Source organism: Cervus canadensis, chromosome 8, assembly GCF_019320065.1.
Source record: "Cervus canadensis isolate Bull #8, Minnesota chromosome 8, ASM1932006v1, whole genome shotgun sequence".
Lineage (NCBI taxonomy): Eukaryota > Metazoa > Chordata > Mammalia > Artiodactyla > Cervidae > Cervus > Cervus canadensis.
Genome location: NC_057393.1, coordinates 24301536 through 24445714, shown reverse-complemented (window position 1 = coordinate 24445714; position 144179 = coordinate 24301536).

Sequence of the window (144179 nt, the reverse complement as noted above, 5' to 3'; positions counted from 1 at the left end):
TTCAATCTTTCCCAACATCAGGGACTTTTCAGATCAGTCAGTTCTTTGCATTAGGTGGCCAAAGTATTGGAGTTTCAGCTTCAACATCAGTCCTTCCAGTGAATGTTCAGGACTGATTTCTTTTAGGATGGACTGGTTGGATCTCCTTGCAGCCCAAGGGACTCTCAAGAGTCTTCTCCAAAACCACAGTTCAAAAGCACCAATTCTTTTTTCTTTTTTCCCATTTATTTTTATTAGTTGGAGGCTAATCACTTTACAATATTGTAGTGGGTTTTGTCATACATTGACATGAATCAGCCATGGAGTTACATGTATTCCCCATCCCGATCCCCCCTCCCACCTCCCTCACCACCCGATTCCTCTGGGTCTTCCCAGTGCACCAGGCCTGAGCACTTGTCTCATGCATCCAACCTGGTCTGGTGATCTGTTTCACTATAGATAATATACATGTTTCGATGCTGTTCTCTTGAAACATCCCACCCTCGCCTTCTCCCACAGACTCCAAAAGTCTGTTCTGTACATCTGTGTCTCTTTTTCTGTTTTGCATATGGGGTTATCGTTACCATCTTTCTAAATTCCATATATATGTGTTAGTATGCTGTAATGTTCTTTATCTTTCTGGCTTACTTCACTCTGTATAATGGGCTCCAGTTTCATCCATCTCATTAGAACTGATTCAAATGAATTCCAAAACACCAATTCTTCTGCACTCAGCTTTCTTTCTTTTTTTTTTTTTTTTTTTCATTTATTTTTATTAGTTGGAGGCTAATTACTTCACAACATTGCAGTGGGTTTTGTCATACATTGACATGAATCATCCATGGAGTTACATGTGTTCCCCATCCCTATCCCCCCTCCTACCTCCCTCTCCACCCGATTCCTCTGGGTCTTTCCAGTGCATCAGGCTGGAGCACTTGTCTCATGCATCCCACCTAGGCTGTGATCTGTTTCCCTATAGATAATAAATGTGCTGTTCTCTCGAAACATCCCACCCTCGCCTTCTCCCAGAGAGTCCAAAAGTCTGTTCTGTATTTCTGTGTCTCTTTTTCTGTTTTGCATATAGGGTTACCGTTACCATCTTTCTAAATTCCATATATATGTGTTAGTATGCTGTAATGTTCTTTATCTTTCTGGCTTACTTCACTCTGTATAATGGGCTCCAGTTTCATCCATCTCATTAGAACTGGTTCAAATGAATTCTTTTTAATGGCTGAGTAATATTCCATGGTGTATATGTACAACAGCTTCCTTATCCATTCATCTGCTGATGGGCATCTAGGTTGCTTCCATGTCCTGGCTATTATAAACAGTGCTGCGATGAACATTGGGGTGCATGTGTCTCTTTCAGATCTGGTTTCCTCGGTGTGTATGCCCAGAAGTGGGATTGCTGGGTCATATGGCAGTTCTATTTCCAGTTTTTTAAAAAATCTCCACACTGTTCTCCATAGTGGCTGTACTAGTTTGCATTCCCACCAACAGTGTAAGAGGGTTCCCTTTTCTCCACACCCTCTCCAGCATTTATTGCTTGTAGACTTTTGGATAGCAGCCATCCTGACTGGCGTGTAATGGTACCTCGTTGTGGTTTTGATTTGCATTTCTCTGATAATGAGTGATGTTGAGCATCTTTTCATGTGTTTGTTAGCCATCTGTATGTCTTCTTTGGAGAAATGTCTGTTTAATTCTTTGGCCCATTTTTTGATTGGGTCATTTATTTTTCTGGAATTGAGCTTCAGAAGTTGCTTGTATATTTTTGACATTAATCCTTTGTCTGTTGCTTCATTTGCTTTATTTTCTCCCAATCTGAGGGCTGTCTTTTCACCTTGCTTATAGTTTCCTTTGTTGTGCAAAAGCTTTTAAGTTTCATTAGGTCCCATTTGTTTAGTTTTGCTTTTATTTCCAGTATTCTGGGATGTGGGTCATAGAGGATCCTGCTGTGATTCATGTCGGAGAGTGCTTTGCCTAAGTTCTCCTCTAGGAGTTTTATAGTTTCTGGTCTTACATTTAGATCTTTAATCCATTTTGAGTTTATTTTTGTGTATGGTGTTAGAAAGTGTTCTAGTTTCATTCTTTTACAAGTGGTTGACCAGTTTTCCCAGCACCACTTGTTAAAGAGGTTGTCTTTTTTCCATTGTATATCCTTGCCTCCTTTGTCAAAGATAAGGTGTCCATAGGTTCGTGGATTTATCTCTGGGCTTTCTATTCTGTTCCATTGGTCTATATTTCTGTCTTTGTGCCAGTACCATACTGTCTTGATGATGGTGGCTTTGTAGTAGAGCCTGAAGTCAGGCAGGTTGATTCCCCCAGTTCCATTCTTCTTTCTCAAGATTACTTTGGCTATTCGAGGTTTTTTGTATTTCCATACAAATTGTGAAATTATTTGTTCTAGTTCTGTGAAAAATACCGTTGGTAGCTTGATAGGGATTGCATTGAATCTAATAGATTGCTTTGGGTAGAATAGCCATTTTGACAATATTGATTCTTCCAATCCATGAACACGGTATGTTTCTCCATCTGTTTGTGTCCTCTTTGATTTCTTTCATCAGTGTTTTATAGTTTTCTATGTATAGGTCTTTTGTTTCTTTAGGTAGATGTACTCCTAAGTATTTTATTCTTTTTGTTGCAATGGTGAATGGTATTGTTTCCTTAATTTCTCTTTCTGTTTTTTTCATTGTTAGTGTATAGGAATGCAAGGGATTTCTGTGTGTTAATTTTATATCCTGCAAATTTACTATATTCATTGATTAGCTCTAGTAATTTTCTGGTAGAGTCTTTAGGGTTTTCTATGTAGAGGATCATGTCATCTGCAAACAGTGAGAGTTTCACTTCTTCTTTTCCTATCTGGATTCCTTTTACTTCTTTTTCTGCTCTGATTGCTGTGGCCAAAACTTCCAACACTATGTTGAATAGTAGTGGTGAGAGTGGGCACCCTTGTCTTGTTCCTGATTTCAGGGGAAATGCTTTCAATTTTTCACCATTGAGGGTGATGCTTGCTGTGGGTTTGTCATATATAGCTTTTATTATGTTGAGGTATGTTCCTTCTATTCCTGCTTTCTGGAGAGTTTTAATCATAAATGAGTGTTGAATTTTGTCAAAGGCTTTCTCTGCATCTATTGAGATAATCATATGGTTTTTATCTTTCAATTTGTTAATGTGGTGTATTACATTGATTGATTTGTGGATATTAAAGAATCCTTGCATTCCTGGGATAAAGCCCACTTGGTCATGGTGTATGATTTTTTTAATATGTTGTTGGATTCTGTTTGCTAGAATTTTGTTAAGGATTTTTGCATCTATGTTCATCAGTGATATTGGCCTGTAGTTTTCTTTTTTTTTGTGGCATCTTTGTCTGGTTTTGGAATTAGGGTGATGGTGGCCTCATAGAATGAGTTTGGAAGTTTACCTTCTTCTGCAATTTTCTGGAAGAGTTTGAGTAAGATAGGTGTTAGCTCTTCTCTAAATTTTTGGTAGAATTCAGCTGTGAAGCCATCTGGTCCTGGGCTTTTGTTTGCTGGAAGATTCTGATTACAGTTTCGATTTCCTTGCTTGTGATGGGTCTGTTAAGATCTTCTATTTCTTCCTGGGTTCAGTTTGGAAGGTTATACTTTTCTAAGAAATTTGTCCATTTCATCCAATTTGTCCATTTTATTGGCATAGAGCTGCTGGTAGTAGTCTCTTATGATCCTTTGTATTTCAGTGTTGTCTGTTGTGATCTCTCCATTTTCATTTCTAATTTTGTTAATTTGGTTCTTCTCTCTTTGTTTCTTAATGAGTCTTGCTAATGGTTTGTCAATTTTGTTTATTTTTTCAAAAAACCAGCTTTTAGCTTTGTTGATTTTTGCTATGGTCTCTTTAGTTTCTTTTGCATTTATTTCTGCCCTAATTTTTAAGATTTCTTTCCTTCTGCTAACCCTGGGGTTCTTCATTTCTTCCTTCTCTAATTGCTTTAGGTGTAGAGTTAGGTTATTTATTTGGCTTTTTTCTTGTTTCTTGATGTAAGCCTGTAATGCTATGAACCTTCCCCTTAGCACTGCTTTTACAGTGTCCCATAGGTTTTGGGTTGTTGTGTTTTCATTTTCATTCATTTCTATGCATATTTTGATTTCGTTTTTTATTTCTTCTATGACTTGTTGGTTATTCAGAAGCGTGTTATTTAGCCTCCATATGTTTGAATTTTTAACAAATTTTTTCCTGTAATTGAGATCTAATCTTACTGCACAGTGGTCAGAAAAGATGACTGGAATGATTTCAATTTTTTTGAATTTTCCAAGACCAGATTTATGACCCAGGATGTGATCTATTCTGGAGAAGGTTCTGTGTGCACTTGAGAAAAAGGTGAAATTGATTGTTTTGGGGTGAAATGTCCTATAGATATCAATTAGGTCTAGCTGGTCCATTGTGTCATTTAAGGTTTGTGTTTCCTTGTTAATTTTCTGTTTAGTTGATCTATCCATAGTTGTGAGTGGGGTATTAAAGTCTCCCACTATTATTGTGTTACTATTAATTTCCTTTTTCATACTCGTTAGCATTTGCCGTACATATTGCGGTGCTCCTATGTTGGGTGCATATATATTTATAATTGTTATATCCTCTTCTTGGATTGATCCTTTGATCATTATGTAGTGTCCTTCTTTGTCTCTTTTCACATCCTTTATTTGAAAGTCTATTTTATCTGATATGAGCATTGCGACTCCTGCTTTCTTTTGTTCTCCGTTTACGTGAAATATTTATTTCCAACCCTTCACTTTTAGTCTGTATGTGTCTCGTGTTTTGAGGTGGGTCTCTTGTAGACAGCATATATAGGGGTCTTGTTTTTGTATCCATTCAGCCAATCTTTGTCTTTTGGTTGGGGCATTCAACCCATTTACATTTAAGGTAATTATTGATAGGTGTGGTCCCGTTGCCATTTACTTTGCTGTTTTGGGTTCACGTTTATACTGTTTCCTGTCTAGAGAAGATCCTTTAGCATTTGTTGAAGAGCTGGTTTGGTGGTGCTGAATTCTCTCAGCTTTTGCTTGTCTGTAAAGCTTTTGAATTCTCCTTCATATCTGAATAAGATCCTTGCTGGATACAGTAATCTAGGTTGTAGGTTATTCTCTTTCATTACCTTACGTATGTCCTGCCATTCCCTTCTGGCCTGGAGGGTTCTATTGATAGATCAGCTGTTATCCTTATGGAATCCTTTGTGTGTTATTTGTTGTTTCTCCCTTGCTGCTTTTAATATTTTTCTTTGTGTTTGATCTTTGTTAATTTGATAATATGTGTCTTGGGTGTTTCGCCTTGGGTTTATCCTGTTTGGGACTCTCTGGGTTTCTTGGACTTGGGTGGCTATTTCCGTCCCCATTTTAGGGAAGTTTTCAGCTATTATCTCCTCGAGTATTTTCTCATGGCCTTTCTTTTTGTCTTCTTCTTCTGGGACTCCTATGATCTGAATGTTGGGGCGTTTCACATTGTCCCAGAGTTCCCTGAGGTTGTCCTCATTTCTTTTGATCCTTTTTTCTTTTTTCCTCTCTGCTTCATTTATTTCCACCATTTTATCTTCTACCTCACTTATCCTATCTTCTGTCTCCGTTATTCTACTGTTGGTTCCCTCCAGAGTGTTTTTGATCTCATTTATTGCATTATTCATTTTTAATTGACTCTTTTTTTTTCTTCTAGGTCTTTATTAAACATTTCTTGCATCTTTTCAATCTTTGTCTCCAGGCTATTTATCTGTAACTCCATTTTGTTTTCAAGATTTTGGATCATTTTTATTATCATTATTCTAAATTCTTTTTCAGGTAGATTCCCTATCTCCTCCTCTTTTGTTTGACTTGGTGGGCATTTTTCATGTTCCTTTACCTGTTGGGTATTTCTCTGCCTTTTCATCTTGTTTAGATTGCTGTGTCTGGAGTGGGCTTTCTGTATTCTGGAGGTCTGTGGTTCCTTTTTATTGTGGAGGTTTTACCCAGTGGGTGGGGTTGGACGATTGGCTTGTCAAGGTTTCCTGGTTAGGGAAGCTTGCATCGGTGTTCTGGTGCGTGGAACTTGATTTCTTCTCTCTGGAGTGCAATGGAGTGCCCAGTAATGAGTTTTGAGATGGGTCTATGTGTTAGGTGTGACCTTGGGCAGCCTGTATGTTGGCGTTCAGGGCTATGTTCCTGCGTTGCTGGAGAATTTGTGTGGTATGTCTTGCTCTAAAACTTATTGGCTCTTGGGTGGTGGTTGGTTTCAGTGTAGGTATGGAGGCTTTTGGATGGTCTCTTATTACTTAAAGTTCCATGTATTCAGGAGTTTTCTGGTGTTCTCAGGTTTTGGGCCTACGTCTCCTGCCTTTGGATTTCAGTTTTATTCTTCCAGTAGTCTCAAGACTTCTCCTACTATACAGCACTGATAATAAAACTTCTAGGTTAATGGCGAAAGATTCTCCCCTGTGAGGGACGCCCAGAGAGGTTCACAGAGTTACATGAAGAAGAGGAGAGGGAGGAGGGAGATAGAGATGAGTAGGAGGAGAAAAAGGGGGGCTCAAGAGGAGAGAGACAGATCTACGCAGTTGTCTGTTCCCAGAGTGTTCTCTGTAGCCCAGATACCCACAAAGATTCACAGAATTGGATTGGGAAGAGAAGGGGAAAGGAGGAAATAGAGGTGTTCTGAGGTAGAAAACGGAGAGTCAAGATTGGGAGAGAGTAAGCAACACACTCCTGAATAAAAATGGGAACTGAATATTGGATTCTTAAATGTCCACAATTTATATCATATACTGAAAAACAAAGATTAAAAATCTAGAGTAGAGGTTAGACTCTTAAAAATACTATATTAAAAACAAAAACCAAAACACAAAAAAAAATTTTAGAAATATATATGAAGTTCGGTTTAAAAATAGGGCTTCTCTTTTTTTTTTTTTTTTTTTTGGTAAGGTTATAGTGTAATGAAAATGAAAATTAAGGAGTAGTAGAGGAGTAATAGAGGACTTTAAAAGGAAATAAGAGAAAAAAAATGGAAAATAGAAGAGAAACAGGAAAAAAAAAAGAAAAAAAAATTTTTCCTAATTAGAAAAATCGTAAAAATCTATGAAAATGAAAGTTAAGGAGTAATGGGGGAGTAATAGGGAATTTTAAAATAAAAGAGAAAAAAGAAAAAAGAAAAAAAATTTTTACAAAAAGTAAAAATATATCTAGGAATTTCTCTGGAGCTGTTGCGGTCACTGTGGGTTCGGTTCAGTTTCAGATAGCTTGTCGTTCCAGCTTACACTTCTCGATATCTATAGGCCCCTTCTGGTGTAGTCGGTATTGCCTACAGGGATTTTAATCTGTTGCACCGGTCCCTTCTGAAGCGGTTCCCTTTGTTTATTTGGCTTCTGTTTGCCTGTCTCTTCAGTGCCTCATTTCCGCCCTGACACAGGCGGGCGGAGGTGGTCTCTTATTCAGGTTGCTAGTTCCGTCGCGCTGCGGGGAGGGGCTGGCGCTGCTTTCCCCATCTACGCTGCTCAGGCTCCCGGTTGTTCTATATGGAGCGTGCCCTGTGATGCGCGCAGTTCCAGCCCTCGGGTGTTCCACAAAAGCGCAGAGCAAAAAGCTGCGCCTGCTTTTTGTGCCTACCCTGTCCGAGCGGCTCAGGCAGCCAGAAGCTTGATGGGCGCACTCTCCCCAGGTGCGGCGCAGCTTCCGCCCTCCGCGTCCCCAGCCCCAGTCCGTGCCCGCGCCAGTCGGGTGCCTGCGCCCTGTGTCTCGCCGTGACCCTCCCGGTGGATGTCGACCATCCAGAATCTCAGGAGGTCTTTGATTAGAAACTGGAGGCCTGTTTGCAGTATGGTAGGGGATGCAGTCCTTGGGGCCGAGCCTGCCCCTTTCCCCTCCCCCCTGCCTCCTGCCTCCGGCGGGGCGGGGCTGGGCCAGTCCGCAGCCTGCGAGCTCTTCTCTGGACTTGCTCGGTCCCTTTGTTCTGCGAACGGCCGGCAGTGTGTTCGGGCCGGTTAATTTTCTCTCTCTCTTTTGCTGTCCCACAGTTTAAGTTGGTAACTCACAAAAGCTCCCTCCGATTGTCCTCAGGGCACTCAGGCCCAGTCCTTACCCTAAGCAATGCCGCCCGCTTCTCTCCGTTCTGCCTCCACTTGCTGGTGGTGGATGCGGGCGTCTGGGGTACTTTTCTGCTGGGAGTTGCTTTTAGGCACATAATCTGTGAGTTTTATTTATTGTTCCCCTCCCAGTCAGGTTGCCCTCCGAGATTCTAAAACTTCCCCCAGACCCGCCAGTGCGAGGGTTTCCTGGTGTTTGGAAACTTCCTCTATTGAGACTCCCTTCCCGGGACGGATCTCTGGCCTTAGCTCTTTTGTCTCTCTTTTTATCTTTTATATTTTGTCCTACCTCCTTTCGAAGACAATGGGTTGCTTTTCTGGGCGCCTGATGACCTCAGCTAGCGATCAGAAGTTGTTTTGTGAAGTTTGCTCTGCGTTCAGTTATTCTTTTGATGAATTTGTAGGAGAGAAAGTGGTCTCCCCGTCCTATTCCTCTGCCATCTTGGCTCCTCCCCCTCAGCTTTCTTTATAGTCCAACTCTCACATCCATACATGACTATTGGAAAAACCATAGCTTTGACTAGATGGACCTTTGTTGGCAAAGTAATGTCCTTGATTTCAAATATGCTGTCTGGGTTGGTCATAACTTTTCTTGCAAAGAGCAAGTGTCTTTTAATTTCATGGCTGCAGTCACCATCTGCATTAATTCTGGAGCCCAAGAAAATGAAGTCTTTTACTGTTTCCATTGTTTCTCCATCCATTTGCCATGAAGTGATGGGACCAGATGCCATGATCTTAGTTTTCTGAATGTTGAGTTTTAAGCCAACTTTGTCACTCTCCTGTTTCACTCTCCTCAAGAGGCTCTTTAATTCTTTGCTTTCTGTCATACGGGTGGTGTCATCTGCATATCAGAGATTATTGATATTGATTCCAGCTTGTGCTGGCAATCTTGATTCCTGCTTGTGCATCCAGCTTCTGATTCCAGCTTGAGCTGGAGTGGGTGAATTTGATTCAGATTACCATTATATCTACTACTGTGGCAAGGATCCATTAGAAGAAATCTAGTAACCCTTGTAGTCAACAAGAGTCCAAAATGCTGCACTTGGGTGCAATCTCAAAAACGAAAGAATGATCTCTGTTCGTTTCCAAGACAAACCATTCAATACCACAGTAATCCAAGTCTATGCCACAACCAATATTGCTGAAGAAGCTGAAGTTGAATGGTGCTAGAATCCAGACTTGGGCACAAAGCTGATGAGAGGAATGTAGGCCTGTATGAGCATTTTCCTTTCACTGGATACTAGTTCTTCACATAACTGCCCAATGTAGCATTTTTCCTCGCCAACCCCCTAGTTCACTGTATCATCCACTTATCTAGTCTTTCCTCCTCCACCCTTTTCTGTTAGTGAATATATTGGTTCACTTAAGCCAGTATTTACTGAGTACTCTTTCTGTCCAGTGTCTAGCACACTGTGTTGCTGTTAGTGTCCCACACAAAGATGATACAAAGATGATCATATTGTGGAGGAAGTTGTGCTCTGCTCCAAGGTAATGATAAACAGATAAGTTTATTGCAGGGATGTAAGTGCTATGAATAGTTTTATCTAAAACAATCCTAGGATTCTGGAGGAGAACAAAATGGGAATTTACTATAACTGAGGGACATTGAAGAAAAAGAATGAGTCAAGGCAAGAGAAGGGTTGGGTATGCATCTGAAGCTGGGGAAATTCTGGGCTGAAATCTGAAAAGTGCAATCTAGAGTCTAATCATTCCTAGAAAAACTGACCATCAAAGACTGCCTGCCAGTCCTTACATTTTCAAAACAAAAAATATGGTCCCAGGGTAATTCAGCTGAGCATTACAATCTGGAACTCCTGGTCTAGTTAGCCAACTCTCGTATAACTACTAGATCAGTGTTTCACAAACTGTATACACGAGTAACTATCTAGAGATCTTGGTTAAGTACAGATCCTGATTCATGAGGTCTAGCATGGAGTCTAAGACTCTACATGTATGACAGCCTCCCTCACAGTACCAGTGTTGCTGATCTGGGGACCACATATTGAATGACAGAGTACTATAGAAATATCATGTGAGAAAGAAAGATTCCCTGTTTCAAATCTGGGCAGCCAAAAGGTAATTTCTAAAACACAAATCAATAGAGTACAGAGTCAGAAGCCTCATCAACACAGTAAGAGAGGAAATTTTCACTAATTGATTCTAATTTGCCACCAAATCATCATCAACACAAATTATTAGAGCGACACCGCATAAAAGGATGCTCACTGGTTTGGTAATGGAGCCTGTGAAGGCTCCTGAGCTCCCCATCCATCAGTGGCTTCTCTTGTCATGCTATCTAATGTACAGTTATAGTGATAGGCCCACATTTCTCCCATTTCACACATGAGTCCGTTTCTATGAGAGAAGTGACAAATAGGAAGTGTAAATATGGATCTGGTACGTGATTCAAAAAGACTGCCTGCCAGTCCTGCTCACTCAGCTCCTATTCTCTCTGTCTAACTTATCCTACATGGGGATTCATGTGCATGTCAGGGAATATTGGAACGGATTGAAACAAAGTCTTCCATCCAATTTCACTGTAGATTTCAAGTAACAGTGTAAGATGGCTTGGGCAAAATGCTTCCAGAAGCCTGTATCAGTTCACATTGGAAAACCTACTCAATTTTAGATATATTGAATGTTTAACAATATGTCACTGTTTGAAACTCAAAAGGACTGCTTCCAGGGTTTCACAGGCTCCTTCTGGTTCTCTGTTCCCTTTGCCACAAACGATAATGTTATTTGTATTATCCTGCTTGTCAGCCAGACTTTTCCCATGCCATGTGGTAGAATTCTACTAAAATGTGGACCTAGGTTCTGAGCATAGTGAGACTGGTTTAATTAGTGCTCTTTACTAGGTAGTGACCCCCCCAAAGCATGGATGGAATATCTTAGAAGCATAAAGGAAAGCTCCTCACCCTGTATATGCTGCATCGAAATCTCTTGTCAATTGAAAAAAAGAGAGAACAGACTTGTGGACACAGTGAGAGAAGGAGAGGGTGTATATATTGCCTCTCTCTTGAGCCTCCCTGCCCTCCCCAAATCCCACCCCTCCAGGTCATCCCAGAGCCCTGGGCTGACCTCTCTGTGTCATATAGCAATTTCTCACCAGCTTCTTTGCACATGGTAGTGTATATATGTTGATGCTACTTTCTCCATTGATCCCACTCTCTCTTTCCCTCTACTGTGTCCCTATCATTTACATCATTTATTAGTATGGTACTTTCATCACAATTAATGAATCAATATTGATACATTACTTTTAGCTAATGTCCATGCATTATTCAGGTTAACTGAGTTTTTCACTAGAGTTCTTTTCTGTTCAAGGATCCCATACAGAACACCGCATGCCATTTAGTCATCAGAACTCCTTAGAATTCTCTCCAGTCTGTCAGTTTCTTAGTCTTCCCTTGTTGATTATGCCCTTGAGGGTTTTGAGCTTACGACTTTGAGAGAGTTTGTAGAATGGCCTTCATCTGTGGTTTGCCTGATATTTTCCTTATGGTTAGAATGAGGTATTATGTTTTCTCAAAGACAACCACAGAGGTAAGGTGCTATTTCATCATATCGAATCAAGGGTTCATACTGTGAGCATGACTCATCATTGTTGATATTAACTTTGATCACCTAGGCAGGTATAGTGTTGGTCACATTTCTCCACTGTAAGTTTATTCCTTCTCTTCTTCCTTTCCATACCATACTTTTTGTAATAAAACTGCAATACTCAGCCCATACTTGAGGACTGGAGAGTTATGCTCTACCTCCTTGAGAGTGAGCATCTGTATAAATTATTTGAAATTCTCTTTCATGAAAGATTTGTCTGTTCTCCCATTTTTATTTAATCATATATACATACAAATGAATTTATTGAATTAATTTTATACTTTGGGTTGCTGTGCTGTGCTTAGTCGCTCATTCATGCCCAACTCTTTGCAACCACATGGACTGTAGCCCACTAGACTCCTCTGTCCATGCAGATCTCCACGCAAGAATACCGGAGTGGGTTGCCATGCCCTCCTCCAGAGTTATGATCCTTTAAAATGTTTAACTATTGGACGCTCCTTCAGTTGGCTTCTGTATCCCTTTGGCAAACCCCCATTATTGTATGAGTGTATATTTGAGCACTTCTTTACTTCCTGGCACTACCCAAAGTTCCAGGCACATATTACATATTTTTCACCCAGTCTTACAGCCGTCCAAAGAATGGTATTAAAAACCTGGATCTGGATACTAGGCGTACTTTTGCCAGCTACTGTGAAATAGTTTTTAGGTGCTCTGAGCTGACAGAGCTAGGGGATATATGCATGAATAGTAACATGTATGCATATGCTCAAGCACACACACATATGATCTATATTTATCTTAAGCTAAGTATAAGGTCATAATAATGTCTTCAACTCTAAGGCATTACTACTATGCTAATTTAGCCTTCTCTTATTTAGCTATAATCCTATAATCTCCAACTTCCACAGTGAGAATCCTGGCTCCTAATATCGACTATTTATTTACTTATATTCTATTCCAGTATCTATGTATAGTGATTTTAGGATTGTAAACCTGTATCTCTGTGGGGAAAGAACTTTATCATCTTATATACAGTTATTATATACATGAACCGTGAACTTCCAGATGTTCAAGCTGGTTTTAGAAAAGGCAGAGGAACCAGAGATCAAATTGCCAACAACCGCTGGATCATCAAAAAAGCAAGAGAGTTCCAGAAAAACATCTATTTCTGCTTTATTGACTATGCCCAAGCCTTTAACTGTGTGGATCACAATAAACTATGGAAAATTCTGACAGAGATGGGAATACCAGACCACCTGACCTGCCTCTTAAGAAACCTGTATACAGGTCAAGAAGAAACAGTTAGAACTGGACGTGGAACAACAGACTGGTTGCAAATAGGAAAAGGAGAACATCAAGGCTGTATATTGTCACCCTGCTTATTTAACTTATATGCAGAGTACATCATGAGAAACGTTGGGCTGGATGAAGCACAAGCTGTAATCAAGATTTCCAGGAGAAATATCAATAACCTCATATATACAAATGACACCACCTTTATGGCAAAAAGTGCAGAAGAAGCCTATTAATGAAAATGAAAGAGGAGAGTGAAAAAGTTGGCTTAAAGCTCAACATTTAGAAAACTAAGATCATGGCATCCGATCCCATCACTTCATGGCAAATAGATGGGGAAACAGTGGCTAACTTTTATTTTTCTGGGCTCCAAAACCACTGCAGATGGTGACTGCAGCCATGAAATTAAAAGACACTTACTCCTTGGAAGGAAAGTTATGACCAACCTATACAGCATATTAAAAAACAGAGACATTACTTTGTCCACAAAGGTCTATCTAGTCAAGGCTATGGTTTTTCCAGCGGTCATGTATGGATGGGAGAGTTGGAGTATAAACAAAGCTGAGCACCAAAGAATTGATGCTTTTGAACTGTGGTGTTGGAGAAGATTCTTGAAAGTCCCTTGGACAGCAAGGAGATCCAACCAGTCCATCCTAAAGGAGATCAGTCCTGGGTGTTCATTGGTAGGACTAATGTTGAAGCTGAAACTCCAATACTTTTGCCACCTGATGTGAAGAGCTGACTCATTTGAAAAGAACCTGGTGCTGGGAAAGATTGAGGGCAGGAGGAGAAGGGGACGACAGAGGATGAGATGGTTGGATGGCATCACCGACTCAATGGACATGTGTTTGGGTGAACTCCGGAAGTGGTGATGGACAGGGAGGCCTGGCGTGATGCAGTTCATGGGGTCCCAAAGAGTCGGGCACAACTGAGTGACTGAATTGATACAGTTATTAAATGCAGTTCCTTTTATGTTTATCCTTTTGGAATTCAGTAATTTCTAAATTACAGTTCCTTATATCATTAGCTGCTTCAATAAAGTGGTTCAGTATATTTGTTGAACAAAAATGATTTTTTTAAAATCAGATTCTCTCTTTCATCCTGGGATGTTAACATTTACTCTCAGTGTTACACATTTAAATGATGCCATGCATGTGGTTTATAGTTTCATACATTTAGTTCCATTACCTTAAACATTCCCTTGGGGCTTCCCTTGTAACTCAGTTGGTAAAGAATCTGCCTACAATGAAGGAGAACTGGATTCGATTCCTGAGTTGGAAAGATCCCCTGGAGAAGGAAATGGCAACCCACTTCAGTGTTCTTGCCTGGAGAATCCCATGGACAGAGGAGCCTGGCAGGCTATAGTCCATAGGGTCCCAAGAGTCAGACATGACTTAGCAACTAAGCCACCACAAACATTCTCTTATGCTTCAACTATTCAACTCCCTCAACCCCTGTTTCTAGTTGTGCCTTTTTCAGAATGTTAAATATTTGAAGTCATACAGTGTGTAGCCTTTGCAGACTAAATTCCATAACTTAGCAATATACATTTAAGATTCCTCCATGTTTCTTCATGACTGACAGCTCATTGAAAAAAAAAATTCTTGAATGATATTCTTTTATAAGTATATGCCACATTTTGTGTATACATTATCCTCTTAAGGATATCTTGGTTCTTGGTTGCTTTCTGTTTGGGGACATTATGAATAAAACTGCAGTAAACATTCAAAGGAAGGTTTTTATTTGCACATACATTTTCAAGTCTGGGTAAACCTAGACATATGATTGTGGGTCATATGATAAGATGATGTTAAAATTTGTTAAGAAATTGACAAACTGCCTCCCTACATGACTATATCATCTTCATTTTTACAGGGAAATAGTAAGAGTTCCTGTTGCTCCACATCTCACCAGCACTTGACAGTTAATATTTTATGTTTTAGACATTCTAATAGATATATAGTAGTATCTTATCATCTTAATTTGCAATTCGCTAATGACAAGTGAGGAGAAGGCAATGGCACCCTACTCTAGTACTCTTGCCTGAGAAATCCCATGGACGGAGGAGCCTGGCAGGCTACAGACCATGGGGTTGCGAAGAGTCGGACACGACTGAGCGACTTCACTTTCACTTTTCACTTTCATGCATTGGAGAAGAAATGGCAACCCACTCTAGTATTCTTGCCTGGAGAATCCCAGGGATGGGAGCCTGGTGGGCTGCCGTCTATGGGGTCATACAGAGTCGGACACGACTGACGTGACCTAGCAGCAGCAGCAATGACAAGTGATGTTGAGCATTTTTTCGTAGGATTATTTGAAATATGTAAATCTTTGGTAATGATCTATTAAGATCTTATACTCATTTTCCAAGTAGCTTGTATAGTTTATTATTGTTCAGTTTTAAATGCATTGGTATATTTTAATATAAATTGTTAGTCAGAAAATTATCTTGCAAATATTTCTACCAGACTTTTCATTCTCTTAACTGAGTCTTTCACAGAGCAGACATTTTTTGATTTAGTAAAGTCTAGCTCATCAGTTTTTTTTTCATGGATTGAACTCTTGATATTTTGTTTAAAATCTTTTCACCTAACTCAAGGTGATGGTGGTTTTCTTCTGATTTGCATTTAAGTTTATGCTACATTTTAAGTTAATTTTTGCACAAGGTCTAGATGTAGACTATATATATATATATATATATATACACACACACACACATATATATAGTTCCAAGAACTTTTTCTTAAAAGGATAATATTGTAAAGTAATTAGCCTCCAACTAATAAAAATAAATGGGAAAAAAAAGACTTTTTCCTCTACTAGACTGACTTTACTTTCTTGTCAGAACTGTTGACTCTATTTTTATCGGTCTGTTTCTGGGCTTCCTACACTGTTACGTTGATTTATGTGTCTATTCTTTGCCAGTGCCACACTGTTTTGAGTTCTATATTACTATAAATATTGAAATCACATAAGTCTTTCAGCTTTTCTTCTTCAATATTGTGTTAGCTATTCTAGACCTTTTGCTTCTCCACATCAACTTTAGAATCAGTTATTCAATATCTACAAAATAGACTGCTGGGATTTTACTTAGGATTGTGTTTAATCTATAGATCAAGTTAGGAAAATTTTAAATCCTAAAATATTGTGTCTTACATTCCATTAGCATAAACTAATTCTTCATTTACTTAGATCTTAATTTTGCTCATTAGAGTTTTGTAGTTTTCTTCATTTGTTTAGTTAGATTACAAATATAGATATAGTACAACCTATATTACATACATTTAATATGCCTAAATATTTAATGGGTTTTGTTGCTAGTACACATGGTATTGCTTTTTAGATTTAAAATTTCAGTTTAATATTACTAGTGTTTTTATAAAGCTATTTATTTTTGTACATCAGCCTTATATTCTGTGATCTTGCTGTATTTACTTATTAGCTGCTGGAGATTTTTGTCAATTCTTTGGAGGGTTTATTTTTTCCCCCACCTGAAAAGAGAAACATTTATATATTTCTTTCCATGATTACCTTTTATTTAATTTTCTTATCTTATTGCGCTAAGACTTTTAGTATGATTTTGAAAAGAAGAGGTAGAAAGAATATCCTTCTCTTGTTTCAATTCTAGAGAGATGGTACCTAGAATCTTAAGTATAATGTATGTTTTATGTAAATGTTCTTATTTAAGTAGGAGTCCCTCTCCCTAGTTTACCAATAATATTTATTATGAATGACTATTTTTTTAGATATTTCCCAATGCTTTTCCTACATCAATTGATATGACCATGTAATTTGTGTTCTTTAAGTCTTTGATCTGGAGAATTGCATTGACTGATTTTCTAATATTCAACTGAACAATCCTTATGTACCTGGAGTATATTTCACTAGATTGTGGTGTATAATTATTTTGCTTTCATTGCTGAATTCAGTTTGCTAATTTTTTGCTAAGGATATTTTTATCTATGTTCATCAAAGATGTTGATTTGTTATTTCCTTTTTTTATAATGCCTTTGCCTGGTTTTGGTCTTAAAGTAAGGTTAACCTTATAGGATTATTTGGAAAATACCTGCTTCTATTTTCAGGTAGAGGTTATGGATCATTCTTAAATTTGTAGAGTTAACTGCTGCTAAGCTGCCAAGTCATTTCAGTCATGTCTGACTCTGTGCGACCAGGCTCCGCTGTTCCTGGGATTCTCCAGGCAAGAACACTGGAGTGGGTTGCCGTTTCCTTCTCCAATGCATGAAAGTGAAAAGTGAAAGTGAAGTCACGCAGTCCTGTCTGACTCTTCATGACCCCATGGACTGCAGCCTACCAGGCTCCTCTGTCCATGGGATTCTCCAGGCAAGAGTACTGGAGTGGGTTGCCATTGCCTTCTCCGGTAGAGTTAACTAGACATTCCTTAAGTATTTGATCTGTGTTTTCTTTCTTGGAAGGGTATTCATTATTGATTTGATTTCCTTAGTAGACAAAGAGTTATTCGTGCTATCTATTTCTCCTTTTGTGAATTTTGGTAGCTTGTTTCTTTCAAAGAATTGGTCCATTTTGTCTAAATTAATCAAAAGAATGTGGTATAGATTTGTTTGCAGTGTTTCATTTTTATCATTTTAATATCCATAGAATTAGTAGCAATGACTTTATTTCCTTTGTGAAGCTGATAATTTCTTTTTCTCTGTTTTTCTTCAGTCTGGCTAGATGTTTGCTAATTTTATTAACATCAGTAAAAGAACTAACTTTTGGTTCATTTGATTTTCTCAACTCTTTTACTCTTTTCAGTACTCTGATTTCTGCTCCAATTTTTATTAGCTTTTTTTTTTTTTTCTTTTATAAGCCTAAACTTCTCTTCTATCTCTAGCTTCATGAAATGGAAACTTTAGTTTTTGATTTTAGGTATTTATTCTTTATAAATTATGAATTTAATGTTGTATATTTCCCTCTAAACACTGTCTTCTCTGTACCCCTCAAATTTTGATGAGTTGTGATTTTATTTTCATTTAATTAAAAATATGTTTAATTTTCTATTGACAATTCTTTAACTCATAGGTTATTTAGAAGTGTGTAGTTGTATTTCTTGGCAAATACTTGAGTGTTTCCAGCTCTCTTTCTGCTATGATTTCTAGTTTATTTCCATCTTGGTCTGAAAATGTACTTATCATTCCTACTCTTTAAATTTGTTGCGATTCATTTTATGGCCCTGAATACAGTTTATCTAGGAAAATGTTTCATGTGAGCTAGGGCTTCTCTAATGATTCCTTCTCAGAGAAAGTCTGTTTTGTAGTTCTTTCAGCTGTAATCCATTATAATATTACTGGAGTCCTGTTGGAATAGTGATAGGGTACAGGAGAAAGGAGAAAGGAAGTAATTTATAGTTTTATGCTTAAAGTTCAGTCTTTGGCCTGTGACCTTTGTGTTTCTTCTTGGATAGCTTCCCTACATTCCTTTAGTTAAGACAGGAAGACATAGAGAGCTGGAATGAGAGGAATTCTCTTTTTCTACAGCACTGGAATTGGTTCTGGTACCCTGTATACCTGCTAGAGATTTGACTTTTATTATAGCAAAGACCATGGGCATATTTCACAAGGATTACTCTTCCCCTCCCTCTGCCAATACTGTAGGCTTTATCAGATCAGTTCAGTTCAGTTGCTCATTCATGTCCAACTCTTTGTGACCCCATGGACTACAGCACACCAAGCCTCCCTGTCTATCACCAACTCCCAGAGTTTACCCAAACTCATGTCCGTTGTGTCGGTGATGCCATCCAAATATCTCATCCTCTGTTATCCCCTTATCAGATCTTCACTAGTCAAAAAAAACCTGGTGAGGTTCTTGGAGATAAATACCATGAAAATATGGGGGCTCCATCCAAAGAGTGAGAGCCCAAGATTTCTGATTCTCAGGCTAGTCCACACTCAGACTCCAGCAGTTTATTAAAATTATCATATAAGCATATCTACCAGTTTATTTTGCTATATACCTGCTCTACATAAACAGATCTCCTCTGTGGTTTTCTGATTTATCTGTCTATACAGGTATCAGTATAGCAGTTAACCCAGTAAACTCAGTTTTCAGATTAGTCTAAGAAAGTCATTGATTTTTAGTTTGTTCAGAGTTTTCTTTTATATAAGGGAAAGAATGTTGGCTTCCATACAGTATGTGTTTGAGCTAACATGGAAGGTAACACCTTTCATTTTGAAAAGTCACACCCATTTAGTTCTGAGAATTTTCATGTACTTGAGAAGTTTTAGCCTTCTATTTCTCTATTCCTGCAATTTCATTGGAAAATCCTGAATGTCAGTCTGTGGGATGGTTTCATTTGGGTTAATCAATTTCTCCAGAGAAGAGTTCTATAATCTTCTACCTAGATATGTATACCTCAAAGCCAGTGTTCTTTGAGTTGAACAAAAGCAGGGGGATGGGCATCTCAGTGGTCAGTATATAGACTGTTAGTCAATTCCTGAATGTCAGTGATGTTCTTGGATGTTCCCAACCCAGGGACTGAACCCAGGTCTCCCTCATTGCAGATGGATTCTTTACCAGCTGAGCCACCAGGGAAGCCCAGTCAATTCCTGAATGTCAGTGAACCACAAAATCCTATCCTCCAATGTTCGACCTTCATCTAACTCCAAAGGCACTCTGCTTATTACTCTCCGGGGAATAAATCTTTCCTCCTCGTATGTGAAGAAGAGATCTGTTTGCTTCAGTAAAGTGAAGGAGGATATCTCTAGTAATTTGATAGCTTCCTGGTAATTTTACAATCTTTCAGAAATTCTTTTATAGCCATACTTCTCACACATGCCTTAAGAATTTCAAAATGCTACCATATCTATGATCTTTTCAAAACAGTGCGTATGGTTAGGCTTCATGTTTGTTGGTATTATTCCTCTGCTCACTCATGTGTCAACTTTTTTCTTTTCTATTAGATCGTTTTCTCCTTTTCCATCTGCTTCCCATCTACTCCAAACAGTTTAAATTGCTCACTTGCTATTGTCTAGTCTCTTGTTCCATTATCTATTTAGGATTTAATAGATAACATTTATTAAAGTTGATTTATTCATTGCTACTATCACATTAACATAGTAGTAGAGGTAAATGTGTGTGTTCAAGCTGCCATATAATACCCAGAGGTGCAATGTAATTGCAGTAGACAGGATAATGCTTACCTCTCCAAAGACGTTCATGACCTGTGAATAGGGAAAGAACAAATCTTATATATGATTGAGTTAAGGGTCTTAATATGATGAAATAAGCCTGGATTATGCAGGTGACGTGAATGAAATTATGAGGGTTCTTATAAGAGGGAGGCAGGAGTGTCAGAATCAAAGGCGATATGATAATGGGAGCAAATATGTGTATGTGTGCGCATGCGTGCATGTATGTAAGAGAGACAGAAAGCAGTGGTTTCAGGCATTGCAATTAGAGGAAGGAACCACAGCCAAGCAATATAGGTAGTCTCTAGAAGCTGGAAAAAGCAAAAAAAAAAAAAAAAAATAGATTCTCCCTTAGGACCCAAAAAAGAAGTTGTAGCTCAGCCAATATTTGATTTTAACCCTATAAGACTCATTTTCAATTTCAGACTTCCATAACTGTAAGATCATAAAGTCAGTTGTTGTAAGCTGACATGCCTATGGTAATTTGTGCACATCCAATTCAAATCAATATTAAATTTATAAAAAGCTGCCATAAAAATGTATATGCAACATCATAATTCTGTATTTGCTTAGAAATCTATATATGCCCAAATATACATAAATATCTACAGATGCATATGCATACATGTATACACAACCACCAACACACAATTGGAAAGAAGATAAGAATTATATTCACCAAAATATTAGTAATGGATAAACCTCTGAGATTATGCAGGATTGCACAGAATTCTAACTTTATTCTTGTTGAAAGTGAAAGTGAAGTCGCTCAGTCGTTTCCGACTCTTTGCGACCCCATGAACTGGGGCCTACCAGGCTTCTCTGTCCACGGGATTTTCCAGGCAAGGATACTGGAGTGGGTACTTCTCCATAATTTTTAAATAGCCAAAAGTGAACAAAGATTAGTTTTCTAGCTGATATCTAATTTTAAGAAGTTAAGGATTTTACTTTAAAACATTATGATATTTCTTGCTTTGGAACTAAGGCCATTTATGTTAACAATGAATGCTTCTTAGTTGTATATTCTGGAGAACAACTATACAGGCATTAGGACAAATATTTTTAACTTAAACTCAAGACTCATACAAAGAAAATAGGGGAGTCTAGTTATACACATTTGGCATAAAGTTCTTATGTCTACATGTAGTCAATACATAACAAAAGCCTTAAGACCCAGTTTCCTAACACAAGGAAAAACTAGCAAATAGTGTGTCTCATTGCCTCCATTTTCCACTTTGCTCCCATGGCATTAATATGATCTATGACATTCATAATAGATCTTGATCCTGTTTTGCCCAGGCTACACATTAGAATATTTTTCAACATATTGCTCTGGGGCAGTCTTTAACAACCATTTGGAATTTGGAAATGAGATGACACTAAACTGTCATGCTAGTTCTAGATGAGTCTGATAAGTTCTTGAAATCAAATCTGGCAAATATTCTCTTCAGTGCCTTGCCTCAGTACTCAGGTCTTATAGAAATTTCCTCTCTGCATCTCCCTATCCCCGAAAGTACTTGAGCTTGGCCTAGTTTCTATGTCTTCTAATTTCTCTGGTTCTCACTACTTCATATCTGTCCAGAACTTTTCAACTTGTGTGAAAATGTTCATGTGTGCTTTCAGTATGCTCTGATCCCCCACCTGAATTCTCTATTTTAGGTGAGGATTGAGATTCATTGAGATTAAGCAACTTGTCTATGGTCATCCAGCTAATGAAATTTGGGCTTAAGATTTGATCCAGACAGTCCAACTTTAAAGCATGTTTTAAAAAAAAGATAAGGAGGCTGGATGTGAACTGTGGGAAAGCTCCTGGAGATTAAGTCCCATATGATAGAGTTTTGAGGCAAAACGAGGATATCTCTTATCAAGACCAGATTTGTGTAGACCTCTGAAGGCACACGTAAGACCACGGACACTCCACCAAAACCTGGAAAAGAGTAAGTTGGAAAATTCTGTGATTCTGTGCCTGGGAGTCTATATTCCCACCCTGGTAAATGAACATTCAACTTTGCCGTAGCATACACTACTTCAAGACAATGTTACAACAATTGGAGAAGAGGATCTAGCTTCTCAGGCTTCCCAGGTGGTGCTAGTGGTAAAGAACCTGCCTGCCCCATGCAGGAGACATAAGAGACATAGGTTCAATTCCTGGGTGGGGAAGATCCCCTGAAAGAGGGCATGGCAACTCACTCCAGTATTCTTGTCTGAAGAATCCCATGGACGGAGGAGCCTGGTGGGCTATAGTCCATGAGATCTCAAAGCATCAGACATGACTGAAGTGACTTAGCATCTAGCTTATAGGGGCTAAAGAAGTCATTGCCTCCCCTTTCATTGAAAATTGGATTTCAACTTAAAATTTCAGTGTCACAAGGATTCTGAAGTTTTGGAATATATATTTTTTTTCCCTGCCTGGCGATTCCTGGAAAAGTTCAACTCTGCAAAAGAGATTTTCTTTGATAACCTGAGAACAAAATGCATATTTCTTGGCTTTGTGTGCATGTGTATTAGATTTTTTGGCTAGAATTGAACAATCACAGTGTCACTGCCAGATTCCCCCCTCATGACAATCACTGCCCTGGTAGTAAAAAAAACTCAAATCTCTGGGGTGCCTTGTGTCATAAAACTTGTTGTTTCTATTTCTAAAGGGTTTATTACAGTGATTCAGTCTTAGACAACTTTTTAAGATTTCAAGCAAACTAGGAGGAAAGAGACAAAATCAAACTTGCCTTAAAAAAAATTACATAAATAACAATGGATAATGCAGGATCAGATTGGATGACAAAAGATGCCTTCTGTGTCCCAATTCTAAACCAAAGGAGTTCTAAGGCAAAAGTGTTCTAAACCAAAGGAAAGAGGATTACAAAGTTCTCAAGCTGGGAAGGATGATATCGTAGACTGAAATTATAGCCAGATTTAAGTCCCCAGGATATTCCTACCTTCACTCAAACTCTTGGTGTGCAATTTGCTTACAGTAACTCATGCCCAAATCCCTTATTCTTCCTTGATATCTCTCTCACATATACCCCATATCTAATTTATTGTTGTATCCTGTCGGCTCTAATTAAGATATATAAAATGTCTGCATTGAGCGTGTCTAGCCAGCTTCATTCACCTCTTGCTTTAGATCAGATCACTGCTCTGCTCAAAATCCTCCAATACCTTTGTCTCTTATTCAGAATAAAAGCTGAAGCGCTACCATGGCCTGCAGGATTCTATGTGATTTATTCCTGGTCTGTCTTTCTGACTTCATCTCTTGCTCTCTCCCTCACTACTTTCCAGTTATTTTGATTCAGATCTTTGTTTTTCTTAAATACTCCAAGTGTGGTCCTGCCTCAAGGCATTTGTACTTGTTTGTTCACTCATTTCATTCAAATCGTTGCTTAAATTGTATGCTATGAGAAAGACCTCCTAAGGCATACTGCCAAAACTACCACAAACACAGCCTTAGCTCCTTACTCTCTGTCCCAATCTGTGGTCTTACACTTCTCTGTTGTGCTCATTGCTACCCAAAAGATGTTTATTTCTTTCTTAGTTTTTTTGCCCCACCTATTGGAGTGCAAGCACCTTAAGACTGCTTCATTTCATCCACTGCTCTCGTCTTAGCCTTTGTGAGTACTCATGAAACATTTGTTGAAGAAAGGAAGGGTGGGGGAAAGGAAATAGACTTGGAAAATTTCTATCCATTTTGACAGAGGAAAGAACATTTATCATTTATTTATTTATTTATTTATCATTACCCTACTGATTTTATCAATGTATTCCTCCAGTCTTGAAAATAGCATTAAAAACCAGAGACATCACTTTCTGACAAAGGCCCATATAGTCGAAGCTATGGTTTTTCAAGTAGTCATATATAGATGTGAGAGTTGGACTATAAAGAAGGCTGAGTGCTGAAGAATTGATGCCTTCAAATTGTGGTGCTGGAGGAGATTCTTGAGAGTCCTTTGGACTGCAAGGAGAGCAAACCAGTTCATCCTCAGGAAATCAACCCTGAATATTCATTAGAAGGACTGATGCTAAAACTGAAGCTCCAATACTTTGGCCACCTGATGCAAACAGCTGACACATTGGAAAAGATCCTGATGCTGGGAAAGACTATAGGCAAAAGGAGAAGAAGATGGCAAAGGATGAGATAGTTAGATAACATCACCGGCTCAATGGACATGAATTTGATCAAACTCCAGGAGACAGTGGAGGACTGAAGAACCCAGCATGCTGCAGTCCACGGGGTCACAAAGAATCAGACATGACTGAGCTACTGAACAGCAACAGGAATATCTGGTTTCAAATCCTGCTGGCTAACTATTAATTAGGATATCATGAGCAAACTAATTTCTTTCACAAAGTCTTCTTTACTATTTTTTAAATTACCATATTTTATAACATACCCTTAGGATTATAGGGAATAGCATATGTGATGGTGCCTGGCAGAATGCCCAGCACATAACAGGTATTGCAAAGATTATAGTACTTTCTGTTTTAAATGTGCCATTTCTCTCCTAGTTTTATTTTATTTTATTTTTTAATTTTGTTTGTTTTTTCTTTCTTGGTTAAGCCAAGCGAGGTCTTAGTTGCCAAACTAGGAATCAAACCTGTGCCCCCTTCAAGGGAAATATGGAATCTTAACCACTGGACCGCCAGGGAATTCCCTCTCTCCTAATTTTAAATGGTAGGGAAGCAGTCACACTTTTTCTCAAACTTCCAAGTTTACTTGGCAAGACTGAAGTCATTGTATTTACCAAGACAGGAGCTAGAGTAAACGAAAGAACCAAAACAAAATGGTAATGGAAAAGTAGTCTGTCTTCCCTTCCCACTTCTCAATTGTGTCTGACTCTTTGTGACCCCATGGATTATAGCCCTGCCGGGCTCCTCTATCCATGGGCTCCTCCACGTAAGAATACTAGAGTGGGTAGCCATTCTCTTCTCCAAGGGATCTTCCTGACCCAGGGATCAAACCCATATCCCCTGCATTAAAGGTAGATTCTTTATCATCTGAGGCACCAGGGAAGCACCTTAAATGAGACTATTCCTCATCAAGTATATTAAACAGGTAAAATTTCTTGGGTCCCTTTCTAATTTCTATTACCACTTGCATCGTCTGTCTCTGGCCAACATAGGATCTTTGTCCTATGAGCTAATTGACAGTCTCTTCTGTCTTCAACAGAATACTCTTGGACTTGGAGATTAATATGTCTCCAAACTCTGAAAGAAAGAGACTGAAATGGGTCAGCATCGTATTGCCTTGTACACTTTGGATCTCCATCAGGAACTGTACGGGAGAAGAGCTGTCTCTTCAGTGCCCTTTGCTTTTTGCCAGAGAGGTCTTACCTGGGGAAAAAGGAATTCCTTCTCTTTAAGGTAAATATTGCATTCTGTGTGGCCTTGAACAGCTAGTCTTTCCCATTATAATAAGCAGTTCACTCTGAAATGAGGAGGAAACAGTCATTTGCAGCAACAGTGTCATATGATCACAAAGTCACATTTGTCTTTTTTTTTTTTTTTTTTTGGTTTGTTTTATCCATTTCCCCTTACCAATAAGGGGGTTTCCATTTGTTCCTGGGGCATTTGAGGCCACTGTGTCTACATACAGGTAGACCTAATCATAAATCTCACTCACACTAAGCTAAGTATTTCAGGAATTCTCTTCTTGTTCTTTGTTTCATGTTTGACAGTTTCTTTCAGAATGCAGTTTGCAACATTCCTGGAGATGTGTTATAAATTATTCAAACTGACAAAGCCCCCTTTCTTTTCCTTGTTGTATGTGTTTTTTCCCCCTCCCCAAAGCTTACATTCTAACATTGCCACTGAATGCCTTCAATCTTAATGATACTTTTCCTGTCTTTGGCTGAGATGGATTTTTTACTCTTATGATTATTATTTTGGAAAGTAGGTATTATTCCTTTAGAAGAAAAGAAAGAAAGCCAAATGAAATCAAACACAAACCTCCAGGCTCTATTATGGCATTAGGCTTTATGTCCCAGAGCAGGTCATAGCATACCTTTGATATATGAAAATTTGTCATTCCTGGGTACATTTCATTTACTGAAATGCTGTTTGAGAGCAACTTTATTAAAGATGCAAGACACTGGTACAATGCCGCTGTATTTTGTGTCACTGCTTTCATATAAAATCCTTTTTCCAAACACTTTGGAGAATTAAATAATACAAGACAGGAGAGAGTGTTCTGTATAAATTATACAATACTGTGGCGTAAGGAATAATTCAAAGAATCAGAAACCAATAGCTAAGGCTCAGAGAAATTGAAAAAAAAAAAAAAAAAGAGGGCAGATTTTCAGATGTTTTTTAATCCCAAAGGAGAGTTTTTGTTTTTGTTTTTGTCTTTGTTTTTTTTTAATAGAGTGCAGTTGAAGTAGTGAGGAAAAATGGAATTCTTTCTGGAAGATGGGGGTCGATGTTTAACTACCCCAACATGCAACCTTTTCATTGCTTCACTTCTACCAAATTCCTTTCTAAGTTGCCCCCAGTGCTTTTATTTTGTGAATAACCTATGAGTAATGCTGACAGATATTAATAACCTATTCTAACCTACTTTGCTTGAAAATCCTCTAAAGTCTTTTATCACACAGAAAGGTGAGACCCACAGAGGTAAAATGATCTATACATGTGATCAAACAGCTGCCAGACAGTGGATTCTTGCATCAAATCAGGTCTAATTGAATCCAAAGCCTGTGCTGGGTACCATCCCTGTGTGTTTAGCAAGAACTGCAATTAAAAAGCCACCTCTCTCACTGAACACATCCCTATAGTTTTCTAACAATGCTGGGCAGTCAAGCACTCTCAATCTTTGTTCTGATATGACTCAAGAGCCTTAATTCATTAAAAAAACAAATCAACAAACAAAGAACAGCTAGAATGAATGAACATCTAGGAAAGGGCCCAGTAAACAGTTTTCATCATACCAAAGAGCATTCTGTTCCCATGCTCTTATGTCGATAATTGGAGTGAGTTGGGCAACAGACCAAACATTTATCAGGTACACTGAGGTGGCATCATCTTCCATCTCGTGACTTGGAATAAATGTGAATAGATGGTATGACAATGATATACTCATTCTTTCTTCCCTTGTAGCAGAAACTCTGGGAGAGATTTTGTTCTGGGAGAGAATATGCTCACTTTCAAGTGATGGATCAGTCTTAGCCAATCGTGAAAATCCTGGTTTGCAATTTCCCAGTGTTGCTTGGCCTGAAGAGGGGGCATAAGCCACAGTCCTGGCCAAAGAGACTAAAGTGAATTCTGCTAGTCTTGTTGCCCTTTCTCCCTTCCTTTTTTGTACTCTAAGTATGGCTGTAGTCATCATTCATTTTGCAGACGCAGTGTATCCAGCATAAGAATGAAGATCATGATAAGGATCAAAGACAAGAAGGTACCTTGGCTTCAAAAACATCCTTGAGTCGCTGTTGCTGCTGCTGCTAAGTCACTTCAGTCGTGTCTGACTCTGTGCAACCCCATAGACGGCAGCCCACCAGGCTCCCCCGTCCCTGGGATTCTCCAGGCAAGAATACTGGAGTGGGTTGCCATTTCCTTCTCCAGCCTTGAGTGGCTACCTACCTCTAAATATTTGATACATTAAAAAAAAAAAAAAAAAGACAGCTATTTGTTTTGGCCATTGTTAGTTTTCTGGTGGTTGTTATTTACAATTGAACAAAATCCTAACAGATACACATAGATCATCTCAGCAGATATGTAGCTTTACATGGAGAGAGAGATTCAGGTTGCATTATAAAGAGGTTAATGCAAGACAGTGCAGCAACAGAATAATTCCATCTGTGGTCATAGTTTTAGACTAGGTTATGCTTCTCCATGACATCTCAATTGTAAATATGTCTACCAAGGTTGACAAGGTCATACATGATTTCTAGTGGTCAACTGACTAAGCAGATATAAGTAGCACTCATCTAATACAGGTAATTATGATCCTATTTCCTTGACTACATGTGGTTGGGCAATCATATCAGTATGTACTTTTGCATGTAGTTTTATGTTATAGGCTAAGAACTAGGCTATATGTAAGTAAATGTGGATTCTGCCTCTGGAAACTCCACTTGCCAGATGAATATATCAATCAGTGTAGGCTTGATTGTGTTTCAATTAAAAAAAAAAACATAAAATTAAAATAAAGAGTCCCTGAGTTTAAGTGACTTAAAAGAGTGAAAGGCTTACTATATGCTCACACCAGCCATCCATCCTGGGTCAGCTAGGAGGCTTTATTCTGTTGTCCTGACTCAGGGACCTAGGGTTAGGAGGAGCTCCATCTCACCGCTTCCATATTTTCCCTGAGAGGAAAACGGAGAAGGTAACTTAAATGATTCTTTTTATATTGAAGTATAGTTGATTTACAATGTTGTGTTAATATCTACTGTGCAGCAAAATAATTCAGCTTTACATATACATTCTTTTTCTTATTCTTTTCCATTATGGTTTATCATAGGATTTCCAATGTAGTTCCAGAGTAGAGCCTTGTGTTTATCCATTTTATATATAATAGCTTATATCTGCTAACCCCAAACTCCCACTCCTTCCCTCCCCACCCAACTCTGGCGACCAGAAGTCTGTTCTCTATGTGTATCTGTTTCTGTTTTATAGATAAGTTCATTTATGTCATATTTTAGATTCCACATGTAAGTAATATCATATAGTATTTGTCTTTTTCTTTTTGTTTTTTTGGTATCACTTACTTATATCTGCTTTATTGTAAATATATTCTATTGGTATATTATCTAATATGAGGTATATAAATCAAGATTTCAGCAAACTGTTTAACTTTGAATGCTGTTCATCAAACAAATGAATATAAATCAATTTCAGGAATTTCATAGGCAAGGTAAAGGTAAATGGAAAAATTGACAGTTATAAAAGTAGAGAAAGAATGAAAAAATCACTTAGAATTTTAGAGCATGTAAAAGGCAGTAGGTTTGTTGCAACCAATAGTTATTTTTCAGATGCTCCCCATAAAAATGTGTTTCAAATTTTTTCCAACCATCATCATGCTACCTGTCTGCCACTTATTTAATCTGTTAAGTAACTTTAGGATGGGAGAAGGATCAGAGATACTTTTGTTCTCATTAAAATTCCTCAATAGTTGGAGACAGAAGACTAAGAACCTGAAACAAAAGGAGAGTTTTAAAAACTGAATGTGTTTTATATGCAAGATGAGCTACTGTGTTGTAGGAATTAAGAGTACAGTGAGTCTAACAGGACTGAAACAGACCAAGACTTCAAAGAAATGACTTCGATCAAGAATGTGAAATTAAGTTGAGACCCAACTTAAAATTGAAGTGTAACAGAAACATTTGGATCACAATTAAGTAGCTATTAAAAATGGTCTTGGTGAGAGTTTCTACGTCATTTGCATGAGAAATAACTTTCAAATTTTGTCTAACTTTGTAACTGACATTTGATTTCACTCCTGAGGTTCCTGAAAATTATAATAAGCATTATAAATGAAGAGAAGATTGGATGATAGGGTTGTGAGTCAGCGATGGCAGGTTTTTTTTCTTGAATTGAAAATAATGGTGAACAAAAACTTTTCAGATAATGTAATGCTTGTACCTGAAGGCTTGCTCTGATATTCCTTTAATTTTTTTCTTTATCTTTTTGTTTAAATTTTTTAATTGAAGGATAATTGCTTTACAGAATTGTGTGGTTTTCTGTCATACATCAACAAGAATCAGCCATGTGTATATATACCCATGTCCCCTCCTTCCCAGACCTCCCTCCCATCTCCCTCCCCACCCCAACCTTCAGCCTGTCGCAGAGCCCCTGTTTGAGTTCCCTGAGTCATACACCAAATTCCCATTGGCTATCTGTTTCACACATGGTATTGTAAATTTCTATGTTACTCTCTCCTTACATCACCCCTTCTCCCTCCTCCCCTCCCACCTTGTCCATAGGTCTGTTCTCTATGTCTGGTTCTCCACTGCTGCCCTGAAGATAAATTCATCAATGCCATCTCTTCAGATCCCATATATATGCGCCAGTATACGATATTTATATTTCTTTTTCTGACTTACTTCACTCTGTATAATGGGCTCTAGTTTCATCTACCTCATTAAAGCAGATTCAATGTGTTTCTTTTTATGGTTGGGTAGTATTCCATTGTATATATATGTACCAGAGCTTCTTTATCCATTCATCTGTCGATGGACATCTAGGTTGCTTCCATGTTCTAGCTATTGTAAATAGAGCTGCAGTGAACATTGGGCTACATGTGTCTTTTTCAGTTTTGATTTCTTCAAGGTATATGCCTAGGAGTGAGATTGCTGGGTCATATGGTGGTTTTATTCCTACCTTTTTAAGGAGTCTCCATACCATCTTGCATAGTGGCTGTATCAGTTTACATTCCCACCAGCAATGCAAGAGTATTTCCTTTTCTCCACACCCCCTCCAGCTTTTATTGTTTGCAAACTTTTTGATGGTGGCCATTCTGACTGGTGTAAGGTGGTATCTCATTGTAGTTTTGATTTGCATTTCTCTGATAATGAGTGAGTTTGAGCATCTTTTCATGTGCTTGTTAGCTATCTGTATGTCTTCTTTGGAGAAATGTCTCTTCAGGTCCCTTTCCCACTTTTTGGTTGGGTTGTTTGCTTTTTTGATATTGAGTTGTATAAGCAGATTGTATATTTTGGAAATTAACTCTTATCAGTTGTTTCCCTTGCTATTATTTTCTCCCATTCTGAGGGCTGTCTTTTCACCTTATTTGTAGTTTCTTTTGCTGTGCAAAAGCTTTTAAATTTAATTAGGTCCTACTTGTTTATTTTTGTTTTTATTTCAATTACTCTAGGAGGTGGGTCATAGAAGATCTTGCTTTGATTTATGCCATCGAGTGTTCTGCCTATGTTCTCCTCTAAGAGTTTAATAGTTTCTGGTCTTACATTTAGGTCTTTAATCCATTTTGAGTTTATCTTTGTGTATGGCATTAGGTAGTGATCTAATTCCATTCTTTTGCATGTGGCTGTCCAGTTTTCCCAGCACCACTTATTGAAGAGGCTGTCTGTGCCCCATTGTACATTCTTGCCTCCTTTGTAAAAAATAAGGTACCCATAGGTGCATGGGTTTATTTCTGGGCTCTCTGTCTTGTTCAATTGGTCTATATTTCTGTTTATGTGCCAATATCATACTGTCTTGATGACTGTAGCTTTGTAGTATAATCTGAAGTCAGGAAGGTTGATTCCTCCAGCTCCATTCTTCTTTCTCAAGACTGCTTTGGCTATTTAGGGTCTTTTGTGTTTCCATATGAATTGTGAAAATTTTTGTTCTAGTTCTGTGTAAAAGCAATTGGTAATTTGAGAGTGATTGCATTGAATCTGTAGATTGCATTTGTTAGTATAGTCATTTTCACAATATTGATTCTTCCCACCCAGGAACATGCAATATCTTTCTATCTGTTTATGTTGTCTTTGATTTCTCTCATCAGTGTTTTATAGTTTTCCATATACAGGTCTTTTGTTTCCTTAGGTAGATTTATTCCCAGATATTTTATTCTTTTTTTTGCAATGGTGAATGGTATTGGTTCCTTAATTTCTCTTTATGATTTTTCATTGTTAGTTTATAGGAGTGCAAGTGATTTATGTGTATTGACCTTATATCCTGTGACTTTGCTGAATTCACTGATTAGCTCTAGTAATTTTCTGATACCATCTTTAGGGTTTTCTATGTGTAGTATCATGTCATCTGCAAACAGTGAGAGTTTTACTTCTTTTTCAATCTGGATTCCTTTTATTTCTTTTTCTTCTCTAATTGCTGTAGCTAGGACTTCCAAAACTATTTTGAATAGTAGTGGTGAGAGTGGACACCCTTGTCTTGTTCCTGATCTTAGAGGGAAAGCTTTTAGTTTTTCACCATTGGGAATAATGTTTACTGTGGGCTTTTCATATATGGCCTATACCATGTTGAGGTGGGTTCTTTCTATGCCCATTTTTTGAAGGATTTTAATCATAAATAGGTGCTGAATTTTGTCAAAGGCTTTTTCTGCATCTATTGAGATGATTATATGGTTTTTAATCTTTCAACTTGTTGATATGGTGTATCACATTGATTGATTTGCATATATTGAAGGATCCTTGCATCCCCGGAATGAACCTGACTTGATCATGGTGTATGAACTTTTTAATGTGTTGTTGGATTCTGTTTGTTAGAATTTTGTTGAGAATTTTTGCATCTATGTTCATTAGTGATATTGGCCTGTAATTATCTTTTTTTTTTTCTTGTCCTTTCTTGGTTTTGATATCAGGGTGATTGTGACCTCATAGAATGAGTTTGGAAGTGTTCCTTCATCTGCAATTTTTTGGAAGAGTTTCAGAAAAATAGGCATTAGCTCTTCTCTGAATGTTTGATAGAATTCCCCTGTGAAGCCATTGGGTCCTGGGCTTTTGTTTTTGGGAGATTTTTGATCACTGTTTCAATTTCAGTGTTTGTAATTGGGTTGTTCATGATTTCTATTCCTTCCTGGTTCAGTCTTGGGAGGCTGATCTTTTTTAAGTATCTGTCCATTTCCTCTAGGTTGTCCATTTTGTTGCTCATAATATTATCTTATGATCCTTTTGTGTTTTTGTATTTTGTATTTTTGTGTTGTTTGTTGTAAACTCTTTCATTTCTAATTTTATTGATTTGATTTTTCTCCCTATTTTTCTTGATAAGTCTGGCTAGTGGTTTGTCAATTTTGTTTATCTTCTCAAAGAACCAACCTTTAGTATTATTATTCTTTGCTATTGTTTCCTTTTTTCTTTTTCATTTATTTCTGCTCTTATTTTTATGATCTCCTTCATTCTGCTAACTTTGGGGGGGGTTTTTTGTTCTTTTTTCAGCTGCTTTAGATGTAGAGTTAAGCTGTCTATTCAATGCTCTTCCTGCTTTTTGAGGTATGATTGTATCACTATAAACCTCCCTCTTAGAACTGCTTTTGCTGAGGCCCATAGGTTTTGGGTCGTTGTGTTTTCATAGTCATTTGTTTCTAGAAATCTTTTGATTTCTTTTTTTTTTTTTAATTTCTTCAGTAACCTCTTTGTTATTTAGAGATTTAATCTCCATGAGTTTGTGTTTTGTTGCTGTTTTTTTTTTTTTTTTCCCTGTAGTTGCTATCTAGTCTTATAGTGTTGTGGTCAGAGAAGTTATTTGATACAATTTCAACTTTCTTAAATTTACTGAGGCTTGATTTGTGGCCCAAGATGTGGTCTACCCTGGAGAATGTTCCATGTGCACTTGAGAAGAAAACGTATTCTTCTGCATTTGGATGGAAAGTCCTGAAGATATCAATTAGGTCCATTTGGTCTAATGTTCCATTTAAGGATTGTGTTTCCTTATTGATTCTCAATTTTGATGATCTGTCCATTGATGACAGTGGGGTGCTTAAGTCCCCTACTATTATTGTGTTGCTGTTGATTTCTCCTCTTATGCCTGTTAATGTTTGCCTTATGTATTGAGGTGCTCCTATGTTGGTTGCAAAGACATTTACAATTGTTGCGTCTTCTTCTTGGATTGATCCCTTGATCATTATGTCATGGCCTTCTTTGTCTCTTATGATATTCTTTATTTTAAAGTCTATTTTGTCTGAAATAAGGATTGCCACTCCAGCTTTCTTTTGGTTTCCATTCATGTGGAATAACATTTTCCATCCTTTTACTTTCAGTCTGTATGTGTCTCTAGGTCTGAAGTGGGTCTCCTGTAGGCCACATATATGTCTTATTTTTGTATCCATTCAGTCAATCTGTATCTTTCGGTTGGTGCATTTAATCCACTTACATTTATGGTAATTATTGATACATATGTTCCTATTGGCATTTTAAAAATTTGTTTTGGATTTGTTTTTGTAGGTCTTTCCTTTTTCTTGTGTTTACTGGCTATGTTAGTCCCTTTAATATTTGTCACAAGGCTGGTTTGGTGGTGCTGAATTCTCTTAATTTCTGCTTGTCCATAAAACTTTTGATTTCTTTGTCAATTTTGAATGAGATCTTTGCCTGGTATAGTAATCGCGGGTATAGGTTTTTCTCTTTCAGTACTTTAAATATATCCTGCCATTCCCTTCTGACCTGTAGTGTTTCTGCTGAAAGATCTGCTGTTAATTGTATGGGGTTTCCCTTTTGTGTTACTTGTTACTTTTCCCTTTCTGCTTTTAATATCCTTTCTTTGTGCTTAATCTCTGTTAGCTTGATGTGTGTGTCCTAATGTGTTTCTCCTTGGATTTAACCTGTAGGGGACTCTATGTGCTACTTGGACTTGACTGGATATTTCCTTTCCCATGTCAGGAAAGTTTTCAACTATAATTTCTTCAAAAATTTTCTCAGTGCCTTTCTATTTTTCTTCTTCCTCTAGGAACCCTATAACCCAAATATTGATGCATTAAATATTGTTACAAAGGTTTCTGAAGCTTTCCTCAGTTCTTTTCCTTCCTTTCCCTTTATCTGCTCTTCAGCAGTTATTTTCACCATTCTATCCTCCAGCTCACTTATCTGTTCCTCTGCTTCAGTTATTCTGCTATTGGTTCCTTCTAGTGTATTTTTAATTTCAGTAATTGTGTTATTCATCTCTGTTTGCTTATTCTTTATTTCTTCTATGTCCTCAGTAATTATATTAACTGTGTTAAATGCTTCTTACATTTTCTCCATTCTATTTTCAAGTCTTTGGAGCATCTTTACTATCATTATTCTGAATTCTCTTTTAGGGAGATTACCTAATTCCTCTTCGTTTATTTGGTCTTGTGAGTTTCTACCTTGATCTTTCATTTGTGTTGTATTTCTCTGTCTTTTCATCATCTGTTTTTTTTTTTTTTTCTTCTTCCTAACTTGCTGCACTCGAGGTCTCCTTTTCCCAGGCTTTGGGGTGGTATTACTTATTCCTTTTGCTTTTTGCCCTTGGAGGGAAATTTTTGTTGGGTGGTTTGTGTTGATTTCTTGTTGGAGGTGACTTGTGCCTGTGTTCTAGTGGGAGATCAAGTAGGCAATTACAGAAATACTGGGACATACACACACACACTTCCACACATACAGTTATAACCAAAGTGTTCTAAAGAAAAGAGTCCAGGAGATTGACTTGGTGAAGAAGGGAAACCAGAGGTGATAACAGCCAGTTGAAAGTAGAGTTAGCTAATGTTCAGTCTGGAAACCTGAGCATGAGCAGAAGGCCAACTGGGAAATATAGCATGGAGAGCTTACCAATCTAACCTACTTGGTGAAAGAAGAAACAGTGAAGGGGAAAAAGGGAGAATAAAGAGAGAGAGAGAATAAAGAGGAGAAGGGAGGGGGAAGAGAAAAGGAAGGAGTGGAGAAGAGGATTAAAACAAAGACAGAGAGAAAAAAATAGAAAAGCAAAGATGAATAGATGTGTGTGGAAAAGATTTATGCATATTCAGGAATAGTTACAGCTGGTAAAGAGCAGTAGGAAAAGCAGTTGAATATATCCAAAACAAAATCTGAAAATCATCAGGAAAAAAGAAAAATAAGTGAGAAAAAAAAAAGAAAAACTAAAATGAATTTTTTCTTGCTTTTTTTTTTTTTTGACAAGAAACACATAGAGGAAAACTCCACAGCACCGCAAAAGGCTAATGTGGAGGTGAATAAACTGTGTGATTTCTAAGAAAAAAGAAAAAAAAATCACAGTGAACTTTTTTTTTTTGTAATGTAACAAGAGAAACAAGAGGAAAATTCCACAGCACTGCTAAATGCTAGTGTGAAGGTGGAGATTTGTTGGGGGAATAAACAGTGTGATGTATAAGAGGAAAAAAAATAAAAAAGGAAAAATATTTTTAAAAGGGTTTACAGGGTTGTAGTTTTTGGCCGTGGAGTCTGTCCCTATGGATGGGGTTGGCTCAGTGTCCTGGGATGTTTTCCTGGTTGGTGGAGCTTGATGCCTGTGTTCTGGTTGGTGGAGCTGGCTCTCGTCTCTCTGAAGGGCAGCGCAGTGTCCAGTAGTAGGTTTTGGAGTGCCTATGGGCTCAGTATGCCTCTGGGCAGTCCTTCTAACTTTTGTGGTGTTGGGCATGTCTATTTCCACCACTGCTTCAGGGCTGTTCTCTCAGCATAACGCTGTGCCACCAGTCCCCTGTTTGTCCCTGGGATCATTGCTGGTGCCCCTGTTCCCCTGTCCTGCTCTGCGCTGCTGGCCAAAACTTGCTAGGTAGGTGCTTGTGTGGGTCCTGCCACATTGCAGTGACTTCTGTGGGCTTCCCTCAGCCCCCTCTGCGTCGCAGGGCTGTGTGCTCTTGACTCTCAGTTCCCCGATCCACCGTCTGCACCGTGGGCTTGTGTGCACCTGTCCCAGCTTCGCAGGCGCCCACGCTGCATCGTCGTGGGGCGTGTGTGCACATGTCTCAGCTTCCCGGGCTGGTCTCTGCGTCGCGGGGTTTATGTGCACTTGTTTCGTCTCACTGCCTGCGCTCTTTGTCACGGGGGTTATTTGTTCCTCTGGCTGTGCCCCAGGAGAGTTGTGTGCGCTGCCCAAGTTTGCATGCCTCCTGTCTGTCAGCACCCCAGTCCTGCCCTTTGAGCTGGCTATGTTCGTCTGCCGGCTTCCTGGGCCTGTCCTCTGTGCTGCAAGGGTCCTGCGCGCTGGCTGGGTTTCTCTGCCCCATCACACTCTGCTGCCTGGGTCCACCCTCTGTGCTGCAAGGGTTGGGTGTGCTGGTTGGGTTTGTAGGCCGCACCACTCTGGGATCCCCGAACCTGCCTTCTGTTTGGGGCCACAGTCCATGAGCTGTTAACAGACTGAGGAGTACAGCTTTTCTCTGTTTACTGCCCTCCACGTCCCTGCTTTGCCTGGCTTTCCAAGACTTTGCAGCTCCGTTTGGGGCCCGCCTGTGAGGGAGTTTCCTGAGCAGGGGAACTCCTGTTTCAGGGCTCCCTCCCTCCTTTGGGGCACAAGCTCCTGCCCAGAAGGTCTCTGTCTTTTCCTTTGTATGTCTCCCTCCTCTCTCCCACCTCATGTCAGGGAGCTTAGCCTGTCCCCCTGGAGGCCTGGGGTCTTCTGCTGTCACCTAGAGGTTGCTTTGTGGGAGTTGTTCCATACCTTGATGAGTTTTTGATGGATTTGGAGGGAAGCTGGTGATCTCCCCATATTATTCCTCTGCCCACCATCTTCCCTGTCACCCTCGTCTTTCTCTTTCTGGACTGACTTAGTGTGATAGTCCCTAGTTCCATCCATCTTGCTGCAAATGGCATTATTTCATTCTTTTTTAAAGGCTGAGTAGTATTCCATTGTGTATATATACCTCTTCTTTATCCATTCATCTGTCGATGAATATTTAGATTGTTTCCATGTCTTGGTTATTGTGAAAAGTGCTGCTATGAACATAGGGTGCATGCTTCTTTTTAAATTACAGTTTTCTCCAGATATATGCTCAAGAGTGGGATTACTGAATCACATGGAAACTCTATTTTTAGTTTTTTTAGGAATCTCTACGCTGTTTTTCATAGTGGCTATGCCAAATTACATTTCTAGCAACAGTGTAGGAGGGTTCCCTTTTCTTCACACCCTTTCTAGCATTTGTTGTTTGTTGACTTTTTAAAGATGGCCATTCTGACTGATGTTAGGTAGTACCTTACTGTACTTTTGATTTGCATTTCTCCAATAATTAGTGATAATGAGCATCTTCTCATATACTTTTGGCCCTCTGTATGTCTTTTTTTGGAGAAATGTCTATTTAGGTCTTCCATCCATTTTTCAGTTGGGTTGCTTGGGGTTGTTTTATTGAGTTATATCAGCTGTTAATATGTTTTGGAGATTAATCTCTTGTTGGTTGCATCATTTGCAAATACTTTCTCCCATTCTGTAGGTTGGTTTTTCATTTTGTTTATGGTTTTCTTTGTTGTGCAAAAGCTTGTAAGTTTGGTTAGGCCCCACTTTTTTCTTTTTTCTCTCTCTCTTATTTCTATTGCCTTGGGAGATTGATCTAAGAAAGGATTGGTACAATTTATGTCAGAGAATGTTTTGCCTATGTTCTCTCCTGGGAGTTTTGTGGTATCATGTCTTAAATTTAAGTCTTCAAGCAATTTTGGGTTTATTTTGTGTATGGTGATGGTGTGACGGAGTGTTCTAATTTAATTGATTTACGAGTGGCTGTCCAACTTTCCCAACACCCCTTACTGAAGAGATTTTCTTTTACCCATGGTGTATTTTTGCTTCCGTTGTGGAAGATTTACTGACCATAGTTTTATGGGTTTATTTCTGGACTCTCCATTCTGTTCCATTGACCCATACATCTGTTTTTCTGCCATTGCTACTCTGTTCTGACTACTGTAGATTTGTAGTATTATCTGAAGTTTGGGTGGGTTATGCCTCCTGCTTTGTTCTCTTCCTCAAGTTTGCTTTGGTAATTCTGGATCCCTTATGGTTCAATATAAATTTAAAGATTATTTATTCTAGTTAAACTTACACATGACACTTAAAACTTCTTACAGAAAGTAACATATATTATTTTGCCAATTTTCACTGGGCAGAACAAGTTACTTGTCCATATCAATCATCATGAAAGCAGGAAAAGAAAATCCTAACATCAAACCTTGAGGAGGAAAAATAGAAAACATTCAGTGAAAGGTCCTAAACAGTTCCTCAAACAGTGCCTCTAAATATGCCATTTCCTTTCTCCAGAGACTCATTTCCTTCATTTCAAGTGAAAATTTTTTTTAATCCTTTCTTGACTGCTCTAAACATACATAATCCTGAACACGGATTTGTTTGACTTTTCACCCCTCCTTCACTAAGCTTTGGGTTTAACTAGCAGATGTTTGCCATCAAGAAGACAGAGCCTCAATTACTTTCTTTATCCTTAGTTCTAGTAATTTAAAAGAGTTTGGATAGCTACCAGAAGAGCTTGAGGTATGGACATCTGTGCCTTCTCTGTGGCAACAAAATAGTGCAATACAGAACTTCTGCCTAAACTCAGTGCCTCTGGCTTCCTGTTATATGATGGAAATAAAACAATAATCTTTTTGGACTCTCAGTGCATCCTCTCTAGAACACTCATTGGCAAACTGTGCTCTTTAGCCATTCTGGTAAATAGCACCAGGTGTGACAGATGGGATCAAAGTGACTGTATTCTGTATTCAGTGTGTTGAAAGCTGATTTGTCCTCAATTCAGTTCAGTTCAGTAACTCAGTCGTGCCCAACTCTTTATGGCCCCATGGACTGCAGCATGCCAGGCTTCCCTGTCCTTGACCAACTCTCAGAGCTTGCTCAAACTTGTGTCCATTGAGTTGGTGATGCCATCCAACCATCTCATCCTCTGGCGTCCCCTTCTCCTCCCACCTTCAATCTTTCCCAGCATCAGGGGCTTTTCCAGTGAGTCAGTTCTTCACATCAGGTGGCCAAAGTATTGGAGTTTCAGCTTAAGCATCAGTCCTTCCAGTGAATATTTAGAACTGATTTCCTTTAGGATTGACTGGTTGGATCTCCTTGCAGCCCAAGGGACTCTCAAGAGTCTTCTCCAACACCACAGTTCAAAAGCATCAGTTCTTCAGCACTCAGCTTTCTTTATAGTCCAACTAACATCCATAGATGACTACTGGAAAAGCTATAGCTTTGAATAGATGTACTTTTGGTAAAGTAATGTCTCTGCTTTTTAATATGCTGTCTAGGTTGGTCATAACTTTTCTTCTAAGGAGCAAGGGTCTATTAATTTCATGGTTGCAGTCTCCATCTACAGTGATTTTGGAGATCCCCAAAATAAAGTCTCTCGCTGTTTCCATCGTTTCAGCATCTATTTGCCATGAAGTGATGGGATTGGATGCCATGATCTTAGTTTTCTGAATGTTGAATTTTAAGCCAACATTTTCACTCTCCTCTTTCACTTTCATCAAGAAGTTCTTTAGTTCTTCTTTGATTTCTGCCATAAGGGTCATGTCATCTGCATATATGAGATCATTGATATTTTTCCTGGCAATCTTGATTCCATCTGGTGCCTCAGCCAGCCCAGAATTTCACATGATGTACTCTGCATATAAGTTAAATAAGCAGGGTGACAATATACAGACTTGATATACTCCTTTCCCAATTTGGAACCAGTCTGTTGCTCCATGTCCAGTTCTAACTGTTGCTTCTTGACTTGCATATAGATTTCTCAGGAGGCAGGTAAGGTGGTCTGGTATTCCCATCTCTTTGAGAATTTTCCACAGTTTGTTGTGGTCCACAACAGTGGTCCACAAAGTAAAAGACTTTAGCATAGTCAATGACACAGCAATAGATGTTTTTCTGGAACTCTCTTGCTTTTCTGATGATCCCATAGATGTTGGCAATTTGATCTCTGGTTCCTATGCATTTTTAAAAACCAGCTTGAACATCTGGAAGTTCATGGTTCACATACTGTTGAAGTCTGGCTTGAAGAGTTTTGAGCATTACCTTGCTAGCATTTGAAATGAGTGCACTTGTGTTGCAGTTTAAACATTATTTGGCATTGCCTTTCCTTGGGATTGGAATGAAAACTGACCTTTTCCAGTCCTGTGGTCACTGCTGAGTTTTTCCAATTGATGGCATATTGAGTGCATCACTTCCACAGCATCATCTTTTAGGATTTGAAATAGCTCAACAGAATTCCATCACTTCCACTAGCTTTGTTTGTAGTGATGCTTCCTAAGGCCCACTTGTCTTTGCATTCCAAGATGTCTAGCTCTAGGTGGGTGATCACACCGTCATGATTATCTGGATCATGCAGATCTTTTTTGTATAGTTCTGTGTATTCTTGCCACCTCTTCTTAATATCTTGTGATTCTGTTAGGTCCATACTATCTCTGCCCTTTATTGTACCCATCTTTGCATGAAACGTTTCCTTGGTATTTCTAATTTTCTTGAAGAGATCTCTAGTCTTTCCCATTCTATTGTTTTCCTCTATTTCTTTGCATTGGTGACTGAGGAAGACTTTCTTATCTCTCCTTGCTATTCTTTGGAACTCTGCATTTAAATGGATATGTCTTTCCTTTTCTCCTTTGCCTTTAGCTTCTCTTTTTTTCTCAGCTATTTAAAAGGGCTTCTTAGACTATTTTGTCTTTTGCATTTATTTTCCTTGGGGATGGTTTTGATCACTGCCTCCTGTACAATGTCATGAACCTCCATCCATAGTTTTTCAGGCACTCTGTCTATCAGATCTAATCCCTTGAATATATTTGTCACTTCCCCTGTACAATCGTAAGGGATTTGATTTAGGTCATACCTGAATGGTCTGGTAGTTTTCCCTACTTTCTTCAGTTTAAGCCTGAATTTGAAAATAAGGAGTTCATGATCTGAGCCACAGTCAGCTCCTGGTTTTGTTTTTGCTGACTACATAGAGCTTCTCCATCTTTGGCTGCAAAGAATATCATCAGTTGATTTCGGTATTGACCATCTGGTGATGTTCATGTGTAGAGTCCTCTCGTGTGTTGTTGGAAGAAGGTGTTTGTTATGACCAGTACATTCTCTTGGCAAAACTCTTTTAGCCTTTGCCCTGCTTCATTTTGTAGTTCAAGGCCAAATCTGCCTGTTAGTCCATATATCTCTTGGCTTCTTACTTTTGCCCTGATTATTCCTGGAGGTACATATTTCCTACAATTCTCAGTAGGCATTTTGTCTCCTAAAGACCACCAACAAGAACCCGCCTGCCAATGCAGGAGAGGTAAGAGATGCAGGTTCAATTGCTGGGTTGGGAAGATCCCCTAGAGAAGGAAATGATAACTGTCTCTAATATTCTTACCTGGAAAATTTCATGGAGAGAGGAGCCTGATGGGCTACTGCCCATGGGACCACAGAGAGTTGGACATGATTGAATGTGCGTGCACACACACGCAAAGACCATCGCTTGTTGCCCTCATTGTTGCCTGAACACCTATAATTTTGTACCGAGAGAAAGCCTCTGTCTCATATTGATACAGCATATTACCATTGATTAGAGAATATAGACATCATTTCTGAGTATCTCCATAATTCTGTGTGAATCTTCAGAAGCATTTTTCAGGCCATTCCAGCAAAGAAATGACCTGCCTAAGATGAGGGCATAAATCACTCTGTTGCTGAAGTTTCACATTGAGGACATGTCACAGACTTCAGGCCAACTTCTCAGTTTCCAAGACGGAGGCAAGAGTTCTGAATAGCAATTTCACCTGGACCAAACTGTATTACTAGTGTGACCTGATTATTTTCGGTTTAATCCCTCAGGTGAAATAAAATCACCATCTACATGTTTAGGGGGCATGAGGTAACAACTTGGCCTTGCCATTTTTATATCTATCTGTATCTATCTTGGCTCAGTCATGACCGACTCTTTGTAACCCCATGGACTGTATCCTGTCAGGCTCCTCTGTCCATGGAAATCTCTAGGCAAGAATACTGGAGTGGATTGTCATTGCCATGTTTAGGTCAGAATTATTCAGGAGTTTGTTTATTCGAGAGTTTAAGCAAAGCCCAGAATGATTCTGTCTTCATACCTTTGTCTTACAAGCTCATCACTGCCTTTTCTCCTCAGTTAAACATAAGGGGTGCTTCCAAAGGCGAAGGACAAAGCTGCCAAAATGGTGATGAACATTTCCATCAAAGCTGATAAAACAATTTCCCTATATCATCAGCCAATGAATCACTGAACACTTTGAATGTTACTTGTATTATGCAGGGTTTTATTTGTTTCAATTTACAATGAATTGAGTTTTTCAGATAGAAAATGAAAGCAAAAATTGTTTTATTTTGAGAGCACCATGCTGAGAACAGGAAGAAAAAGTCTTTCTCCATCTTTGGTTTTTGTTGTAGGTTCCTTAAAGAGTGACAATTCTTTCTTCACACGTTATTGAGCAGATCTGTGTTATAGATTAAGAATGAATGAGATGAACTCCTGATAGGTGAGACCCTGGGAGGAGATCAATGCTGGTAAAGAAAGACATAAGTTATAATCTAATGTCAGCCAATAACACCTGTTGCTCTACTTTTTTGTTACCTCCAATTGAATAGTTCTTGGGGTTTTGTTTTGTTTTGTTTTTTCATTTGTTCATCTCAACATTCTCTTTTGGAAAATACTTATTTATGTATTTCACAGTGATGGGTCTTAATTTCAGCACCCAGGAACTTTGTTGCATCATATGTGATCTTTCACACAGTGCATGGACTCTCTAGCAGTGGCAGTTGGGCTTAGTAGTTGCACCACATGGGCTTAGATGCTCCACAGTGTGTGGGATCTTAGTTCCCTGATCAGGAGGCCAGAAATCAAACCCACACCCCCTGCATTGCAAGGCAGATTCTTAACCACTGGACCACCAGGGAAGTCCTCCTCTCAGTTTTCTTGACCATTCCTATTTCCCATGTGATATACTCTACCTGGAGAGTATGTTCCTATTCACTCTGAGATTCTTGAGGGGCATTCAAAGAGAGAGTTCATGTTTAACATATTCAAAACTGAATGTAACTTAACTTTACATATTCCTCCTCTCTTTCCTGTTTTGGAGAATGTTACCATCATCTTTTTAAAAGTATATACCAGAAACCAAAGAAATATTTTAAATTAAATATGAAAAGTAAGGGGAAACATGAATTCAGCCTGCTGCTGCTACTGCTAAGTCGCTTCAGTCATGTCCGACTCTGTGTGACCCCATAGATGGCAGCCCACCAGGCTCCCTCTTCCCTGGGATTCTCCAGGCAAGAACACTGGAGTGGGTTGCCATTTCCTTCTCCAATGCATGAAAGTGAAAAGTGAAAGTGAAGTCGCTCAGTCACGTCCGACTCTTAGCAACCTCATGGACTGCAGCCTACCAGGCTCCTCTGTCCATGGGATTTTCCAGGCAAGAGTACTGGAGTGGGGTGCCATTGCCTTCTCCATGAATTCAGCCTACAAATCTCTAAATGTTTTAACTTTAAAATATTTTTTTTTGTCCTCTCCTCACCTCCTCCATAGCAATACCTTGCCTTATTAAAACTCCATCCTATTTCTTAAATCACTGAAATAATCTCCCAGTTGTCTTTACCTCTAGACATCACCATTTAAAAGCCTTGGTTCACATCTTGGCATTTGTGAACACTGGAAAACAGAAATTGGTTCATGTCTCCTTCCTCCATAAAAGTGTTCTTTGTCTTTCCAGTGCTTTGGTGATGAAGCTTAAATTCCATTGTTGATCATTTAAGAGGGTTCAAACCTGGGTCTCCTACCCTGCAGGCAGATTCTTTACCTTCTGAGCCACCAGGAGAGCCCCTATTATATGAGAGGAATTTATAGTGAATAAAAGCATGCTTCATTTCTTTATGGAGAGTAGAGAATCAGTTGGAGGGAAAATAAGCAACCATTACATTCCAGTGATGAGTATGCTTATGAAGACATCCATTCATGCTATTGAGAGTATAGTGGAGGGATTGCTAAATCAGACTGGGAGTCAGAAAGGATTATTGGAGGAGGGAATGCTGGAACTGAGTTTTATAAAATGAGTAGGATGGTAAAAAACAGATGGATAATAGGCAAACAGCATACAATATTTGGCATATGGTAAATGTTTGCCAAGAAAAACTGTATGTAGGCTAAGTTATGTATGTATGTATGAATGAATGAATGAATAATTTTGCATATGTCATAGACATTTATTTGATCTGAGTAGGTCTTCTCTTAAATGCTTATAAAATCTCTTCTCTAAAAGCAGAGAGTTAGATTCAATGATTGTTCTATTGTTGAAATGTTATCTCAAAAGAATAAATATTAATGCAAAGGTCAGATATTTATTTGCAGGTAGAGAAAGGCAAGCTACATATGGATAATTGAAAAAAATCTGTATGAATTTTAATAATATAACTAGAGGTTCCCTTTTAAGCAATGAAAGTCTGGAATTACAGTTGTTCCAAACCTTATATTAACCATATATTAACTTCCTGTCATTTTGCAGAATGTAATTTCAGAGTTCTCCACCCTTGTCTCATTATCTATCACACATAGCCCAGCATGACAACCTCCCCTTCTGTTGGCTTAGAATAGTTTATCGTTCTTCTGCTAGATGTGTATTATCCATGACATTCTGAATATTTGACTTTTCAACTCGAAGCTTCAGTTTTTATGGTAGTTTTCGAAAAACCTAAGAGCTCAAAAAGGTATGTGGATTTCCCAGAGTTAAAAGTGGATTTGGGTATCAAATATAAAATGTACAATCTTGATAATATTTTATTATTTTATTTTATTTTATTCTTCTTTCCTCATCAGCCACCTATAGCCTTTATATGAGGTAGGTGTTATTGCTATTATTTTTGGTAAGGGGTTTAAATCAGAAGAAATGGAGAGATGCTGGGCAGAGAGACGAGATTTCTTGTGAACTCCATAAATTTTAGACAAAAGTAAGCCCCTGTGAGACTATTTTATGTCCCTATCTACCTCATTGGCTGCACAGGTGAAAATAAAATTTCCCAGGTGGCATATTAGCCTGTATCAACCCCCATAGGACTCTTATGGGATAGATAACTCAAAAGAAAGTCAGTATTATAAGACGTGGTTTGATCTGTTATAAGAAGGATGTTTTGCTTTCTTATTAACATATCTGCCTCCTTTTGAAACTCTTCTAAAATTATCTGGCAGGCAGTAGTGCTTTCAGCTCTGATCTTTCCTGATGCAACTAAACTCCTCTATGTTTCCCCCAAATCAATTATTTTCTATTAAATGTGTCTGCCCTCTCTGGAATAATCGTATCACTTATAAAGTATGTATACTTCACACTGAAGTGAAACTTAGGGTGAACACATAAGCTACCTATTTCTGCTTTTCTCTCCTGCCTGGGTGACTGGTAACCATGTCTCAGTGTCTCAATTTAAGTGCCAGTTGATAAACTACTCACTCTAGAAGGCAATAATATTTGACCAGCTAATATTTGTATTTGACCACAACCTTGTCTAACTCAATGAAACTAAGCCATGCCGTGTGGGGCCACCCAAGACAGACGGGTCATAGTGGAGAGGTCTGACAGAATGTGGTCCACTGGAGAAAGGAATGGCAAACCACTTCAGTATTCCTGCCTTGAGAACCCCATGAACAGTATGAAAAGGCAAAAAGATAGGACACTGAAATATAAACTCCCCAGGTTGGTAGGTACCCAATATGCTACTAGAGATCAGTGGGGAAATAACTCCAGAAAGAATGAAGGGATGGAGCCAAAGCAAAAACAACACCCAGTTGTGGATGTGACTGGTGACAGAAGCAAGATTTGATGCTGTAAAGAGCAATATTGCACAGGAAGCTGGAATGTTAGGTCCATGAATCAAGGCAAATTCGAAGTGGTCAAACAGGAGATGGCGAGAGTGAACGTCGACATTCTAGGAATCAGCGAACTAAAATGGACTGGAATGGGTGGATTTAACTCAGATGATCATTATATCTACTACTGTGGGCAGGAATCCCTTAGAAGAAATGGAGTAGCCATCATAGTCAACAAAAGATTCCGAAATGCAGTACTTGGATGCAATCTCAAAAATGATGGAATGATCTCTGTTCATTTCCAAGGCAAACCATTCAATATCACAGTAATCCAAGTCTATGCTCCAACTAGTAATGCTGAAGAAGCTGAAGTTGAACGGTTCTCTGAAGACCTACAAGACCTTTTAGAACTAACACCCAAAAAAGATATCCTTTTCATTATAGGGGACTGGAATGCAAAAGTAGGCAGTCAAAAAAACAGGCAACTTTGGCCTCAGATACAGAATGAAGCAGGGCAAACGCTAATAGAGTTTTGATAAGAGAACTCACTGGTCATAGCAAATACCTTCTTCCAACAACACAAGAGAAGACTCTACACATGGACATCACCAGACGGTCAACCTAGAAATCAGGTTGATTATATTCTTTGTGGCCAAAGACAGAGAAGCTCTATACAGTCAGCAAAAATAAGACTGGGAGCTGACTGTGGCTCAGACCATGAACTCCTTATTGCCAAATTCAGACTTACATTGAAGAAAGTAGGGAAAACCACTAGACCATTCAGTTATGACCTAAATCAAATCCCTTATGATTATACAGTGGAAGTGACAAATAGATTTAAGGGACTAGATCTGATAGACAGGGTGCCTGATGAACTATGGACAGAGGTTCGTGACATTGTACAGGAGACAGGGATCAAGACCATCCCCATGGAAAAGAAATGCAAAAAGGCAAAATGGTTGTCTGAGGAGGCCTTACAAATAGCTGTGAAAAGAATAGAATCAAAAAGCAAAGAAGAAAAGGAAAAATACACCCATTTGAATGCAGAGTTCCAAAGAATAGCAAGGAGAGATAAGAAAGCCTTCCTCAGTGAACAATGCAAAGAAATAGAGGAAAACAATAGAATGGGAAAGACTAGAGATCTCTTCAACAAAATTAGAGATACCAAGGGAACATTTCATGCAAAGATGGGCTCAATAAAGCGCAGATGGTATGGACCTAACAGAATCAGAAGATATTAAGAAGAGGTGGCAAGAACACACAGAAGAACTGTACAAAAAAGATCTTCACGACCCAGGGTGATCACGATGGTGTGATCACTCACCTAGAGCCAGACATCCTGGAATGTGAAGTCAAGTGGGCCTTAGAAAGCATCACTACAAACAAAGCTAGTGGGGGTGATGGAATTCCAGTTGAGCTATTTCAAATCCTGAAAGATGATGCTGTGAAAGTGCTGCACTCAATATGCCAGCTAATTTGGAAAACTCAGCAGTGGCCACAGGACTGGAAAAGGTCAGTTTTCATTCCAATCCCAAAGAAAGACAATGCCAAAGAATGCTGAAACAACTGCACAATTGCACTTATCTCACACACTAGTAAAGTAATGCTCAAAATTCTCCAAGCCAGGCTTTAGCAATACGTGACCTGTGTACTTCCAGATGTTCAAGCTGGTTTTAGAAAAGACAGAGGAACCAGAGATCAAATTGCCAACACCCATCGGATCATCAAAAAAGCAAGAGAGTTCCAGAAAAACATCTATTTCTGCTTCACTGACTATGCCTAAGCGTTTGACTGTGTGGATCACAATTAACTGTGGAAAATTCTAAAGGAGATGAAAATACCAGACCACCTGACCTGCCTCTTAAGAAACCTGTATGCAGGTCAGGAAGCAACAGTTAGAACTGGACATGGAACAACAGACTGGTTCCAAATAGGAAAAGGAGTACATCAAGGATGTATATTGTCACCCTGCTTATTTAACTTATAGGCAGTGTAAGTCATGAGAAATGCTGGGCTGGAAGAAGCACAGCTGGAATCAAGGTTGCCAGGAGAAAAAACAATAACCTTAGATATGCAGATGACACCACCTTTATGGTAGAAAGTGAAGAAGAACTAAAGAGCCTCTTGATGAAAGTGAAAGAGGAGAGTGAAAAAGTTGGCTTAATGCTCAACATTCAGAAAACTAAGATTATGGCATCTGGTCCCATCATTTCATGGCAAGTAGATGGGGAAACAGTGGGAACAGTGACTGACTTTATTTTTCTGGGCTCCAAAATCACGGCAAATGGTGACTGCAGCCATGAAATTAAAACACACTTACTTCTTGGAAGGAAAGTTATGACCAACCCAGACAACATATTAAAAAGCAGAGACATCACTTTGTCCACAAAGGTCTGTCTAGTCAAGGTTATGGTTTTTCCAGTAGTCATGTATGGATGTGAGAGTTGGACTATAAAGAAAGCTGAGCACTGAAGAATTGATGATTTTGTTCTGTGGTGTTGGAGAAAACTCTTGAGAGTCCCTTGTACTGCAAGGAGATCCAACCAGTCCATCCTAAAGTATGTCTGTCCTGGGTGTTCATTGGAAGGACTGATGTTGAAGCTGAAACTCCAATACTTTGGCCACCTGATGCGAAGAGGTGACTCATTTGAGAAGACCCTGATGTTAGGAAAGATTGAGGGCAGGAAGAGAAGAGGACAACAGAGGATGAGATGGTTTAGTGGCATCACCAACTCAATGGACATGGGTTTGGGTGGACTCTGGCTGTTGGTGATGGACAGGGAGGCCTGGCCTGCTGTGGTTCATTGGGTCGCAAGGAGTCGGACATGACTGAGTGACTGAACTGAACTGAGAATAATAATAATTAATATACTATAAACTAGGAACTTACCACATCCCAAGCATTATTCCAGATATTTTAATTTTAATACATTATGCAATTCTCACAGGAAGTCTAAGAGGTTGGTGTTATAAATAGCCCCATCTCACAGGTAACAATTTTCATATATCACAAGTGATAAGTGATATGAGAGAAATAGAGTGATAAGCTGCCTGGATAATTTTTTCTTGATATAGATATGTCCCTCCACAAGAATCTCCAATTTCTTCAAAAAAAAAAAAAACTTAAATTACACACCAGCACACTCATTGACAGTCCCTTACATAGACATACTGCTATAACAACACTTTGATCACCACCAGAAGTGATTTGTCAACTTAGCATTGAAGAACGGAAATAAAAGATTTAGGGAAAAGTGGAGCTGGTTGCCAGGAAAGCAGCATTTTGCTCCTAACACTTATTTCTGCTCCCTGTTATCAGGAATTCAGAGACTTTCACATTATCCCCAATGACATGTGTAACTGATTGGGCTAATTATGCAGTAGACATATTGTTCAGAATTCATATTGTTTAGACTTTTTTCTCAAAAAAAAAAGATCATCCTTTTGCTTTTAGAATCATGAAACTATACAACTTTAATCTTTCTTTTTATTTAGAAAGGTTAATATTTTAAAGATGAGGCTATGGTCCAGAGAAATTAAATGACTTGATCAAGGTCACAGAATAACTTTGTGTCTGAGACTTATCTGGAATTTGATTTTTCTGACTTTTATCAGTTTAGAACTCATTTTCTAGCCACTCAATTATTTGTGTATTTACTTGTTCACACATCCACTTATTCATTCATTCATTCATTTTTTTTTTTTTTTTTACTGAGCACCTACTATATGTCAGTTTACATCCTAGGTATAGGGGTATAGCAAAGAACAAAACACAAAAGAGAACTCTGCTCTTATGAAACTTCTGTTCTAATGAGTGAAACAGGCAATAAAAAAAGTAAAAATATATTAAGCTAGATTCTGGTATACATTAAGGATAATATTAAGTGGGTAAATGCAATAAGATTTTTTTTGGTGGTAGGGTAGGGCATGAAATTTTAGGTCGATTAGGAAATACCTGAGAATACTTGAGAATGTGACTACCGAGAAAAGGAAACATAAGAGTGTGTCTTGAGAGTGACTGAGGGAATGAAATTGTAAGCAGAAGGAACGGCATGGTCTAAAGCCTGAGGCAGACATGATGGGAAGGTTTGAGGAAGAGAAAAGGGAGAAAAGTGTACAATATGGAAGAAGAAGGGTGAGGAAAGGGGGACGTAGATAACAAAGCAGACAAATACAAGGCTGCCAGGGCATACACCACCCTGATGTGATAGTCAGAATTTGAGCTTTACACTCGAGTGAGAAGGATAGCACACAGAGGCTGCTCATTTGTGCCATATCATGAGGCCTTGAGAAGTCTCATGCATCTATCAGACATAGACTCATTTTTACCAACAAAATGGCATGAGCCCAGTTACAGAAAATAATAATATACATGGCCTTTCACTTTATGAAGCTGATTGTTCTATGAATGACAAGGAATATTAAATAGAAGAGAAAAGAAGCAAGTAGAATTGATTTTGGATCCACTTTAACACTTCAATAGAAGGGGTGATGTGATTTCTTTGTTAGTTCCGTCTTCAAGGGAGGCATAAAGCTACATTTCTAAATGTGGTAAAATAAATAACATTAAGGATATATTTTGAATGAATAATCAAAGCAAGTTGGAAATAAGTCTTAAATTCCTATGGCTTTTTATTTTAAAGAAAATACTGGGAAGACTTAGTTCACATTATATTCTAGCAAAATGAAATATGGCATTTTAATGAGAAATGTCATTTTCTTGGGTTATAAAAAAATAGAACCAAAATGATTAAGCCAGTCAATATCACTACTTTTTTTTTTTCACATTCTCCCATAATCCAGTATGTTGTTTTGATACACTTGTCAAGCTCTTTGGTTTCCTTTGGGAAGAAAGAAATATATGGCTAGGAAATAATACTCAACATTTATTTATGCTGTCATTGTTTTTAACAATAAGCATACCAGAAAATGATTTTTTACTTTGTGTCTGCTGTTCTTCCTCAAAATTTGGAATAATAAACCTGACTTTTATTTTTTCATTTTGGATCCTAGACGCCCTTTACAAATATTGTTTAGTTCAGTCGCTAACTTGTGTCCGACTATTTGCAACCCCAGGAACCATGGCATGCCAGGCCTCCCTGTCCACCATCAACTCCCGGAGTTTACCCAAACTCATGTCCATTGAGTTGGTGATGCCATCCAACCATCTTATCTTCTGTCTTCCCCTTCTTCTCCTGCCTTCAATCTTTCCCAGTATCAGGGTCTTTTCAAATGACTAAGCTCTTCACATCAGGTGGCCAAAGTATAGGAGGTTCAGCTTCAACATCTGTCCTTCCAATGAATATTTAGGACTGATCTCCTTTAGGGTGGAATGGATGGCTCTCCTTGCTGTCCAAGGGACTCTTAAGAGTCTTCTCCAACACCACAGTTCAAAAGCATCAATTCCTTAGTGCTCAGCTTTCTTTATAGTCCAACTCTCACATCCATACATGACTACTGGAAAAACTATAGTCTTGACTAGATAAACCTTTGTGGACAAAATAATGTCTCTGTTTTTTAATATGCTGTCTAGGCTGGTCATAACTTTCCTTCCAAGGAGTTTAGCTCAGTTCATTCACTCAGTTTTGTCCGACTCTTTGTGACCTCATGAACCACAGCATGCCAGGCCTCCTTGTCCATCACCAACTCCCGGAGTCCACCCAAACCCATGTCCATCGAATCGGTGATGCTATCCAACCATCTCATCCTCTGTCATCCCCTTCTCCTCCTGCCCTCAATCTTTCCCAGCATCAGGATCTTTTCAAATAAGTCAGCTCTTCGCATCAGGTGGCCAAAGTAACATCAGTCCTTCCAATGAATGCCAGGACTGATCTTTAGGATAGACTGGTTGGATCTCCTTGCAGTCCTTGGATATGGTCATACCTTTCCTTCCAAGGAGTAAGTGTCGTCTAATTTTATGGCTGCAATCACCATCTTGCAGTGATTTTGGAGCCCTAAATAATAAAGTCAGCCACTGTTTCCCATCTACTTGCCATGAAGTGATGGGACCAGATGCCATGATCTTAGTTTTCTGAATGTTGAGCTTTAAGCCAATTTTTTCACTCTCCTCTTTCACTTTCATCAAGAGGCTCTTTAGTTCTTCTTCACTTTCTACCATAAGGGTGGTGTCATCTGCATATCTGAGGTTACTGATATTTCTCCCGGCAATCTTGATTCCAGCCTGTGCTTCTTCCAGCCCAGTATTTCTCATCATGTAGTCTGCCTATAAGTTAAATAAGCAGGGTGACAATATACAGCCTTGATGTACTCTTTTTCCTATTTGGAACCAGTCTGTTGTTCCATGTCCAGTTCTAACTGTTGCTTCCTGACCTGCATACAGGTTTCTCAAGAGGCAGGTTAGGTGGTCTGGTATGCCCATCTCCTTCAGAATTTTCCACAGTTTATTGTGATCTGCACAAAGGCTTTGGCATAATCAATAAAGCAGAAATAGATGTTTTTCTGGAACTGTCTTGCATTTTTGATGAACCAGTGGATGTTGGCAATTTGATCTCTGGTTCCTTTGCCTTTTCTAATACCAGCTTGAACATCTGGAAGTTCACAGTTCACGTATTGCTGAAGCCTGGCTTGGAGAATTTTAAGCATTACTTTACTAGTGTGTGAGATAAGTGCAATTGTGCAGTTGTTTGAGCATTCTTTGGCATTGCCTTTCTTTGGGGTTGGAATGAAAACTGACCTTTTCCACTATTATTATTTCAATTATTGACCTAATTGGCCTTCCCACCCCACTAGAATCTGAGTTCCTGGAGAGCATGATGCATTACCAGCACCCCCTGTGTAAAATTTGCCATTCTCTGGAACACATGGATGCTTTCTAAATGTAGTGGGAATCCAAATTTATTCAATAGGTTTGTGTTTCCATTTTATTTTAGTTTTTGCATTTCTACAAAGAAAAGGATGGTGCTCTTTGATTGTTAGAGACATGACATGCTGTACATACAAGATTTAGCATTTTAAACTTGACAGCTGATTAACTACAAAGCCCTCTTCAAAGACAGCTTAAAGAAGATTCACGGTAAATATAAGAGGGCAGCCCATTTACTCTTTGAAGAGGATATGTGGTACATAAGTCATTCTCAGGATTATCATAGAGTACATGTCTGGACCCAAACATATAAATGATAGCAATAAAAATAATACCATCCCCTTATGCTTGTATAATACTTTTAAACTTTCAAACTTTATTCACGTCTATTGGCTACCACAGGTTTGTTGGGAATATTTAATGAAACATATTTTAAATCCTATCAAGAGAGCCTGCTATATATTAAACTTAATAAACAAATATGTTTCCTTTTGTTCCTTTGGGGCTTCTCTGGTGCTCAGATGGTAAAGGTTCTGCCCACAGTTAAGGAGACCTGGGTTTGATCTCTGGGTCAGGAAGACCTCCTAGAGAAGAGAATGACTACACATTCCAGTATCCTTGCCTGGAGAATTCCATGGACAGAGGAACCTGGCTGGCTACAGTCCATGGGGTTGCAAAGAGTCAGACATTTAATGTTAGAGCTACTAACATTTTGTTCTTTTGAATCTCATTAAAACTACAGGAAGCACATATCATATGTGGGTGTCTTTTTTCCTCATCTTCAGTGCTACTGGCCTAATTCAAGCCAGCATCACAGTTTGCCTGGACCACATCATAGCTTCCTATATCTTCCTGTTTCCTTTATGGCGTCCCTCAAGTCCGTCTTCCCACACTGGTGGTGGTGGTTTAGTCACTGAGTCCTGTCCAACTCTTGCGACCCCATTGACTGAAGCCTGCCAGGCTCCTCTGTATACAGGATTTTCCAGACAAGAATACTGGAGTGGGTTGCCGTTTCCTTCTCTTCACAAAGTAGTGATCTATTTAAAACAGAAGCACAGGGCTGTCTTGCTTGGAACTGGTGAATGCCTATCTATGGAACTTAGAATAGACTCGAAGCCTGTTGGAGCTGTCTTAGAAGGTCCTGCGTGATCTAAGCTGGCCTGGACTGAAGTTCCCACTGCTCACTCAGCACTAGCCTCTTTGGGCTTCTTTTGTCCCTCAGTCAGTCCAGTGGGACTTAGGGTCCTGCCAGTTGCTTTATCCTCTGTGTGCAGGGTTCTACTCTCAGCTTTTTACTTGCCCGCCTCTTTTGCAACATGCAGGTTTCAGCTCAAACATCTCTCTTTGTCTACACAAGCTAAGATAACCTACTATTCTCCACTGCTGTCACAGAATCCTGTTTTCACTGGATCTCCAGCAAATATTTGATTTTTCTTATGTACACATAAGAATAAAATGTGTAAATAAAAAGAATAAAATCTCCAGAGAGATTAAATGGCTTGGCAAGGCTCTGAGTGTATGCTTATATAGAATTCAGGTCTCTAGAGCCCTGAAAAGGAGTTCTCTTTCTATACTCATGCATTCCCTTTCCCAATACAGTTTTGAGTTCCAAGATATCCAGGAAAATGTCAGTGCAACTATCAGATGATGCATATTTTTTCTTTATTCAGGGAATTTCCTCTAAATTTAAGACTGACGTTGGCCCATCTTTGGCTGTTGAGGAGTCACCATCAGAATCTGTATGAATGTACCCAAAAGATATCTGAAATTTGGGGTTAGAAAAATTGTTTGCACTTTTCAAAAGTTAAAAAAAGGTATCTAGGATCAAATACTGTTAATGATTAAACACTGTGAAAAGTGAAAGTTGCTGATTCATGTCTGACTCTTTGAGACCCCATAGACTATACAGCCCATGGAATTCTCAGGCCAGAATACTGGAGTGGGTAGCCTTTCCCTTCTCCAGGGGATCTTCCCAACCCAGGGATTGAACCCAGGTCTCCCGCATTGCAGGTGGATTCCCTACCAACTGAGTTACAAGGGAAACCCAAGACTACTGGAGTGGGTAGCCTGTCCCTTCTCCCGTGGATCTTCCTGGCCCAGGAATCAAACCCGGGTCTTGTCCATTGCAGGTAGATTCTTTACCAACTGAGCTATCAGGGAATACTGTGAATATACTAAAAAGCACTGAGTCATATACTTTAAAGGTGTGCAATTTAAGGCATGTGTGTTATATCTCAGTAAGCTATTATTAAAACAATCATGAAAGGGGATATTCTCCTATCCCTACCCTTTCATTTAAACATAATTAAATAATGTGATTTCATATAATTTAATGGGGCTACTGGAAACCTGAGAGACTGTCTCCTTCTCTATAACCTTGACTCCATTAATTAGCTCTCATGGCTGGGAAGACTTCTTCTTTATGGTCATGCTTGCTTGTTCGAAAATTCTCCCTGGATTTGCTCATTATAAGCCACCATCACATACATTCTACACTTTGGGGAAAACTTTACATATTTTGCATGGAGCATCTACTATTATGTTTCTTTGTTAGGCAGCCATAGAAATTGCAGAATTAGAATTTCATTTTTGAGATCCCCAAAGGGAAAAAAAGATACTTATTTACCAGGCAACAGTGATAAGTCAGGGCCTATTTGAGGACAGAGCTCATTAACAATCTCAAACAAGGTACTTTATTTTCAGCCGGGGTGTGCCATCCATGGGCGACATCCAGGATATTAGCTTCTGGGTGGCAGTGCAGACTCTCCTGCAAGGTCCCGACCCTTACCTGCTCCTGTTTCTGAGGTCTGTGCATCTCCCTTGCCTTGTGGGCTTGTTCTTGTCTGCTGTGAAAGAAACCAGGCACCAAATCTGCCTGAGAAAACCTACAATAATCTGGGCTTCTTTTTGAATAAGCCCTACTCATATGAGAAATCTGTAGAGCCAAGGGACGTTTATTTCCTGCAAGATCGTTGCTGTGGTTCCACGGCATCTATTTTCCTATAATTTTATTTCCTTTTTTACTTAGCTAGGAAATGGTATTATCATGTATATTTCTCCAAGAAACTGAAACACTTCCTTTCTAAACAAGCAGAATAACTCAGATCCGTTCATCATTTCCATAAATAACAGCTGCAATAACTAGAAACCAAGTCCTAATTTCAAATGAGATCTTGGTTGTTATAGAGAAAGCTAAACAATAATGGGAAACCATCTAGTTACGTGTAATGGCATTTTCCCAATGCTAAGCAAACCCTCCACCACCTGTACTTCTGCAGTTCTCACCAACCACAGACACACTCAAAACACAGTACAAGTCCTACTTTCCCATAGACTGCAATTTCTTCTTATTTGTCTAGATTATCATTTTACCTTCTTGGGCAAACCAGATTCCCTTTTGCCTCTCAAATACAGGTTCCAGGATGTAAAACATATTACATAAAAATGCCAAATTGAGTGTAATGAAAAAAATACATAAACTGCCTTTAAACATGTCACTGCTTAGCAATATGCTATTTTGCAAGTTGCTTCCTGTCATTAGTTTCGCAGGCTACATTATTCTCACAGGTGAGGCATCTTCCGCCCAGTAAATGGATGGTTTTCCTTTGTAGGTCATCACTTAGTCTCCAAAGATACTCCAAGTTTGATACCACCAGTACCATATTATATTCAAATCAAAGCCCCACAAAACTGATTGCAAAACTTTTGCATTGTAGATAAGAACTCTCAGAAACAGGGTTCCCTAAATAATATCAAATAGGAAAAAAAAAAATCTATTCATCCTGTAAGATTCTCAGTAAATAGCTCTTAACTCAAAGGGGAATCATTTCATGAAGCATTTAGTCAAGAATAAAGGTCTGTTGGGTAGCGAATGACTAAACTGCAGATTCTTCTCAAACCATAACCAGGAGGACACTTTCCCCTTTCATAGAAAATCTCTTTAGTGGGTTTCTTCTCAGAAAGACAGTGATTGGCTTTTGGTTTTCCTATTCTATCCTTCAAAATCTCTCAGTTCGCATACCAATGGATTCCTCTAATCTCGTTCACTGGTTTCCTTTCTTGCAAAATTAACATTTTGTATTTAAGCATCCCCTTAATGCTCCTCTCTCCTGTTCTTAGCCACAGCCCACCTGGAGAGTCTAAAATAGCACACACCATATTAGCACTTCTCTGCTGAGATTTTGATAACAGACACCTGTGCAGTCTAAGTAGCTCTTGACTTATTTCTTCCAGAATGTGTTAATAATTGTGGCCACATTTATTTTCCTCCAGATGTGAATTAAAAATGCCACAAGGGCCAATTTCAGTGCAAACCCGGAAATGGTTCAAGCTGCTTTCTCTCCTTCCCTCTCTCCAACACCGTTTTGCCATCTTTCAAGTGTAGCATAGAGTATACCCATCAATCAGAGAGCTGCTGGGAGTCCCAGAAGCAAACTGCAGGTGGCAAGTTTCACTGCACATACCTTAAATTGCATCCTCATGCCAATAAATACTCAACTATTTAAACAGCAACCACTGCCACATGCAGATATAACAATATCAGTGCGACTTATGTATTCAAATTCATCCCTGAAGTGTGTGTCACAAAATAACCAGGCAGGACTGGAATCCACTCTGCCATTTTTATCCTTTAGAAACAAATCTTTATCAACATTTTCAGCCTTGCCAACATTTCTCTTTCTCTCGGTTAATATTTAAGAGAGCTAGTCAATTTGTGAGGCATTGAAGCTGTCGTTAAAATAAGTTACTCTCTGGGTTTTCAAAATCTCTTTGATGCAGCCCACCCCTAACCACTGGGGCTGGCTCTATAGTAAACATTTCTTTTACAGGTGTTTTTCATTTCTTGGAAGCAGCTTTGCACTTCTCTGTTCACATGAGATCAGATCTCTTTTTGTGGGTTAGCTCATAGCCTGAGCCTCTATTCATTTTGAAAGCTCATAAGAGAAGATATTCAGAGAAGCATCTTGGTGGTTAAACCAAGACAGTTCTTTCTTGGTTGTGTTGTTCAACCAGCTTCAAGAGTTGCCTTTCATCCTCATTCATCCATTTACTTATATTAACTCACATGCACATGTCATGTAGCTCCACTAACCTCCTTACTACACATGCACACACACACACACACACACACACACAAGTTGCTCTAAATATTATAAAGCAATGCATAGTCACATGAACTGAACACTGAACCGTATAATAGTAGGAGTCCAGGAGAAGCCAGCTAAAAGCAGCAGTAATAAAGTATTAAGAAGAGAATGAATTGCTCTCTTTTTTGAAGGCCTTTGCCCTTTTTAGTGCTGCTGGGTTCCATTTAGCAAATGACCTCCTCCTGGAAATGAAAGAAAAATAATAACCAGGGCCCAGAAGGATAAATTGTCTTTCACTCAAGAAATGCTAAGAACTCTGCTTGCCTCACACTATACATAGGAGAGAAGTGGATGCATGGCATTATATTTCTACAGCCTTTCTTAATATTATGATAACAGAGTGATTTTTATAATTTGCTATTCCATTCTCACCTTGGAAAAGAGAGTCCTAAGCTCTGAAGAGAGTTTCTCTGCACTCACTAAAGCTGCAAAATTCAGAAAGGAGCTTGATTAATATAACTATTGGATGTTACATTCCCCAGGTTTTCTACAGAGCTGACTGTTAAAAGGAGATACTTGTTCCATGAAAAGGGAGCACCATCTGGCAAAGACTATCATCTACATCTATTAAATATGGCTGAAAAGAATTCTAAGGTAAGTAAGGTCAAATTTAGTTTATGATGGTGCAGAATAAGCATAGAATTAAGGTTGTTTGACTCTTTAAGATATCTTTATCCTGTTGAAAAGTTTGTGTGTGTGTGTGGGTGCATGCAGTCATGTCTGACTCTTTGTGGCCCTGTGGACTGTAACCCACCAGTCCCCTCTGTCCATGGGATTTCCCAGGCAGGCATACTGGAGTGGGTTGCCATTTCCTTCTCCAGGGGATCTTCCTAACCCAGGGATCCAACCTGCATCTCCTGAATTGGCAGGTGGATTGTTTAGCACTGAGCCACCTGGGAAGCCCAAAAAGTTTGTACTCTAGGTCAATTATTCTAAGAACCTTGGCCATCCTCATAGACCATAGTCATCTCTTAGGAATCGCTTGGAACAACAGCTCCCTCACTGGACCCCTTTAATCAACATTGCCCCTCTCCAACACTAGCTGCACACTGCAGAAATATTAGTATTTCCACTCTCTTCAGCTGATCATGTCAATCTACGGTTAAAAGGCCATCAGAAGGAGGACTCATAAGGGTTGAGGTTAAGCTTCAAATTTCTCATTTTTGTGTATCAGGAGCTTCCAAGCTCTTTTCTATCAGTTTTGCCTTTTATCATTTGCCACCTTGTTCCTAACACTGCAGCCACACGGAGCTTTGTTTGAGGGGTAAAAAAGGTCCAGCTCATGAAGGATTCAGTCCCTGTATGTTTGGCCTTGTGATTACCCACTCATCCTTCAGATCTGAGGGTTGTCCTGATACCCCGAGATCCCAATGGGTTTGTCTCAGATGTAATCTCTCCCCCAGCCCACTGTACACATTTTAGCATCCTTATCATACTTTAGCCTTATTGTCTTATTTGTTTGTTTGTTTTTGCCTTTTCCACTGATAGGAGGTTTGCTTGAGATAAGGCTTGTATCTCTATTGCTCAAGGAATGTATCTTGTGTGTATGGGTGTGTGTTTTGTTATTGAAGTTAATTAATATCCAATATTATGTTATTTTCAGGTGTTCACCATAGTGATTCAACATTAAGTACTGTGAAATGATCAAGGTAAGTCTAGTAACCATCTGTCACTATACAAAATTATTGCAATATTATTGACTATGTTCCTTATGTGGTATATTACAGCCTTATGACATTTATTTTATAAGTTAAAATTTGTATCTCTTAATCCCTTCACCTATTTTGCCAAATCCCCCACTCCCTTCTCCTCCCCCCTTGCCTTCCTTCTGGCAGCCACCAGTTTTTTCTCTGTAGCTATGAGTCTGCTTCTCTTTTGCTTTGCTTGTTCATTTGCTTTCTTAGATTCTACGAATAAGTGAAATCATATAGTATCTGACATTCTCTGTATGATTTCTTTCACTTAGCATATTACCATCTGTCCATCTGTATTGTCACAAATGTCAGGATTTTATTCTTTTTCGTGTGTAACATTCCATTGTATGTATGTACCACATGTTCTTTATCCATTTGTGTATCAATGGATATTTGTTTTCATACCTATTTTTAAATCATGCTGTGATGAACATAGGGCTGTGTACATATTTTCAATTTAGTATTTTTGTTTTCTTTGGGAAAATACTCAGAAGTAGAATTGCTGGATTATGTGGTAGTTCTGTGTTTAATTTTTTGAGAAAACCTCCACATTTTTCCATAGTCTCTGTTCCAATTTATAATCCCACAAGCAGTGCATAATAGTTACTTTTTCTCAACATCTTCGCCAACTCTTGTTATTTGTCTTTTTGGTGATACCTCTGGTGTGAGGTGGCATCTTATTGTAGTTTTGATTTGCATTTCCCTGATGATTAGTGATGCTGGGTAACTTTTCATATGTTTTTCAGCTCTCTGTATGTCTTCTTTGGAGAAAAGTCTATTTAGGTCCACTGCTAGTCTTTTAATCTGATTGTTTTTGGATGTTGAGTTGTATGGTTTCTTTACATAATTTGGATATTAACTCTTTATGCGATAAATGATTTGCAAATAACCTCTCCTGTTCAGAAGGATACATTTCTCTTTGTTGATGAATTCCTTAACTTTGAAAAAGCTTTTTAGTTTCATGTAGTTTTGTTTTGTTTTTTGCTTTTATTGTTCGTGTCTGAAGAGACACATCCAAAAACGTATTGCTAAGACCAGTGTCAAAGAGTGTACTGTCTCTGCTTTCTTCAAAGAGTTTTATAATTTCAGGTCTTACATTTAAGTCTGTAATATATTTTGAGTTTATTTTTGTGTGCAATGTAAGAAAATGGTTGTTTCATTCTTAGGCAGGATTGTGTTGTTTTGTTCTATGTATCAGTGTATGGCATATCTGATGATTAAATGTATGCATAGGCAAATGAATAGAATATTCATGAATGAATAGAGTTTCTCCTAAACTCTATTAGGAGAAAAATTGGGGGAAAGTAGATGGAGCTATTGTTGCAGTGTGGAAGGACTAACTTAGTATTAATAGAAAAATTAATACCTCCCTTCAGTTCAGTTCAGTTGCTCAGTCATGTCTGACTGTTTGCGACCCCATGAATCACAGCACGCCAGGCCTCCCTGTCCATCATCAACTCCTGGAGCTTACTCAAACTCATGTCCATTGAGTCGGTGATGCCATCCAGCCATCTCATCCTCTGTCGTCTCCTTCTCCTCCTGCCCCCAATCCCTCCCAGCATCAGGGTCTTTTCCAATGAGTCAACTCCTCGCATGAGGTGGCCAAAGTATTGGAGTTTCAGCTTCAGCATCAGTCCTTCCAATGAATACCCAGGACTTATCTCCTTTAGGTTGGACTGACTGGATGGATCTCCTTGCAGTCCAAGAGACTCTTAAGAGTCTTCTCCAACACCATAGTTCAAAAGCATCAGTCCTTCGGCACTCAGTTTTCTTCACAGTCCAACTCTCACATCCATACATGACCACTGGAAAAACCATGGCCTTGACTAGACAGACCTTTGTTTGGCAAAGTAATGTCTCTGCTTTTAAATATGCTATCTAGATGGGTCATAACTTTCCTTCCAAGGAGTAAGCATCTTTTAATTTCATGGCTGCAATCACCATCTGCAGTGATTTTGGAGCCCAGAAAAATAAAGTCTGACACTGTTTCCATGGTTTCCCCATCTATTTCCCATGAAGTAATAGGACTAGATGCCATGATCTTAGTTTTCTGAATGTTGAGCTTTAAACCAACTTTTCCACTCTCCTCTTTCACTTTCATCAAGAGGCTTTTTAGTTCCTCTTCACTTTCTGCCATAAGGGTGGTGTCATCTGCATATCTGAGGTTATTGGTATTTCTCCCGGCACTCTTGATTCCAGCTGTGCTTCTTCCAGCCCAGCATTTCTCATGATGTACTCTGCATATAAGTTAAATAAGCAGGGTGACAATATACAGCCTTGATGTACTCTTTTTCCTGTTTGGAACCAGTCTGTTGTTCCATGTCCAGTTCTAACTGTTGCTTCCTGACCTGCATATAGGTTTCTCAAGAGTCAGGTCAGGTGGTCTGATATGCCCATCTCTTTCAGAATTTTCCACAGTTTATTGTGATCCACACAAAGGCTTTGGCATAGTCAATACCTCCCTAGATGAAGTCAATTCAGGCATCACAGAAAGAATCCCACCCCAAAATTCCAGTCTTATTTTCCCCACTCTAAATACCTTTCCTGTAAGATTTCTAACATCTGAAGCCTTACAATTAGATATACACACTCAGTTCAGTTCAGTCACTCAGTTGTGTCCGACTCTTTGCAACCCCATGGACTGCAGCATGCCAGGCTTCCCTGTTGATCACTAACTCCCTGAGCTTGCTCAAACTCATGTCTGTCAAGTTGGTAAGGCCATCCAACCATCTCATCCTCTGTCATCCCCTTCTCTTCCCACCTTCAATCTTTCTCAGCATCAGCATCAGGGTCTTTTCAAATGAGTCAGTTCTTTGCATCAGGTGGCCAAAATATTGGACCTGCAACTTCAGCATCAGTCCTTCCAGTGAATATTCAGGACTGATTTCCTTTAGGATGGACTCGTTTGATCACCTTGCAGTGCAAGGGACTGTCAAGAGTCTCCTCCAGCACTACAGTTCATAATCATCAATTCTTTGGTGCTCAGCTTTCTTTATGATCCTGCTGTCATATCCATACATGACTACTGGAAAACCCATAGCTTTAACTAGATGGACCTTTGTCGATGATATACACACTACCGTTTATAAAATAGATAACCAACAAGGACCTACTCGTATAGCACAGAGAACTATACTCAATGTCTTATAATAACCTATAAGGGAAAATAATTTGAAAAAGAACATACATACACACACATACATACATATATATGTGTATATCTATAGGTGTATATATGCGTATATGTATGTCTGAATCACTTTGCTGTTCATCTGAAACTAACACAACATTATAAATCAACTGTATGTCAATAAAAATCAAATCAAATCTAACAATTTGAGATTTATTGTGGGCCTTAAGTTTTCTGTCTTCTCTGAAATGCCCAAGGGAAGTAACACTCTACATACTTAGAAATATTCCTGGGAGCAGTTCTGAGAAACGGTGGAGAATTATTTTACCTCATGTCTGAGGCCAGCAGGGAAGACTGAAAGGGTCCTGGTTTTTAAGGGCCATAAATGAAAGTGCAAGACAAGAATAAATTAACTCAAGCTCTAAAAAATATTACTTTTTTTTATGTGCCTAGTAAGGAAGCCTCAAGCTCTAGAAAGAAATATTTCATAATCTTTTCTGACTCCCTCTTCCATATCATCTTCCACTCCTCCAAGATTTATATTCCAAGTACAGAGACTTCGGGAAATTACTATCAATTGCTTAGTTCCACCAATATTCCATAATGTGAAAAATCCATCATCCCTTGCCTGGATTTTTGACTCATTCCTTCAACAAATGATTATTGAGTACTTACTACATGCCAGACTCTCTTCTGGTTTGAGATTTCAACAGTGACTTTTTTATCTGAGCCTCCTAGCTTCAGGGAGTTTATATTCTAGTAGCATTCTTCTTAGATGTAAAATAAAAACGTTGGCAGTTTATTGACTAAGTGGCTTAATATTACCTTGAACAATGTGACCCTTTGTGACCCCATGGACTGTAGCCCACCAGGCTCCTCTGTTTTGGGGATTCTCCAGGCAAGAATACTGGAGTGTGTTGCCATTTCCTTCTCCAGTTAATAAATAGCAGCTCTAAAAATAGAATATTTTTGTTTCATCTCTCATATTTCCTCTGAGGCAATATAGTATCACAGTTAAGAATTTGGGTGTAGAGTCAGAGATAAATCTGGGTTTCAATTTAGTTGCACCCCTTACTATCTGGATGAACATGAGCAAGTTATTTCTTTGAACCTCACTTTTCTCTCTATTCCATGTGGGGTATTTTTTAGTAGGACTTTGACCTTATACCATTGTAGTGGAAGTTAAAGGAGAACATCTGGAAAATGAGACATCAACCCCATGCCTGACAAATAGGAGGAGAATTGAACAATGTTAATTATTATTTCTTTTCCCCTAAGTTAACTAACCTGAATCAGAAAGAGGATTAATTTTAGTGTCTTTTGCTTTTCATAAAAGTAAATCTACATAGTCATAAGGAGCAAAATTTTCATTTTCTCAATTATTAGATCTGATTTTCAAGACAAATTACAATAACTACTCCAACTTTCTTGTTGACAGCACCCTGTTGAACAAAAAAACTCACATTCAGGGGATATGGGACAAATTAGCTTATTTTCAGATAGATGCCACTTCCCCAGCATGCCTGGAGGGGAGTCAGAATGCTCTGGAAATAGCAAAAAAACAAAAAATGCATGAATGTCCTTGGAAGATGACTGTATTTATGCTAAGTGGAAATTATCAAGTCACCAGGAAAACACAAAGGCATTCCTGAAACAAACTTACCAAACACTCTAATTAAGTGATTATTTATCTCAAACTACATTCACCTCTTCCTTTAGAAGGGCATTTATTTTTCTTTACTTATTTTACACCTGGGAAATGCGTGTATGCCTATACAAATATACATTCCCCCCCCACCTTAGGGCATAATCTCAGAAAAGAAACTTCCTTTCTGGTAATGAAAGGGCTTCAGAGAAGTTATTTCTATTAGTGATGAATGACATCTGAGTTTAGAATGGTTGTATGATACTGACCAAGATTTTCCGTAAACTTCCATCTTCCTAGAATCCCTTGTCATTCTTAAGGCAGGAAGGTTTATGGAAGACATGTTCCCTTTTAAATATGATTTCCTTGTGGTTCCCATAGAACTCTTCTTATGTACTAAGAAGAGTCTTCTCTCAATACATATTAAGACATATTAAGATGTCTTCCTAATATATTTTATTCATAATATATATGACAGAGAAAGGGAGAAAGAGATTTCTACTGAAACTAAGAACCCAAAGTTAGTTCTCTGGCCCTTTCGTCTAGGGGTTTTCCTGGAAGAGGTATATAAAACTCTGTAGTTCATTTAATCTGCTCAATGAGAGGCACAAAGATGACCTTTGATTTACAGATGAAATGGAAGGTACCAAAATTTCTCTAGTGAGTTGATTTGAATAAAATAAATGAGCAGTGGGTTCATGGGTTTTCTGCCTCTAATCCTGTACTATAGAAAGTTCAGTTTATTATGGAATTTAACCTGTGGGTAGAATTTTAGGTATCATTAGAAAATTGTTTTCCTCTGTAGTAATTGTCTTAAATGTTTAAATGCTAGTTTAGTCTCCATTCTACAACAGTTTAGCAAGATATTTCTTGCCAAAGCATCTTTCCAAAGAACTAAGAGAGAGACCTCTGCTCATGAGGACTTTTGGAACTTTACAATCTCGCCCAGCCAGATAGGTCAACACACTTCCCCGTTTGTCCTATGTGAGCAGAAGGTGATGTCTGGTCAACTTTCAAGTTTGCTTCCAGCTATTAAAATCCAGCAGCTCAAAAGTTATTATCCTGAGGGTTCCTGGATATTATTTCATGTTTTTGTTTATTTGTTTATAGTGCAATGTTCACATCAATTACCTTTATTTTTTTCTCCATGAAATAAGCCTAAATGAAAGTAATATGACTTGGCAAAGAGTACTGTTAAAAGATTTATAATTGACTCTGTTGTATTCTTAGAATGTAGACCATTCCAAAACACTCAAGGGTAACTTGAGATAAATCCAGGGATTTGTGTAGGTTAGAAATGCTACTGAGAGAGACCAAAACCACAGAATTTTAAAATTAGACATACTAAGAACATTAAGGATTCTTAACGTTTTTAACCAAGGTAACCCAGGCATTTGGACCAGAGTTATGGTGAGGTGAAAATGATTTATACTAATGACCATATCACTTCTAAATTTATTGGGCCAAATCCCAGAAAGATAAAGATTTATGTCTTTTCTAGTACATCATTTCTACTTCTTTTATGATTTTATTTTTTTATAAAAGTCTTCTCAACTAGTACTCTACAAAATACTAGTTTGGGTGATTTAAATAAATATACCTTGAAAAAAAAACTTTAAATGATTCAAGGTCAAATATGTTTTGAAAATATGGCATACTTGATTTCCTTTGGAACTGCAATTCCTGTTAGCAGTTGTTAATTCCTGCTAATATATTAAAAACTCTGAGTAGCACTAAAGTAAGAAAGCTTGTTCATTATTGAATCTGATGGTTTTTAAGTTACTTGATCCTTAAGTGTGTGTTTTCTTGACATATCAATATTTCTGGGATAATTGCTTTGGAAAACAAGGGAAATGTACCAGAAGAAAAATATGGATAAGACATTTTGACATGGGTTTAATCTTTCTTAACATAGCACATAAAATAATTATTTTTATCACGTGTTCAGAAACAAAATTGGAAGATGAATAATTTATTAGAAATGATACCTGCAATGCTTGTGGCAGATAAAAGATTAGTATCACTAAAACACAAAGAGGTTTTATGTGTCAATTAGAAATAAAACCATGAATACATGAATAGGCTCCATGATAAAACACCTAAAAGAAAATCTTAAAAATATAATAATCAGTGAACATATGAAAAAGATGTATAATCTCACAAATATGCAACATAAAATGTCTGATATTAACAAGACTGACAAATTTCACTGTTGCTGAGGATGATATAAACTGGGCACATTTATTCACTTTTGCTTACTATATAAATCGTTCATTGACTATAGATTTGTTCATTGCCCTATGAACAAATGAAAACATGAAACATTTCTTGAAAAATTATAGAATAATTATCTTGACATATGCATACACAGAGATTCAGCAGTTTTTTCTAAATAAGGTAACAAAAAAGTACATCAAAATATGTTCATGGCACTAATGTTTACAATAACAAAAATCTGGAAACAACATAAATGTCCATCAATAGGAAAACTAGACAAATTAATTATAACACATACATAATGGGATATTATGCAGCTGTTTAAAATTACAGTGATGTGTTTTATTCAAATGGATGTCTAAGACATTTTTGAGTGAACTAATATGAGTATATCACAGAAAAGTATGGCTAAGTGAATTTATTGATAGGTGACTTGAATGACAGTTTACCAGAATGTTGAGAGTGGTTGGTCTCCCATGAATGGTAATATGGTATCCTTAGCAGATGCTAAGTACTAAGTACTAAGATGCTTAGTACTGTCCCCATACTTCTTAGGTTTTACCTTCCTGTTCAAGCTTCATAGTGTTCTGGCTGAAAGTGTCTGAAACTCTGCCTTCCATTTTTCTCTAATCCCGTATGTGGAAAAATCTGGAATTATGCTAAAGTGAAGGCTTGGGGGGTAGCCATCATCTAATGATAAGTTTTATTTACAGAATAAACATTCCAGCTTACTCCCCTTGAGATAGAGTGGTTACAATTCTGAGGTATGATCCTCACTCTCAGATCTCCAGCAAATCAAGGTCTAGCTGCTCTCAGCAGAAACATTCTCATTAAGACCTTTACTGGATATGTTTCCTTGTCTCAGTTCCACACTCCCCTAAGAGTGCTGCCTGCAGTCATCTTCCACATAAGCCAATTACACTCAAGTCTTCACAATAGCTGCTGCTGCTGCTGCTGCTTGGAGAAGCCCCCAGAATGAGCTATTTGTGCTTCTTTTTTTATACTCTTTTGTACTGTACTGGTGACATCTTTTTCTGTAGGTATGTATATACCTACCACACACACACACACACATATAAAGATTTTGTAGTCCTCAAAATGACTCACTCTCCTAGGTCTACAATAGATAGTCTTTTATATTTTAGCAATAGATATTCTTGACTCATAAACACCACACCAGTAAATAAACTGTTCAGATCACACTGCCCTGAAATTCTTCTCAGCCCTCAACTATTGCTTCCTAGGAAGTGCCTGCCTCTGCACTGACCTGCTGGAAAGACATGTAAAACAGCTTTCAACACATCTCCTTCTCAAGACTTTAATCAACATTAGCACAGGTTCAATGTGTAGGTAGCACTTGGTAATAATTTGGTAACGGAATGAATGGATTAATGACACCAAAGCTAGAAACTGTAACCTTTAAACATCTTCTTCTGGAATCCCCTATATCCTGGGAGTGATGAAATGTTGCTTTGGGTAGGATATCTTTCATAAAGGTATCCTATGTCAAATGTCTACCTGAACAAGTTGTTGTTAAACACCTGGGTTGGTGTGTGACCTGAGCAAGCCATTTAAACTCTCCAAGATTCTGTTTCCTGTGCTTTACAATGATGTAGTGTTGACACAAGGATTACAGGGGACTTTTATGTAAAATGGAGTGTGTAGTAGGAGTTCAAATGACATCAGCTTCTAGAGGAAAGAGACTTATGGATACATCCAATTCTTTGGAGATTTATCAGGACACACACAACCTTTGAGGACAGGACAATTCTATATTGCACTATGTGATGTAGTCCTTTGTTTGGAAAGGCTGCTGACAAGGCTAGAGGTTGGAATTTAGGATCACTGATAATCTGGGAACTGCCTCTTTAGTCTCACAACTAACCTAGAATTATGGAGACTTTTTGTTCTTTGGATGTACCAAAGATGGATTCCCTGTTTGCAGATTCCAAATTCTCTATTCTGTTTCTATGAGATTCTTATTGTCCTAGAACTCTATTCTTAAAAGAAGAATTTTTAAAATAATATCTCCTTTGCCTTGGACTATAAAGGATCAAACTTTTAACTACTTTGTGTCATAAAATCCTCTTAAAGAGCTACAAATATATGTAAGTCACATAATTTTAAGAAGCTTCTAAAACCATGTTTACCCACACTTAGAAAAGGCAGGAACATCTCTATGATATAAAATCACCATCAAATAACTGTTATTAAATGGTGCTCTTCTGTCTATGGTGTGTTTAAACTGCTAGATATGTCCTTCATAATACTAAAGGCATCTTAAACTGGGTTGTCTGGAGACTTGCCATTATTTGAGAAACCCCACTGGGGGAGAAAGTTACACATACATAAAGATAAATTGGAGCTCCGGAAAATGCTTTCTGGGTGACAATAGGCTTTTTTCATTTGCTGTTTTGAATCTGTCTCTTTCTCTCTCTCTTCCTCTCCCTCTCTCTCATTTCTTCCCTTTCCCCTTTGTTTGGCCTCTATGCCTGTCTTTCTATTGTCGCCTATTTTGAGCTCTCTGTTTAGAAATGAAAACATCTTTGTCACTGCAGATGTGTGACCTTTAGAACTGGTGTACTAGGCTCTTTTTTTTAAAACATTGACTCTACCTGCATTTTTCAATATTCTTCTCCATTGTCTCAGTTTCTGTTGAAAACACACACTCACACACTCACACACACCTGAAAATGCTATATTCATTTCAGGGAATATTGATTTAAACATAGACTAGATGATGCTTCAAGGCAAAACAATAAAATCATGTGTAAGAGGAAAAGTTAGCAAAAACCTTATAAAGCACAATTACACAGCTCTCTACAATGATAAAGTGATTTTTATTTTAGGCTTGTAAAATATCCCTGCACTTCATTATCAAGTCCATATCAGTGTCCCAGAAATATGGAAGAACACGAAAGGTTTGGAAAGGATTCAGAAGAGATTATTAAGATGAGCTGAATTTTCAGAAAAGAAGCCAGATGGCTAATTTAGTATTGGCAATGGGTAGGTAGAGCGTGGCAAGTGATGGGGAACAGGGGTCACCTCAGTTCCAGTTTTGCTATTGACAAAGTGGAGACAATTTCAGGAAAAGAGGAAGAAAATGATGTCCTGATATTGGTAATTCTAACTCTTTAAATCTGATTTAGTATTTTTTTTCCTTAAATTTTTAAGTTTATTAGGAAACTGGATTAGGCCTGCTGAAAGGCAGAAGGACAGATTAGTTAACACCTTGGCAAAATACCTGGTTCTTTGAACCTTAAAACTTTGAGATTGTATGAACACCAGTATAAACAGGTAGGAAATACCGAGGGCAGCCACAGGGCCGGAGATATGCTATTAATCAGTTCAGTATAGTTTAGTCGCTCAGCTGTGTCTGACTCTTTGTGACCCCATGGACTGTAGCACGTCAGGCTTCCCTGTTCATCACCAACTTCCAAGCTTACTCAAACTCATGTCCATAAATTGGTGATGCCATCCAACCATCTCATCCTCTGTCATCCCCTTCTCTTCCTGCCTTCAATCTTTCCCAGCATCAGGGTATTTTCCAAGGAGTCAGTTCTTTGCATCAGGTGGCAAAGTATTGGAGTTTCAGCTTCAGCATCAGTCATTCCAATGAATATTCAGGATTGATTTCTTTAGGATGGACTGGTTGGATCTCCTTGCAGTCCAAGGGACTCTCAAGAGTCTTCTCCAACACCAAAGTTCAAAAGCATCCGTTCTTCAGCACTCAGTTTTCTTTATGGTCCAACTCTCACATCCATACATGATTACTGGAAAAACTATCACTTTGATTAGATGGACATTTGCTGGCAAAGAAATGTCCCTGCTTTTTAATATGCTGTCTAGGTTGGTCATAGCTTTACTTCCAAGGAGCAAACATCTTTTAATTTCATGGCTGCAGTCACCATATGCAGTGATTTTGGAGCCCCCAGAAAATAAAGTCTGACACTGTTTCCACTGTTTCCCAATCTATTTGCCATGAAGTGATGGGACCAGATGCCATGATCTTAGTTTTCTGAATATTGAGCTTTAAGCCAACTTTTTCACTCTCCTCTTTCACTTTCATCAAGAGGCTCTTTAGTTCTTCACTTTCTGCCATAAGGGTGGTGTCTTAATCTGCATATCTGAGGTTATTGATATTTCTTCCAGCAATCTTGAGTCCAGCTTGTTCTTCATCCAGCCCAGTGTTTCTCATGATGTACTCTGCATATAAGTTAAATAAGCAGGGTGACAATATACAACCATGACATACTCCTTTCCCGATTTGGAACCAGTCTGTTCCATGTCCAGTTCTAACTGTTGCTTCCTGACCTGCACACAGATTTCTCAAGAGGCAGGTCAGGTGGTCTGGTATTCTCATCTCTTTCAGAATTTTCCATAGTTTGTTGTGATTGATACAGTCAAAGTCTTTGGCATAATCAATAAATCAGAAATAGATATTTTTTTTGAACTCTCTGGCTTTTTTGATGATCCAACAGATGTTGGAAATTTGATCTCTGGTTCCTCTGCCTTTTCTAAATACAGCTTGAACATCTGGAAGTTCACAGTTCACCTGATGTTGATGCCTGGCTTGGAGAATTTTGAGCATCACTTTGATAGCGTGTGAGATAAGTACAGTTGTGCAGTCATTTGAGCACTCTTTGGCATTGCCTTTCTTTGGGATTGGAGTGAAAACTGACCTTTTCCAGTCCTGTGGCCACTGCTGAGTTTTCCAGATTTGCTCCATATTGAGTGCAGCACTTTCACAGCATCATCTTTCAGGATTTGAATTAGCTCAACAGGAATTCCATCACCTCCACTAGGTTTGTTCATAGTGATGCTTTCTAAGGCCCACTTGACTTCACATTCCAGGAAGTCTGGCTCAAGGTGAGTGATCACACCATCATGATTATCTGGGTTGTGAAGATCTTTTTTGTATAGCTCTGTGTATTTTTGCCACCTCTTCTTAATATATTCTGCTTCTGTTAGGTCCATACCATTTCTGTCCTTTATTATGCCCATTTTTGCATGAAATGTTCCCTTGGTATCTCTAATTTTCCTGAAGAGATTTCTAGTCTTTCCCATTCTATTGTTTTCCTCTATTTCTTCACATTGATCGCTGAGGAAGGCTTTCTTATCTCTCCTTGCTCTTCTTTGGAACTCTGCATTCAGATGGGAATATTTTTCCTTTTCTCCTTTGCTTTTCACTTCTCTTCTTTTCACAGCTATTTGTACAGCCTCCCAGATAGCCATTTTGCTTTTGCATTTATTTTTCTTGGGGATGATCTTGATCCCTGTTTCCTGTACAATGTCATGAACCTCCATCCATAATTCTTCAGGCACTCTGTCTATCATATCTAATCCCTTGAATCTATTTCTCACTTCCACTGTATAATCGTAAGGGATTTGATTTAGGTGATTCCTAAATAGTCTAGTGGTTTTCCCTACTTTCTTTAAGTTAAGTCCATGGACTGTAGCCTGCCAGGTTTCTCTGTTCATGGTATTCTCCAGGCAAGAATACTGGAGTGGATTGCCATTCCCTTCTCCAGTATAAGTGTATAATAATATATAATATGTTATAATGTATAATGTTTATTATTAGTAGTAGCAGATTTTGAATAACTGTCTGCCAGATAAGTGAGATCAATTTGTGGCCATAATATTAGCTATGATGAGGCTTTGGATAAGTCAATTAAGCAAATTGGTTCAAATATTCGTTTGTAAGTAAGTTTGGATAATGTCAGGTGGCCTTTATTTTTTTCATAAAATTGTAATACATTTGGAAATTATTTTCTTTACACTTAGATTTCCTTTATATGTATATTATTAAATTAAATATCTGATATTTGTAGCTAAAATGACCCATGTAATCTTATATGAAATGAAATTCATTGGTTCATAAATTTCATTTGGATTTCATGCAATTGAATCAGAGTATTCTTTGTCAGTTTCTTCACTTTTTTTATTCTATCTGTTTGTTGGCTTATTCTCAGACAAGCAAGATGACCAAAATAACTCCAAGCTTTTATCTAACCTTTTAAGCAATCTAGAGGAAAGAGAGCACCTCACATTGGAACTTTTGAGAAACATCACAGGAGTGGCTTTGATTCACATGACTGTCTTAAAACAATCACTGTGTTCAAGGGGATGTGGTGCTTCAATCAGCAAAACCTATACTTTTGTCTATATCTGAAGCCAAAGAATGACTTCATGGGCAGAATGAGTTCTCTAAAGGGAAACTGAAGTCCTGATATCAGAAAGGGGAATGGATACTGAGGAAACAAAAGCATTGTATGTTCTCAATAATCAACCAGGAGACTCCCATTAGGTACCACGTGCTTTATTTAATTCTACTTCCCATCCCACAAATTGATTAGAAAATGTATTGAGATATCCTATCCAGGACTAAAGTTACACACACATATGTGTCAAATACAGATAGTATGTAGTTTATATTACCTGAAAGTCTTAATAAATATTATTACAGATACATTATTTAAGGTATCAGTATAAATAAGATCAGATAACTATGATGGGAATGATTCTCTACTGCAGAAAGCAGAGGCTCCAAAGACAAAGGTTTATTTGAATGAGAGGAGACCAAGTTCTCGTTGACACCATTCACAGCTCAAAGAGCTGGCCTAAAAACTAAATGCCCAGAAGCCTAATATCAGGTCTGGACCAGAAAGGGAAACATTGACAAGTAAAATTTTAAGTAGAATGAGTTTATTATAACTGAAAATGTGTGATCTAATATGTAAAAATTTCCTGATAAAATATTATTGGTCCTTAATTTTTAAAAATTAGAATTTCAATTTAAGGGGTTTGGGACTTGAAGTGTTTACAGGATTTGAGATGATTAGTCTTCCCTTCCCTCCTGGGCTAGTCTAATTTGGCTGTTTCCCATTCTCTAAAGTTTCTCCACTCCAGTCATTGATTCTGTTCAACTTTTTATTTTTTTTTCTTTTTAATTTATTTTTTTTGAATGATAATTGCTTTACAGAATTTTTCTGTTTTCTGTCAAGCCTCAACATGAATCAGCCATAGGTATACATATATCCTCTCCCTTTTGAACCACTTCCCATCTCCCTCCCCATCCCACCCTTCTAGGATGGTACAGAGCCCCTGTTTGAGTTTCCTGAGCCATACTGGCAAATTCCCATTGGCTATCTATTTTACATGTGGTAATGTAAGCTTCCATGTTACTCTTTCCATACGTCTAACCCTCGCCTCCCTTCTCCCCATGTCCATAAGTCTATTCTTAGGTCAGTTTCTCCATTGTTGCCCTGTAAATAAATTATTCGGTAACATTTTTGTAGATTTTGTATATATGCGTTAGAATACAATATTTATCTTTCTCTCTCTGACTCACGTCGCTCTGTATAATAGGTTCTAGGTTCATCCACCTCATCTGAACTGATTCAAATGTGTTCCTTTTTATGGCTGAGTAATATTCCATTGAGTGTATATACCACAACTTCTTTATCCATTCATCTGTCAGACATCTAGGTTGCTTCCATGTTCTAGCTATTGTAAAGAGTGCTGCAATGAACACTGGAATACATGCGTCTTTTTCAATTTTGGTTTCCTCAATGTATATGCCTAGGAGTGGGATTGCTGGGTCATATGGTGGTTTTATTCCTAGTTTTTTTAAGGAGTTCCCATCCCATCTTCCATAGTGGCTATATCAATTTACATACCCACCAACAGTGCAAGAAAGAGCATTCCCTTTTTTCCACACCTCTCCAGCATTTATTGTTTGTAGACTTTTTGATGATGGCCATTCTGACTGGTGTGAGGTGATTTCTCATTGTAGTTTTGATTTACATTTCTCTAATAATGAGCTATGTTGGGCATATTTTCATGTGTTTGTCAGATCATTGATTCTGAATCTTACTTTTTCTTTCTTGCTATTGGTGGCATTGTATTTGTAGGTGTTCTTTGCCCAGAAAGTATCCACACCTTCTATGGCAACTTCAAGAATCTATCTAACCTCCTACCTCTATCCCATATAAACCCTCTCCATGAGATAGTCTAAGGTAGTTACTGACACCCTCCTAACACACACCCACAGACACACACACCCATTTATTTCTCAGAGTAGAGTTTTTCTGGGCATGGAGAGGAACCAATTGGACTTTCTTTTAAGAACACTGAATTAATTCACTTTAAGTCAGAACCCCTCCCCCCCCAAGTTTGCAAGTATTTGAGTGTTGATTTTAATGATGATATGTATTCTTAGAACAGTCAGGACACATTAACCCCTCTTTATGGGCCACATTATTCCCTTACATTGCCACATAAAGACCTGGTTTTCTTGCATTTTCCCCCTGGAGATATTTGGGTTTTATCCATTGTAAAATTTTAAATATAGAGTAAATATTTTTCTTTCCATAATAAGGCTCACAGATTTCAGGAATCTAAATAATCCAGAGGAAAATCAATCATTCCAATTTAGTTTTAACAAGAACCACCTTTATTGCCTATTGATTTTCATCCTGACAATCAGCTGCACATAGGGAAGGGGTATTGGATTCCAATATGGTTCCCATCCCTGCTGGCTTCCTGAGCCTTGGGAAAAATCTATACTGCACACCTTATAAAAGCAAATATTACATAACATGCCTTACCTCCACGTCTTCTTCAACTTGACCCCAGTCTTCCTTTTCAGTCACATCTCCTGTGCCTGTCCGATATGAACCCTCTCCTTCAACCATTCTGGCCAACATACTGCAACATACTGCAGCACCAGAATGTCATATTAATTTCCCAGGCAGACACTTTATTGCCCATCTCAAGACTTTCCTAAACTTTCCAAATAGCATCAATATCTTATCCTTGACCTTTTAAAGCAGAGAGAACAATATACCCATGGGGTACAACTCCCAGCTCCACAAGTCACTGCATTCTTTCTGTTAAACTCAAATATATTTGTTACATTATGTGTTGTGCTACTGATTGGCTTGTTGACTCTCTCACTAGAATGAAGGTGGGGCCTTTTGACATTTTTGTTCACAGGTATTTCCATAGCATTTAGAATAGTGCCTACATATAGGAGGCACTCAATAAAAGTTTGGCAAATAAATATGACTCAGAATCTTTCTCAAGCCAGAATTACTGCCTAGCACTGTCAGTTAACAAGTGTTAAAATTCAAGATGGGATTATCTTTTCCACCTGTATCTGGCACTTGTCTTAGGCTACGATGTATTCATTCTCTCTCATGAATGTGTCTTATCTCCTCGATTACTAGACAACTAAAACTCCATAATTAAATAGTGTAACCTATAATTACTTTTTTAAAAAGGAGGATGCATGATAAATAACACAGATGGTAACAATTTTCAGTTCCTGGCTTTCTACTGTAATGGTTTTATAATGTGTCCTCTTAGCAAGATTGAAGTACATCTCCAGAATTCTCTTTTTTGTGTGTTTCTGGTTTGGGTAAGCCAAAAAAGAGTTTCTCCTGTGGGATTTGGAGGAAAGACATGAAGCAGCAGCTATCTGATGGTCTTTCACATCCACTTGCTTACCCCACTGGCCTGAGGCAGAGATTTGGGTTGACACAGCCCTTCTTTCTCTGACTTTCTTACTGGACTCCTCAGCCAGTTGTCTGTGTTTAGCTCTAGCTTCTGCAGGACACTCAGACCACCACACCACCACTCAGGCCATTGCCAATAGAAACTAACACAGGGTTTAGTTTGTCCTCCTAAATCCAGCTCTTGCTTGTAGATACTAGCATGCTTTTGTTCTCCAGAACTATATACCTGTCTACTCTTCCTGCCTGCCTGCATTATGGGCTTCAAGCTCTAGCACCAGTCAGGGGACAGCAGTCTTGCAGAGAGTGTTTAATCAGCTCCCAAAGGAGCCTAATGTCAAATCCTTGTTCAAATGCCTGTCTATCCAACCATCTATCGTTCTTACCAATAGACCTTCTATATGCCAAGAACTGAGTTTGGCAACTGTATCTTTAGTTATGTCAACAGCACTATATGTTATAACTATCCCCATGTTTTCAGAAGATTGAAAACATCTGCTTGGTTCCCAAATCTGTTATCTTTTTATACTCCATACAGTCTTCTTAACTGCAGATTCTTTTCTCAAAATATTTATGAAACATTTCTGCATCATAAATAGATTAACATGATTCCACTAGCTCCTGCCAAAGTATTTTGAAGCAAAAAAAAAAAAAAGTTGATGAAAAGTAAAACACACACAGCAGAATGTTTCCCTTCACTGAGGTCCATCTCAAACTTTTCCAGTGTGAGCTTTGAGAACTTGGATGAATTTGGATTGAAGCATCAATTTTAACATTGGCTCAGCATCTTTTTTTTTTTTTCATTTATTTTTATTAGTTGGAGGCTAATTACTTTACAATATTGTAGTGGTTTTTGTCATACATTGACATGAATTGGCCATGGATTTACATGTATTCCCCATTCCGATCCCCCCTCCCACCTCCCTTTCCACCTGATTCCTCTGGGTCTTCCCAGTGCACCAGGCCCGAGCATCTTAAAATTGAAAGCCTGATCTCCAGGATTGCCCTTGACTGTATAAAACAAATAAAAACCTTAAATGAATAAGGTCACTATTTATACCTGTATCATGGCTTTTAACCTGAATGTGTCCTACTTGGATTTTAGGAAGTATTTATTTCTGAATCTTCACTTCAAGAATAAAATAACATCTCTCTTTTGAAGGTGATGGTCTTAAATTGAGGCCAAATAAAACATTCTATATATATATATATATATATATATATTTTATTTTTACAAGACTAAACAATGGCTTCTTTTCTACCCTAGCTCTCACCTCAGGTCATTATGGTCGATTATCAGCCAAAGAGAAATCTCCTCATTGGGAAAATACATGTAAAGTGCTTTAAAATCATGCTTGAACACAGTCAGTTTTAGCTCTCATTATTAGCTCTTAATATTTTCATGTTAAGTCTTGTCTTATACCATTATTTTGTTGGAGCTGCTCAGAGACTTTTTCGGCTTTCCAGGTGGGGCTAGTGGTAAAGAACCTGCCTGCCAATGCAAGAGATGTAAGAGACACAGGTTTGATCCCTGCATCAGGAAGATACCCCAGAGGAGGGCATGGCAAGCCACTCCAGCATTTTTGCCTGGAAAATTCCATGGACAGAGGAGCCTGGAAGGCTATGGTCCATAGAGTTACAAAGAGTCAGACATGACTGAAGTGACTTAGCACGCACACACACAGACTTTTCACTTAATCTCAACCAAACAAATTCTGCATTCCAAAATCCCCACTTGTTTTCCATATTTAGATCTTTACGAATAATGGGGAGGCTTCCAGTATGTATGTTGTACTCCATAGGGCTAGTGGAGTCACAAGAAGTTCTATTTTGTTTCCTTTTTCTTTTTTAAAAATTGTAGTCATAGTTGCTTTACACTGCTGTGTCAGTTTCTACAGCAAACTAAATCAGCCATACGTAGACATATATCCCCTCTTTTCTTAGATTTCCTTCCCATTTAGACCACCACAGAGCACCAAGTAGCGTTCCTATACAGTAGGTTCTCATTAGTTATATAATACATAGCACTGTGTATATGTCAATCCCAGTCTCCCAGTTCATCCCACACCCCCCATTCCCTCCTAGTTCTCTACATCCATGTCTCTATCTCTGCTGTGCAAATAAGATCATCTATACCATTTTTTTTAGATTATACCTGTATGTGCTAATATGTGATATTTGCTCTTCTCTTTCTGACTTACTTCAGTCTGTATAACCAACTCTTAGTCCATCCATGTCTCTGCAAATGACCCAATTTCTTCCCTTTTATATGGCTGAGTAATATTCCATCACACACACACACACACACACACACACACACACGCACATGTACACACATCTTCCTTATCCATTCCCTTGTTGATGGACATTTAGATTGCTTCCATGTTCTGGCTATTGTGAATAGTGCAGCAAAGAACACTGGGGTATATGTTCTTTTTGAATTATGATTTTCTCTGGATATATGTTCAGGAGTGGGATTGCTGGATCATATGGTAGCTCTCTTTTTAGTTTTTTTAAGGAAGCTCCTTACTGTTTTCCATAGTTCTTTATAAAGGTAAGCTTCCTTTCTGCCTCAAACTGACAAATGGGAGGTAAAGTGTTCATCCTCGGAATAGATCAGCATCATGTAAACTAGCTTCCTGGAGAACTAGTGTTTTCCAGTTCCACTGTGGAATGAAAACAACAACATGTCTTTTTGTTTTCAAATATTATGGGCTAATGCCCCCTCTCCATAGAAATGATTGACAAATTGGGTTTACCGTGAACAGTTTATTGCTTCAGTAGCAAACACATTCAGCTTGCAAATAAGTTATTCACTCATTCATCCATTTGTTCATACAGATAGACATTTAGCTAAGACTTATGAGACCCTGACTCTATAGTTGAAAATGTGAATCATGTTTGGAGGGGTAAAAGGAAGATTAAATCAAATAATGAAAAATAACAGAAATTAGAAAGGTTTGGATATATCTTTTGGATGGCAGTCTAAAGCCAGCTCCAATATGGTGCTAACAAGCCATTTAATGATACGATTTCTCATTAGTGATAATTCATTAGCTCATCAATATTATGCATGCCTGTTAATCACCTCCTGAATATGTCTCCCTCTGAAGCACCACAAAATGAGATTTTCAACTTTTCAAAACAGTTTTCACCCTTTTCCCCTTGAATTTACCTAATGTTTTATGCTTCTCAAAAAGAGTTGACACAGATAATCACATAAACAGATTTTCTCCATGCAGTGGACCTAAGAGGCCCAAAGAGTCATTATTGTTAACTTTTTCTACACATGAGTCATCTGCTATCCATCAAGTAAAGGGAGGTTAAGGACAGGTTGTTAGGAAATAAAGTGGAACTGGAATTAAAGGTCCAAAGTAAGTATTCAGTAAACATTTGCTGACTGCATGCTCTCCCTCACTGTGTTAGTGATAGACTGTGATACTTGCTGAATGTCAGTTAAACACAGACAGAGTCATAAAGAATCCGGTTTTAGGGGATTCCCTGGTGGCCCAGTGGCTAGAACTTTGCCTTCCAATGGAGGGGGGGGTTGGATCCCTGATCAGGGAGCTAAGACGCTACATGCCTCACAGCCAAAAATCCAAAACATAAATCAGAAGAAATGTTGTAGCAAACTAGCGAACACTTTTTTAAAAAAAGAATCAGCCTGGGCACCACCTCCAAAGCCTCTGATTCAGCAGTTTGAGGTGAGTCTTAAGAATCTGCTTTTCTAGGAATTCCCTGGTGGTGCAATGGTTAAGACTCCATGCGTTCACTGCCAAGGGTCAAGGTTTGAATCTGAGAATCCCGCTAAGGTGAGCTGTACAGCCAAAAAAAAATAAATAAATAAATAAAATCTTGCTCTAAAAACAAATCAGGTAATGGAAAAGTTCTGGGACTAGACTGGTGATGGATGAAAACATTGTGAATGTATTTAACAGGCCTGCATTGTAAGTCTAAAATTGTAAATTGTATGTTATGTGTATCTTAACACAATTTTTAAAAAATACAGGGTTATTTTCATTTTGAGTTCAGAAACCACCAAAGAGAGGGAAGGGTGCAGATGTCCAGGGGGCCTCTGTAAAGTGAAAATGTTAGTCGCTCAGTTGTGTTAGACTCTTTGCGACCCCATGGACTGTAGTCTGCCAGGTTTCTCTGTCCATGGAATTCTGCAAGAATACTGGAGTGGTTTGCCATTTCCTTCTCCAGGGGATCTTCGTGACCCAGGGATAGAACCCAGGTCTCCTTCATTATAGGCAGATTCTTTACCATCTGAGCCACCAGGGAATATATCAGTCTCTGTAAGGAGGAGTCTTATTGTGGAGAAGAGGTGGCAAAATGATAACTCATAGTCCCTTCCAAAGCTTCAGTTTTGTGTTTCTGATATTCTAGCTAATCAGCATCTTGGTTTAGGTTGCATTTCTTCTAAGAGACAATTTCTTTTCATTTGACTTCAACAATTTTTATCAAAAAACTAACACATGGACTTGGTTCTCAAAGAGAACAGAGTCCTCTGGGACTGAGAATGTATTCCATATAAGTGTTTAAGTAAAAACAGAACAAAAAACAGAACCCGTTAGCAGTAAGGTATTTATTCAGTGTGGCTTCCCTGGCGGCTCAGACAGTGAAGAATCTGCCTGCAATGTGTGAGACCTAGGTTTGATCCCTGGGTTGGGAAGAAATCTGCTGGAGGAGGAAATGGCTACCCACTCAAGTATTCTTGCCTGGAGAATCCCCATGGATGAAGGAGCCTGGTGGGCTACAGTCCCTGGGGTCGCAAAGTTGGACACAACTGAGCAGCTAGCAATTTTCACTTACTTATTCAGTAAAGATGTCAGGTGTTTTTGTTGAAAGCTGGCTCCTAACTTTGTTGAGACTTCTTCTATTGGGCCCCAAACAGTCCTGACAACCATATCAGAAGTTAACTCATTGATGCTGAAATAATCTTCATTCAGGTGTTCAAAATATTTTGAGTATTTCTCTATATCCAGCTAGGAGAACACTTCTTTTTCCTCACCACACTTTAATCCTCAGTTTTCTTCTGTTCTCTTTTGCTATAATGTATTATAGGCAACCTAGTTTACAACCTATAATCAGCTTTCTCTGGATTGAATAAAGAAAAAAAAAAATGATGCCACAAAAAAAGGAACCAGCGTTGGCTGTTTTATTTAATTTCCCTCATTGATGAGATTTCCTGCTTTAATGATGTAAAGGCCTTGGAGCAACTTCCCTGTAGGGTGTTTGAAATGTTTACTGTTTTAGGTATATCGCCATCTGTGCACTGTGCCTGTGGTGGGGTCCGTTCACGCACACGGCCAGACTCCTTCCTCAAGGCCTCTGGTGGCCGGGGTCAGGAGAATGGCTTCTTGTGCTCACCTGTGACCCTAACTGTGAGAAGTGAGCCGGAATGAATGAGACAGAAACAGATTGGCCTGACTTTATTTCATTAGCAATCTGTTTAACTTGCAAACTCTGCTCTTTTATTTCGGATGGAGAATTAGTGCTATTTTGTGTATCATATGTTTGGAGAATAGTATGTATTTAATGTCACATAATCTTAAAAACCCTTGCAGTCTCCAATAAGGACAGACAGCTTGCTGGCCTATTAGAAAGTACGTTCCTAGAGGGGAAGGTATTTAAATCCATTTTTTCTGCATCTCCACATTATGAGCCAATATGAGCTCATTTCCTTGGATCTTGAGTGCTGAGATACTTAGCAACAGATGGAGCTTACCAGTGGACCTCACATTGCCTACTAGGTTTTCCATGGTCCTCCAGGAGCTTAAATGTCACTCTCAACCTGGTTCAAGAAAATTCTGGCTTCTCTTTACGCAGCAAGTCCCTCAAGATTCAACCACAGGCCCAGGATCTCATTAGCCACATGAAACTGCCTTTCTTCTTATACATTTAGTTACAGCATTTCTGTTGGATATAATAAGAGGACAGAAGAGTAAATTGTGGATAATAAATTCTGTAAAATTTACAGGTGAACTAGTCAGCCTGAGCAAAAAAAAAAAAAAAAATGGTCTAGGAGAATGTCAAGTGGCCAGACTATTGATGAACATGTTGTGAAGCTGGTGCTCTTGTTCTGAACATCATAGGATCACACACTGAGCAGCATTTATTCTGACTGGTTGGTGCCTTTGCCATAAGATTGGTGAATTTTCTTCTACTTTTTCTAATTTTTAACTCCTTTTATTTATTTTTCCAGTTTTATTGAGATATAATTGACATAATGTCGTGCATGTTTAAGGTGTAAAATATGATTTTGTATACATATATATAGTGAAACAATTATCACAGTAAGTTTAGTTAGCATCCATCATGTCAATAGTGATATTTTTTCTTATGATGAGAATTTTAAGATCTACTCTTAGCTCAGTTGGTAAAGAATCTGCCTGCAATGCAGGAGGCCTGGGCTCAATCCCTGGGTTGGGAAGATCCCCTGGGGAAGAGAACAGCTGCCCACTCCAGTATTCTGGCCTGGAGAATCCCATGGACAGTATAGTCCATGGGGTTGCAAAGAGTCGGACATGGCTGAGACACTTTTTTAGCAACTTTCAAATATATAAACAGTATTGTTGCCCTACCTTCCCTCATTCCCTGCCACCCCCACCCCCACCCCCGCCTTCTGCCTCTGGTAACCACCTGTTACCAAAACTCTCTTGTCTCTATGAGTTTTGTTGTTTTAGATTTCTCACATAAATGAGATCTTATGTAAATTGTCTTTCTTTGTCTGACTTATTTCACTTAGCATAATGCCCTCAAGATTAATCCCTATTGTTGCCAGTGGCAGGATTTCCTTTCTTATGGCTGAATAATATTCTGCTGCTATATACACACCACATTTTCTTTATCCATCTCTGTCTATGGAAGCTTAGGTTGTTTCCATGTCTTTGCTTTTGTAAATAAAGCTGCAAGGAACATGGGCATAGTTTGTTCACAAACTTGGGAATTTCCTGGGTAAAATCTGAAACAAGCTCCTGTACCTAGAAGACAAGGAAAGACTGAAGATGCTTTTCTTGGCCAAGTGTTGGCAAGTGTCAGGTTTAATAAGGAAACATATATGAGACTTATCTTGGGTGACCATAAGATGAAAAGTCTCCATCCTGCCTGCCAGAATCTTAAATTTTTTGTAGAGTCCTTAACTCAGTTCAGACAAGTATTCAGTCTAGGTGGCCTCAGCAACACATTAGTCTTTCAAGGCTACATACCTGAAACAGCTCCAGATATAGGAATGGTGGGCAGAACAAACATTCCAAAGACAATGATGGGAGTAAAAGTCTTCTTACTGCTTCTTTCCAGCTTGCAGCTTTACTAGTGGTCACCTCTTCTTGATTATCTCCTCTAACAGAGGTATAGATACTCAATCTGAGGTCCTGGTTTTATTTCCTTAGGATATAACCCCCAAAAGTAGAAGTGCTGGGTCATGTGGTGGTTCTATTTTTACTTTTTTGAAGAACCTCCTTACTATTTTCCATATTGGCTGTACCAATTTACATTCCCACCCAACAGTGCACAAGGATTCATTTTCTCCATATTGAAATAAAAAGAAATATCAACTCAGAATATCTGGCAGAATTGTCCTTCAGGAAAAAAAAAAAAAAAACATGAGAGATAAAGCCTTTCTTAAACAAACAAATGCTGAGGGATTTCATCACCACTATATCTGCCTTACAAGAAGTGCTTTAAGTAAGTGAAAAGCAAAAGATTCTAATTAACATTGTAGAAAACATATGACAGTATTTGTGAAACTCACTGGTAATGCTAGATATATAGTCAATGTCATATTCTCTAATACTGTAATAGTTCTGAGTAATTCATTTACAACTCTAATTTAAAAGTTAAAAAAACTGTATTAAAATATAGCTACAATAATTTGTTATTGGTTAAATAATTTGAGTGATCACCTTAACTATTAATACAATGGTTTTGTTGAAATATTGCTCATCATTTTGTCATCTTCAATACCCATAGGAAACCTTTTCTAAATGAAGTAGAACAATCTGGAATCAAAGTTTGTTCTGGTTTTGAATTAGGTATGTGCCTTGGGACAAGTCATTTTCTCTCTATGTGATCTACTTTCCTAAACTGAAATGAAAGAGGTAAGATTAGATAACATTGAAAGTTGAGTCCAGGTCTAAAGCAATGTTTCTTTGGTCAAATATTTACCCAATGCACAAATACAGTCTACTTCTGCTTGTGGAAGGTCCGTCAGGCTGGGAGGGCACTGTGCCCAACTCCCTGCCCCGCCCCAGGAGGAGATGACTGCACAGAAGTGCTCATCCCTTGCACAGCCATCTACTGATATTGAAAGTCTCCTAAGTGCCAGGCACCAAGGTAGGTGATGGAACCTAACAGTGAGCAAAAGCATCTATGAACCAAATTTAGTTGAGTTTAGAGGATACTGGGCAGATTTATACTCTAAAAGAGACCAAGGGTTTGGGGGCCAAATAGATCTGACTCTGAATTCTAGGCCTGCCCCTTACCAACTGGTATTTAGACCATGATGCCATGCACGGTTTACATGGTGTTATTTGGTCTGTTTGAAGGAATAAGATTCTGCACATGTGGCTGTAGTAAGACACTTGTTCATTTGTATCTTGCAAAGTAACTCTTCTAGTGAGGAATTTTCCTAACTAGTTTCTTCCTCATGGGAAAAATTACCCATTAGTTCTAGTAGATTGGTAATTATATTATGCCTTTAAGCAGAATAAGTAAGTTAAATGTATTTTTGATTTATAGAATTGTTAACATTTGAGTCATCATTAATTTGAGTACATTTTAAAATGAGTATTAGAACAAGGGAAGAACAGCAGAAAGAGGAGGGACTGTTTGTGAGCAGGTGGTAGGAGCATGTAGGAAGGAATGTGGGATTGAGTCCATAATGAACAAATACTCTTTTTAATTATGTATTAACAAGGCAATTCTATTTTTATTGAAATAATTGCCACTTTTATTCCTGTCTTCTGGTTTCATAACTGAACTGATCATTGTTTTAGTGGTAAGCTGTGTCAGGAAACAGTGGTCCCAGAATTTCAAGAACTCATGATTGAAGGGGTTAGAATAATCAAGAATAGGTACCACATGTTCTAGTGCATCCCTCAGCAGTGATCTCTGCTCAGAAAATAGAGGTGAATAGGAACAGGGAATGGTGGACAAAAGGAAGAGAGGTGAAAAAAGCAAACATTTTATGCTGTAAAATATTAACACAGAAATTTATGGCTGAGGGAGACAGAGGCGGGGAAAGGAAGAGAGAAAAATAAGAGAGAGAGAAGGGGAGGGAGAGGAACAGAGAGTGAGAGGGAGATGAGGGGGAGAGGAAGAAAGAGAGATAATTTCCTACATTGCTTTTGTATCCTGAAACTTTACTAAATTTGTTGATTTGTTCTAACATTGTTTGTTGTTATTGGTCTAGTGTTTTCTCTGTATTTGATCTTATTGTCTATAAACAGGGAACATTTCACTTTTTACTTTCTGCTTTGAATTGTCTTTTACTTATTTTTCTGCCTAATTTCTCTGTCTAAGACTTCCAGTACTATGTTGAAGAAAAGTTGTGAGAATGGGTATCCTTACCTTGTTCCTAATTTTAAAGGAAGCACTTTAATATTTTTAAAGTTGATACTAGTTTTTAATGATGCTGAAAGTGAAAGTGAAAGTCTCTCAGTCATGACCAACTCTTTGCAACCTCATGGACTGTATTGTCCACGAAATTCTCCAGGCCAGAATTCTGGAGTGGGTAGCTGTTGCCTTCTCCAGGAGATCTTCCCAACTCAGGGATTGAACCCAGGTCTCCCACATTGCAGGTGGATTCTTTATCAGCTGAGCCACCAGGGAAGCCTAACTGTGGGCTTTTTCTGCACAAGCCCACAGTATTTTTTTTTAAACTATATTAAGATAATACACTTGTATTCTTAGTTTAATGACAGGTACTACCATGAGAATGAATTTTGTCAAAAATTTTCTGCATCTTTGAGATAGTCCCATGATTTTTAATCTTTTATTCTGATATTTTGGTGTATTGCAATAGTTAATTTTCATATGTGAATCATCTTTGCACCCCATGGAGAAATCCCACTTTATCATAGTGTATGATCCTTTTAATGTGCTGTTGGGATATGGTTTGCTAGTATTTTGTTGAGGATCTTTGAATCTGTATTCATCAGGGACATTGATTTGCAGTTTTCTTTTCTTGTGATGCCTTTGTCTGGCATTCATATCAAGGTAATGTTGGCCTCATTAATTGGGTTTGAACATGTTCCATCCTCTTCAGTTATTTGGATGATTTTGAGAAAGACTGACATTAATTCCTTTTTAAATGTTTGGTAGAATTCACCAGTGAAGTCATCTGGTCCAGAGCTTTTCTCCATTGGGAGGTTTTTGATAACCGATTCAGTCAGTTTTGTTTTGTCTTATTTTTTTAAGCACTTTGAAAAAGCCTAGAAAAGTAAAGCTTGAGGATATATTAATGTGTATTAGCATGAAATCCCTGTAGAACATTAAATAAATGTTTTGGAATTAAATATTAGTGTATATACAGATGAATGGCTGATGGGTGATTCTAGCGTTGTCCTCTGACCTCCTCCACCACACACACACACACACACACACACACACAGACACACCAGATACCTGCTACCTTTTTAACATAGTAAGGACCTGATGCAAAGAACGACTCATTGGAAAAGACTCATGCTGGGAAAGATTGAAGGCAGGAGGAGAAAGGGATGACAGTAGATGAGATAGTTGGATGGTATCACGGACTCAATGCACAAGAGCACTGAGCAAACTCCAGGAGATGATGAAGGACAGGGACAGGGAAGCCTGGCGTGCTATAGTCCATGGGGTCGCAAGGAGTCAGACATGGCTTAGCGACTGAACTAAACTGAAATGAAATGAAACTTTGTGCTGAAATTCCAAGGCCATCTCTTCCAGTTAATTCTCAAGGCATAGTACATAGACCCTTGCTTTTCTCTATTTCTAGATCAGTCACAGACTCAAAGTGAAAAAACAGGACATACACACCTAGGAAAGCCTTTGACTCTGGAGATTCCTATGTGCATCCTAGATGGAAGCATTCATTTTACTTCCTTTAGAGCAGATGTGAGAAAATGCTTCCCCCTGTCTGGGAGGGTCCTTTCTGATTTTCTTCAGAGAGATGGGGAGCAGAGCATATGCTTTGGGGTAGGTACAAATGACCTGAAAATCCAGCACACCTTGGTCCCCATCATCATTGTAGGAGTGAAAGAGAAGCACAGGGAGATTAAGCCACCTGTTCAAGGCCACACAGCAAGAGGGTAGAGCTAGACTCAGTCCTTTCAACTTGAAACCCTGTTTTGGTTTTTCCATTATGTTATTTTCAAACCAGAGAAATAAGTGGTGTGGGCTGAGCCCCTAATCTACTTCAATACTTTGGCCACCTGGTGCAAAGAGCCAACTCATTGGAAAAGACCATGATGCTGAGAAAGATTGAGGGCAGGAGAAGAGGGTGACAGAGGATGGTTGGATGGCATCACCAACTCACTCCATAGACATGAGTTTAAGCAAACTCTAGGAAATAGTGAAGGACAGGGAAGCCTGACGTGCTGCCATTCATGGGGTCACAGAGAGTCAGATACTACTTAGCAACTGAACGACAATGAAGGAGAACCTTGACTCTCAAATGTGCTGGCATGCCAAGAGTCCTTATTAGACTTGCACCCTTCATATGCAAAGATCCCATTACTGATCATGGGCATGTTGAAGTCCCACTTGAGGTTTTGTCTAATGGTGATCACATAGCTACATAAAACTGCCTGTAATTGTTTGTTCAATCTCTAGAGTGGTCTTAGATCCTGGCTGCAGATCAGCTATCTAGAGGAAGGGGTCATGATACACAGAAGGGCTTTATGATGAATTCGGGGCTTCAGCTGGGAGTTAAAACATCCCTTCTTGTCCCTAGTTAAATGTTTTTCAATGTAGGTTTTGGAAATCAGTGCAAACTGTGGGCAATACCAGAGAAAGATAACTGCATCTAGTATGCCACTACATCAAAAGAATTTCACAGAAAGGGCTGTGGGTCAAAACTGAATGGGAAATAGGAAGAGAGCAGAGATTTAGGTGGCTACTCAGGATGCAGTCAGCACAGGTCTGTGTTTAGATTGCCTGGGCTACGTTGCGCCTCTGCCACCACTTTCGATAAATTGCCTGGGAATCAGAGCCTGATATGGGGGATGATTGCACTGTTGAAATAGAATCTGTAGGAGAGTGAAGGAGTGATGCAGAAGAAGGTGGTGAATAGATGTGATGCAGGCACAGCAAAGGGTCCCACAGGTTGCTCCGGAGTCAGAATGCTCTACGGGAATCACCCCATGAGCCGGGGATGCAAGTCTTTACATTGCTATAGTGAACAGTCATTTGATACAGCAGTTCCTGGGGAGGAGCATCCCTGGGGTTGGGTGTTCTCTTCTCTGCTGAGGAAAGTTCCCAAGAATGTCTCAGCTGAAAATTGTCAGCTGTCAACCCTTCCAACAGCTGGGGGATGAGTACCTCAGTCCTGAATGGGGAATCTTGGTGATGGACAGTCTCCTCTATTGTCTACCACTTGTGCCACTCAGATCCTATTGATCCATATAAATTGTGGGAACAGCACCATTAAGACTCTATTACTCTCTTTTATTGGGGAAACTTAGAAAGTTCAGTGGGATAAACTATAGCACTTGCTTCTGAAGCTGAACTTGAAGTTATAACTGAAACTCATCATTGTCTCTCTCCCACTGTCTATTCTGAGTTCTTTGCACCCTCAGTGAGCATTTCTGTTGGTATTAAGAGGTCCTTTGGTGATGTAACTAATACCATGATCAGATCAGAGGGGTATGAGTCCATAGTCACTCTGCTTTCTTAGGCCATGACCACTGCTCTTGTATATATTTATTATCAAAATTAGCAACAGACTCTCTAGTGGATGCTCTGGGGGCAAATATTCTCCTCTGACCATCGAGTGTAACAGCCATGCTAACTCATGCCGATGATCAGGATCAGGTGCTCCTCCCTGCCCCCTTCCCTGTGGATCTCTTGGTACAAGGAGACTAAAAGAACATGCAACCTCATGGCTTGAAGTTTATTAAAACCTTTTTCTCTGTCCTGTGGTGAAAGTATTTCCCTCTGGGATGTAGGACCTCTAAATCTGCAAAAGCCCAGTGTGGTGAGGCTGAGAAGCATAAATTCTTCAAAAGTGTCACCTCGAATGGTGGTGAGCAGCACCGCTGCAATGCGATTTCTTGATTACTAGATGGATGCCTTTGCCCACCGGGGAAAAGAGCTATTAAATGGTTGTTGATTTTGTGTGTATTCTGCATATTTGATAGTGATAGTTTATCTCCAAGTGCACACCCTTAAGAAGCATCCTAGATGCTTGTGGGTGGTATGGCATGTGATAAGGCCAAGAGATCCCACTATCACGTGCCAACTGCTACATCTTTGCTATAAAGTGGGACTGTTGGCCTGATGCAATGTATACAGGGTCTTGTATCAGCAAAGGAAATACTTTGTGTCCCCAGAGGTCATGGTGCTGGTTGGAACTCTGAGAGCAGGAAAGGCAAATCCACACCCAGCTTATGTGTTTGTTCTAGTCAGGGTGAACCCCTGTACTTTCTTGGGTTTTTTTTTGTTGTTGTTGTTTTAAAGATCCAGCTGTAATCAGGGCTCCCTGGTGGTTCAGATGGTAAAGACTCCACCAGTAATTCAGAAGACCTTGTTTTGATTCCTGTGTTGGGAAGATACTCTGGAGGAGGGCAATCAACTTATCAAGTGACTGGTTGGTCTTCTTGAGAGTTGTTACTATAGTGGGAACTTGGTAATGGTCTCTGCTGATGGAGCTGTGGACTTTTGGCATTCATAGTAGCTAAGTCTTCTTACACTGTTGGACCAAACATATTCTGCATTTCTACTACCATGTCTACTTTTTTGGTAAATCCATCGTGCCAGCCAAGAGGGGCCAGTGACAGAGACGTTAACTGGCCAAGTTATTCTGTCTGCTTCATTGTCTGGTATCTCTTTTGCAGTAGATGCCCTCTGGTTAGTCTTGGCATTAACCTATGCCAATAGGAGGAATTTTACATTTTGTATCTTCTCTCACAAGGCCATTCACAGTACTCTTACGTGAATTCATTGTCACCAGCTTTTCAGTACTTCTTATTCAGAGTCCTAAGCAAATATCCAAGCTATCAATCACTGTATTTATTCCTCTGCCAGGGCTCTTCTCTCTCTGAGGAAAAGGCACACTGGCCAAAGCTTTGCCCACTGGAAGTATTTCATGACACTGTTACCTTTTAATGTTAATGCTGGGTGTGGCTGCAGCTTAGCTTTGTTCCTTCTCTGTCAAAAGGTCATAAGGGACTCTCTTCACACATATAGACAGAGGAATGAGCTAAAGGAGAGAAATCCATTTAACAGTAGTGGTTGACAGGGGTCTGAATGGCCTACATATTCCACTTATTTGTGCCCTCTGCCAGATTATTACTTCTTTTTTCCCCCATGGAAACTCCAGGAGTTTCCTTTAAGAAACTTCTTACTTTACCACCTTGCCATATTAGTTGGTCAGCATTTAGAGAAGAATATAGGTACATATCTTAACTTAATTTTACAATCTTATAAACAATTCCTAGGCCAGAGGTTATATGTACGGATGGTTGTTCTGGGTTCTACGTGGAGTGAGAAAGTTTAGAGAAAATAGAGGAACTGATTCAAAGAAGAGATGAGTCTGAGGAGTTATGACCAACCACAGTGGACATTGAGAGGAACAATACAAAAATATATATTGGTGATTGTATAACAAATAGAAGCAGAATAAAGATAGTCCTGGAGTAAGGCTTGTTTGTGAATCCTGAGTCAGGTCTTAGGTGCAGGAGTTAACTGGCACAAGTTTGCTTCTCATGAATTGTTAAGGAACATAATAACCCTGCCTAAGTCACAGTCTTGTTGTGAGAACTAAATAAAACAAAATATTTAAAGTGCTCAGCACAATGAGTGGCAGAAGGTGAATATAAATATTTATTGGTTATTAGAATTATTATGAATTAGAATTATCAAGGGCAAGGCAATTAATTTAGGCAAGCAATGGTAGCGTTAATGAAAATAAGTAATAGAGCATGTAATTGAGGACTACCTAACTACCTCTGTCCTCAGGGAACTTTCCTCAGATATTTTATAGTGCTCAAAACAGATTCTGAACTCACCTTGATAAAAGTTCATAGTCAAGCTCTGTACTTGAAACCTAGGAAAAAGGAAACTAGTGCATTTTTCAGATGTAGAAAGTTGTTTCAGTGGCTTGCTTTTTACCCAGTTCTTCCTAGAACTGTACTCCCTCTCTTGTTTGTCTCTTCCTTTAGGAAAGTGTTAAAACCCTTTTCTTTTCATGACAGGCAGTGAAAAGGGCACTGTGTTTCTGCTAGACCCAGCTAAGATTTGTTGGCATTGAGCTGAAATTGGATAATCCATTCATTATTTATAGACCTGTTCACATAATGAAGGATGTTTCTTTTTCTTTTCCTTTTTTTTCCCCAACAAGTCACACAATAAAAATGTTTAATTAATGGCATGTGCAAGTCTTAAGCAAAGATTTACTTGTTTTATGGGTTTAGCAAATTCTTTCTTCTGCTTCCTTCCAGATGCTGACAAGTCTGTTGGTTTATATTCATTAACTTTTCTAAAAACCAGCCAGGTATTAAGAATAATTTTGAAGTAGCTCAGGTCATCTCTGAGGTAGGTAGGGAATGGATGTCTTTAACCCCTCACCCACATCACACAGAACCTTTATAGTGCATCTCCAGGTCCTCAATAGATGTGTTAGATGAGCCAGCCCCAGTTTGCTGGCACATAGAGAGTAATTCTCCATTAAATCAAAACTGCTTACTGTGAACTACATACATGTGTGTGCTAAGTTACTTTAGTCGTTCCAACTCTGTGCAACCCCATGGACGGCAGCCTGCTAGGCTCCTCTATCCATGGGATTTCCCAGGCAAGAATACCAGAGTGGGTTGCTGTGCCCTCCTCCAGGGGATCTTCCTGATCCAGTAATTGAACCCACATCTCTTTTGTCTCCAGCATTGGCAGGTGGGTTCTTTACCACTAGCGCTATAGACACATCAAAAAAAGTATTTTAAAAATCTTCAGTTGGCTTCTTGCTTAAAAAAAATTCCCTTATAAGAGACATACCTCTCTGATAGAGGATTCTGATAATGGGGAAACCGGGGTGGGGGCGGGGGGGGGGTGCCGGATGCAGGAAGTATAATGAGAAATCTATAACTTCCCCTCAATTTAGCTGTAAACCTAAAACTATTCTAAAAATTAAGTTTTGTTTTTAAAAAATGTAGACTGACATTATTTGGTTTTCTTAACTGTTTTAAAATTCTCTAAAGACAACATCCTCCATTCCTACTGGGATGGACCACTCTCACTGTTTGCCCTTGTTACCCAGCCACCGCTCTGCTTCCTTCTGGGGCTTCACCTCCTACCATCTCAGAGCAATTCTCTGTAACCTTAAAGATCTTGTGTCACAAATGCACCAGGACTAATATGATCTACTCTAAGCCATTCTCTACATTTGTTGATAAATTTGTCAAACCAAGTAACCATGAAAGAGGACTATGGGCAATTTTAGTTTTTTGTTTTTGTTTTTGTTTTTTTTTAAGAAAGTGAAAGCATTGTGGCTGGAAGCAATGGAAAATGGATGAGACTCAACAACAAATCAGAGACTGAACTGCCCCAGCTAATTCTGTCAGAAAGGAATAAACAAGCAGAGGCTTGATTCAGACTATTACCTTTAATACCTTAACAGAGACAGAAGAAGGAAAAATGACTAAGTGATACACTTGAATTTCATACTTCACACATTGTCACTTAGCATCGCTTCTGCCTTATTCCTGTCATCCTGGCACTGATACAATATCTGAACAATAGAGAGAGACAGGAATGACGGTCTCCTTTTTGGGGAGTAATTAATTCAATGAGACATAAATAAGTACGTTCTTCTAAAAGAGATTCAAAAGCAAACACATTGGGGAAAAAACAAAACTTCAGCTAGGAGCGGCAACAAAGAGCAAACACTGGGTGAGGGAAAAGAGAATTCAAGCCCTTGACCAGGAATTTAATACATGTATCTATTCACTCCTTTCATCAAAACAGATTAATAATTGATTCAGTTCAGTTCAGTCGCTCAGTCGTGTCCGACTGTTTGTGACCTCATGAACCGCAGCAAGCCAGACCTCCTTGTCCATCACCAACAGCTGGAGTCTACCCAAACCTATGTCGATTGAGTCGGTGATGCCATCCAACCATCTCATCCTCTGTTGTCCCCTTCTCCTCCTGCCCTCAATCTTTCCCAACATCAGGGTCTTTTCAAATGAGTCAGCTCTTCGCATCAGGTGGCCAAAGTATTAGAGTCTCAGCTTCAGCATCAGTCCTTCCAGTGAATATTCAGGACTGACCTCCTTTAGGATGGACTGGTTGGATCTCCTTGCAGTCCAAGGGACTCTCAAGAGTCTTCTCCAACACCACAGTTCAGAAGCATCAATTCTTCGGCACTAAGCTTTCTTTACGGTCCAACTCTCACATCCATACATGACTATTGGAAAAACCATAACCTTGACTAGATGGACCTTTGTGGACAAAGTAATGTCTTTGCTTTTTAATATTCTGTCTAGGTTGGTCATAACTTTCCTTCTAAGGAGTAAAGTGGCCAAGGCCAAGTGAAGTTGCTCAGTTGTGTCTGACTCTTGGTGACCTCATGGACTGTAGCCTACCATGCTCCTCCATCCTTGGGATTTTCCAGGCAAGAGTACTGGAGTGGGTTGCCGTTTCCTTCTCCAGAGGATCTTCCTGACCCAGGGATCTAACCCAGGTCTCCCCCATTGTAGGCAGACACTTTACCATCTGAGCCACAAGCGAAGTCCAAGGAGTAAGCATCTTTTAATTTCATGGTGCAATCATCATCTGTAGTGATTTTGGAGCCCAAATAGCAAAGTCAGCCACTGTTTCCACTGTTTCCCTATCTGTCTGCCATGAAGTGATGGGTCTGGATGCCATGATCTTAGTTTTCTGGGTGTTGAGCTTTAAGCCAACTTTTTTCACTCTCTTTTAGTTTCATAAAGAGGTTCTTCAGTTCCTCCTCACTTTATGCCATAAGGATGGTATCATCTGCATATCTGAGGTTATTCATATTTCTCCCAGCAATCTTAATTCCAGCTTGTGCTTCCTCCAGCCTAGCATTTCTCATGATGTATTCTGCATAGAAGTTAAATAAGCAGGGTGACAATATACAGCCTTGACGTACTCCTTTTCCTATTTGGAACCAGTCTGTTGTTCCATGTCTAGTTCTAACTGTTGCTTCCTGTTGTGTACCTCTACCTATTTCATTAGGACACAGTCCAGTTTTCCCAAGGAGACCTCCTCCTTTGTTTTCTCTCTACACGTTATTGGGATGGAGTGACCATGATGGATTGTCTGTGATTATCAAGTCTGTTTCCTTGGAAGATTAAGGATCAAAAATGTTTTTCATGCCATTCAAAGGAGTATGGCATACATAGATAATGGAGAACAACTGAAGTGGCAAAAGCAAATTTATGTTTTTTAAGGGATTTAGCACTGCTGTAGTAGGTTGAATGGTGACCCCTCCATCAAAGACGTTTATACCAAATCCCTAGAATTTGTTAATGTGATCCTATTTGGAAAAAAGAGAGTCCTTGCAGGTACAACTAAGGGTCCTGGGATGAGTTTATCCTGGATTATCTGGATGGGGGAATATATCCAATGATAGGTGCTTTATAAGAGACAGAAAGAGAACAAATACAAGGGAAGTCAACATGAAGACTTCAAAGAGGGGTGTGTCTGTAAGCCAAGAGACAGAAAGCACAAGAAACTAGAAGAGATAAAGGAAGGGTTCTCTGCTAGAGTGACAGAGGAATGTGACACTGACAACACCCAGGCTTCTGACTTCTGGCCTTCAGAACTGTGAGGGAATAAATTTATCTTGGCTTCTTTAGTGGCTAAGTGTTAAAGAGTCCACCTGCCAATTCAGGGGATGTAGGTTTGATCCCTGGGTTGGGAAGATCCCCTGGGGAAGTAAATGGCAACCCACACCAGTATTCTTGCCTGGAAAATCCCATGGAAAGAGGAGCCTGGTGGGCTCCATGGGGAGTCCATGGGATCACAAAAGAGTTGAGTATGACTTAGCAACTAAATAACGACAAATTTGTCTTATTTTGAGCTACCAGCTTGTAATAATTTGTTGTGACAGCCACAGGAAATTAATATTGCTTGTGACAACATTAGGACCGTGTTCGGTATAGGAGTAGGTTCTGGGCTGGAATATAATGGAAGAAAACTACTACTATAGAAAATATCTAGAAGAACATAAACCAAAATGTTAACTTTTTTGGTGGTGGATTATATAACGTTTATTTTCCTCTTTATTTTTATTTATGTTTTTCAATCTTGATAGTTTAATAGAACTGTATGTGCCTACTACTGTATGATTATAAATAAAAACAAACAAAATGAAGTAATAAGCATTGGAGCTAAGGCAGTGGAAGAGAGCATTGAGGAGATATTCCCTACTTACCTTTCTCTCTATATACCTGGCAATTTTTTTTTCTTTTTGAGTGCTCACTGTATGCTGTTTTAGACATTGTAGAGACAATAGTGAATGTTACAAAGGAAAAAAAAAATAAAGCTCTGCCTTATGGAGAAAACCATAGTTTTGAACAGAGGTAACATGGATTTAAAAGGATCACTCTGCAGGCTGTGTGTAGCCACTGCTTTGAATCAAGTGAAAGCAAGTAGAGCAGTTAGGGGGGTATCCCTGTGTTACATTTGAAACGATAATGGCTTATGCTGGGTAGGACTTCCCTGATAGCTCAATTGGTAAGACTCCGCCTGCAATGCAGGAGACCCCAGTTCAATTCCTGGGTCGGGAAGATCTGCTGGAAAAGGGATAGGCTACCCACACCAGTATTCTTGGGCTTCCGTTGTGGCTCAGCTGGTAAACAATCTGTCTGCAATGCAGGAGACCTGGGTTCGATCCCTGGAGAAGGGAAAGGCTACCCACTCCAGTATTCTGGCCTGGAAAATTCCATGGACTGTATAGACCATGGTGTCACAAACAGTTGGGCACGACTGAGTGACTTTCACTTCACTTATGCTATGGTATGATCTGGAAGGATAGCGTTTCTTCTGGTAACTGATGTGAAGAGAGCCAAAGGAAGTAATACAATTATCTTGATGTTTTCAAGGCACATAGTCATGGTGAGGCTATATTTTGGGGCCGTTAAGGAGGGCTCCTTATCTGAGGCTCAGCTCTTTACTGGCTTGCATGGAAGCTTGGTGTCAGGGGTGGTAGAACTGATCTTATTCTGAGTATTTGAGGTTGTCTCTTGGATTCTTTTAGCATTTTAAATAGCTCAACTGGAATTCTATCACCTCCACCAGTTATGTGCAAAGTGATGCTTCCTAAGGCCCACTTGACTTCACATTCCAGGATGTCTCACTCTAGGTGAGTGATCACACCATGGTGATTGTCTGGGTCATGAAGATCTTTTTGGTACAGTTCTTCTGTGTATTCTTGCCACCTCCTCTTAATATCTTCTGCTTCTGTTAGGTCCATACCATTTCTATCCTTTATTGAGCCCATCTTTGCATGAAATGTTCCCTTGGTATCTAATTTTCTTGAAGAGGTCTCTAGTCTTTCCCATTCTATTGTTTTCCTCTATTTCTTTGCATTGATCACTGATGAAGGCTTTCTTATCTCTCCTTGCTATTCTTTGAAACTCTGCATTCAAATGGGTATATCTTTCCTTTGCTCCTTTGCTTTTTGCTTCTTTTCTTTTTACAGCTATTTGTAAAATAGCTTTTTGATAGCCACTTTGCTTTTTTGCATTTCTTTTTCTTGGAGATGGTCTTGATCCTGTCTCCTGTACAATGTCACGAACCTCCATCCATAGTTCATCAGGCACTCTATCAGATTTAGTCCCTTAAATCTATTTGTCACTTCCACTGTATAATCATAAGGGATTTGATTTAGGTCATACCTGAATGATCTAGTGGTTTTCCCCACTTTCTTCAATTTAAGTCTGAATTTGACAATAAGGAGTTCATGATCTGAGCCACGTCAGCTCCCTGTCTTGTTTTTGCTGACTCTATAGAGCTTCTCCATCTCTGGCTGCAAAGAATATAATCAGTCTGATTTCAGGCTTGACCAGCTGGTGATGTCCATGTATAGAGTCTTCTCTTGTGTTGCTGGAAGAGAGTGTTTGCTTTGACCAGTGCATTCTCTTGGCAAAACTCTATTAGCCTTTGTCCTGCTTCATTCTGTACTCCAAGGCCAAATTTGCCTGTTACTCCAGGTGTTTTTTGACTGCCTACTTTTGCATTCCAGTCTCCTATAATGAAAAGGACATCTTTTTAAAAGGTCTTTAGAACCTTTTAAAAGGTTCTAAAAGGTCTTGTAGGTCTGCATAGAACTATTCAACTTCAGCTTCTTCAGCATTACTGGTTGGGGCATAGACTTGAATTATCATGATATTGAATAGTTTGCCTTGGAAACAAACAGAGATCATTCTGTCATTTATGAGATTGCATCCAAGTACCGCATTTTGGACTCTTTTGTTGACTATGATGACTACTCCATTTCTTCTAAGGGATTCCTGCCCACAGTAATAGATATAATGACCATCTGAGTTAAATTCACCGATTCCAGTCCATCTTAGTTTGCTGATTCCTAGAATGTCGATGTTCATTCACCTGTTTGACCACTTCCAATTTGCCTTGATTCATGGACCTAACATTCCAGGTTCCTATGCAATATTGCTCTTTACAGCATTGAATTTTGCTTCTGTCACCAATCACATCCACAACTGGGTGTTGTTTTTGCTTTGGCTCCATCCCTTCATTCTTTCTGGAGTTATTTCTCCACTGATCTCCAGTAGCATATTGGGCACTACCGACCTGGGGAGTTCATCTTCCAGTGTTCTATCATTTTGACTTTCATACTGTTCGTGGGGTTCTCAAGGCAAGAATACTGAAGTGGTTTGCCATTCCCTTCTCCAGTGGACCACATTCTGTCAGACCTCTCTACCTTGACCCGTCTGTCTTGGGTGGCCCCACATGGCATGGCTTAATTTCATTGAGTTAGACAAGACTGTGGTCCATGTGATCGGATTGGCTAGTTTTCTGTGATTGTTGTTTCAGTCTGTCTGCCCTCTGATGCTGTCTCTCTGTGCCTACCATCTTACTTGGGTTTCTCTTACCTTGGACGTGGGGTATCTTTTCACAGCTGTATCACCTCACAGCCGCAGCTCTTGACCTTGGACATGGGGTATCTCCTCTCAGTTCCTGCTCGAACTGTTTCACAACTGCACTCATCTCACATGCTAGTAAAGTAATGCTCAAAATTCTCCAAGCCTGGCTTTAGCAATGCATGAACCATGAACTTCCAGATGTTCAAGCTGGTTTTAGAAAAGGCAGAGGAACCAGAGATCAAATTGCCAACATCAGCTGGGTCATTGAAAAAGCAAGAGAGTTCCAGAAAAACATCTATTTCTGCTTTATTGACTAAACCAAAGCCCTTGACTGTGTGGATCACAATAAATTGTAGAAAATTCTGAAAGAGATGGGCGATCCAGACCACCTGACCTGCCTCTTGAGAAACCTATATGCAGGTCAGGAAGCAACAGTAATAACTGGGCATGGAACAGCAGACTGATTCCAAAAAGGAAAAGGAGTACATCAAGGCTGTATACTGTCACCCTGCTTATTTAAATTATATGCAGAGTACATTGTGAGAAACGCTGGACTGAAAGAAGCACAAACTCGAAACAAGATTGCTGGGAGAAATATCAATAACCTCAGATATGCAGATGACACCACCCATATGGCAGAAAGTGAAGAGGAACTAAAGAGCCACTTGATGAAAGCAAAAGAAGAGAGTGAAAAAGTTGGCTTAAAGCTCAACATTCAGAAAACTAAGGTCATGGCATCTGGTCCCATCACTTCATGGCAAATAGATGGGGAAACAGTGGGAACAGTGGGCTGACTTTATTTTGGGGGGCTCCAAAATCACTGCAAGATGATGATTGCAGCCATGAAATTAAAAGATGCTTACTCCTTGGAAGAAAAGTTATGACCAACCTAGACAGCATATTAAAAAGCAGAGACATTACTTTGTCCACAAAGGTCCATCTAGTCAAGGCTATGGTTTTTCCAGTAGTCATGCATGAGTGTGAGAGTTGGGGTATAAAGAAAGCTGAGCGCCGAAGAATTGATGCTTTTGAACTGTGGTGTTGGAGAAGACTCTTGAGAGTCCCTTGGACTGCAAGAAGATCCAACCAGTCGATCCTAAAGGAGATCAGCCCTGAATGTTCATTGAAAGGACTGATACTGAAGCTGAAACTCTAATACTTTGGCCACCTGATGCAAAGAGCTGACTCATTTGAAAAGACCCTGATGCTGGGAAAGATTGAGGGCAGGAGGAGAAGGGGACGACAGATGATGAGATGGGATGGCATCACTGACTCAGTGGGCATGAGTTTGTGTAAACTCCAGGAGTTGGTGATGGACAGGGAGGCCTGGCATGCTGCAGTTCATGGGTTTGCAAAGAGTCGGACAGGACTGAGTGACTGAACTGAACTGCACTTGGATTCTATTGGTGAAGTACTCAATGGTACTCAAAATGAAGTGATCAGAATGCCACTGGAATAGGGAGGAGGACCTCATGGATAAGTTATATTTCTAAGTCTAAACTCCACAAGTCTATTTCTGAGAATTATGCCAAAGGCATATGCCTTGCAAAAATGAATCCCATTGGATGGCACCTCTTTTCACACAAGACTATTTTGCAATAAATTAGGTGATGAGGAGAAATAATTTCCTGTGTTTATTTCTAAAGTTGGGGACTATCTCCAATAACTCCTTAACAAAATGAATGCATGAGAATCACTGATGATATTTTGTGGTTAATTATCAGGAACTACTTAGGAAACAACTTTAATTACTGGAAATTGTCCTGCCAACTGACAATGCTGTTCATTGAGTCAGCTAATGAAACTCACTTGCCCTGTTTTCTCAGAAATAACTTTGTAATTGAGAAATAGACTAATTTTGTAAAACCTTTTTCCTGCAGAAATCTTTTTAATTATCCAAAAAAAGATTTGCCATTGACTTAAGTTTAGTCTAATTTCTAAAATAGTGAAAGAACATTAAAACCCTATGTAGAATGTTAGAAAGTGAGACTGAAGATTTTTTTTTTTTTTTTTGAGAACTGGAAACAGAATGAAATGATCAACTAACTAGCATGAGTGGATGCCTCAAGCAATAGAGATGCTTTGAGCTTACATTGAGTTGAGGACATCTGAGTAGCCCATGCCAGAAGGGTAGATCAGGTAAATAATATAATACTCTCAGCTTCTAGAAATCACCACCCTGCTTTATGAATAAGTTTATTTGCCTATACAAGTATCCTCAGCCCAGCATGTTTTAAAATTAGCTGAAATGCCATTAACCATTGGAAGTTTTTGTTTTTGTTTTTTTTTCAAATTCCAGTTCTGTTGAACACAGTCACAGTCACAAAGTATGTTAGAGGGATTACTTGCATCTTTTATCATTGTCTCTTCAGGACTCTAGATCATTCTAAATTGCCACGGGGACTCAGATTATCCTCTAATATCTGTATTGAGGATAATTCATGTTAGTTCTTATGGACAACCAATTGAGCTAAAGTTTTACCTCCAAGAAAAGAAAGTCTTTTTGCTTGCCTTTCCAAGAAAGAAATAGAGAAGCTATCCTGGAAAGGACGATAAAAGAAATAGATTTTGCATTCATAGAAAGGAAGCCTAGCATGAAAAAACATGTTATGTGCATAAATATAGCCCAGGTACCTGGCTTAAGGAGGGCTTCCCAAGTGGTGCTAGTGGTAAAGAACCTGCCTGCCAATGCAGGAGGTGCCAGAGATGCATATTCAATCCCTAGGTTGGGAAGATTCCCTGAAGGAGGACATGGCAACCCATTCCAATCATCTTTCCTGGAGAATCTCATGGACAGAGGAGCTTGGCGGCTACTGTCCATGGGGTCACAAAGAGTCAGACACGACTGAAGCCAATTAACACACACTCATGCACCTGGGTTAAGGACTAGATTATAGAGGGTAACAGGCTGTAGTCTGAAGAGGTTGGCTATGGGATTAGGATGCCTGTGTGAATCAAAGTCCAGGGTCATGGGGATTAACTTAAAAGAGGAAACGATACAATCTTCTGTTTCTGAATCCTGAGCCTAACTGGCTCTCCTACTAATTATGGAGTCACCAAGAATAGCCATAAATTTGATTTCATTGACACCATCACACATGGTTCCTGTGTGATTAAGAGTGATTCTCTTAATAGACGATTATTGAAAGAGGGAAGCATAATATGACTTCCTCAACATTCCTCAGATAATATCTTCTGTACCTCTCTCTGCCTGTTGATGGTATTCTACTACACTTTGAAATCTGATAGGCATCATTTTAACTTAGTTAAAAGTAGAAATTTACAGCTTCTACTTAATTTTATATCAAACAAAGGATCTGGTACAATGCTTTGCACATAGTAGGGACTCAGGTTGTATCTGTAAAATTGATAAAGGGAAGGAGGACGAGGACAGGGAAATGAAACCATTCTGCAACAAAGACTGCAGATGGAAAAGTATCAATATCTCTTCCCAAATTGCTTGAGTACCACAGGTAAATGGCACACCTACATTCTATTTGTCCTACCACCCTCAACCCAGAAATCTCTCCTTGATATGTGCTCTATTTCTATTTATATTTACGATAGTTCAATGATCAAGCTATGATTGCATATGCTAACTTCAGTTCCTCCATGAAAGATGTGTGATCCATTCCAATCATCCTAATTCCTCATGCAGATGTTCCTAAATGATTCCATTCTTCTTAATCACATGGTCTCAAAGGGCTCCACCTGTGAGGGGAGGCAAGCCACAGCTATAGCTTAAAGAGAACTGTCTTTCCCTGGGGTCATCTCCCCAAGCATTGGGGGATATAACTGATTATTTTAACAAGCAGAATTTCTTTCCCTTCAAGTTATGACCTGTTTATATCAGATAAATTCAAAGCTTCTGGGCAAGCACCTTAAGGCCATTTCTTTTTTCCCTCTCACAAGTTTTTGGCTGTTTGCCTTCAAACTGTAAGCTGGCAGACTTCATCCTTTAAAAGCTTAATAACCTGAAAACCCACTGGGCACCTAGAATACCTGTAGTTCTCAGCCACAAAGCTGGAGAATGGATGGAATAAAAATCTAGTGTATTTGACCTTCTCACCTCCTGCTTATAGTCCATGCCTCCCATAATACCCTCTTCAGTCCTCACTGAGGCCAGAAGTACAGACAACTTTGCTCACACACATCAGCTACTGTTCATCTCACTGGCAACTGGGCCCTCTGGTTAGAGGTCTTCAAAGGGTAGTTCCCATACCTATAATGGACTTCCTAGGTGGTGCTAGTGATAACCTGCCTGCCAATGCAGGAGATGCTAGAAGCACAGGTTTGATCCCTGGATTGGGAAGATCCCCTGAAGGAGGGCATGGCAACCCACTATGGTATTCTTGCCTGGAGAATCCTATGGACAGAGGAGCCTGCTGGGACACAGTCCATAGGGTCACAAAGAGTCTGAAATGACTGAAGCAACTTAGCATGCAGTCCAGATCTCCTAAATTAGAAACTCTAAGGACAGATTCCACCACTTTGGGTATTAACAGGCCATCCAGGTGATTCTAATGCTTGCTAAAGTTTGAGAACCACTGCTCTGGGAAACTGAAACGATAGCTTGCTGTAAGCCACCGGGTAATTTATAACACTAAGGAATGATCATTACCCATGGTCTCAGAAATTTGGGGAGCTGGTGAGCTCCTTTCAAAGGAAACATACTCAGCTTTGAAGGTGCTTGGGTGGCTGACTTTGTGCATTTGGATGTATACAGTATTCTCCTTCTATGTGGTCCAAAAAGGATGAAGAAAATCAGAGAATTCCAATGTGAGTTGGTAAAACCTGGGACTGTCAAAGCAGGGACTGGAGTTACTGTATCCTTTTAGATTTGACTATCCATACGCAGTTATTATTTACCTTCTTTCTTTTTTTATCACATTGATTTTGCTTTCTAGTGTTTTCCTCATCAAAGGTGTTTTAAAACAAGGATTTTGTCTTTCTGTAAGGTATGGGGGCCTAAGTGGTGACTCAGATGGCAAAGAATTCACCTGCAATGCAGGAGGCCTGGGTTGGATCCCTTGGTTGGGAAGATCCCCTGGAGGAGGGCATGGCAGTATTCTTGCCTGGAGGATCCCCATGGACAGAGTAGTTACAGTCCACGGGGTCACAATGAGTTGGACATAACTGAGTGATTAATCATAGCACAGCACTGTAAGGTATACAACAAAAGTAAATACCTCGTTAAAAAAAAAAAAAAAGAAGAAGAAGAAACGCAGGACCTAACTTTAAGACAAATAAGTTACCTGTGTTCTATGCCGTTTTTAGTCACTTCAGTCATGTATGACTCTTCGCAACACTATGGACTCTAGCCCGCCAGGCTCCTCTGTCTGTGGGGTTCTCCAGGCAAGAATACTGGAATCAGTTGTCATACACTCCTCCAGGGGATCTTCCCAACCCAGGGATTGACCCCACATCTCTTGCATCTCCTGCATTGGCAGTCAGGTTCTAGCACCACTTGGGAAGCCCAAGAATTTACCTATCATATGCAAATATGTCTCAGGGAAAGCTTCTTTTGAATCCAACCTCCCTAATAAGAATGAACATCTTCACTTGACCCCCTTTTTATACTGCAGAAACTACACAGTGCTGGCATAGTTATTCTCCTAAATTGTGGGATATTCACTCAAAAAACTGGGCAGCCATTTTAAGTTTCTGTTAATCTAAGCACTTAAGCTCATTAGAGGAACTCATTCTTTAAAGCAAAGTTCCAGAGAATCTGTTTGAAATGCCCTTAATGGTGTATGTTTTAGCAAATTTGAGTTTTCCTATAACCAAGTTTACATAAAGTAGGATTCAACTGAGTTAATTTTTAACAAGAAAGAGGCAAAGCAGATGGATGCATGATTGGGGGTTTATGGAAACTTCTGGGAGGCTGCAGTTTGGGAAGGCAGACAATACGAGTGAAATTAAAGTCCAAGTTAACTGAGCATTATATTAGAAGTAGAGAATTTGGGTTCTAATCCCTTGAGAATCTCTCTCTTTCTCTCTCTCTCTCTCTCTCATATACATATGTGCTTCCCCGATGGCTTAGTGAATTGAAAGTTGCTCAGCCATGTCCAACGCTTTGAGACCCCATGAACTATACAGTCCATGGAATTCTCCAGGCCAGAATACTGGAGTGAGCAGCCATTCCCTTCTCCTTGGGATCTTCCCAACCCAGGGATTGAACCCAGGTCTCCCACATTGCAGGTGGATTCTTTACTGTCTGAGACACCAGAGAAGCCCAAGAATAATGGAGTGGGTAGCCTATTTATTCTCCGGTGGATCTTCCTGACTCAGGAATTGCACGCAGATTCTTTACCAGCTGAGCTACCAGGGAAGCCCACCCTGATGGCTTTGGGGTGCACATATTCAGAATTGTGTTCATCACTGAGATAACACTGACAGGTGTGGCCTTTCTTCCCTGAGACTGGATCCTATTCAGGTTGCCTTATGATGCTGAGTTAACTCTTGTACTGAAATTAGATTCCGTTCTAGAATGAGTTATAGGAAACTTCAGTTTAGATGAGAAAGTGTTATCCTCATGAGGATTGGTGGCTCAGTTGGTAAAGAATCTGCCTGCAGTGCAGGAGACCTGAGTTTGATCCCTTGGTCAGGAAGATCCTCTGGAGGAGGAAATGGCAACCTTCTCCAGTATTCTTGCTGGGAGAATCCCATAGACAGAGGAGCCTGGTGGGCTACAGTCCATGGGGTATATATTAAATATATATATATATGACATCACATGGTTTTATATATATGTATATGTATATATATATATGACATCACATGGTATTTCTCTTTTCCTGTCTGACATTTCATCTAGCATAATGCCTTCAAGATCCATCCCTGTTGTTGTAGATGGCAATATTTTCTTCTTTTATGGCTGAATGAAATATTCCTCTGCGTGTCTTGTTTGCCTATCCATTCATTCATTGGTACATTGGGGTTGTTTCCATATCTTGGCTATTGTAAATAATATTGCAGTCGACATGGGTTGCAAATATCTATTCAACATAGCATTTTCATGTCCTTTGGATAAATATTCAGAAGTGGAATTGCTGTATCATATGGATCTACTATAATTTTTTGAGAAATCCCATAACATTTTCCACAGTTGCTACACTAATTTACCCTCCCATCAACCATACACCTGAGTTCCCCTTCTGTCCTTGCCAGCTCTTGTTATTTCTTGACTTTTTGATGATAGCCATTCTGCCATGTGTGACGTGGTATTTCATTGTGGTTTTGATGTTCATTTCCCTGGCGATTAGTGATATTTAGTGCATTTTTATATATCTGTTAGCTATCTGTGTGTCTCTTAAAAGATCTATTCAGATATTCTACCCCATTTGTTGAATTAGGTTGTTTTTTCTTACGGTTAAGTTGTATGAGTGCTTTATATATTTGAAATATTAACTCCATATCAGGAATATGGTTTGCAAATATTTTCTCCCATTCTATATATTGCTTTTTGTTTTGTTGATAGTTTCCTTTGTGGTACAGAAGCTTTATATGGGCTTTCCTGGTAGCTCAGCTAGTAAAGAATCCACCTGCAATGCAGGAGACCTGGGTTCGATCCCTGGGTTCGGAAGATCCCCTGGAGAAGGGAAATGCTACCCACACCAGTATTCTGGCCTGGAGAATTCCATGGACTGTATAGTCCATGGGGCCGCAAAGAGTCGGACACGACTGAGCAACTTTCACTTCACTTCACAGAAGCTTTATAGTTTGATATAATCCCACCTGTTTATGTTGGCTTTTGGTGCCTTAGCTTATGGTATCAAATCTAAAAAAAATTGTCATCAAGACTGGTTTCAGGTATTATATTTGATCACTTCATGAATCCATGTTCTTCTTGTCCAAGGCCATGCTCATCTTCTATCATTCCAGTTTTAGTACATGTATGTGCTGCTGAAGCAAACAAAGAAACATTCCTTTTAGCATCTCAATGTATGTGTGCACTTATATGTATATGGTTGGAGGCAGTGAGGATTAGAGTAAATCTGAGGTACGACCTAGTATACTGAATGTACTGCTACATAAGACATAAGCTGTTGGGATAAAGAGCTATCAACTAGTAAAAACCATCTAATTTGTGAAGTGCTGAGCTATATTCAGAGTGTAAGCAATGGCCTTTGTGTGCTTTCCCAAAATGTACACCTACCCCCCAAGTAGAGATTTGAATTGGTGCCATCCTCTGCTGGTCAGAGTTGGAAAACATGGGTTTGTGATCAGTTTGCTCCATCTAAACTCAGGGCTGAAGTTCAGAATCATTTTCTCAAAAGAATGTTTTCTCCAACCATATTCTGCCACCTGCTCTGTGCAAGAATATGTGGGACTGGGAACAGGCTGACAGTCCAAGCACCCTCAATTTGGTTGACCTCTGTGCCTGGCATTTCAAGGGTCCAAACCCTTCACTCCTGGGCCAAACCAATAAAAATAAATACCTCACAACTTCATCGTGGAGATCACAGTAAAAATGAGTATTGACCTTGTTGCCATGGGATGTTACCCTTGCTGTTTTCCACTCACAATCTGGTTCTGGGCAGAGCAAGGAAAGCAGAATGAAATTGTACTCAGGCTCAATTATACATTCAAATTGCCTGTATTTAAAAACCCCTAAAATCTGTAATGGCTTAATTAAGATGGTAACTTTATGGCATGCTTCTGCTCACAGCCTGACTCTGAAGCCTTTCTCTTTCATGAAGTCAGGGGCAATTCTGCTTTGCTGGGATATCTGACTGCTGGAAAGAGGCGGGGGCGCTCCAGGGTGGGAGAAGGAAGAAAGTGGATCTTGGGAAAGCTAAATTCCCCTTGTGGCAGATAGTCTACAAATCTCTAGTCCTTTGGAGTACATAAAAGAGAGCTCTGGGGAAAAAGTAGGCATTAATTTAGATTTAGAAAGAGCAGGGTGAGTTTTCACTTAGTGAAGCTCGCCTCTGGAATCCATCAACTAAAACACTATTTCGTAGAAGAGGAAAATTCAGGTTATGACTTGCATTTTCCCTGAAAGCAAAAGTGTACGTATGTGCTCAGTCATGTCTGATTCTTTGTGACCCCGTGGACTGTAGCCCGCCAGGCTCCTCTTTCCTGGGTGAGAATACTCGAGTGGATTGCCGTTTCCTCCTCCAGGGGATCTTCCCAAACCAGGGATCAAACCCATGTCTCCTGTGTCTCTTGCATTGGCAGGAAGATTCTTTACTACTGCAGCACTGAAAGCAAAAGAGTACCCTCCTATTTGAAAGCCCCATCTCCTGTGGAGCCCCATCTCTTGTCCTAAACTAAATGGCATCCTTCTTACTTTTCATGCCCCCATGATTTATAACCTTGGAGGAACATTTAATGTCATTGAATGGACTTTCCACCTTCATCTGGAGGTGGCTGACCTCTGCTGAGAGGTGGACTTTTCTCAGTCTGCACCATCTGCTTTCCAGAAAGAGCTTCTTAGGGCTGTAGTAGTTTCATTATTAAAACGTTCAATCTCTTGATGCTGTTTGAGGAATCCTTATCTAGAGAAGTTGGGGAATTTGTCCAGTGCAAGAATTAACTTAATAAAATTAATTGCTGATCACTTGTATTTTTTCAAGTGCAGTTAAAGATATGGGCTAAAGAATCAGACTATTTTTTCCCTAATGCCCCCTCTATCATTCACTTGTATGGAGACTTACGTGAGCAAATCTAATAGAATACTAGACTGTTAATAGTTCCTGCTTCCCAGGTGGCCCAGTGGTAAAGAATCTGTCTGCCAATACAGGAGATGCAAGACAGGTGGGTTGGATCCTTGGGTTTGGAGGATCCCCTGGAGGATGAAATGACAACCTGCTCCAGTATTCTTGCCTGGAAAATTCCATGGACAGAGGAATCTTGTGGGCTATAGTCCATGGGATCACAAACAGTCAGATAGGACTGAGCACATACGCACACTAATTCCTACCTCATAAGTTTGAAAGTGCAAGTAAAATTCACTCAGTCGTGTTGACTCGTTGCAACCCCATGCAACTCCATGGACTGTAGCCTGCCAGGCTCCTCTGTCCATGGAATCACTGGAGTGGGTAGCCATTTCCTTCTCCAGGGGATCTTCCCAACCCAGGAATCGAGACCAGGGTCTCCTGCATTACAGGCAGATTGTTTACCAGCTGAACCAGGGAAGCCCACCTCATAAGTTTAGTAGAATTTAATGAACTAATACATATAAAACATATGTATTATTATACATATGTTACACGTATACATATATTATGTATATGTTATACATATAATAATACATATAAGACACAGTGCCTTCTTAATCACTAAATGTTTATGCTATTCTTATCACTTTTGTTATTATTAATTTCATCAAGCTCACATTCCGTAGAATTTATACTTATGCCAACACAAAAAGTTATATATCATTATATTATATTAAAAGTTATATATCTGATCATGGATCAGATAAAGAGAGATGTAGACATATTTGCCACCCTGAATCTGCAGGGTTACAGGGAGGCAATTGGTGACCCACTTTCACTGTCTTGCTTATTTGGAATTCTGGCATCTATTTTTATTTCTTCCTTTAAACAGTTGCTTGCCTTAGCCTTTTGGGCATTGAGCAAAAAGAGTTTTTCATTTTTAGGAAGCCACATGTTCTCTATCTTTAAATCAAAGGTGAATGCAGCGTACCATGGCAGTTATCCAAAGTTTGGAGGCCACATGGACTTTCTGCTTTAAACTCATTTTCTATGAAGTCAAAACTCATCTTTTGCTTTGGAAAGCACGGAAGGTGATTAGCTGAGACAGCACTGAACAGACATGAGAAGGAGGCCCCTGGTGGCCGAAAGGAGGCTTCTTCCTCTCAGTTTTTTAATGGCATGAGAAAGGCATTAATCCACACTTCATTTCCTATTAGCCAAATAGAAATGTCTTGAGATAATGTGAATACCTTATGGCATAAGTGACTTTCTAAAGTATCTTATTAGAACTCCTTATCTATGTAATTTAGGCAGCCTTGGGGCTTGACAGCCAGGAACATTCTTCTTGAACACTGACTCTTGGGAGCAGCTCACAAAAAGTTAGTCAGATACCACTGAGAGACTTCTAGGGGGCATGCAGGCTTAGCCTTTTCTCAAGCACTGGGCCCTTCTGTCATGCCACATGCAGGTGACTTCCTTGGGTGGCAGCTTCCCCAGATTTCCCAAAGGTCTCTCAAGAACCATTAGGACAAATCACACTGTCACAAATGGGAGGTGGGACATTACCGCAGAAAGCAAGGTGAGAAACTCCATCCTTGAAGGGTGTTCAACATGCTTTTGAGGATGATGCCCTAGGTTTCAAAGGCATGCTTGTGCAATAGGAGGTTTGATAGACTACATACGCTGCTTTGCTGTTTTTTAATGTGAAAGAGGCTAATGTGGATTGTTATAGGAGAAAATTCAAAGCAAAATAACACCCAAATAATAGCCCTAAACCCAGGCAAACTGAAACTCCCTCCAAGGTGCTTCTGTCGCTTCGTAATGGAAGATTATGTTTTATTTGAAGAAAGTGGCTCAGCTGAGGATGTGCATGCAAGAGCCAGTGACTTTGCATTGCTGAGTTCCAACCTCCAACTCTTTTCACTAAAAGTCTCTTACTATTCTGCTCAGATTTACTTGAAATGAAGAGTCATTTTCTTTGTTTCCCCAGAAGACTCTGCCCGAAGCCACAATGTCCACCATCTACATTGTTCTTTTTCTATTGAAAAATTAATATTTTATTGTTTTTATTGTGATAAAAGTCACATAATATAAAACATACTATTTTAACCATATTTAACTTTACAGTTCAGTGACACTAAGTACCTTCACATTGTTGTCCAACTCTCACCATCATCCATCTCCCAAATATTTCTCCTTCCTAAACTGAAACTCTGTCCCTATTAAACACTAACGCATCATCTCCACTTCCCACTGGCCACCACCCCAACTCCACCCTGTCCTTGGCATCTACCAGTGTACTTTCTGACTGTGAATTTGACTATTCTAGGTATCTCGTGTAAGCACCGTCTGCAATGTTTTCCTTTATTTTTCAGTTTATCCTTATAAGACTGACTCCCGGTAAATGTGTGTTTGCTTATATGAACAGGCACCATGTCCTTTGAAAATTGTTTGATTATTCCATAGATTCACTGACCTTAATTGTAAAGCTCAGCATACTGTCCTCATAACGACAAGCTTTCTACATTCATATTTTTGTGGGTGTATTTTTGGCATCTGAGTGTTATGATTGAAGCTTGATTCCTAAAATGCAAGTGCATTGGATTTTTTAAACGCTGCCCATTTATCTTGCTACATGAATCAATTTTTTTTCCCTACTTCTCTTCTCACCAATACTGTTGCTTTTCAATTCCTCCAACGTATTTCAGGTAAATGGTTACATCAGTGTGTCTGCAGTTAAAGACGTGTCAGATGTTTCCTGCCGAGGCAGGGAAGATGAACACAGCTAATGGGTAAATGGTAGGCCAATGATGAGGTCAATATTTACCCCATGCTACACTAAATCTTCATAACAAGATGTCAATACTCAGTGTGGAGTGCTACAGCCTTCCAGGATAGTTTCATTTGAAAGGTATTCTGGGAATAAAGCTTCCCATACTTTTGTGGTATGCTTTTGGTCCTAAAAGGAAATCATCGTTTATATCAGATTGAAGATCTAGGAACCCCACTGGTTTTTAAACTTAATATACCTCAGAATGATTTGGGACACTTTTAGATAAATACGGATTCCTAGATTCCACCTATATTCTTGAAAGAGTCAATTCCTAGGCAGGTTGGTAAGAAGCCTGGGGGTCACTGAGGAGAGAGGGGTCTGGGGTTCTTGAGGAAGAGATAAGGGTCTGGAATTCTCAAGGAGGAAAGGACAAACATCTTTTTTTTCTCTACATTCCTTAGTATTAGTCACATAAAACATTTTTTTCTTTAAGCCCTGAACTGATGATTACACAACAAACAACTCAGTTTAAACTCTGTACTAAGGATTATATAACAACAGTGTATCCTGCTTGAGGACAGTTTCTCCTTCCTGAAAACCTTCTGGCTAATCCTGTTATCCTAAAATGCAAATTGTGGGAGTGGGTCTGGTAAAATTTTCACAAACTTGAGACATTAATTATTGTAATAATTAATTAAAAGGTATATAACTCCCTTGCTAACACTAGTGAGGGGGACACTCTCCATCCCCTGCTGATGTCTATGTCAGAAGCTTTCTCTGTTCCTTTTTCACTTTAATGAAACTCTGCTACACAAAAACTCTTGAGTGATCAAGCCTGGTCCCTGCTCCCAAAGTTAAATCTTCTTCTTCAGAGATCACTAATCACTGTAAGCTATCACCTTGGGGGCTCGTCTGGGATCTTCAGGACAAGGTAAGAACACTCAGAGCTCTCGCCTCTCTGCTTTCTCAGTATTCACATTTTCTGCTGTACTTTACTAACTCTATGGTGTGCTCGCGTGAATGACAAGCCCTGCGCAAACCAAGTGATGAGCCCCGCTCTGCGGTTTCAGGGTGCCTCGTAATGACTGAAGGCAACCCCAGAAAGGGGAGCCTTGTTTAAGCCTTGTATAAGCTGGCAGGAGCTTATACCGACCTGCCAATGCCAAGAGACACCCAACATCCCTGCTAGGGGAGTGGCCAGAAACAGGCAAAGCATGTGGACCAAACTTTCCTTTCTCAGTCACCTTTTCCTGGTCTGGTTGACCATTTCATAATTGCATGGGAAATTAGAACTACTAACCTAATCTGTTGAATCATAGACTTTCAAGGGACTTGTGATCCATGCTGTTATTGTGTGTTTTTACCTATACCCCATGTATGGAAGCTCTTAGACTTGCTAGACCAGGCAAGCCTTGCTAGTTACTAGGAGAACGTGTGGAGCGAGGTGGAGCTCTAGCTCCAGCAGCATGTTCAGGAACTAGGTGGAACTGCAGCTGCAGGAATGTCTCTCAGGTTAGAGGTTACTCTCTTGGCTGCCTGCCTGAGGGGCCAGTGACCTGAAAGTGAGTCTTTGTCAGGGCTGTGTCTCTTTCCATGTGGATAGAAGCACTGCTAGTGACCATGAGGTTTTTGAGGACACAGACCAGGAACTGCAGAATCTGGTCAGATTGGAAATGCAATGGACTTCTTCCTTTGGTAGTGCTAGCTCTTAGCAGACCAGAGAAGGCTCTCTGATGGCTTCTGTCAACTCCTTAGATATTTCTTTTGTGGAAGCTGTGGAAAAGAACTGGAAGATTTGGCCCTAGTAGCTTGAGGACAAAAATCACTTTCCTCTCTGGCCAACCCTCCACAACCTTTTTTGCTATCACATATACTGGTGTGGTGACACTTGATTTTTGTTCGCCCCTTTATGACTCATTGCTTCTACTGTGGCCAGGACTGTACTCAGGAGTGTGCATAGGCACATGAAAGATGGATGCTTCCCCTAGTAGTACTAGCTTAGCATTACAAAAAGCTACTCTGCTCCACCCTGAGTGGCATCAGAGGAAAAGGGAAAATCAAACGAAGGTCTTGCTGGTATGGAACTAAATCAATCTGGGATGCCATCAGGTCTACCCCTGGTGCATCTCCACCCCACCTTGGTGGTAGAACCGGGAGGGACAAGTAAGACACCTGCATTGGTAAGGGACAGACTAAGTCCAACCAGGGAAGGAAAGCTTCCCTGGAGAGTCGGTCTACACCCCCATCTAGAGCAAGGAAGGACATTTCTGGTGGAAAGAAGCCACTGCTGTGGATGCCACTTTTTTCTCTCTTACAAATGGGAGCTAGCAGTTCCAGAACCACTCCTTTAAAATGTATTTTTTTAAAAAACTGGGACAAGTTTGATCCCCAGAATTTAAAAAGACATGCCTGATCTTCTTCTGTGATACTGAATGGCCACAGTATCCTTGGGAAGACGGGTAACATTGACCTGTTGAAGCATCTCAATTATTAGTGTTTTACAACTGGACTGGTTTGTAGACAATAAGGGAAACTGGTAAAAGTGACATACGTGTTGCTCTTTATCTCTCTGCAAGACATGTCACACTTATGCCTTACGGTACAGATTTGGGTGTGGAACCTTCAGCTCCCTCCTGTCCTCTACTTTGCCCCTTTACCTGGGGCTCCCAGGTGAACAGGCTGAGAATCAGGGCACCCTTCTAGGAAGGGTTACCTCAGTCTCAGGAGAATTTCAAACAGTCCCAACTGCAGTCAAGACTATTGAGATGATCCAAAAAGTACAGAGAAGCCTTTACAGAACTAACTTTACTTTATGACCTTACTTGGAGAGAGGTAATATATGTCTCAAGACAGACGCTGACTCCTGACACGACAGCTTGAGTTTCGGGGGAAGCTACTACTTTGGGAGATGAATGATTTGAACATGAGACAAGTGGGAAGAAGGAACACGAAATAGCCCTCCTTCCTACTGGGAGCCAAGTGGTTCCAAAAACAGCCGCTTTGCTGGATGTATTTTTGAAGGACTTAAGCGATGCATGCTAAGACTTTAGACTATGCTAAGTTGGCTAACATAGAATAGGGAGAGAAGGAAACTCCTGGTAAATTCCTAGATAGGCTATGGGAGGCTTTCCACAAGTTTACTCATGTTGATTTTTGAAAGTGCAGAAGGGGGAATGATCTTAAGAATTTCTCACTCAGTCAGCTCCAGATATCTGCCGTAAGTTATAAAAAACAGGTGTTTGGACGAAGCCAATCTTTAGAAAAACTGTTACAGATGGTTCAGATGATATATTATGGTAGCTAATATAAGGAGGAAAATGAGGCAAAAAAAGAACCAGGTAAAAGACTGAAGCCCCAACAATGGCTGTAAAATCTGCTCTGAAACAGCCTGAGAAAAATGCCCAGAGGGCCCCAGGTGAAAAGGGATGGGCTTGTTATTACTGTGGAAAGGAGGGGCATTTCAAGTGGGATTGCCCTCAGGCATCTGAGCCGCCCCCAGCTCCATGTCCAGTCTGCAAAGGACCATGATGGAGAAGAGACTGCCCTCCAAGGTGTAGGCACCAGAGGTCAGGCTTTCAAGACAATCAGCACTGCAGTTCCCCGGGGATCCACACACAAACACCATCCTAGTAACACCTGAGGAACCCTGGGTATTAATATCTGTGGAGGGCCAACCAGTTGATTTTCTTTTGGACACTGGGGCAACTTTCTTCTCACTAAAGCCACTGGTCTGCTTTTCTCCCAAACCACTACCATAATGGGGCTGTCTGGATGAGTCAAATGTTTTTCAATCATTGATTTGAAGGATGCTTTCTAGAGTTAATTGATTCTTCCTCAGTGATCAATGCAATGAAATAGAGGAAAACAATAGAATGGGAAAGACTAGAGAGCTCTTCAAGAAAATTAGAGATACCAAGGGAACATTTCATGCAAAGATGGGCATAATAAAGGACAGAAATGGTATAGACCTAACAGAAGCAGAAGATATTAAGAAGAGGTGCCAAGAATACACAGAAGAACTGTACAAAAAGGATCTTCACAACCCAGATAATCATGATGGTGTGATCACTTACCTAGAGCCAGACATCCTGGAATGTGAAATCAAGTGGGCCTTAGGAAGCATCACCATGAACAAAGCTAGTGGAGGTAATGGAATTCCAGTTCAGCTATTTCAAATCCGAAAAGATGATGCTGTGAAAGTGCTGCACTCAATATGCCATCAATTGGGAAAACTCAGCAGTGGCCACAAAACTGGAAAAGGTCAGTTTTCATTCCAATCCCAAAGAAATGCAATGCCAAAGAATGCTCAAACTTCTGCACAATTGCACTTATCTCACACGCTAGTAAAGTAATGCTCAAAAGTCTCCAAGCGAGGCTTCAACAGTAGGTGAACTGTGAAATTCCAAACATTCAAGCTGGATTTAGAAAAGGAAGAGGAACCAGAGATCAAATTGCCAACATATGTTGGATCATGGAGAAAGCAAGAGAGTTCCAGAAAAACATCTACTTCTGCTTTATTGACTATGCCAAAGCCTTTGACTGTATGGATCACAACAAACCGTGGAAAATACTTCAAGAGATGGGAATACTGGACCACCTGACCTGCCTCCTGAGAAATCTGGATGCAGGTCAAGAAGCAACAGTTAGAACTGGACATGGAACAACAGACTGGCTCGAAAATCAGGAAAGGAGTATGTCAAGGTTGTATATTGTCACCCTGCTTATTTAACTTATATGCGGAGTACATCATGAGAAATGCTGGACTGGATGAAGCACAAGCTGGAATCAAGATTGCCAGGAGAAATATCAATAACCTCAGATATGCAGATGCCACCACACTTTTGGCAGAAATCGAAGAACTAAAGAGCCTCTTGATGAAAGTGAAAGAGGAGAGTGAAAAAGTTGGCTTAAAGCTCAACATTCAGAAAACTAAGATCATGGCATCTGGTCCCATCACTTCATGGCAGATAGATGGGGAAATAGTGGAAACAGTGACAGACTATTATTTTGGGCTCCAAAATCACTGCAGGTGGTGAGTTTAGCCATGAAATTAAAAGACATTGGTTCCTTGGAAGAAAAGTTATGATCAACCCAGACAGCATATTAAAAAAGCAGAGACATTACTTTTCCAAAAAAAGTCTGTCGAGTCAAATCTAAGGTTTTTCCAGTAGTCAGGCATGGATGTGAGAGTTGGACTATAAAGAAAGCTGAATGCTGAAGAATTGATGCTTTTGAACTGCGGTGTTGGAAAAGACTCTTGAGAGTCCCTTGGACAGCAAGGAGATCCAACCAGTCCATCCTAAAGGAAATCAGTTCTGAATATTCATTGGAAGGACTGATGCTGAAGCTGAAACTCCAATACTTTGGCCACCTCATGTGAAGAGTTGACTCATTGGAAAAGACCCTGATGCTGGGAAAGATTGCAGGCAGTAGGAGAAGGGGACGACAGAGGATGAGATGGTTGGATGGCATCACCAACTCAATGGACATGAGTCTGAGTAAACTCTGGGAGTTGGTGATGGACAGGGAAGCCTGGCTTGCTGCAGTCCATGCGGTCTCAAAGAGTCGGACATGACTGAGTGACTGAACTGAACTGAACTGAACTTCTAGAGTTAAACTTATTTTAGATCTTCCTCTACCTATGACCTTAAGACAATTGAATGTTTTCTTGGGCATTACAGGCTACTGCCACATTTGGACTCCAGGTTATGGGAAACTTGCCCAGCCCTTTATATAAACTTACAATTGAGACTCAGTAGGCCCAAGCCAACAAGCTGGTTTTGTCTCTAGTTATGCAAAAGGAATTTAAGACTCTTCAAATTGCTTTCTTGCAGACCCCAACTTTGAGCTTGCCCACAGGTTCAGGGTTTAGTTTGTTACTGAAAAAAGGCTTTGGCCACATTGTTTAAGGGTAGTTATTACTATTGTTTTGCTAATACCTAAAGCTTATGGTCCCATCACTTCATGGGAAATAGATGGGGAAACAGTGGAAGCAGTGTCAGACTTAATTTTGGGGGGCTCCAAAATCACTGAGGATGGTGATTGCAGCCATGAAATTAAAAGACTCTTACTCCTTGGAAGGAAAGTTATGACCAACGTAGATAGCATATTAAAAAGCAGAGACATCACTTTACCAACAAATGTCCGTCTAGTCAAGGCTATGGTTTTTCCAATGGTCATGTATGGATGTGAGAGTTGTACTATAAAGAAAGCTGAGCACCAAAAAATTGATGCTTTTGAACTGTGGTGTTGGAGAAGACTCTTGAGAGTCCCTTGGACTGCAAGGAGATCCAACCAGTCCATCCTAAAGGAGATCCGTCCTGGGTGTTCATTGGAAGGACTGATGCTGAAGCTGAAACTCCAATACTTTGGCCACCTCATGCGATGAATTGACTCATTGGAAAAGACCCTGATGCTGGGAGGGATTGGGGGCAGGGGGAGAAGGTGACAACAGAGGATGAGATGGCTGGATGGCATCACCAACTCGATGGACATGAGTTTGGGTAAACTCCAGGAGTTGGTGATGGACGGGGAGGTCTGGTGTGCTGTGATTCATGGGGTTGCGAAGAGTCAGACACAACTGAGCGACTGAACTGAACTGAACTGAAAGCTCATAAGTTTACTAATGGGGGGAATTTTACTGTACTGACTTCTCACGATGTAAGTAGGATCTTAAACTCTAAAGTTCAGCATGACAATGGCTCTGTCTTTAAAACTGTTGTAACTCAAGGGGTGTCAAAAGCTCTACGAATAGAACATCACACTGTTTATGGAGACCCCAGTCTTCGGAAAAAGTTGAAAAGGCTAATGACATTATTAAAAGACATCCATGTAAGCTAACTCAGGAAACACAAGACAGTTGGTTTACAGTTCTACCCATAGCTTTAATGAGGGCTCAAACTGCAGCCCCCCCCCCCCCCAAAAGAAGAGACTGTCTCTTATAACAGACTGTTTTTGTGAATGGATATTTTCATAGACCCTGAAGCCTTAAAATTAACTATGTGACTCAGCTTTTAGCTTTTCAACAGACATTATTGGGAGGCTAACTCCTGACCTAGTCTTTGAGTCAAACAAGCCACTGTTTGATCCAGGAACCGAGATGGGCCTAAGATTCTATGTGGGCTTGCTTCTGCTGGCTCCAAAAGTCCTGAGTCTGCCATTTGACTGTCAAAACAGTGCCTTCCTGTCCTGGATTCATCTGTACACTGCATCCCACAATCAGTCTAATTGCTGGGTCTGCGGAGTACTCCCCTCCTCATCAATTGAAGACTTCCCATCGTGGGTTTCTCCACTTCAAGGAAAGGACTGTCTTCAACTCTGTGATGACATCTAACAATCCTAAGATGGACTGATGTAACTATGGACATAATGAAACTTTTAATTTTGATTTTAACTTGGTTTAATGATTGTTTTACCTTACATCTGTAACTGTATAATGGGGTTGGTTTGTAACCATCCAGAAGCTTTTAAGTTACAAATGGTTGTCCAGGCTCCTATGAGTGCCACAACCTCCTCCAACTATTACTTGGGACCCCAGGATCAGAGACCCTCAATATGAGGGTTAGGAGAATATGTTGCCTCAACAGTTGAGGGACCATACCCCTCAATAGCAGGAAGTAGTTATCAAATGAAAACAATGTCCCTTCTCCTTGGCAACATATTTCTCCTAAAAGAAAAGGGGGGAATGAGAGAGTCAATTCCTAGGCAGGTTGATGAGAAGTGTGGGGGTCCTAGAGGAGAGAGGGGTCTGGGGTTCTCAAGGAGGAGGAAAGGGCAAACTGTTTTTTGTTTTTAATAAAACTCTACCATATGAAAGCTAAATCTTCTTCTTTGGAGATCAGGAATCTGACATTGTTCACCTTAAGCTGATGAATAGATATGGTTTTAGGCCCATCCAGTGTTTCAGGAAGCACTAGGTGAATATGACACAGACAAGCTAGGGAATATACTTTGAGAAACACTGATTTAAATTGTACTGCTATTCATTGTGCTTGGGAGGTAAGTGATTACTTAAGTAATCAGCTCGTCAACTAATCAACACTTACCTAGAGACTTACCTATGACCTAGTTAGGTCAAAGCAATATGTGCATATAACCTTTATGAAATACTCATACTTTTTCTCTTCGTACTGTATTCTCTTTAGTAAAATGGTAACTCTTGATTCTTACATATGCAGTTGAATAAGGTAAGAACAAAGCTTATTGGCATAATTATCAATGATGATTATAAAAGAATCTCTTAAAATAATTATACCTGGAGACATAGCCTTCTAATTGCAAAAAAAAAGATAGATTTTATGTGGTAAACTCAGTGAAGTTGTGAAGTATTGGCAAACTTTTCAGAGAAGACTGAGATTTCATTTATATATATATATATAAACTATATATATATATAAACTTTCATGTATGTATATAAACTAATATCAGTTAATATATAATTTTGCATGAAGTTTCAATATTTTCTTCTTGCATACCAACAAATCATAAGTGTTATATTCCCAACTGTCCCAGTAGCCTTGTATGTCTTATCCAGTTTGTATGTTTTGATTGGCTTTCTCTTAGATGTCAACAAAAGTACTTGGTTGGCACATAATTAAAGGATCAATAATTCTCTAAAAGTGAAACAAGAATGTTCATTTTCAGTTCTGACATTAGCTGATGTTTCTCCAAGAGTGATTTTTGGTTGGTACTTTCCAGGTACAATGTAAAAAGAGTTTCTAGGCTACCTTACCCTCAAATGGCAGGGAAAAATGCTTTAATGGATAGGCTGTCCTCAATTTCAAGTTTGTCCATCATAATTTGTATTTAAACCATGATTCTCTTGGTAGTGCTCATCTATTTGGTTATCTCCAAAGTATACGTGCACATCTCAGGAACCTGTTTTGATTTTGTTGTAGGTTGATGTCATTAATTGTTTTCTTTACAACTCATATTGAAATTTCTTGGAACACCTAGAGGGTCCCCTAAGGGTCTCTAACCTCCCTGACTTTATTGAGTATTTTTTCCAGTGATCAATTGCAACATACATTTGTAAGATCTTTCAAAATTTATGTTCAAAGGAACCACATACAGATCTTGACAGTATAGATATGGAGTCACTGACTCTGAAACAGGGACTGAGTCCATGTACTTCTAATAAGCTCCCAGGCATATGCTTGAGGCAGCCAGTTTGTGAACCAGAAGTTCTGCACTGCACATTTGGCTCTTGCCAAGTGCTACAACCTGCTGTTGATCACATTTCCAGACATATACCCTATATACTCAACTGCATATACTTCTGTTGAGTGTGGCAGTCTCCTCAGAAAATTCTCATTGATGATGACGACAATGTACTTGACATCAACTCTATAGTCATTAAACATTTTTTAATCTCTAAAATCTATTTCCAAGAAAATATCCTGTAATTATGATTTGATCTTGGAAGACTGTCAGCACAGTAATTGTGCCAAGTCTTTGTCATCCTTCAAAGATTTTTAAAGACTATATTTGAAATTATTGTTGTTTACTTCTGAGAACATTCATGGAAAGACAAAAGGAGAATAAGATACAACATACTGAAATTATATTCACTGAAATGTTGCAGTAGAATATTTCTTAGAGGTGTTACAACAGCAATTTTATCTTCTTCATTTAAAAATATATGTTTTTCTAAATGTTTTATTGTTCATATATATTAATTTTATAATAATTGTTATGAATTTTCAAAATCCTAGAATAATTTGTCTCTTTTCTTAAACCTCATGGAAAATACCCACAATTTGCCATGATTTCTTACTCCTTGTTTCCTTGTTATTTATCACATTTTGCTTATTTCTCTAGCAGTACTTCCTGGAGAGACTTTTTTTTTTAACTTTTTATTTTGTATTGGAGCATAGTCAATTAACAATGTTGTGATAGTTTCAATTGGACAGCAAAGGGACTCAGCCATATGTATACAGGTATTTAAGAGACATTTTTATAACTCCACATTTCTTAACACTTTGTTAGTGACATGATGTATACTCAGGACCTACCTGCTGATTGATTGCCAATTTTCTGGCTTTAATGAATTTGTATGTAGACTGTATGAAAAGAAATTTAATACATCAAGTAGCTTAAAATCACCAAGGTGTCTGATATTATTATACAGGTTTTTATTAAATACTGAAGCTTATATCCCACATAAGGGTATAGTTCTGTGGTTTAGTACATGCCAAGAGTAAATAGATGGCAAGATATCAATGAAAACCCATGTAGAAAAATTTAGTGGCTAATACTCATAACCTCAACTCTTAACTCACTTGTCTGCACACATAGAAATGACTGAATTCTGACCCATCTAGGGTATTGATGAGCTAACACTGAGTAGGTTCTGGGATGACAAATTAAATGGTGTTCCCACTCTGGAGAAGATGCTAGAGAAAAGATTGAAATTTCTTGGGGTAGCTGCAAATCACATTAAATATCATTTCCTTTGTTTCTGCCAAAGTTCTGCCAATTCGTTTAGCTTGATTTAAAGAACATATGATGAAAATGGAGAACAGTTTCTAATCACAGCGATTAATTACCCAGGACTAAATTCAGAGATTTTCTAATTAAAATTTCAAAGTATCTTAAATCTAGTGTCATGCTCAAATGATGAGGCAACACAAGGCATGTTTTAGAACAGCCTACAAGACATCGAGGAAGAACAGATATTCCCAAGTATACAGAAAAGTAGATTCTTGTTTAAAATGTTCTCAGAGTCTCAATCCTTTGGGAGAAGCCATTCTTATCCTAGTTGTAAGTACAAAATCAGACATGGAGCTGCTGTGAGTGATCTGTGAAACTGGTCAAGAACCATGTGTTGTGCAGAAAACAAATGTAAACTGGCAGAACACGATGAGATCCAAGAATAACCAACAGGGATGAGCAGTAGATAAGTCACACTTGCATATTCATTCAACAAATATTTACTAGCTGCATATTACATGTCATGTACTCTTCTAGGTACTGGCATATATCAATAAATAAAATGGACATATCCCTACTTTTGTGGAGTTTATATATAAGCAGATAGAGAAAGATAGGAAATGAAGTAACAAATAAGTAGTTTTACTATATTTTTGTATGTAAGAAAATAAGTGATACAGATAAAAGGAAAGTAGGAAGATGAGAGCACTGGTTATGGGATGGAAGTGAGGAGGGTTGCAATTTTAAGTAAAGGTGTCAGGGTAATCCTCATTGTTGTTTAGTTGCTAAGTTGTGTCTGACTCTTTGTGTACAGACTCCATCTACTGTAGCCCACCAGCCTCCTCTTTAAGAAAGAGTATTATTTGAAAAAGGCTCAGAAAAAGTGAGTGACTGAGTCATATGGCTCTTTGGTGGAAGAACTTCCTCTTCTCTAGTGCAAATCCCTAATGCCTAGAGTATGCTTGACACATTCCAGGATCGTCAAAGAATCCTGTGTGTCTAGCATGGAGTCAGCAGGTAGGAGATGTCATAGGATGTGGTTTTATCGATGTGATAGGCTCAGATCATGTAGATCATTGTAGGCCAAAGTAAGGCTTTGGCTAATTCACGTAGGTTCACATTTCAACAGTAATCCTAGTCTTCATTCTCTCTATACTCCCTTCTAGCCTACCTTTTAACATGAGTTAATATCTTCAGCCTGTTTATACGGCATCTTTTCTTACTACCTGTGTTCTTGCAATAAGAATAAACCTGATTTATGTCTTTGCATATTCCAATTCATGCTAAACTCTATGGGCATATTTGTTTTCCTATGGTACAGGGAGTTTTTCTCTGTAAAAACATCGTCTATGCTTGTCATTGCTTCTAGAATTAAGTCAACACTTCTCTCTTGACCTTGCAGGATCTGACTCCTACCTACTTCTCAATCTAAAAGTTTCCCGTGCACCATTCAATGCATGCTGCATGTTAAATCTCTTCAGTCATGTTTGACTCTTTGCGATCCTATGGACCGTAACCCTTCAGGATCCTAGTCCATGGAATTCTCCAGGCAAAAATACTGGAGTGGCTTTCCTTCTCCAGGGGATCTTCCTGACCCAGGGATAGAACCCATGTATCTAAAGTCTCCTGCATTGCAGGCAGGTTCTTTACCACTAGCGCCACCTGGGAAACCTTTCTTTTCTCCAATTTCTATCTCTTTGCTCATGCCACTTTTTAAACATCTTCTCTCCTCAACACCTTTCCATTCTTCGTATCTTCCCAAATGCCAGAGCCATCTTTATCATCACCGGTAATCTCAGCAACAAGTGACATCTCATGTTTCCAAACCTCCAGCACTTTACTTTTACTTCTCCTAGGACAGATCCTAGGGTCTGAAATATTAATTATTAAATGGACTCAAAATCTGTTGGGAGTTAAATCTGTGTCTTATTCATGTTTTTATTCCCCACAGAATGTGGAAATGTTAGTGCACTTATAAATATTGATAGAATGAATTTCAGCACTCAATCTGTAAGCATAGGTAGGATTTTAACATTATTGACACAAACCCATTCTGGACATGATGGTCAGTCCTCCATCTTGACCCATGGGCCTTTAACTTTGGATTACAGATACCTTTGTACTCTTTATGACTGCCCATGCTTCAAGCCCAAGACAAGGAATGCAGGATTAATTTAGGAATCCATCATATTTTTAAAGCCATGACAACTTGCTGTATCATAAATATAGCAGATCACCCAGAAGCATAAATAATGGAAATGCTGCCTTGGGGGCAATAAAAGTGATTGATGCTCTGAGTTGCTGTTAACCCTGGTTATCCTTGTTCCATGTGGATCTTTGTTGCCTTCCTCTCTGCCTGAGATTGGAACTCTAGAAGCAATATCTGTGAAAGAAATCAGATGTCAGACATCCACTGTGCTTTTCTAGTCTGAATTTGCAAATGAGGATTAAGGTATCTGATTCAGAATAAACTAGGTTCACACATACGGATGTGTTCTTATTGTATTATGTTATTAATTGAGGAGCACTGAATAGATGTAGGATAAGGAAAATTAGGCCACTCTGGTTTTACTCTTATTTAAATACAAAAAGCTTCGAAAGAACTTGTCCTTCCCTTAAATGTCATAGATAAGGATGCCTTTTTCCCAACAGCCATATAGGCAGATGTTGAATGAATTCCATTCAGGTTCTGATATGCTGAAAATGGATATTTTGCTGAAAATTTGGCCCAAGAAGCATCATGTTAGAAAGGAAAGAATGCTATCTGAGGATAAGAATGCCTGATTTGCATTCTATTTTTGCTGCTAATTATTTTCATTAGCTGGTGTGAGTTTCTCAGCCTCCTCCATCATGTCTCTGACCCTGTATATATGCAGTCATGGAGAGAAGAGAGACAAGCCTACTTTGAATTATGTGCCTACTTTGTGCAAAATGCTTTACAAAACTTTTCTGATTCTAAGCTTTTCAATGATCTGCTATTATGTCCATTTTACAGATGATAAGATTGGGGTTCAGAGAAGCTATGTCACTTTCCCATGATAATGGGAAAATAAAAGGAAAATCTGAATTCTAGCTAATTCTAGCCAAAGGTTATAATGAGAACTGAATACATGAAAGTTAAAAAAAAAAAAGAGCTTCTTCCTGTTCTAACATTCTTTGATTGTCATCTGATTGTACTGTGGAGTTTTTATACAATGGCGAGTACTGAGACTAGAGCAATGATTTTGCTAACTTTTAATCCCTAGTCAATCTCTGACTCCTTTATGAAGGAGAACAAGTCTGCTCTTAACAAGCTTCCCAAATAAAGTCACACCAGAAGGGGTAATTACCGATTGGCTAGCCAAGAAGAGCACTTCCATTTTGAGTTAAAAAAACAAACAAACAAACAAAAAACAAAGATCATGTCAAAATAATAGTCAGTTTCATCAGTGTGAATTCTTTCACTGGGACCTTCTGCAGATTAGAATTCTGATTTGGGGAAACTTCTATATCTAGCACAGTGGGGAGCTTGAACTTTGTTTTCTTGGAGGTCTTTTAAAATGAGTAGCTTTATTTTTCTCTGTTAGAGCAGCAACAAAGCATGTGCTTTTCTGTCTTTAGGTCTGTGTTCCTATTAGCACTGCCTGAACTGTGATGTCACCCCCTCTAGACCAAAATGTTTGTTCATCTCTTTTTTTTTAAGTTACCCCATTTGTGATTTTATTTTATTTTTTTCATTTATTTTTATTAGTTGGAGGCTAATTACTTTACAATATTGTAGTGGTTTTTGCCATACATCGACATGAATCGGCCATGGATTTACATGTGTTCCCCATCCCAATCCCCCCTCCCGCCTCCCTCCCCACCCCATCCCTCTGGGTCTTCCCAGTGCACCAGCCCCGAGCACTTGTCTCATGCATCCAACCTGGGCTGGTCATCTCTTAAGATCCTGTTCAATATCTTCTTTTCCAGGAGGTTTTCTATAGGCACTAAACCTATTATGCCATTCTAGCCCCCATCAGTTCTGTTTTTCATTAGAATTGTCTATGTACCTTACTATAACAAATAAATCCTTATATTCCCAGAAGGGCCTAATGCAATATTTTATAAAGAGTATCATTTTAATATTAATTTGTGTTAGGAATCAATGAATCTATTATGTAATTCATAATTTATGAGGATTAAATCGTGAAGGAGGGAGGGTACTGCCTTAGACTGGCTCACTCACAGATAAACCCATCAGCAGTAGAGTCCAGCTGGGCTCAAGCCTGACCTGCTAAGTTCCTTCTCCATTTTCTTTTCTATGACTCCCCCACAGTGTTCACCCTCCATCACAGTGAATGCAACTCACAAACAAACCTACCGGGCAATTAGACAATTTGTCATAAAGTAGATGACTGAGAAAGACTGGCAGGCAGGCACATGGACATATCAGTTCCCTGACAGGGTAATTGTCTGGGTGTCTACAGAGTTACTTATGCTAATCACTCCTTTCTCTTAACTGGGGAGGCCAGTCTGTTGCCAAGAAACCAAGGGGAGAGTATTGTTTTGTTAAAAATACTTTCCTTTCAGGAAGGGGGATGTCAGTTCTCCCTCTGCTTTTGGATCTGAGGTTCAATTTCATGGCATTTAGAGATGATCCAAACCAGTCTGGACAGAGTCGCAGCTTCTCATCTGCATTGTGCACTCAGGCACGTGAGACATGGTATTCAGCCTTTGAACTGTATTTAGCAACACATGGAAACATAGGAACACACAGAGACCAAAAATGTCTCTTTGAGATGAAAGTGGGGACAAGAGAAAGAAAGAAGAGATGACTCAAACAATGTGGGATGTTCACCTCCTGCTTGTATCTCAGCTTTAATGTGCTTCCTAGAGAGCCCACTTACTCTCCACATTTTCATCTAGTAATTGCTCAAAAATCTTCTCTAAAGAAATGATTAAAATCCTCATGCCATTCTCAATTAAACCATGTGGGCAAAAAGGCAACAATTAGTCAAAGTATCGATAAGTACTTCAATAAGTTTGTCAGCAATAACTTTTACACAACTGCCTGGTTCAAAAGCTCTGAAGTGGGACAGAGCAAACCCTTGTGAATTCATTCCAACAGTCTGGAATGAGCCTTCCCTGACACTGACAGTTGATTTCCTTCTTCCTGATGGAGTTGGTTTTGGTCTTACTCTGAATCCCAGAGGAGATCAATCCAGAGACCCATGTGCCCCATCAGTGTGTTATAGCTCAGAGATCAAGAAATGAACACTGTTTCATGTATCGTGCAATGATCATGGGAAGTCCCTTCTTCACGGCCCTTCCTTCTCTCCCACCCCAGTGAGAGTCAGAAGGATGGCTGTAGAGAGGAAAGTAGCAAGTGGCTGTTTGAACACATGTTTGTAACCTTGGGGATAATAGAGGCTCCTGTTGTGGGTGAACAACTAGGGATTCTATTCCTGGCCTTAAACCATCTTCTTGGTCTCAGAGGAGTCCTGAAAGTCCTTTACAGAGACAAAAGCAAGGGTCAGGGGTAGGGTGAGTCTCTTTTTTCAAACCTACAACAAGGAAAAGTTCTATGGTAGGGAAAGACTCTGCTAGTCATAGTCATGGGTAACTAAAAAAAATCTATGCCAGTCAAGCCAGGATCCTAACATGTCTTTAAATGTATGAGATTTTCCTGGTTTTCTTTTTTTCCTAATTTTTTTAAAATTTTGGAAGTTACAGCATAGATGTAGTCCACAATCACCCATAGTAAACCTGCCTGCTAGCCCAGATTTGTAAGGTCTAATTAAAAGCAATAACCTTTTTTTCCAGAGGGAGTTTCTCCACACGCCAGAGGCTGAGTTGCAACAACTTGCTTGACTAGTTTTGCAACTTTACAAGAGTCTGGGGAATTCAGTCTGCCCCAAAACATGCTGTGTTACTGTGTGATTAAAGCATTTCCAGACTTATTCACACTCAGAGGCAGAAACAGAATCAGGCTTCCACTGCCCTCCCTGACCTTGAACAGGGGTCCGTTTACTGGGGACTGAGTCTTTCCCTATAATAGAACTTTTCCATGTTATAGGTTTGAAAAAAGATGCCCCCAACCTTGTTTTTGTCTCAATAAAGGACTTTTAGGACTCCTCAGAGACCAAGAAAATGGTTGAAGGCCAGGAATAGAATTCCTAGTTGCTCACCCACAACAGGAGCACGTTGTTGTAATCCCCAGGGTTACAAACGCATGTTCAAACAGCCACTTTCTGCTTTTCTCTCTACAACTGTCTTTCTGACTTTCACTGGGGTGGGAGAGAAAGAAGAGCTGTGAAGAAGGGGCTTCCTGTGGTCATCACAGGACACATGAAACAGTGTTCATTTCTTGATCTGTGAGCTGTAACACACCGTTGGGGGCACACTGGTTCTCTAGATTGATTCCTGTGGGACTGGGGAGGAAAATCCAGCATTCCTTGTTGAGAGATTTAAAGGATATCCTTGCAGTACAAATACATTGAATTCCACAAAAGCATTGCTTGTTTTAAGATTGTGTGTGGGTGCTAAGTCGCTTCAGTAGTGTCTGACTCTGTGCAACCTTATGGACTGTAGCCTGCCCGGCTCCTCTGTCTATGGGGTTCTCCAGGCAAAAACACTCCAGGAGTGGGTTGCCATGACCTCATCTAGGGGATCTTGCCGATCCAGGGAGGAAACCCACATCTCTTACATCTCCTGCATTGGCTGGCGGGTTCCTTACCACTAGCACTACTTAAGACACCCTTAAGATTGCATAGAAGCAGCTTAAATTCATCATCCAAAGGTCATATTCTGCAAGAGGAAAAGGAAAATATTAACAAATGGGAAACAAGCCTATTAATACAAAGGTTATAACCAAAGTTGTTGAATAAACTATTACTGTAGAAGATGGATAAGTCAAAGAATAGGAATTCTTTGCCATGTTAATTTAAGTAGGGATAGTTTCTTGTTGTGCAGGGGGACTTTCAAAGATGATCAAATCCAGTAGTTTCTCATAGAGCAAGCATTTGCAAAGGTCTTCTAGTGTCTTGTTTGCTCTTGTGAGTATGTGACTCTTGGTGTCTTGAGGAAAACCTGGCTACTTCCTGCTGCACTCTTTAATCCACCCCTTCCTCCATAACTTTGAGCTTTTGTTACATGTCCTGGAGCATCAATTTCTCATTACAAAATAATGGGATCTACCAAAGTGATCATTAAGTTTTCTTAAAAAGTGCTATTAAATGATCTTTATTAATTTTGTTCCTCTAGATGTGTGTCATGTACTATATTTGCAAATACTTCTCTCTAAACCAGTTCCTTTAAAAGTAATGTAAAATAATAACTTGAGCCTCACCTCAAATACAATCTAGAGAAATATGGGTTTGATGAGCTGATTTAACTTTTTAAAAAGATACACAAAAATAAATATTGAAAAAAAGTATTTACACATCCCCAATTATCTCATGTGTCACATTAATATGTGACAGCAATTCAAAAGGAAAGCAACTAAATCCTATAATCAGAATATTAATTTTGTATAAGATTTTTTACTTTTCTCAATGTTTTTAAAGTAACATGTAAGGATTCTAATTATACCATGAAGTGAGATGAGGTGATTTTATATAGTAAGTTGCTTTCTTTCAATGGACCAACAAGCCAATGTAAACCAATGCAGTCATAGAGTCTTATTTTCTGTGAAAAAGCTAGAATCTTAACATTTTAAGAGATAAGATTTGACAAGAGTGAATCATAGAAACTTAGCCTACTCTTTCCACTGCTGTTCCTGAAGGAGATTTGAAAGGAGAACTACCAAATTTCAGCTCCAAATTTAAAAACAAAGCAAAACATGATGTTTCAGATTGAAGTATTATGAAAAAGTAAGAAGGAAAAACATATATCCTAATAACAAGGAACATATAATGAAATTGCTTCCTCAGCCATAGCTTTAGCAGAGCTCATGAGATGCTGTAATGAATCCTTTATCTGGAAGGGCCCACCTATAATTACCTTAAGTAAAGAGACCATTTTCTATAATAATTAAAACCAATTACCTTTACTTTGGAGTAAAAACAAACATTACTGGGCTTATGTATCCTAATTTCCATAAATCTAACATTCTCTAATATCACCATAGTAATTACTGGTCCCATGATTACTACACACACACCAGAAGAAAGAAATTAAATCATGTTGCATCCGGATGCCAGGTGCCTGCCCTCCTGAAAAGCACTAGAACTTGAGCTCAGTCTGAGGTGAATAAAAGTAATTGGACCTTCCCTCTCTGTAATTAATTTATACTTTTATAGAGGAAAGCAATGCATAGAACTCTGAGTGAGGAGAGAAATAGAGCTATTGGTGGCAATATTTTTATACTGAAAAGTATAAACCTTGTTCTCAACTTAATAACCTGGCATGTTGAGTTTAATATTCCTATTTATAGTTTTAAAGATGTCTAGAAATTTCTGATTTTGGCAAGGGCAGTGCACTTATCAAATCCATGTTTAAAAGACAATTTTTCTTGAATGCATGGGTCATCTTGCAGTATCAAAGCAAACTCTTAGCTTATTAAAACTTTGAAAGGCTGTATTTTTTGCAAATAGATAGAACAACATTCATAGAGCTACTGGATACAGAGGATAGAAAAGACAGAAGGATGGCAGAGAAATCTCCAGTTATATCACCCACTTGTTTTAAAGGTAGATGTGTAATGACCATGTTCATTCAGGGCAGAGGCTTCGGTCCTTCTAAAAAAAAAGTGACATTTCACAGATAATGGATTTTTAAATGATTTTACAATGGTTCATACAATAGGTATGAAGATTTCTGTTGGTTAAAACTAGGACTCTTAGTAACATAAAGATGATGGTCTTAAGCATTTAGTTCTGGAGGGAACAGATCATTTAATCCACACAACTTCTTTTAAAGATGAGAAAACAGAAGCCTGAAGCGTATGGTAAATTGCCTGAAGTCTCATGACTTTGCTTCTGAAGTCTCGTGCTCTTTTGTTTTGATAGAGGCAAAGCAAAAACAACACTCAGTTGTGGATGTTACTGGTGATGGAAGCAACGTTCAATGGTGTAAAGAATAATATTGCATAGGAACCTGGAATGTTAGGTCCATGAATCAAGATAAATTGGAAGTGGTCAAATAGGAGATGGCAAAAGTAAACATCAACATTTTAGGAATCAGTTCAGTTCAGTTCAGTCGTTCAGTTGTGTCTGACTCATGGCTGAAAAGTGGGAAAGGGTTTGAAACCAGACACAGTCCATGGGTCAGAAACAGTCAGACATAACTTAGCAACTAAACAACAACAACCCTGACAAATAATGTGCTTTTTAGAGTTCAGCGTTCTCACTGCACTTGGATTTCACTCTGGTTTAATAGGACCAGAAAACACAATGCAACAAACCAAAACATGACTGTACTGGAAAGGCAGGGAGTTTTTACTGCTTGATTGAGTCTAAAGAAAAACACTTTGTTTCCTAAAACGTGCTTAGGAAAAATCCTCACTTTCTCTGATTAGAAGAAAAGCAACATCAGTGCTTTGGCTGTGATTGATATATCCATGATTAACAATATAAATATGATAAAACAGGTTATATGCTTACTGATCCCTCGGAAAGAATATTCCCAACAGATAAGCACTTTTTTTTTTTTCCTATAGGGTAAATTACTAGCTTCATTCCTCTGCTGGTCTTTCAGAAGAAAATTTATGATCCAGGTGCTGGTTCAATGAAAATGTCGACCTAGAGCATCAACTTAGAAATTCATAATGTGAATCTCATTTTAAAAATTTGCAAGTGTGTTCATTAATGAGAACATTAATGACAGAGCCAAAGCAAAGAAAAAACACCCACTTGTAGATGTGACTGGTGATGGAAGCAAAGTCCAATGGTGTAAAGAATAATATTGCATAGGAACCTGGAATGTTAGGTCCATGAATCAAGATAAATTGGAAGTGGTCAAATCGGAGACGGCAAGAGTGAACAGCAACATTACAGCAATCAGCTCAGTTCAGTTCAGTCGCTCAGTTGTGTCTGACTCTTTTGCGGCCCCATGGACTGCAGCACGCCAGGCCTCCCTGTCCATCACCAACTCCCGGAGCTTATGCAAACTGATGTCCATTGAGTCAGTGATGCCATCCAACCATCTCAAAGTCTGGTGTCTCCTTCTCATACCTTCAATCTTTCCCAGCATCAGGGTCTTTTCCAATGAGTCAGTTCTTCACATCAGATGGCCAAAGAATTGGAGTTTCAGCTTCAGCATCAGTCCTTCCAATAAACATTCAGAACTGAATTTCTTTAGGATCGACTGGTTGGATCTCCTTGAAGTCCAAGAACTCTCAAGAGTCTTCTCCAGCACCACAGTTCAAAAGCATCAATACTTTGGTGCTCAGCTTTCTTTATATTCTAACTCTCACATCCATGCATGACTACTGGAAAAACCATAGCTTTGACTAGACAGACCTTTGTTGGCAAAGTAATGTCTCTGCTTTTTAATATGCTGTCTAGTTTGATCATAGTTTTTCTTCCAAGGAGCAAGCGTCTTTTAATTTCATGGCTGCAATCACCATCTGCAGTGATTTTGGAGTCCAAAAAAATAAAGTCTCTCACTGTTTCCATTGTTTCCCCATCTATTTGCCATGAAGTGATGGGACTGGATGCCATGATCTTTGTTTTCTGAATGTGGAGTTTTAAGCCAACGTTTTCACTCTCCTCTTTCACTTTCATCAAGAGGCTCTTTAGTTCTTTGCTTTCTGCCATAAGGGTGTTGTCATCTGCATATCTGAGGTTACTGATATTTCTCCCAGCAATTTTGATTCCAGTTTGTGCTTCTTCCAGTCCACTGTTTCTCATGATGTACTCTGCATATAATTTAAATAAGCAGGGTGACAATATACAGCCTTGACGTACTCCTTTCCCTATTTGGAACCAGTCTGTTTTTCCATGTCCAGTTCTAACTGTTGCTTCCTGACCTGCATACAGGTTTCTCAAGAGGCAGGTCAGGTGGTCTGGTATTCCCATCTCTTTCAGAATTCTCCACAGTTTATTGTGATCCACACAGTCAAAGACTTTGGCATAGTCGATAAAGCAGAAATAGATGTTTTTCTGGAACTCTTTCTTTTTCAATGATCCAAGGGATGTTGGCAATTTGACCTCTGATTCCTCTGCCTTTTTTAACTTCCAGCCTGAACATCTGGAAGTTCATGGTTCACATATTGTTGAAGCCTGACTTGGAGAATTTTAAGCATTACTTTGCTAGCATGTGAGATGAGTGCAATCCTATAGTCATTTGAAATTTCTTTGGCATTGCCTTTCTTTGGGATTGTTTGGTATGAAAATTCATCTTTTCCAGTCTTGTGGCCACTGCTGAGTTTTCCAAACTTGCTGGCATATTGAGTGCAGCACTTTCACAGCATCATCTTTTAGGATTTGAAATAGCTCAACTGGAATTCCATCACCTCCACTAGCTTTGTTCATAGTGATGCTTCCTAAGGCCCACTTGACTTCACATTCCAGGACGTCTGGCTCTAGGTGAGTGATACACTGTCATGGTTATGGGGATTGTGAAGATATTTTTGTATAGTTCTTCTGTGTATTGTTGCCACCCCTGCTTAATATCATTAGCTTCTGTTAGGTCCATACCATTTCTGTCCTTTATTGTGCCCATCTTTGCACGAAATATTCCTTTGACTCACTAATTTTCTTGAAGAGATCTCTAGTCTTTCCCATTCTATTGTTTTCCTGTATTTCTTCACATTGATCACTGAGGAAAGCTTTCTTATCTCTCCTTGCTATTCTTTGGAACTCTGCATTCAAATGGGTATATCTTGCATTTTCTCCTTTAGCTTCTGTTCTCAGCTATTTGTAAGGCTTCCTCAGACAACCATTTAGTCTTTTTGCATTTCTTTTCCTTGGGGATGGTCTTGATCACTGCCTCCTCTACAATGTCAGGAACTTCCCTCCATAGTCCTTCAGGCACTCTGTCTATCAGATCTAATCCCTTCAATCTGTTTGTCACTTCCACTGTGTAATCATAAGGGATTTGAGTTGGGTCATACCAAAATCGTCTTGTGGTTTTCCCTACTTTCTTCAATTTAAATCTGAATTTGGCAATAAGGAATTCATGATCTGAGCCACAGTCAACTCCCAGTCTTGTTTTTGCTGACTGAATATAGCATCTCCATCTTTGGCTGCAAAGAATATAATCAATCTGATTTTGGTATTGGCCATCTGGTGATGTCCATGTGTAGAGTCTTCTCTAGTGTTGTTGGAAGAAGGTGTTTACTATGACCAGTGCGTTCTCTTGGCAAAACTCTATTAGTCTTTGCCCTGCTTCATTCTGTACTCCAAGGCCAAATTTGCCTGTTACTCTAGGTATCTCTTGACTTCCTACTTTTGCATCCAGTCCCCTATAATGTAAAGGACATCTGTTTTGGGTGTTATACAAGGTCTTGTAGGTCTTCATAGAACCATTCAACTTCAGCTTTTTCAGCATTACTTCTTGGGACATAGACTTGGATTACTGTGATACTGAATGGTTTGCCTTGGAAACAGACAGAGATCATTCTGTCATTTTTTGAGATTGTATCCAAGTACTGCATTTCAGAATCTTTTGTTGACTATGAGGAATATTCCGTTTCTTCTAAGGGATTCTTGGCCACAGTAGTAGATATAATAGTCATCTGAGTTAAATTCACCCAATCCAGTCCATTTTAGTTCACTGATACCTCAGATATGCATATGATACCACCCTTATGTTAGAAAGCAAAGAAGAACTAAAGAGTCTCTTGATGAAAGTGAAAGACAATAGTGAAAAATTTGGCTTAATACTCAACATTCAGAAAACTCAGATCATGACATCTAGTCCTATCATTTCATGGCAAATAGATGGGAAACAATGGAAACAGTGAGAGACTTTATTTTCTTGGGCTGCAAAATCCCTGCAGATGGTGATTGCAGCCATGAAATTAAAAGATGCTTGCTCCTTGGAATAAAAGCCATGACCAACCTAGAGAGCATATTAAAAAGCAGAGACCTCACTTTGCCAACAAATGTCCTTCTCTTCAAAGCTATGTTTTTTTTTTTTCAGTAGTCATGTATGGATGTGTGATTTGGACTATAAAGCTGAATGCTGAATAATTGATGCTTTTGAACTGTAGTGTTGGAGAAGACTCTTGAGAATCCCTTGGACTGAAAGGAGATCCAACCAGTCAATCCTAAAGGAAATCAGTTCTGAATATTCATTGGAAGGACTGATGCTGAAACTGAAACTCTAATATTTGGCCGCCTGATGTGGAGAACTGACTCATTGGAAAAGACCCTGATGCTGGGAAAGATTGAAGGTGTGAGGAGAAGGGGATGACAGAGTGAGATGGTTGGATGGCATCTCCGACTGGATGGCCATGAGTTTGAGTAAGCTCTGGGAGTTGGTGATGGGCAGGGAAGCCTGGCATGTAGTCTACAGGGTCACAAAGAGTTGGACATGACTGAGCGACTGAACTGACTAACCCATTAATGTGTTTTCATGAAATCTGACGTATTCAAGAACTTCTGACTAATTTATATAATGATACGTCTTCAATATGTTTGAGCACAGCAAAATGGATGCATTTGTGTTACTAACTCTTCAAGATAAATAAAGCTGTGCTGATAGAAATTTTCTGAAAGGATGCTCCTTTTGGTCTCTGGTTTGTCTGGTATTTATTGATATCCATAAGTATGTCTGTTGTTTGATTTTTTTTTTTTCTTTCTTAGCATTGAAAACTATACCATTAATTGCTTTCTTTTCCACATGAAAATTTATTGATGGTGATCATACTTTAGAAAAAGGGGTGTCCCGACAAAGCTCACATTTTATGTGGTTTGGAACTTACATTTGAGCCTCTAGGCTTAATGTGACAGTATACTTTGTAAGACTGAAGTTGTCAGCAAAATGCCCTGGAGGATAATAAAACTCTGGAAGAGAGGATGGTGTGTACAAGAGATGATGGATCTGTGACCTGCAAAGTAGACTCTATAAATTTTGACCATCACAACCACAGAAGGAACAATTCTCCTTCCCCAGTGAGCTTGGCACTCTTATGAAATAGCTGGTCCTGCAACCCCATTAAGCAGTACTGAGGCCACTGGAAATGTAATTTACACAGGTGGAAGCAACTTACTTACCCATGGGACTGAAAGAGCTGCTGGGAAAGGATAAGAAGGACTCATTTGGCCTAAAATTTCAAACACCGTAAAAGAAGGGGAAGAGGAAGCTGTAAGTGGGGACCATAGCAATGAGGCACAGAGGAATAACTAGGACTCCTCAAATTAAAGCAATGCTGTAAAGAAATTACTTGGAAACATAAGTATTAGGCACTGAATGAAATTATGTCTTCCCTATAGGTCTTTGAATATATTCTGCCCGAGCCAGCTGCAACTCAGCCATCAGCGTTCCTTAACACCCAAACAGCAGGAAAAACATCATTTTGGTGCTCCTAGATACTCCCTGAGAAGAGTCAGCAAAAGACTTACACAAAAGGTAAACCTTGGGCTAAGAACTGAAGAAAGCAGAGGGATTTCTGTGGTGCTCAAAAGAGGCGGGAATGCTTGGTAAAAGAAGCAGCTCATAAAGGTAGAAGAGTAAAAATGGAAGCAAAAGAAGTTTACTAAGAGTGTTGAAGTATGAGAATGACCAAGTAAGCAAAAGCCAAATTTTGAAGTATCTTGTTTGTCATGCATAAAAAGGTGAGCCATTAAAGAAGTTTGCACATGGATATGAATATTCATATATGCATTTGAGAAAGTTTACTCTGATAAATATGGGCTTCCCATGTGGTACTAGTGGCAAAGAACCCAACTGCCAATGCAGGAAATGTGAGTAAGAGATGTGGGTTCTATTCCTGGGTTGGAAAGATCCCATTGAGAAGAGCATTGGCAACCTACTCCAGTTTTCTTGCCTGGAGAATCCCTTTGCAGAGGCACCTGGTGGGCTACAGTCCACAGGATCTCAGAGAGTCCGACATGACTACAGCAATAGCACACACGGGTTGAACATGGGTCTCCTGTGCTGCAGGTGGGTTCTTTACTATCTGAGCCACCAGAGAAGCCCAAAGGGTAGTATGGTAGAGAGAACAATGGACAAAGATGTCCACATCCTAGTCCCCTGAACCTGTGAGCATGTTACCTTACATGGCAAAAGCAACTTTGCAGCTATTCTTACGTTAAGGACTTTGCATTGGGGGAATTATTCTGGACTATCCAGGTTGGAAAAGAGGATATAAAAGTGACATGATGTGAAAATAATTCAGCTTATTGTTGCTGGAGTTAAAGAAGGAACCAGAGAGCCATGAGCCAAGGAATGTACATGCCCTCTAGACTGTTGAAAATGGTAAAGATAGAATCTCTTTCCTAGATGCCCCAGAAAGGAAACAGCCTTTTGAAACCTTGAATTAAGCCCAGTTGGACCCAGGGTGGACTTAAACCTAAAGAACTGTAAGGAAATATTTGTGTTTTTCAAGCCCTAGTTTGTGATAATTTGTTACAGCAACCACAGACAGCTAATACTGATGATGAAACTGCTGGCAGAGAGATAAATGAAGAAGCTACTATAATCCATATTGAAGTAAATATTTCATTGAAATTGGTCATTCATTTTGACAAATGTAAGGTTTCCTCAGAAAGAGTAAATACAGGCAGAATTTGCCCTAATGGTTAAATTTTCCAGAAGGACGTGAAACATAATTTGCTTTGAACAAAGATGAATTACTCATTTGCAGTCAATATCCTTCAATGAAGAGCGATGCTCTTTTAGAGCTAGAATGAATGGGGCAACAGGAAAAAAATGACAAGCTGTCTAGATCTATGAGGCCTAGAAGAAAATGCATTTTAATCAAATTAGTGGGCAATTTACCTGATCTTTTAAAGATATAATTCTTTTAATTAGCTATTAAGCAAAGGCATGTTGTTATTGGTTAATAATAAGTCTGTAAAGGATAATATTTTCCATTTACTTGACTTCAAAGGAATTTCCATGTATTTTGTGTCAGAAACCTTAGATTAAAAAATACCAATTTAATTCTGCCGAAAACTACTTTAGAGATTTAATTTACAGATTTTAAGGAAAGAATTATAATAAAATTTAGAAATTCTGACAACCTGAGTTCAAATTCTGGCTTTACTAAGTAGTAGCTTATACATTATAGCTGAATCTTCTCAGGCTGTGATCTCATTTGTAGCACAAGAATAGTGATATCTTCTAACATGTGGGATTGTTGAAACGGTTAAATAAGATGGTTGCTTAACCTATTGGATGTGATGTCAAGTATGTGTAATGCATAGTCAGTAAAATATAATTATTATCACCATAATGTTTAATACTTACATGCACAAGCACAAGATAGGGAGGGAGTGGCACAAAAAATTGATGGGAGATTCGTGAAGCACATATGACATTCTGAGTGTTGTGTTATAGTTATATGTGACATTGCTGCCCTCCTGCGCTAAATGTTGTGTTCCTAGGTGGTAGACAGAGGCTACATGATACCAAATGGTTTTCTAGATAGCCCAGAAAGATAAATTTCTTGCTATGTTGGTATAAAATGTGAGGTAAAGGAAGAAGGACTTCCAGAGGGTCTATAATTAGAACTTTAGTTTGAAAGACAGTAACCAGGAGATGGTGAAGGACAGGGAAGCCTGGCATGCTGCAGTTCATGAGGTCAGAAAGAGCTGGACACGACTCAGAGACTAAACAGAAACAAGAGCAAACATGTCAGAGACTGAAGAGAGTATTCAAGATAAAGAAAATAATTTGGGAAGAAAAATTTAAATGTTTTTAAAGGTGGGGATAGAATTTACTTTGAACAAAATGTAGAAGGTTCTTATGGTGGTGAGTGATGAGACCTCAAACTGGTGGTTTTCAGAAGGCTCTGAATCTTTTTTTAAGGATTTATTTATCTTAAAACTAGAAGTTTGTAACTTTTGAGTACTTTTGCACATTTTGCCCATTTCCTGCCCCAGCATCTGGAAACTACAAATCTGTTCTCTAAAAGTTTGCCAATTTGTTTAGTGTCCACATATGAGCTATTACAGTGCTTGTCTTTTTCTTTCTGGCTAATTTCACCTAGCATAATGTCCTCAAGGCCTACCCATGTTCTTGTAAATGTTAGTATTTATTGCTTTTTTTTTTTCTTGGCTGAGTAATATTTATGTACATTCATGTTTTCTGTAACCATTCATCTATCACTGGACACTTAGTTTGGTTCTATGTCTTATCTATAGTGAATAATACTGCAATAAACATGGGGGTGCAGATAGCCTCTTGGGAGAGTGATTTTATTCCCTTTATATAAATACCCAGAAGTGAACTACTGGACCATATGGAACCACTGTTGTTTAAATTTTTTAGGAACCTCCATAGTGTTTTCTATAGTGGATGTACCAGTTTACATTCCCACCAACAGTGCAGCAATATTCCCTTTTCTCCACATCCTTGCCAACACTTAGTATTTCAAGTCATTTTGAGAAATGTTTATTTAGGTCTTCTGCCCATTTTTTTGATTCTAAAAAATGTGGGGTGATACCTCGTGTTTTCATTTGCATTTCCCTAATAACCAGTGGTGTTGAGCACCCCCTTTTTTTTAATGGAAAAGCATTTTATTTTACATATAGCAGTGTGTACATTTCAATCCCAAACTACCAACTTATCACCACCCCCCAGCTTGCACACGCCTCGCTTTGGTAACTGTAAGTTTGTATTCTAAGTCTGTGAGTCTGTTTCTGTTTATAAATAAGTTTTATTTGTATTATTTTTTATACTCCATGCACAAGTGATATTATGATATTTGTCTCTGTCTGACTTACTTCACTTACTATGATAATCTCCAGGTTCATCTGTATTGTTGTAAATAGCATTGTTTCATTCTTTTTAATGGTTGAGTAATACTCCATTGTATATATGTACTACATCATTTTTATTCATCTGTCAATGGACATTTAGGTTAGTTCCAAGTCTTAACTATTGTAAACAGTGCTTCAGTGAACACTGGGGTGCATGTATCCTTTCAAACTATGTTTTTCTCCAGATATATGTCCATGAGTGTGATTGTTGGATCATATGGTAGTTCTACTTTTAGTTTAGTTTTTTTTTTGGGGGGGGGCGGTAGGGGGGTAACTCCATACTGTTCTCCATAGTAGTTGTACCAATTTACATTCCCACTAACAACTTAGGAGGATTCTCTTTTCTCTATACCCTCTCCAGCATTTATTTTTTGCAAAATGTTTGAAGATTGCCATTCTTATTGGTGTGAGGTGATACCTCATTGTTGCTTTGATTTGCATTTCTCTCATAATGAGTGATGTTGAGCATCTTTTCAGGTGACTCTTGTCAGTTTGTCTCCTTGAAGAAATATCTCTTTAGGTCTTCCACCCATTTTTGATTGGGTTGTTTGGTTTTTTTGATATTGAGCTGCATGAGCTCCTTGTATATTTTTTATTTTTTTAATTAATTTATTTTACTTTACAACATTGTATTGGTTTTGCCATACATTGGCTTGAATCCGCCATGGGTGTACATGTGTTCCCCATCCTAAACCACCCTCCCACCTCCCTCCCCATCCCATCCCTCTGGGTCATCCCAGTGCACCAGCCCCGAGCATCCTGTATCATGCATCAAACCTGAACTGGCGGTTCATTTCACCTATGATAATTTACATGTTTCAATGCCATTCTCCCATATCATCCCACCCTCGCCCTCTCCCACAGAGTCCAAAAGACTGTTCTATACATTTGTGTCTCTCTTGCGATCTCACATACAGGGTTATTTTTACCATCTTTCTAAATTCCATATATATGCCTTAGTATACTGTATTGGTATTTTTCTTTCTGGCTTACTTCGCTCTGTAAAATAGGCACCAGTTTCATCTACCTCATTAGAACTGATTCAAATGCATTCTTTTTAATGGCTGAGTAATACTTCATTGTGTATATCTACCACAGCTTTCTTATCCATTCGTCTGCTGATGAACATCTAGGTTGATTCCATGTCCTGGCTATTATAAACAGTGCCGCAATGAACATTGGGGTACACATGTCTCTTTCAATTCTGGTTTCCTCAGTGTGTATGCCCAGCAGCGGGATTGCTGGGTCATATGGCAGTTCTATTTCCAGTTTTTTAAGAAATCTCCATGCAGTTCTCCATAGTGGCTCTACTAGTTTGCATTCCCACCAACAGTGTAAGAGGGTTCCCTTTCCTCCACACCCTCTTCAGCATTTATTGCTTGTAGACTTTTGGATAGCAGCCATTCTGACTGGCATATAATGGTACCTCATTGTGGTTTTGATTTGCATTTCTCTGATAATGAGTGATGTTGAGCATCTTTTCATGAGTCTGTTAGCCATCTGTATGTATTCTTTGGAGAAATGTCTGTTTAGTTCTTTGGCCCACTTTTTGACTGGGTCTTTTATTTTTCTGGCATTGAGCTACAGGAGTTGCTTGTATATTTTTGAGATTAATTCTTTGTCCATTGTTTCATTTGCTATTATCTTCTCCCATTTTGAAGGCTGTCTTTTCACCTTGCTTATAGTTTCCTTTGTTGTGCAGAAGCTTTTAATTTTAATTAGGTCCCATTTGTTTATTTTTGCTCTTATTTCCAATATTCTGGAAGGTGGGTCATAGAGGATCGTGCTGTGATTTATGTCTGAGAGTGTTTTGCCTATGTTTTCCTCTAGGAGTTTTATAGTTTCTGGTCTTATATTTAGATCTTTAATCCATTTTGAGTTTATTTTTGTGTATGGTGTTAGAAAGTGTTCTAGTTTCATTCTTTTACAAGTGGTTGACCAGTTTTCCCAGAACCATTTGTTAAAGAGGTTGTCTTTTCTCCGTTGTATATTTTTGCCTCCTTTGTCAAAGATAAGGTGTCCATAGGTTCGTGGATTTATCTCTGGGATTTCTATTCTGTTCTATTGATCTATATTTCTGTCTTTGTGCCAGTACCATACTGTCTTGATGACTGTGGCTTTGTAGTAGAGCCTGAAGTCAGGCAGGTTGATTCCTCCAGTTCCATTCTTCTTTCTCAAGATTACTTTGGCTATTCGAGGTTTTTTGTATTTCCATACAAACTGTGAAATTATTTATTCATATATAGCTTTTATTATGCTGAGGTATGTTTCTTCTATTTCTGCTTTCTGGAGGGTTTTTTTAAATCATAAATGGATGTTGAATTTTGTCAAAGGCTTTCTCTGCATCTATTGAGATAATCATATGGTTTTTATTTTTCAATTTGTTAATGTGGTGTATTACATTGATTGATTTGTGAATATTGAAGAATCCTTGTATCCCTGGGATAAAGCCCGCTTGGTCATGATGTATGATCTTTTAAATATGTTGTTGGATTCTGTTTGATAGAGTTTTGTTAAGGATTTTTTGCATCTATGTTCATCAGTGATATTGGCCTATAGTTTTCTTTTTGTGGCATCTTTGTCAGGTTTTGGTATTAAGGTGATGGTGGCCTCATAGAATGAGTTTGGAAGTTTACCTTCCTCTGCAATTTTCTGGAAGAGTTTGAGTAAGATAGGTGTAAGCTCCTCTCTAAATTTTTGGTAGAATTCAGCTGTGAAGCCATCTGGTCCTGGGCTTTTGTTTGCTGGAAGATTTCTGATTACAGTTTCAATTTCCGTCCTTGTTATGGGTCTGTTGAGATTTTCTATTTCTTCCTGGTTCAATTTTGGAAAGTTGTACTTTTCTAAGAATTTGTCCATTTCTTCCAAGTTGTCCATTTTATTTGCATATAGTTGCTGATAATAGTCTCTTATGATCCTTTGTATTTCTGTGTTGTCTGTTGTGATCTCTCCAATTTCATTTCTAATTCTGTTGATTTTTTTTTCATTTATTTTTATTAGTTGGAGGCTAATTACAGTACAATATTGTAGTGGTTTTTGCCATATATTGACATGAATCAGCCAATTTTGTTGATTTGATTTTTCTCCCTTTGTTTCTTGATGAGTCTAGCTAATGGTTTGTCAATTTTATTTACCTTCTCAAATAACCAGCTTCTGGTTTTGTTGATTTTTGCTATGGTCTATTTTGCTTCTTTTGCATTTATTTCTGCCCCAATTTTTAAGATTTCTTTCCTTCTACTAACCCTGGGGTTCATAATTTCTTCCTTTTCAGGTTGCTTTAGATGTAGAGTTAGATTATTTATTTGACTTTTTTCTTGTTTCTTGAGGTAAGCCTGTATTGCTATGAACCTTCCCCTTAGCACTGCTTTTTCAGTGTCCCATAGGTTTTGGGTTGTTGTGTTTTCATTTTCATTTGTTTCTATGAATATTTTGATTTCTTTTTTTGTTTCTTCTGTGATTTGTTGGTTATTCAGCAGCGTGTTGTTCAGCCTCCATATGTTTGAATTTTTAATAGTTTTTCTCCTGTAACTGACATCTAATCTTACTGCATTGTGGTCAGAAAAGATGCTTGGAATGATTTCAATTTTTTTTAATTTACCAAGGCTAGATTTATGGCCCAGGATGTGATCTATCCTGGAGAAGGTTCCGTGTGCACTTGAGAAAAAGGTGAAATTCATTGTTTTGGGGTGAAGTGTCCTATAGATATCAATTAGGTCTAACTGGTCTATTGTATCATTTAAAGTTTGTGTTTCCTTGTTAATTTTCTGTGTAGTTGATCTATCCATAGGTGTGAGTGGAGTATTAAAGTCTCCCACTATTATTGTGTTGTTGTTAATGTCCCCTTTCATGCTTGTTAGCATTTGTCTTACATATTGTGGTTCTCCTATGTTGGGTGCATAAATATTTATGATTGCTATATCTTCTTCTTGGATTGATCCTTTGATCATTATGTAATGTCCATCTTTGTCTCTTTTCACAGCCTTTGTTTTAAAGTCTATTTAAAAAAAAAAATTAAGTCTATTTTAACTGATATGAGTATTGCTACTCCTGCTTTCTTTTGGCCTCTAAAAAGAGAATATCTTTTTCCAGCCCCTCACTTTCAGTCTGTATGTGTCCCTTGTTTTGAGGTGGGTCTCTTGTAGACAACATATATAGGGGTCTTGTTTTTGTATCCATTCAGCCAGTCTTTGTCTTTGGTTGGGACATTCAACCCATTTACATTTAAGGTAATTATTGATAAGTATGATACCATTGCCATTTACTTTATTGTTTTGGGTTCGAGTTTATACACCCTTTCTGTGTTTCCTGTGACTAATCCTCTGTCAGTTGCATCATTTGCAAACACTTTCTCTCATTCCATGTGTTGTCCTTTCATTTTGTTTATTAGTTACTTTGCTGTCCTCAAGCTTCTGAGTTTAATTAGATCCCATTTTTTTGTTTGTTTGTTTTTATACCCATTACTGTGGGAGATAAGTCAGAAAAGATACTATTATGATTTATGTCAAAGAGTATTCTATGTTTTCCTCTAAAAGTTTTATGGTATCTGGTCATATACTTAAGTCTTTAATCTATTTTGACTTTATTTTTGTGTATGGTGTTAAAGAACCTTCTAATTTAATTTTTTTACATAGAGCTGTCCAGTCTGCTCAGCACCATTTATTAGAGACTGTCTTTCCTCAATTTCATAGTTTTGCCTCCTTTTTCAGATTAATTGCACTTGTTGGTCATTTATATATCTTCTTTGGAATAACACATATTCAGATCCTCTGCCCATTTTTTAGTTGGGTCATTTGTTTGCTTGTTTGTTTTTGTATTAAGCAGTGTGAGTTTAGAAGGCACTGAATCTTTCCCTATGGGTGTGCACTTCAG